General features: G+C 45.4%; 9 protein-coding genes and 1 non-coding gene across 14 annotated transcripts in view; 7 read left to right on the top strand and 3 right to left on the bottom strand.

Annotated features, from left to right (window-relative positions):
- Positions 1–14300, bottom strand: part of LOC129328572 (zinc finger protein 397-like) — a 17292-nt gene extending 2992 nt beyond the window's left edge. The window contains exons 1-3 of the mRNA XM_054977718.1: positions 14255–14300; positions 6678–7620; positions 6224–6344 (exon numbers count right to left, since the gene is read on the bottom strand). Coding sequence (XP_054833693.1) covers positions 6224–6344; positions 6678–7481 — 925 coding nt within the window. The 5' untranslated portion in view covers positions 7482–7620; positions 14255–14300. The remainder of the gene's footprint in view (positions 1–6223; positions 6345–6677; positions 7621–14254) is intronic.
- Positions 14301–20971: 6671 nt separating this feature from the next.
- Positions 20972–27643, top strand: LOC129329387 (zinc finger and SCAN domain-containing protein 20-like). Its single transcript, XM_054978938.1, has 3 exons — positions 20972–22573; positions 24364–24442; positions 26456–27643. The coding sequence occupies exons 1-3, from the start codon at positions 21785–21787 to the stop codon at positions 27496–27498; spliced, it is 1911 nt and encodes a 636-aa protein (XP_054834913.1). The 5' UTR covers positions 20972–21784; the 3' UTR covers positions 27499–27643.
- Positions 27644–31113: 3470 nt separating this feature from the next.
- On the top strand, positions 31114–34309 carry LOC129329411 (uncharacterized). 2 transcript variants are annotated; one of them, XM_054978977.1, is made up of 3 exons: positions 31114–31177; positions 31493–32112; positions 33148–34309. In XM_054978977.1, exons 2-3 carry the CDS (start codon positions 31546–31548, stop codon positions 33847–33849), a joined length of 1269 nt encoding a protein of 422 aa, XP_054834952.1. In that variant the 5' UTR covers positions 31114–31177; positions 31493–31545; the 3' UTR covers positions 33850–34309. The 2 variants fall into 2 exon arrangements, with proteins under 2 accessions (XP_054834952.1, XP_054834953.1); XM_054978978.1 differs by having other exon boundaries at positions 31157–31180.
- A 6216-nt stretch (positions 34310–40525) lies between these two features.
- Positions 40526–47938, bottom strand: LOC129329365 (zinc finger and SCAN domain-containing protein 2-like). 2 transcript variants are annotated; one of them, XM_054978904.1, is made up of 4 exons: positions 47852–47938; positions 45622–46635; positions 43875–44001; positions 40526–43250 (listed from the first exon to the last, which is right to left on the bottom strand). In XM_054978904.1, the coding sequence occupies exons 2-4, from the start codon at positions 46390–46392 to the stop codon at positions 41431–41433; spliced, it is 2718 nt and encodes a 905-aa protein (XP_054834879.1). In that variant the 5' UTR covers positions 46393–46635; positions 47852–47938; the 3' UTR covers positions 40526–41430. The 2 variants fall into 2 exon arrangements, with proteins under 2 accessions (XP_054834879.1, XP_054834880.1); XM_054978905.1 differs by having other exon boundaries at positions 40526–43247.
- Positions 47939–50037: 2099 nt separating this feature from the next.
- LOC129327775 (zinc finger protein 397-like) lies at positions 50038–57652 on the top strand. Its single transcript, XM_054976531.1, has 4 exons — positions 50038–50059; positions 50931–51634; positions 55607–55703; positions 56781–57652. Exons 1-4 carry the CDS (start codon positions 50038–50040, stop codon positions 57650–57652), a joined length of 1695 nt encoding a protein of 564 aa, XP_054832506.1.
- A 7098-nt stretch (positions 57653–64750) lies between these two features.
- On the top strand, positions 64751–73959 carry LOC129329392 (zinc finger and SCAN domain-containing protein 30-like). The gene is made up of 4 exons (XM_054978945.1): positions 64751–64800; positions 69111–69817; positions 70905–71031; positions 72701–73959. The coding sequence occupies exons 2-4, from the start codon at positions 69116–69118 to the stop codon at positions 73603–73605; spliced, it is 1734 nt and encodes a 577-aa protein (XP_054834920.1). The 5' UTR covers positions 64751–64800; positions 69111–69115; the 3' UTR covers positions 73606–73959.
- Positions 73960–78001: 4042 nt separating this feature from the next.
- TRNAE-UUC (transfer RNA glutamic acid (anticodon UUC)) lies at positions 78002–78073 on the bottom strand. Its single transcript has one exon. It is a non-coding gene; the product is annotated as a tRNA-Glu (tRNA).
- A 3554-nt stretch (positions 78074–81627) lies between these two features.
- On the top strand, positions 81628–87227 carry LOC129329406 (zinc finger protein 501-like). The gene is made up of 2 exons (XM_054978969.1): positions 81628–81707; positions 85073–87227. Exon 2 carries the CDS (start codon positions 85309–85311, stop codon positions 86791–86793), a length of 1485 nt encoding a protein of 494 aa, XP_054834944.1. The 5' UTR covers positions 81628–81707; positions 85073–85308; the 3' UTR covers positions 86794–87227.
- A 3233-nt stretch (positions 87228–90460) lies between these two features.
- On the top strand, positions 90461–105831 carry LOC129329380 (zinc finger protein 883-like). Of its 3 annotated transcripts, XM_054978928.1 has the most exons (6): positions 90481–90542; positions 92342–92456; positions 94781–94900; positions 96074–96213; positions 102396–102522; positions 103869–105831. In XM_054978928.1, exons 3-6 carry the CDS (start codon positions 94846–94848, stop codon positions 105605–105607), a joined length of 2061 nt encoding a protein of 686 aa, XP_054834903.1. In that variant the 5' UTR covers positions 90481–90542; positions 92342–92456; positions 94781–94845; the 3' UTR covers positions 105608–105831. The 3 variants fall into 3 exon arrangements, with proteins under 3 accessions (XP_054834904.1, XP_054834903.1, XP_054834905.1); XM_054978929.1 differs by lacking the exon at positions 92342–92456 and having other exon boundaries at positions 90461–90542; XM_054978930.1 differs by lacking the exons at positions 90481–90542; positions 92342–92456; positions 94781–94900; positions 96074–96213 and adding an exon at positions 99901–99982.
- Positions 105832–109995: 4164 nt separating this feature from the next.
- LOC129327774 (zinc finger protein 501-like) lies at positions 109996–113053 on the top strand. Its single transcript, XM_054976530.1, has 2 exons — positions 109996–110140; positions 111471–113053. The coding sequence occupies exons 1-2, from the start codon at positions 109996–109998 to the stop codon at positions 112616–112618; spliced, it is 1293 nt and encodes a 430-aa protein (XP_054832505.1). The 3' UTR covers positions 112619–113053.
- Positions 113054–139924: the final 26871 nt, after the last annotated feature.

The following is a 139924-nucleotide window of genomic DNA, read 5'->3' as shown; positions in this document are numbered from 1 at the left end:
GTTGTTGTGAGGATCAAATGGAAAATGCTCTCTGACAGGATAATCTGAACTCCTTGTAAACTGTAGGAAATAAACATAATCACTTAAATGTGAGCTGAGTGGCCCTTTGCTTAGTAGGCCGGGGTCTTCCAAGGCAAAGAACATCACACAACTATATATCATGTAGTGTGCAGACATTCTTGCAGCCTGAATTTACATTAGGCCCATGCTGAGAAAAGAAAAGAACTTTAACCCTTCAATCTCCACTCAGTTTCTCTAACTAAAACTGGGCTCTGCACTTTGATAGCGTTTTAAAGGAGAAGTCATGTTTTTAAAGGGCAATTCTTTAGAATATCATCAGCAGAGCAGGGAAACAAGATCAGAATCATAAAACTGAACAGAGATCAAAAAGCTAAAACCAGGGCTATTTTTCTGGGAAAAGAGGTGGTGGAACTCAGTGGGTTGCCCTCAGAGAAAATGGTCACATGGCTGGTGGCCCCGCCCCCTGATCTCCAGACAGTGGGGAGTTGAGATTGCCCTCCGTGCCGCTTGGAGGGCAATCTCAACTCCCCTCTGTCTGGAGATCAGGGGGCGGGGCCACCAGCCATGTGACCATATTCAAGAGGTTCCGGAACTCCATTTCACCACATTCCAGCTGAAAATAAGCCCTGACTAAAACCCCTCTCCCTTTCCAGCAAAGCCCAGTGACAAATTTGAGGCTGCACCAGCCTACAGTTGCATTTTTACAGACTACCAAAGACGTGTCTTTCTCGTGGCTTTGTCACGCCCATAGCCCTCCACTCTTTCAGGATTCAGCCTATCTCAGATTCTTTATTGCTACCACAATTTTATTCCCACCCTACAACCTCTATTTTCTCTGTAAGTCTCTTCTCAACTCTCCTGGTTGCTTCCTTCAGAACCAATAGGGATTCTGTAAGTGATTCTCATCAAATGTGGAAATAAGAGAACTGGAGGTTATCTTGAGCACCTGGCTCTGGCTCCATGGGAAATCAGGGACACAATGAGTGATTCCGCACATGTTGGATAATGCACTTCCAATCCTCTTTATAGATCATTTGGAATGGATTTTTTCATATGCGGAACAAAAAATCCACCTCAAACAATTGATAAAGTGCATTGAAAGTGCATTATCCAACGTGTGCGGAATCAGCCAATGTTAGAAGCGAGCTCCCATCTGGCCCTGCTTGTTTCCCATCTTCCCTATCTGGAGTGCATATTTAGTATAGGGAAAATGTCTTGACCAGGAAGGAGAGTGTGAGTGAAAGAGAGAAAATGTGGGTGGAGTCAAGTGTGTGCATACAATGACCCAAGAAATAACAGGCATAAGGAACCTATTCTGACCCCCCCCCTCCTCACACACACCAGTTTCCGTGAGACCACAGGACTGAGGGAAAGGCCTCGATTACCAACCACAGGAAAAAAGGCTTCAGAACAGTTGCACCACCTTTTGTTCAAGCTATATGAACAAGCAAGGGAAGAGCAGCCTGGCCCAAATTTATTTATTGGACATAAATCCTCTCAAACTGATCTCCCTCTCCCACCTTTTCCTTACACTTCCCCTTTCCTTCGTGTTTTGTCTTTTCAGTGTACAAGCCTGAGGGCACAGCCTGTCTCTCTTTGTTGACATTACCTGCTTTGGGTGATGCCAGTCTGAAAAGCAGGATATAACTACAATGAACAAACCAAAGCACGTCTTTGTGGGAGCTGGAACTATTCTCCCCCCTGAAAAGAAGGCAGAGACTTTGTGCTTCATTATGGAGTTCTGTTGTTAATTATGCAGAAGAGCGCAGATTAAAGTTTCACACTTATTTCATTGCTGCTCAGAGCCTGCTAACTAACAGGAACTGTGAGACACAGTCAAGACTCCACATGGCTTACGGGAAGCCTTAAAAAATTGGGGAACGCTCGCTTGCAATGAATATTTACTTCATCCGGGAAATTGGCAAAAAAAAGCACCTCAACCAAAGTCAGTGCTGCTTTGAAGGGGGGGGGGACTTGGATTTGCAATGGATATTAACACTGAAGCACAGCAGCCTGGCTGTATTTATGGGGAGAATAAAATTTTATGGCGGTAACCACAGCAACAGGGAGACAGCATTGCCTGGAGAAGCTGTGAAAACTCACTGCCCTCTGCTTGTACTCCAACAAACCTAGTTTTCATTCTTTGAGCTGTGTGGCCTTCTTGTATCACAATTCTCATACATGTTTATTCACTGTACTCAATGGTGCTTATTCTAAAATAAGTGTGCACAGGATACCATCTGGATGTGTCTGAGGGAGCATACAAGCAAAGTGTAAAGGCAACACCTCCCTCCTCCCTTCTGTAGGTCTCCCTCAACCCACAAAATCTGATGTTCAGAGATATACTGCTATTTAGGATGGAGGTTCCATTCAGCTGTCATGACTGTTTCTTTTTTCAAAAAGCAAGGAAATTCTTGGATGAAAAAAAGCAAACCATGGCATTAAGACAGACCTGCCAAGAAATTAACTCGTGCTCCATTAACTTCTGTGCAGTATAATCACATACAGTATATATACACATCAGCAATGCTCTCACTTACCAAACTGCCCCCACCCCTGTAACTGGAATCCTGCAAGATGGAGTTCCACAAGTAAATTATGCACTGTAGGAAGACATCCTTCCTTTTGTCTATCCTGAACCTACAGCCCATAAATTTCATTGTGTGTCCCTGATTTTTAACATTACAGGGGAGAGCAAATAATCAGGGTTTGTGTACATTTTTCTACACTAGAAATTTTTTAGACTTCTACAACTTCCCTCTTTGGTTGTCTTTTTTTAAAAACTACATTGGTAAATGTGGATTATCACCTAATGCCATCTCTGTGGTAACAGTATACAGAAAGTTCATGAATGGGTTCAAGCTACACTTAATAACGAAGCTTAGCAAATAACCTGGGGCCCTGTCATTATTGCTTAGCCTAACTTATCTCATAGAGTTGTGACAATAAAAAGGCAATGCAGCCATGCACATCAGCCACTTTGGGACTCCTTGAAGGAAGTGTGGGATGAAGATGTAGTTAACGTAAGCTAATAAGGACAACAACAACATATGATTTATATACTGCCCTTCAGGACAACTTAACACTCGCTCAGAGAAGTTCACAAAGTATGTTATTACTATCCCCACGACAATCACCCCATGAAGTGGGTGGGGCTGAGCGAGCTCTGGAAGAGCTGTGACTGACTCAAGTCACCCAGGTGGCTTCAAGTGGAGGAGTGGGGAATCAAACCCAGTTCTCCAGATTAGAGTCCAGCTGCTCTTAACCACTACACCAAACTGGCTAGAGAACTTTATTAAAAATAACTCCTCAGGAACCAGACTCAGGTCTTAATTATGTGTTATAAATTCCCGGGGTTGTGTCCAGCTCCACTAGGAGGACTTTTGCTCAAATGCGTAATGCAAGTTTCTGCCCATGACATTTTCCCAACCTGAAACAGTTTGTGGGTCCGCTATTTTCCCATGTGTACTCTACCAGGGCAAATAGTGCTCTCCTCTTGGCAAGAAACTGCGGGCTGAGACATGAGGGGGCTCTGTTGCATAGATTGCACGATATCATTTCTGGGGCGAACCAGGATGTGATATACCACCTATCTAGGACTCAGTGGAAACCCTATGGTTTTACCAATAAAGTTTCTTGTAAGTCCTTGAGTGGAGTAACTTCATTTCTGGGTTCCCCCTGGAAATGATGTCACACTGTTGATGCAAGAATGATTTTTGCATTATTTTCCCCCTGTTGGCCTACCAAGCAGCGACAGGGGACAGAAGCTGCCAGCAGGAGAGCAATTCTACCTGGAGCAATTCTACCTGGAGCAGCAATTCTACCTGGAGACATTTCAGATCAGGAAAATGGCATGGGGGTGATGGGGCTTGAGCCATTACCCTCCTTGCCATTTTCCTAACCTGAAAAAGCTGCAGGTAGAATTGCCAATACAATTTGTGCCCCCACATGTTTGGGAATTGTTTCCAAGCAGGAAAACTTACAGCATATTTCTGATTACCAAGACCCACAGAAAAAGGAAGCATGTAGTTAGGCCCTCCGCAAATTTGTCTTTTTAGGTTTCAATTATCTAAAATAAGAAGCGTATTCTGCAAGCTTGTGCGGTGAGGGCAAAAGCTTTCTTCCTAGCCCTTTGGCTCATATTTCTGGATCAAGGCCTACAGCTCAAAACGCAGCAAATAATTTAAACTTTGAATTATTTTTGTGTAATTGCCATCACAAGTTATAGTTTGAACCAAAAAGTTCTCATAGCCGCAGACTGAATATCTTCTGCTGCTTTCAGAACATTCCAGGTGTTCAGTATAAAATATTAAAGAGCCAGCTGGGCTACAGGCCCAACAAAAGCAGCCAAGGGGAAGCAATACATAAAGGCAGTGGTTCCCAATTTGGCTGCACCGATGTATTTCCTGCTTCTTCCTCAAAAGCAAAGGGCCAATCCTGGCTTCTCTCCACCTCATTGAAGCAGGAGGTGCTCCAGAAGAGCCTAGGAGACGTCACTTTTATATCTGCAGGGAGCAGCCAGTTGGAAACAACTGCCTCCATCTTAGGAGGATGCTCAGTTTAGAACCTCCCAACATCCTGTGACTAACTCCATGGCAGCCATTTTGTGGTCAACTGTGCTCCACCTGGCAGCCATTTTGTGGTTCCTGTTTTCAAAATCCGAAAGTGCCCACAAGCTCAACAAGGTTAGGAACATCATCTTTAAAATTTTCCCCCCAAACTGGCTTGAGTCGCTTTCTACCACTTTCCTCCCAACTCTGCCCTTTCTTCTCCCCCCACCATCTTTTTTCTTACTTACAGCTGGCTGCACACAAATAGCTCACAAGGCCTACTTAGGCAGTGAGAGATAAATAGGGTTGCCAGAAACCATGGGAGACTTTAGGGGATGGCGCATGGAGGAAAGGACATCTGTAATGCTTCAACGTCACTTATAGCTGGAACTCAGAAGTGATGTTGATAACACTTTAGGATTTCACCCAGTAAAACCCACAGAGATTTGAAAGATTCCTGGAGTGTCACCACCATCACTTCCAGGTTCCAGCTGGAAGTGATGTGGATGTCATTTACATCCTCCACCACACCCCACAATTTCCCAGCATCACCAGGGACAGAGAAGCTTCGGTGGGAGTTTGCCCACCAAGAATGGGCAAATGGCAACCCTAGAGATAAAATGGCTACTAAGGTCCTACTTCCAGAGATAGTGGTCTATCCTCAGAATGAGTAAATGGTAAACAATCCCCCGTCCCCACAGAAATGTGGAAAAATGTGGTGTTTAAAATTTGAGTGGAGTAAGCATGGAAATATTTTCTTCAAATTTCCTTAAAAGAGCAAGTAGCAATGGCTCTATAGCATCTTAAACAAGTATTTCTACATTGCTAAGTCATATATCAATCTGCTTCTTGAGAGGAATTGTTCAGGAAGTACACCCAACTGATGACCTCGGATCATTCTAGCATATGCTCACCATACCCTTGCTGATCAATGACGCCACATGGCAAAGAGGATAATTTTAGGTGAGCTGAAATGTTGGTCTGCAATAGAACAGCAGGATTTGAGTCCAGTGGCAGCTTAGAGACCAACAAGATTTTCAAAGTGTAAGCTTTCAGAGTCAGTGCTCCCTTCTTCAGACACAAGTAGGAATGGGAATTCCTGGAGCCTTTATATCCCAGCCAAAGTTAGGTGGGGTGTAACAAGATTACATGGTAAAGAAGGAGTCTGATACTTCCAGCCCACAGTACGGTGTCAAGGAAGAGAAGAGACTCCAAGAATACAGAAACTGACCGTTTTTGATACTGAGAGCCAGTTTGGTGTAGTGGTTAGGAGCAGCAGGACTCTAATCGGGCGAACCGCGTTTGCTTCCCCTCTCCTCCACTTGAAGCCAGCTGGGTGACTTGGGTCAGTCACAGCTTCTCAGAGCTCTCTCAGCCACACCCACCTCACAGGGTGATTGTTGTGGGGATAACAACAACATACTTTGTAAACCACTCTGAATGTGGAATTAAGTTGTCCTGAAGGGTGGTATACAAATTGAATGTCATTATTATTATATTGGCCAGTCATCTTCAAGCTTTGGAGACCCATCACCCACCTCTAACCCAACAGGCAACAGAAGATTTGCTTATTTTTTATTTATTTACTCTTTCTTAAAAACAACAACAACAACAACAACAACAACAACAACAACAACAGAGCATATCCTTACCTGTGGACTTCTCCTCTCCTCCCCACTCCGGCTTTGAATCCACATCAATCCATGTATCTGGCGGTGGAATCTCATCTCCCTCAGAAGGATTCTCAGCCACCCCCTCCCAAGAATCTGGCACCTAAAATAGTAGTGGAAAATCCCAATCAAGGGAAACAGCACATGTCTTGATTTTCTTCCCCAGAGGGCTGATTCCTACAATCAAGTGATTCCCCACAAACATTGTTGTCCCCAGCTGCTCTTTAGATGCCTTCACCACAGCCCAGATTTGGACATGCTGCAAAACACTGAAGTTAGACACTATGGTGACAACATAGCATGTCACACATAAATCCCTGGATTTTCACCACTCCAGGAATGAAAAACTGGGGAATCAAAGATTGTTTGAATCCAGCTTCAGTCTTTTTGAAAGGAATCTGAGCCCCTTTGAAATATCAGCATCAAAACATCTTACCTCCTCTTTCAGTCTAATTACTTGTTTCTGTTTCAACAAAAATTCTTCTGCCAGGGCCACCGCCTGCATGCAGGTCTCAGGGCCATGTTCCCGGACCCAGCTTTGCATTTCCTGGGGCAGGACTGTCAGGAACTGCTCCAGGATCAGCAGCTCCAAGATCTCTTCCTTCGAGTGTCTCTCCGCTTTCAGCCACTGACGACAAAGTTGCTGAAGTCTACTATAAACTGCTCTTGGCCCCTCTGCTTCTTGGTAGCACAGCTGTCTGAAGCGCTGACGCTTCTTCTCCCTTGCAATGGCGGCTGCTTGCAAGATGGCCGCCTTCACCTTCCCATAGTCCTCTATGTCTCGGACACTAAGGTTGCTGAAGGCCTGCTCGGCTTCTCCGCTGAGGGCCGGCAGAAGGAAGGTCACCCACTTTTCCTGAGGCCATCGGCACGCTGTTGCAACTTGCTCAAAGGAGGCCAGGAATGCCTTAGCATCATCCCATGGCGCAGGCTCCTCAGACATCTGCGAATTCCCCCATCCTGAGTGAGGGGGCTGCAGTGACCCCAAGAACTCCTGCCATTGGGATTCCCAGAGCTGCTGCTCCCCTTCTTCGGGTTCCAGTTTAATATATGGTGAGGTGATCGTCTTCAACTCCCCAATGCTCCCTACGTGTACGATCTTCGGGGCTTTTGATCCTTCCATCTCTGAATACAGCCTGAAGGCCTCTAGATTCTCCTCCTCCTTCACCAGTAGCGGGAGCGATCCTGCCCGTTCCTCTACAGACATATTCACCTCCAAATCCACAATCAAGTTCTCCATCAAACACGTGAAACTCCAGCAGAGCGGACAATCCTGGGGAGCCTCTGGGGCTGTTTTCTCTGGTCACTCCCTTTTTGAAGGTCCCCCACGTGCTACAGACTAGCAGGGTGTTTCTCTCCAAATGAGTATACAGATTTCTCTACAAAATGAGAAGGTCCAAGTTAGTAAACACACACACACAAATGTGGAAGAAAGTGCATACCAAAGGAGTCATAAACCTCAGGCCTAAGAGGAAATTGAACCACTGAGGGGGAGGAGAATGGATACATGTATCATTTGCCTGCTTATGAGTAGGGCTGTACGCTTCAGGATCCGCTTCGGGTAAAAAAAACCTGAAGGAGACCCGATCCGGAAAGCTTCGGAATACCGAAGCAAAGCTTTCCGAAGCATTCGGAAAGCTTCGGGGCTTGTTTAAAGGGCCTCGCCGCTGCTTGCAAGCAGAGGCGGGGCCCTTTAAACATCAACCCCCCACTTCCCTTGCAGTGGTTCCGGGCTGGCTCCTCTGCCGCCACAACACTGCCACGCTGCTGCCCAAGCCTGTGGGGTGGTGGGAAAGGCTGGAGCCGCTGCTTCCAGCCCTTCCTGCCCCTCAAATGGCCACGGCGTGCTGGCACCGTGGCAGCCATTTGAATGGCAGGAAGGGCTTTCTTCACCTCCTCTGGCCCTTCCTGCTCCTCAAACGAACGCCACGGCACCGGTGCACCGTGGTCATTTGAGGGGCAGGAAGGGCCGGAGGAGGCGGCTCCAGCCTTCCCCACCACCTCCGGGCTCAGGCTGCGGTGCAGCAGCAGAGGAGCCAGCTGGCTCCAGCCCACGCAGCCTTGTGCTGCTGCTGCCACTGCCATGGCAGCAGCGGCTTGCTACCCAGCTGATGACCCTCCCACCACCAGGTAAGTGGGTGGGGGTTGAAGAGGTCTCCCCAGGGGGGGTGGGGGGTGGAGGGGTTGCCCCAGGGAGGATGGGGGGTTCCCCCCTTGCTTTAGTATGCTCCAAATCTTTACAAAGCATACCGAAGAGATTTCCGGAACCCGAATCCCAAGCGGCTTGCCGCTTCAGATTTGGAAGTATTCCGGATTTGGGAGTATTCCAAATCTCCCCGCCCATGCACAGCCCTACTTATGCGAGGCATTTTCTCAGTGAAAAATAAATAAAAATAAGGCTCCAGCCACGTCATTTCCAGCTAAACCATAAAGTTTCACCACAGAGTTCTAAAATTCCTAGAGCCACCTACTGTTACTTTTAGGTTGTACCTTGGAAATGACACACCAGCAACTAGGCTGCAGCCTTATTTTTATTTATTTTTTTCCTGCTGCACCTCCACCCCACTACTACCTGGGGGGCACATGCTAGCATTGCACCAACATTTCTGGTGACATTGTTATGGAATGTTACAAGATGCTCTAGGCTTTGCAATTTTTTAATGGTTTTACCACAGAATTTTTGTAAATCCTAGGGCATCCCATCATATCACTTTTGGTTTTCACTGGAAGTGACGTCAACAATGGTGTACCAGTCTCCAGCCACAGCCTGGCAACCCTACCAACCAGTGTTTGGGCTGCAGAAACGTGATGAATTATTAATTAACATGTCAGTCATCAGTACTGTATATTTTCAGTTATGCAAATGGCTCTCTCATACTTGCTCTTTGTTAATCTCTTCTTCTGAATTTTGATGAACTTTGGTTCTTTTAAGTATAAAAGGATGCTGATCCCTGGTCTACTATTTGATTGTGGTCATGTTTTGCTGAATATTCCATTTAGCTGAGCATGCCATTGGATTGCAGGGGCGGGTTGGATAAGTTTTATATATTTAATATTTTTAATGTTTGTAAGAAGCTGATGTTCCAGGATAAAATCCCAAAGAGCAGAGCTAGTTGGATGAGTGTTCACATTTCTAGAAACCTTGCCTTACATTTTCAAACATAATAATTTGGTACAGTGTGAAAATAATGCCTTTCAGTGTTTCATAGTAAAAATTAACTCCTGTTTTTGTAATTAGCATATCCACCTTGTCAATTATTAAGTATCATTTTTGTTCTGATCCAGATAATGCTTTCAAACGACTTAACCATTCTTTGATAATTTGACTATTCAATTGACCATATCTTTTTTGACAGGTTAAATGGCCACCCTCATAAAGATTTTTATTTTTTTAAAAAAACTGAACAGGGGAAAGGAATAGTCAGTTTTGGAGCTGGGCTTCACCTGCCAAAACTACTGACCATTACCTCCAAGCTCAGCTCCCACTGGCTCCAGCCTTGGTCTACCAGCCACTCCATGGTTCTACATCTCAGCCCACCCAAAACTACTCGCTCCACTCTGAACTCCAGCTCCAGATTCTAATCTGAGGGCCTATCCAAGTACCAGAATTTTGTACTGGAACTAAATTTTGTGATTCCAGGTTCAAAGCAAAACCCCAACATTATTTTCTATGTATTCTCTGCATCAAGATAAAACCCCATAGCAAAGCTAAAATCAAAGAACGTCTCCACACAGAGTGTGTGTGGGGGGGGGAGGTCTGCTGCTACAGCTGAACAACTCCCAGCATCAGCCTCGCCCCATTCCCCACTTCTTAGACCCGTGGGAGGAGATGTGACATCATGAGTTGGTGTGACACTGGCACATCTGCCCCCACCTTCCAATTTCTCCCGGTGGATTGTCAACTGCTTGTGGCAGCCATACCATCTTGGCTTTCTCCATCTTGGCTTCCAAACTCCAATTTTTTGGAGGGGGGGGGAAGCAACCAGACAATGTCATCTTCTACCTGTCCGCTTTCCAGGCCTTCCCCATTTTCCGTACATTCTCTCTCAAGCCTGGTTACCTCTGATGTTTCTGAAAAGAATGCAGCCCAAGCTGTTTGGACAGGCAGGTGCACATTTCAGAAGGTCTCCCCAGGTTGGCACCATTTTTCTTGCCTTGGCCCCTGCAGCTGCCATTTCCCTCCAGCAGCAGGGGGCTTTTTCAAGCTTAAAAATATCAATAGCATTGTAAAGATACATTGCCAAGATCCATTAGTTCCTCTGAAATATCACCTTTCATAGAAAAAGGTCTCGCACCCTTTTCACTACTGCTTACTTTTTTTAAAATGAAAGATGAAAGCTAGAAGACTGTGGCAACAGATATTGCACTGCGGCACAATAGCAATTACTGATTTTTTTAAAGCACCCCAAAATCTTCCAGTGCCCCAGCAGGGGACAAACGCAGGGAGAAATGGTGCCTGCAGAAGAACGTGTGCACAAAACTCTCCATTCATTGCACCAACAACAGGCAAACAGAAAATCCTTACCATGTGGAGGCAGCCAAACCCTCAGGCCCCTTAAAATTGCACAAATAAAACTAAATGAGTTTGTGCTGCAAAGTTTATTCGAATAGTAATAACATCATTTGATTTATATACCGCTCTTCAGGAAGACTTAACACCACTGCCGGCGCCAGGGTCTCTGGCGCCTGCGGAAACCCCGCCTCCGCACGCACAGCGCGCACACGCCATGGACTGCGCGATGACGTCATCGCGCAGTGCAAGCCGGGGCATTCGCTGGCGGATGGCTGGGGTGGCAGGCGGAGGCTGTTCTGCGCTCCGCCCCAGCAGCGGCTCGTGGCTGCTGCGCCCGGCTAGGGGCGTGTGGCGGCGGCACGGGGCTGGCTGGCTGCAGCAGCTGCGGGCCAGCCATGCCAGCTCCGCGGCACGCGCCTCCGCCCCCGACACCCCCTCCGGCGCCTCTCCAGGGCCTCGCTCCTGAGGCCACCGCCTACCTGGCCTCTATGGGTGCGCTGGCCCTGCTTAACACCCACTCAGAGCAATTTACAAAGTATGTCATTATTATCCCCACAACAATCACCCTGTAAGGTGGGTGGGGCTGAGAGAGCTCCTAGGAGCTGTGACTGACCCTAGGTCACCCAGCTGGCTTCAAGTGGAGGAGTGGGGAATCAAACCCGGTTCTCCAGATTAGAGTCCCGCGCTCTTAACCACTGCACCAAACTGGCTTCTGATTTTTTTTCACATGGAAATGAGCAAAATTTCCACACGTCCCTGAGGCCCTATCTTCCCTGGCCACTGAAAGTCACATCCACCCCTGTGTCCCAGCTTCCTTGCCTTTCCAACTCTCACAGACTAGAAACTCGCCTTTTTTTCTTTTAAGGACTCCATCACAACCTTTCCCAATCTCATAGACTAGAAACTCGCCTTTTTTCTTTTAAGGACTCCATCACAACCTTGAACTCTCAGAATTCACACAAGCCCAGCTTCTGTGGTTAAAGCTGAAATCCCAAACCTCTTCTTAAGGGCGGTGTGGATCAGTAGGCAGACACCCCCACCCCCCACTATGTATGCAGAAGGTCTGAGGTTTAATCCTCAGCATCTACAGGCAGTAGATTTTGGGAAAGATTTCCCACTGCCTGTCAGAGGAAACCACACTAGAGAGATCAGTGGGTTGATGAGTCAGCTTCCTATGTCCATTTATCTTGATTGGCATAAGAGAAAATATGCCCAAGTTTATCTCCCTCCAGATAGAAAACCAGATAACTCCTGAGAACTGGTAACACTCCTATTCTTGTAGCAAAGATAGCTGATTGAGACAAACACCCCACACCACCGTTATACAGTCTGTTGAAGGTTCCCCTGCTGAACGCTGTATTCATTGACTGGGAGCAGAAGGGGAGAACAGCCCTGGCCCAGCGTCTCAAGAAAGTTGTCAAAGTTAAACAGATACACAAATTAGTTTGTATAATTTCATCTTGCAAGAAAACTTTCCCAGCTTTCATGGACCGGAAGTTTGCTTTATTCTTTTACTGTCGTGTGCGCCTTTCCCCACTGCATCTATTACATAATGCCTTAATACACAAGAGAATAAGAAGGGTGTTTATGCAATTCATAAAAAGCAAAAGCATTCCCTCTCCATTCCAGTAGATAACAAAAATTGCCCAACATTCAAAAAACTTCTTTTGTCCATTGTAACATTTGGAATGTGACACAAATGTGATTCAACTCATCTTGGGTGTGTGTGTGTGTGTCTGTTTCCTTCCACTTCAGCAACTCTAAGCAAAGTTGAGACAGACAGTGCAATCCTAAACAGATGCAGAGGTGTTAGCCGTGTTAGTCTGTGGTAGCAAAATCAAAAAGAGTCCAGTAGCACCTTTAAGACTAACCAATTTTATTGTAGCATACGCTTTCGAGAATCAAGTTCTCTTCGTCAGATGCATGGTACAAAAACTGGTCAAATATAGAAGAGGAGGGGCTACAAACTAACACGCCAAACTCCTTTGAAGCCTCACACCAAAAGGAGATGTTTACATTTACTAGCAAAGGAATGTTTTGGTTGCATCCTCCCTCTCCCCCCCTAATTGCATCTTCTCTCTCCTCCCCCCTCCTCTTCTATATTTGACCAGTTTCTGTATCAGGCATCTGACGAAGAGAACTTGATTCTCGAAAGCTTATGCTACAATAAAATTGGTTAGTCTTAAAGGTGCTACTGGACTCTTTTTGATCCTTAACAGAGTTACTCCTGTTTAGACGGGAGTAACTCTGCTTACGATTGCAGTGTAACTCTCTGTATTCTAATCTTTTTTTAAAGCAAACATTCTGAGAAAGATGAACTCGGGGACCAGTACCAGATTCTATCCATGTTGCAGGTTAGAGCCTCTCAAAAACAGCCAAGCTCTGCCTCCGTATGCAAAGCTACAATCCTTAGCCAGGACAGTAATTGAATTCAGTCAGAGCAAAGATGGTTGGATCGTTGCCCTCCCACATTTCATGCATGGAAAGAGGGATGCTCTGGTTCCTGTGTAGAACCTGCGGTTCTTGCACCAAAGATCTCTGCTTGAGCCTCAGGTTGGTCCTCCCCTCCCAGCCTTAGAGACAATGCTCCATTGAACTGGTTGTTTTTTCTGAAAAAGGTTGTTTTCAGCTGGCTTCTGACAAGCAAGAAGCATTTGCAAAGTGACCGTAATGCAGAAAGCTGTCTTCTACCGAGTCAGACCCTCAGTCTATCCAGGAAAGAGTTGTCTACTCTGACTGGCAGTAGCTCTCCAGAGCTGCAGGTGAAGGACTTTCATATCACCTACTACCTGGTTTTTTAAACTGATCCTTTACCCTTTTCCTTTTTGACCCTCTGATCTTTTAACTTGAGAGTTTATTTACCTATCTTCTTCATTTAGACCTCCACTTTTCTCCCAGTGGCTTAAAACGTTCGCTCCTTCTCCACTTTTTTCTCACAACAACCCTGTTAGGTAGTTTAGGCGGACACTGTGTGACTGACCTAAGGTCACCAGAGAGCTTCCATGGCAGAGTGAGGATTTGAATTTGGATCTCGCAGATCCGAGTCTGACACTCTAGCTACTAAACCACATTGGGATAATGGGGATTGACCCTGGCAGTTTTCAAAACTCCACCATGTTTAGAAGAATCTTTAACCTTGCAAGGGATCCATTTAGTTTTTCCTCTCCCCTCTCTATAAAATAGTTGCAGCAGCAAATGATATGTTTACTAGCTGGATACACATTTAGACAAGCAATTCAGGAGATCAAGATTTTGTTATAGAATTAAGATGTACTTCCTGTCCCACGTGATGAGATTTCACTGATGGGGAAGGGAACTCTGCAGATGTGGACACTAATAAAGTGTTTAAAAGAAACGTACCCTCCTCCAACCCACCTCCCCAAAAGGCAAAAACAGGGGCAACAATTTGCCCTGGGGCAGGAATTATGAACAGTGTGTGGTTAGTTTGGAAAAGAGAACATGGATTTGGAAGACAGATTTCGCCTTCCCCATTTCCCTACCTGGCAGATCCTGGCTCGGCGTCTTGCTTAGAACCACAGATTCCCTGCTTCTCTCTTTTTATTCTACATTCACTGTTCTCTGCTGGCCTCTCTCCAATGCAATTTCTCCCAGACCTGGGGACAAGGAAGAAACGCAGAAGCTGATTTCTCACCAGTTGTAAAGAGGGGAAATGACTTCTCTCATATTTTTACAAGCCTTTCTCATGTTTCCTGGCCTCTCTAGGACTCATACATGCACTCGATGGATTTAACCTTTGCAGGCACCTCACCACTTGCCCTCCTTGCTGTAAAAGGTGCTGATTGGTTGAGCTTCAGTTATTCTCATTCCTTGCAAACCTTCTCACCTCTTTGTTCAACTTGAATGTTTGTGTGTGAGGTACTTAAAGAAATGCTGATATAACATGTGCCTCTGAACATGTGTACAGTGTCTTCGAAGGGTGGGCCTTTTATGTAAAATAGGAGAAGGCTAAATGTCTCTGAGAATGTGCAAAGTATCTTTTCTGTGTGTGGTGAACTAGCTATGGGACTTATAAACCCACATCTCACTCAGAAGGCTGCCTTTTTAAGTTTTATTTTTACATATTTAAGATTATTTATATGCTGCTTTTCTTCTGGAAGATGGGACTCAAAGTGGTTTACAAACTTTAAAGGCACAGACAATCTGAGATAGGAGCTATCACTCCAAAATCCTAATAAATCATATGTTGCATACATGTGTTATGTGTGTGTTATGTGCCATCAAGCTGCCTCCGACCTATGGTGACCCTATGAATGAAAGACCTCCAAAACGTTCTATCATTAACAGACTTGCTCCGATCTTGCAAACTGGAGGACGTGGCTTCTTTTATTGAATCAAGCCATCTCGTTTTAGGTCTTCCTCTTTTCCTACTGCCTTCTACTTTTCCTAGCATTATTGACTTTTCCAGAGAATCTTGTCTTCTCATAATGTGATCAAAGTACAATAGCCTTGATCTTGTCATTTTATCTTCTAGGGAGAATTCAGGCTTGATTTGGTCTAGTACCCACTTATTTGTCTTTTTGGCTGTCCATGGTATCCGCAGAACTCTCCTCCAGCACCACATTTCAAATGAATCAATTTTCTTCCTGTCAGTTTTCTTCACTCTCCAACTTTCACATCCATACATCATAATGGGGAATACCATAGTTTGGATTATCTTAATCTTGGTTCCCAGAGAGACATCTTTATCTTTGAGGATCTTATCTAGCTCCCTCACAGCTGCACTTCCAAGTCTCAATCTTCTGATTTCCTCGTTGCAGTCTTCCTTTTGGTTGATGATTGAACCAAGGGATAGAAAATCTTGGACGATTTCAGTTTCCTCATTGTCAACTTTAAAATTGTGTGATTCCTCAGTAGTCATTACTTTTGTCTTCTTGATGTTCAGAAGTAATCCTGCTTTGGCACTTTCTCCTTTAATCTTCATCAGTAGTTGTTTCAAGTCTTCACTATTTTCTGCCAGTAATGTGGTGTCATCTGCATATCTCAAATTATTAATGTTCCACCAATTTTCACTCCATCTTCTAGATCTAATCCAGCTTTCTTTATGATATGCTCTGCATAGAGTTTGAACAGGTAGGGAGATAATATGCATCCTTGTCTGTTACCCTTGTCAACTGGAAACCATTCTGTTTCCCCATATTCTGTCCTAACAGTAGCCTCTTGTCCAGAGTACAGGTTGAGCATCAAAACAATCAGACATTGTGGCATCCCCATTTCTTTTAACACTATCCATAGCTTTTCATGATCCACATAATCAAATGCTTGCCTGTAATCTATAAAACACAGGCTGATTTTCTTCTGAAATTCCCTGGTACGTTCCATTAGCCATTGTAAATTTGCGATGTGATCTCCAATGCCTCTTCCTTTCCTGAATCCAGCTTGAACATCTGGCATTTCTTGTTCCATAAATGGTAAGAGTCTTTGCTGTAGAATCTTGAGCATACACTCCTTGTACTACAAAATTTCAAACCTGGAGAAAAATACTGTACCAGTAAAAAACAAAGAATTAGCTGTGAAACACCCAAGTTCAGAACAGGAAGACAAAAAATACAAAGGCTGGCCAAAATGTTATTTTGGAGCTAATTTTAAAGAATCAGCTCTGGTGTTATGCCATCACTTCCAGGTCATGCCACAAGTGATGTCACTGATCGGGGGACCTGGACACGCATGCCCATTTCCCTGGTAACATCCTCCCTCATTAGCCCATTTCTCAGCTAGCAATAGGCAGGAAGAGGCAGGAATCACAGGGAGATGGCCCACCATCAACAGGCACCTGGCAACCATTGAGGGGAGGGACTTCAGGAGGATATAATGCCGAACAGTCCATCCTCCAATGCAGCCATTTTCTGCAGAGGAACTGATCTCTGTAATCTGGAGATCAGTTGTAATTCCAAATGATCTCCAGGCTCCACCAGGAGGTTGGCAATCTTATTCTAGTCCCAGATAGCAGTTCTTTATATCATCTTTAAGTATGAGGCAGAGTTGCAGCCTTGTAGTTGGAATGAAGAGCTGACCAATATAACACTGCAAAAGATGGCCCTCCTAAATCATTTGGCTTTACAGCCCTTCTAGGAGGAGGTAGGACTAACTGTGCCGTTTGGAAAATAGAAATAATAAATACAGAGACAATGCATGGGAATGTTTTCTGCCACTCATTCAGTCCATTGGAGCCTGAAAGGGTGACATTTTGGCTGGAAAACTGATGAAGCTTAAACAAACAGGACAACAAATGAACAGTGACAATTTTCTGGATTTTCCAGATTAAATTCAAAAGTGATTATGAAAATGATTAATCATATGGCAATCAATACTTAGCTGAGTTGAGGCTGTGAGAATGCCAAAGAGATCATAAGCACCCCTAGATCTGAACAGAGAATGTTTGGTTGACACACACACACACACACAGAGAGAGAGAGAGAGAGAGAGAGAGAGATCACACACATATATATATGCTGGTCTCAATTATGATGTCCCCTCTCAGTCCAAGTTCTGAATGCCCAAGGGGTGCCTGTACTCTGTCAAGAGGTTCTGGAACGCCATACTGGCATGTACACTTTGGGAAAAAAGCTTTAATTTACATCAGGCATTACCCACATGCTTACCTTTCCATCCTTGAGGACTAGAAACACTGGAATATTTTAAAGGAAAACTGATGGGCAAAATAGACACAATACTGGATGAACTGTGAATGAATCTCAATGCAGGGGAGGCAGTACTGTATTGGTAAAAAAAACAGCCACAGCACACACACACACCCTTTGGGTCATGGCTGTAGGGCACGGGAAAGAGGAGGTAAATTTTCCCACCCATATGCCACCATTTTCCCAACCTTGAACATATCCCTGTAGCTGCTGTTATGTTTATCCAACTAGGCAAACAGGAATCATAAATACATTTGCAGTTAGAAAAAAAAACCATGGTAGGGAAATTCAGTCATGCTGTGCCTCCAGTCTGAGTCAGGGCCATACGGCTGAAACTGAGCAGTTTAAAAAATAGTAATTCTTGAGATCAGTTCACAAATCTACCAGCTAGACTAGCTGATGTCATAAGAGTCCATTCCCTTTTACCATAAAGAGTGAGAAGAAGAAGGTGTCTTAAATTTTAACAGTAAAGAAGCTAAAGATACTCAGGACCATACTTGATTCTATGGGACGAGGCATCTATGGCATCAGCAGATGCTCTCATGATGATACATAAAGTACTAAACCGTCTAATGCAAACTGACATACCATTTTGAGGAAAAGTAATTCTATTCGGTTGAGATTTCAGCAGGGCTTTTTTTCAGCTGGAACACAGTGGAACGGAGTTCTGGAACCTTTTGAAAATGGTCACATGGCCTGTGGCCCCGCCCCCTGATCTCCAGACAGAAGGGAGTTTACATTGCCCTCCGCGCTGCTCCGTGGTGCAGAGGGCAATCCAAACTCCCCTCTGTCTGGAGATCAGGGGGCGGGGCCACCAGCCATGTGACCATTTTCTCCGAGGGCAACCCACTGAGTTCCACCACCTCTTTTCCCAGAAAAAAAGCCCTGGATTTCAGACACATTTTACCAGTTGTACCCTACTCATCAAGCCAAGCAACAACAGCTGCTTGCAAACAAGCTCACTTTGGTCGCTTTTCAAAATATTCAATTTAAAGACAAACATGAGATCACAGACAGATAACACTTTTGTACAATATATCTTACAAGTGGAAAATGGAACTGTCCTAATGCCAAAAAAAAATATCAATGTGCTATAAGAATACCACAATAGTGCCTGACAACTAACATAACAGCAGTCTATAGAATTACTTTCACAACACAATTCTTCAACGTTTAATGTCTACAATCTTAGCTCCCAAAAATGAGCACTGTGATTACATTAACAATGCTTTAGGTGGGTAGCCGTACTGCTCTGTAGTAGAAGAAAAGAACAAGAGTCCAGTAGTACCTATAAGACTAACAAAATTTGGGGTAGGGTATGAGCTTTTGTGAGCCAGAGCTCACTTCTTCAGATACAACTAGAATACAGCCACCCTAGCTAGTGGAGTTCCACTCTCCAAAGCAGCCGTCTGGAGATCAGTTGTAATTCCAGGAGATCTCCAGGTCCCTCCTGGAGGTTGTCAACCTACCAAATTAGCATCAAACACCGTGCTACACAGAAGAACACAGGGACTTTGCTCTTCTTTTAGTTCAGCAAGTGACTGACACTAATTGAAATAGTGGTCTGACTCAATATAAGGCAGCTGTTTAAAAAAATTAATACAATTAGATATATAACATCTGCAAGGGCTTTAATGTAGACAAACACTTCCCCCATGAACTCCAATGTCCATGAAAAGGTTAAAACAATGGAAGTCACTGTGATTCCTAGGGGGGAGGAACCGGAAGTGTTGGTCAAACTGTAGATTGTGACGCTAATTCCTGTGCGTGCCTCTCCCCCCTCCCTCTTAGGGTGGCAAAAATTCCCATTCGCTCTGAGCCTAGGATAGGTAGCTGAGATGTGCATGCATTGGGTTAAATCCACTGAGCAGCGCCTAGAGAGGCATCCGAAAAAGGATGCGCTGGGAGAGAGGTCGTAGCAAAGGCTGGTTGGAAGTTGGCTTATGGATTTCTTTCTTTAGCTTTGGGGAGGGGGTGAAGCAGGAGCTGCGTTACCACAGTTTTCCAAAGCAGGAGGGTGGAGCAGTGCCTACCCTGCAGGGAGAGGTGAGTGAAAGTGGGGGGGCGGGTCCTTCAAGAGGGGAAAGGCAGTTGCAGGGAGAGACAAAAACTGTCAGAGAGGCAGGGAAGAGCTAGAATTGAAGCAGGCCAGGCTGCTTCCCGTAGCTAAAAGCCATTCATAAATTCTGTATAGCAGGGGAAAGTTGACGCTTCAGTTCCCAATTATACAAGTTCTATGCTGCCTGAGTCTGAATCAGTTTCTCTAGCTTTGCCTTTAACAGCTGTCTGAGATGCTGCAAATAACTGCAAAAGCAGGCCCCCTCCTAATCCTGTTGCACCTTAAAAGATTAATAGGTTTATTGAAGCATACATTTTTGTGAGTTGCAGCCTTTTTTCTCAGATGCCTGAAATAGGTTCTCAGCAGACTGAGAGAGAGAGAGCAAGAAGAGTGTGGTGGGGACCTTGTATACTTCTGTGTGCAAAACCCAGAAGTATACAAGATAAACACAGGGACTGTTTGCAACAGCTGGAATTGCAGTCTTTGCAACCCACCCCTGCCAGGCAGCTTTCAGCTGTGAATACTGTGTATGAAAGCATCAACCTAGCAGATATACACATCAATGCATCTGATAAAGTGAGCTCCGACTCATGAAAACTTATGCTGGGACTAATTTTGTTAGCATTTAAGATGCCACTGGATGCTTTTTTTAAAAAAATCCTGAATCCATCATCCTCATAGGGTTGCCAACATCCTGGAGAAAACGTGTCCTGTCCTTTTAGCAGAAGGTTTAATGACAGGTTCCTGACCTTTATGATATGTAAAGTTTTGCCTGTTCATTTCCACAGGCAAAAGGGGCAGGATGCTTTTTCTCCAGGCTGTTGGAAAGCCTCACTGAAAAGAATGCATATGGTGGCACCTGTCAATAGGGCAAGGAATAGTAGCCAGCCACTCAACAGAAGGGTTTCGGTATGCTTCAGGAAAAAAACTTTGTAAATGAATTAAAGGAAAATCCTTCCTCTGATGAGGAGTTGGGTTAGTCCTCTTCTGGAACCACCTACTGTATATTCCAGCCTACCAGCTGAGGTCTTCTTTCATCTCCATCTTTTGTTGTCCATAACATGGGGATTGGGTATTAATTGAAAGAAAAACATGGTTTGGGGTGCTACGGCAAGAGGGAACATGTGGGCTTTGTCTACTATGGGCTCCACACAGAAGTCCTTTAGCCCCCCCCCCCCCCGTCCTGCCCCTTCGGCTCAGGAGCAGGCAAGGGCCTTACTGGCTGCCACCACTCTGGGCTGGGAGTTCAACTAGGGATGGCCCCCGGCACTCCATTTCCCCCTTCCTAACTGTGCCCCTCTACTGATGAGGGCATCGCCAGGTGGCGTGAGGGCTGAGATACAGTAAGCAAGCTGCTTCATTAAAGCAGAGGCAATCACTACACAGGTGGGGAAACACTTGTGAGAAACAGTTTGACACAGGATTCATTTATAACAAGCAGGGCAACTAACCCATAAAGGAGAAAGCAAGAAAATAATAAATCCTCCTAACGTGGATAACTGACTAGTGTCTATAGTACCTGGTCCTTGCTGGGTCCAACCCACCCTCCCTGGGTGAGGGATCCTCTCCTGCCAGTAACTACTTCTCTGCCACTGAGCTCCTGGGAGAAGAATGCCTGTCCCCTTCAGGTCAGGGAGGGGTTTATATTGTTTCTCCCATGGCCCATCCTCCTCGGTGCCGATTGGTTTTCCTTTTCCTTCCAGTTTCACTTATTCCAATCCTAAAGCTGGGAAGTTTCTTGGGAAATGTAGGCCTGCAGAGGAATTGGCAATGAAGTCTTATCGGAAATTTACTGTAAGGCCTTCTGCTTCATTGAGGCCTACAGACCAGGATCATGACAAAGGGTAATAAGCCACTATCTCCTGCTTGTTGGAAAGGATTTCAGAGTTAAACTGAACATATGAAAACTGATAGATGATATATTTTATAAAGAGAGAATTGTACTATCCAAAGTATGCTTTTTAGCGTGAAAGAGCTCCCTGAACTTGGAAAGTTCATAAAACTCCAGATTCCTGCATCAAAAACTCCAGATTCCAGCATCCCTGCCCTTAGAAAGCTAGTAAATCCAGAAGTACCACACTATTTGCAAAAAGCAGAGGTATTGGAACTGTTATCTTCTTTGCCATGTCGGTTTTCTTCTTCCCTCAGAAGAGGAATCCGTCTCTGCTCAAGAGGAACCCCTCTGTTCACCTCCTGCTGTTTACACGGAACACAATTTTGCAAGAGGTTTGGAGTGACTGTATGGGGTGACTTGATTCGGATCAGAGCCCTTCAGAAGCCGAATGTTCCTCCTCCTGCCTTTGAACTAAGCAATGGAGACCTTGAGAGTGGAGGTGAACATGTCTGTAGAGGAGGGGGCTGTGATGGCTGCAGAGCTGGAAAATGTACCCAACTTCAAATTGTGGGCAGACTTAGAGGGAGCAAAGCCTCCCCACAATCTTCATGTAGAGAGTATTGGAGAGTCACAGATGGCAGCTGCTCCAAAACAGATAAAATGTGAACCAGAGGAAGGGTTGCAGGAACGCTGGGAGGCCCAGTGGCAGGAGTTCCTGAAGACACTGCAGGCCCCTGACTCAGGATGGGGGAACCCACAGATGGCCAAAAAGCCTACCCCATGGGAAGATGCTAAGGCTTTCCTGGCTTCCTTCGAGCAAGTTGCATGGGCATGCCAGTGGCCTTGTGAAAAGTGGGTGACCCTCCTCCTGCCAGCCCTCAATGGGGAAGCCGAGCAGGCCTTCTGCGGCCTCAGTGTCCGAGACAGAGAGGATTATGGGAAGGTGAAAGCCGCCATCTTGCGAAGAGAGGCCCTTGCGAGGGAGAGGCAGCGTCAGCACTTTAGGCAATTCTCCTACCAGGAAGTGGAGGGACCAAGAGCAGTTTATGGCCAACTCTGGGAACTTTGTCATCAGTGGCTGAAAGCTGAGAGACACACCAAGGAGGAGATCTTGGATCTGCTGGTTCTGGAACAGTTCCTGACCGTCCTGCCCCAGGAAATGCAAAACTGGGTCAGAGAACGCAGTCCCGAGACCTGCATCCAGGCAGTGGCCCTGGCAGAGGACTTCCTGTTAAGGCAGATGGACACCAAAAGACTAAAAGAGCAGGTGAGAGGGTTTGAAGATGCTGTTTCAGGGGGGTTCTCTAGACAACTTTTGCATCCTTGGTTTTTTGTGATGTTTGCATTGTTGGAAATTCACTGGTGCCAGCTTGTTTGAAGGGATTAAATATGTCAGAGGCTTGATTTCCCTTGCAGTGTCAGCTGTCTAGGGTCTTTCTTTCTTTTTCTTTCTTTCTTTCTTTCTAGAGTTGCCAGTTTCTGGTTTTGGCACGGATAGTCCAGTAGTTTGGAGAACTGTCCAGGAAAACAGTCCCCCAAATACCAGACACCTGGCCTGGCCCTGGCCCCTTCCCCTCTCCTGTCAGTTGCCCAGCCCAGCAACTTGCAACTGTGCAGCACTGCCACTGGGCCAGGAAAGTGGCCTGCCACTGCAGTCGCCTGGGCAGCTGTCTGTGTTGTCACAACACCTCACCACCTAAGAGCGGCAAGCTACCCTGGGCACCCGGGCAGCCTTCTGTGGCAGTGCAATGCCACCCAAGAACAGCCAGCCAGTCTGGCCAGAAGTGTGGTGGGGGTCAGCGGGATGACGTCACTTCTGACGGTGATGTCATCGTGCTGCCTGGGAGCCTGATGGGAAAGGTGAGTTCTCCTCCGTCTCTCCTTGGGGTCCGGTATTAGGCAGGACCCCATCTGGCAGCCCCCTTTCTACCCAATAGGGACCCAAAGCAGCTTACGTTGTTCTCCTCCATTTTATCCTCACAACTCTCTGAGGTAGTATAGGGTGATTGTGTGTGACTGGGCTAAGGTAACCATGAGCTTCCAGGGCAGAGTGGAGATTCGAACCTAGGGCCCCCAAATTGTATTCTGATGCTCAAACCTCTACACCACATTGTCAAAGTGAACTAGTGGGAGTTTCAAAATCAGGCTGGTCTGGGAAAATGTATCACAGGAGGAATTTGTGGGCACTGGGTAGTTTTAAACATGAGGCTAACCCTTCCTGACTGGCATTGATACTTCCATTTGAGATACTGCAGCCTATGGGGAAGGTAGCTGTGAATTCTTAAATTGTGGGATTCACTGCCAGTAGGTGTAGTGATGGCCGCAAATGCAGATGGCTTTTAAAGGGTTGCACGGAGGAGAATCTCATGGATGTGAATCCACCAATGGCTACTAGATGCAGTAATTAAAGGGAGCCTCCATATTCAGAGGCAGTATACCAGTGCTTGGAGGCAGCATCAGGAAAAGGCCTTGATCTCTATGCCCAGTTTGTTGGCCCTGCAGAGCAACTGGTTGGCATGAAACAGGATGCTAGGCCAAGTAGACCACTGGCATGATTCTGTAGGACTCTTCTTATTAATTTTTTAATTTATTTACATTATTTATAGTCCACCTTTCTCACTGAGACTCAAGGCAGATTATACAGTGTAATTCAATGTGATCAACAGCTGAGATCCAGTAAGCAACACTGTAGGGTATAGATTGCAAAAATCTGAATACCCTTTTCAGTAGTTTGGGGCTTTCCTGACCTCTTCAGGCAGAACATTATACAAAGTGGGGGGCTGCTACAGAGAATGTGTGTGTAGAGGCAGCTGTTGATTTTGCCCATTTGCAGATGGCACCTGGAGAAGGCCCTGTGCAGATGAGCAAGGATGCCGGGGTGGAACATAGGGAGAGAGGCAGTCCTGTACATATGAGGGACCACGGCCATGAAGGGTTTTCTATGTGATAGCCAAAATCTTGAATTGATCCTGGCAACTGCTGGATAGCCAATGGAGTGACTGCAGAATGGGAGTAATATGCACTTACGTTCTTAGGTGTTCTTCTCCCACACCCTAGGTTCTTCCACCCTCCGTTTGGACCCAGCACCTTTTAAGGAATACCAAGCAGGAGCAAGCTGAAGAGGCAACATCACTGGGTAAGGATTCATTGTATATGAATCACTATGTAATGGGAATTCCCTAGCATGGTGCCAAGTAAAGATTGGTTGCCCATGTTCCTGACCTCTTTGGGTAGACCATTCCATAAAGTGGGGCTGCCACAGAGAATACACGTGTACAGGCTGCTGCTGACCTTGCTCATCTGCAGGGCAGCACCTGCAGAAGGCCCTGTTCAGATGAACAAATCTGCCACGACAGAATAGAGGGGGAGAGGTGGTCCCATAGATATGAAGGTTCCAACGCTGTGAAGGGCTTTGTATGCGAGAGATAAAACCTTGAACTGAGCCTGATAACTGATGGGCAGCAAATGGAGTGACTGCAGAAGGAGTGTAATATGCAAGTTCATCGTGTTGTCTTCGGAGCAGCCCCAAATAGGAACTACACATGTGCAAACCTGCACATGCGCAGTTCCCATGTGTGTCTACACAAAAGAACACTCGATGAACAACAGTTACAGGTAAGGGCAACCTTGTTTTCTACCTAGCTTGGCTCCTAATAATAATTGAGCTGCGGCTTTCTGCACCAACTGGAGTCTCCGAGTTGACTTTGAGGGGAGACCTATGTAGAGTGCATTACAATAGTCTAGTCTCAGGGTTAGAATGGCACGGATCCAGGTGGCCAAATCGGCTGTGTCAAAGTAGGGCAGGACACGTGCTGAAAATCAGAAACGGCCACAGGTGGCCCGAAACAGACGGGAGCGCGGACACGTGCGCAACCACGTGTAGTTCTTAACGTGTGTTTTGGCTCTTAGACTGAGTATTTTGAAGGCATTTTTGCAGCTGTGTTAACTTCTTTAGCAGCAGTGCTGGATCCAGTATAAGCCCTAGATGTCATCTGCATGTCGACGGCATCCAGTTCCAAAGCGACAACTGATTTCTCCTAAAAGGCTGAACAAACAAGTGGGATAAGATTGGATCCTGTGGGACTGAACTAGAGGCACCAGTGGTCTGGCTCAGGAGAATGATCTTGCGGCTAGGGCCTTCCAAAGGCTTGAGGGAGGAGGTCGGGGAGGACAGACCTGCCGTGGCTCCTATCTCAGAAGGGAATAGAACTAAGGGAGAGGAGGTGGATTGGGGTGGACCCCATGCTCCTCTCGAGTTCAGTATCGCATACTGTGCCTGGCAGGTGCTTACACACACTCACGAGATTTTTTAAATAATTGTTGAGGACACTTTTCATGTATACATACTAAGAAAGTGTTCAAATGCAACCGTCCCTCAAAGGAAAAATTGAGAAAAGACAAAGTCAGCATTCTTAGGGACAGGAACCAGAAAACAGAAACGATCCCTGGTAAATAGGGACAGGAAAGGTTCATTTTTTCCACCAAAAGCATATTTATTTATTTGTTTGTTTGTTTATACCTAGCTTTTCTCCCCAAAGGAGCTCAAAGTGGCTTTCAACATGGAAAATCACCATATAAATAAACCAGTAGATAGTAAAACAAAGCAGAACAAACAATCCAAGTGCATCTCGGGCTGATACTGGACTTGGAGGCTGGCTTGTCCAAAGATATGGGCTGCAAGCCATGGGGTAAGAGCCCAAAAGCCAGGAACTATTGGTCTTGCCCTTTGGCTCACACCACACCCAAGCTTTATAAGATTGTTTAATTTGGGTTTATTGCCTGCTTTCAGGCTTGTCTGAAAGCCATGGTGTACTTTTTAACTCAATGACTAATTAAACTTGGGAATTCCTGGCTATCGTGTGTAGTGATAGCTACACGCATGGATGGCTTTAAAAGCCGGTTAGACAGCTTAACGGAGGATAGGTTCTAGACTACTAGATCTGGTGAGGAAAGGGAGCCTCTATGTCCAGAAGCAGCCTACCTCTGAATACCAGTGATAGGAGGAAATATCAGGGGAAAGCCTTGTGGCCTTCCAGAACAACAGGTTGGCAGTTGTGTGAATCTGGATGCTGGACTAAATAGACCACTTGTTTGATCCTGCAGGACATTTTTATGTTCTTATGTGTAGCTTCTCTGATTATTTCTGCAGGAGATGAACAGACCTTTGAAGGTAGTATTCAGCAGGACAATCCAGAGCAAGTGGAATCGAGACTTGCATGGCTAGGAGGCAGCCAGGTTTCTCAGTATTATGGTGGAAGTCAATCAGAGAGTGAAAAGGGAGCTACGATGAATAAGGCCCCCTGCATGGCAGAAGGTAAATGTGATCAGACAGAAACATGCCAAAATATCCATCTTTCTGGAAGAAGCTTCCGCTGGAGCTCTGATCTCCGAGTTCACGAGTGTACCCGATCAGGCGGAGCATATAAATGCACCAAGTGTGGGAAAATTTTCAGTCAGAAAGGAGGCCTGAAGAAAAACGAGAGAATTCACTCGGGAGAGAAACCGTTCAAATGCGTGTTGTGTCAGAAAAATTTCACAAACAGCTCCAGCCTCATCATGCATGAGAGAATCCACAAAGGCAAGAAGCCGTACAAGTGCTCTGCGTGTGAGAAGAGCTTCAGCCGCAAGGGGACTCTCATCATACATGAAAAACTCCATGCGGCAGGGAAACTATATAAGTGCTTTGGGTGTCCCAGAAGTTTTGCTGACTGCTCTAACCTTGTTGCCCATGAGCGAATTCACCGAGGAGAGAAACCCTATAAATGTTCCAAGTGTGGGAAGGGTTTCAGTCAGAAAGGAACACTCACGACGCATGAAAAAATGCACTTTGGAGAGGAACCTTTTAAATGTTTGGAATGTGGGAAAAACTTCTGCAGAGCAACAAAACTGAGGGATCATCAGAGAATACACACCGGAGAGAAACCGTATCAGTGTTCGACCTGCCAAAAAAGTTTCACTGACGGTTCCAACCTCAGTAGACATGAGCGAGTTCACACAGGTGAGAAGCAATTTATATGCTCCGAGTGTGGGAAGAGCTTCAATCAGAAGGGAAACTTGCTAATACATGCAAGGATCCACACTGGAGAGAAGCCGTTTAAATGTTCAGAGTGTGGGAAAAGCTTCAGTCAGAAGGGAAACCTTGCAAAGCATGAAAAAACTCATGCAGGAGAAAAATCGTATAAGTGCATTTGACTCTGAACTGCAGTATTCCAGCCTGATCCTGTTCACATTGACTTAGAAGGAAGTTCCTCTCACTTCAGTGGGCTTTATTTTCCATATGAGCTCGGCTGTGCCAGGACAACTGCCTATGAATCAGGAGGGGGCAGCCTTTATGCCATACAGGGAAAGTTCGTTTCTTTTTTTCTGTAAATAAAAAATAAGAAAATTAACCATTTAACCATTTTTAAAACACACACACACACTTAGACTGGAGTTCACTTGACAAAACTACTGTGTAGTAGATTTGGAACAGACAAAAATACTTTTTCACAAAACCCATGTGTGGAAATATATGGAACTCAGTGCCAAGAGATGTGAAGTCCACTAGCTTCAATAGTTTTTAAAAAGAATTGGACAAGTTCATGAAGGGGTAGTTCTGTCAACAGCTGTTAATCATGATAGCTAAAAAGAGCCTCTGTATACTGAAGCAGTCTATATGCCAAGAACTAGAGACAGAGAAAGAATGCTTTAAATAACTCATCCCTTTCTTCCTTCCTTCCATCCATAAGGGCCCCAACCCCCTTTTTGGCCTACGCACACAATGCCATATCTCTTTCTTTCTTCAAATCTCTCCCCAAACCTTAGCCAGTTGCTTTCTATTTTATTTTTGGGGAGATGAGCAGATCTCATAAGCCAAGGTACACTTCACAACATATATGAATCCACCACAGAAACTCACAACCATACGGTAGTTGTGAGTTTCCAGCAGGAACTCCGTTTAAAGCACCACAGGGACTGTAGACAGGGACTAGTGGAGGGGAGGAGGGGCTCTGCCTTGCCTGTACCTTGGAAAAATGGCCCGGGGGGAAGGCAGGAGTCTCTCCTCCCCCCATGCTACGGTCCTGATCCAAATTGGGCCACCACTGGGCATTGTAAGTTCCCACTCAGAGCTCGCTGCTACAGTATGGCTGCAAGTCCCCATGGTGGACTCACACATGTTGCAACGTGTAGTTTGGCCCTACTTGGTAGCTGATATTAGTTTTTCCAATAAGTATTTATTACATGTTTATCCAAAGGAGCTCAGGAGCTTGTACACGGTTCTCTGTCTTTTTATCCTCACAACAATTCTATGAAGTTGGATCACGATGACTAGCAATGTGAGTCTGTAGCAGTAGAAAAGAGCAAGAGTCCAGTAGCACCTATAAGACTAACAAAATTGGTGGTAGGGTATGAGCTTTCACGAGTCAGCGATCTGAAGAAGTGAGCTGTGACTCATGAAAGCTCACACCCTACCACTAATTTTGTTAGTCTTATAGGTGCTACTGGACTCTTGTTCTTTTCTACGAAGTTGGTTAGGCTGAGAGAATATGGCTCACCCAAGGTCACTCAGTGAGCTACATGGTAAAAGCATGGATTCGAACCCAGCTGTCCTCATTCTAACCAGTACACCAGAGTGCTATATGAACTAATTTACAAAAACCATCCCCAAAAGTCAGCTAATGGGATTAGGATGGTTTCCAAATGGGCTTACTTGGATGACTCAGCCAGATAACACTGTTGAAGTCTTGCTGGAGCCTTGGCATAGGGAACTCACTCTGGCAGTTGTGATTGTTCACAGGGTTTTAGGCTCAGGCTTTAGTGTTTTACTGGGAACTTGCAGGAAAGGGGCAAATGGATGAAAACTCTGAATACCAAGTTAGTTTGTCTCCTAGGATGTCCAAGACTGCACTAGAAGAGATTCCATCCAAACACAAGGCCAACTAAAGGGTCAGAACAGTGGGGGGTCCCCAGCTTTATTAAGCCTATTGGTGCTTTTGGAATTAGGGTTGCCAGGTCCCTATACCCTCTCATGGGGAGGGGGGACCTGGTACTTACCTCGTGCTGGCAGTGAGGTCTTCTTTGCGCGCGTGTGCTCCAGCACCTGCACAATGACATCATTCCCAGGAGTGATGTCATCGCACCAGCCATGGGAGAGCTCCTGCAGGGCCAATTCGGCCAATCTGGAGCCCAAATCGGGCCCAAACGAAGTGCAGGAACACTCCCATGGCCAGTGCAATGATATCACTTCCAGGGGTGACGTCATCGTGCCTCCTTGGGAGCATGAGCATGGCGCGTGTTCCTGTTGATAAATGATTATGGGCATCACCTCAAAATGGCTGCCTGGGAAGGTGAAACCTGTCAGAAAGTGGATCCCTGGGGAAATCCGTTCAGCCAAGCACTCCTGTGATGGGGGCAGCTATTTCCAAATGGATATTCCCTTCAGACACAGAGGTGATGTCTCCTACCCTGCTGCAATGAAGTGGAGGTAAGCTGGGGTTGCCAATCTCCAAGTGGGACCTGGAGATCTCAAGAAGTTACACCTGACCTCCGGTTCCCCTGGAGAAAACAATGGCATTGGAGGACAGACTCTATCGCATCTCATCCCTGCTCAGCTCCCTTCCCTGGCTCTGTCCCAAAATCTTTTGGAGTTTCCCAACTTGGATTCAGCAGCTCTAGGATTGGTGCTTAATTTTGGAGAAGAAACAAGGATATCCATCAATGGTTACCACTTTTTGAGATCAGTGCTGTAAGTTAGCATAAGTTAAAACAACTTACGTACTTTATAATGTTTTTGTCTGTGGTTAAGGCATGAAGTTTGAAATATATATATTTGGACAGAATAGACAGAAGTGTTTTAGAGCAATGAAAATATATATGAATAATAAACCACCACTCAGTATGCATTAAAAGCAGTTAAGCAGTGGATAATCAATACAAGCATAAAAACAGAGGTGCAGGGGAAAGGGGGGGGGAGTTTATTCCCTTAACAGAGGTTTGCCAGGAGTGGGTGGGAATGTGCAGTTGAAACTTATCATGGCATAGAGAGAGATATCGTTGCCTGTTATATAACATTGCATTAAGCATCCCTTAAAGGGCAGGATATTTTTTTCCAGGCAGCAACAAACTTGATTGTTCTCAGTTTCAGGTACTGAGTGATATACTGCCTCTGTACCTGGAGGCTCTGTATTTTTCATGAACACTAACAAATCCAAAAGCCACGTATTTATTATCTGTCATTAAGCAAAACCCATAACAACACAACCCAAGCACCTGGAGGCAACAATTCTGCTCTGGCTACCCCGGCCCCCATCAATGACTAGCAATCAGGGCACCAGAACATGGAGGCTTCCTTCAGTTACCAGGATTCATAACCATTAACCAACACATCTTTGGTGTGGGAATAACATTTACTAAACCTGTAGCCATCATCCCATCCTACAGCGGAAAGTTCCGTGAATTAATTCTCGCTGAATACCTGTTCAAGCTTAGCCAGCAATAAAAGATAGGAATCTTAAACCTGGAGGGGGTTATACTGCATAAAATTGCCAGTTGGTATCAATGCATTGAAAATAATCAGTTTTTGTCAATCTCAGCAGCAGACATGGCTTATTGAAAAATTCTTAAAAGGCTTCTCCTCTGCCCGCCCTAAGAGATGGAGAGGCGTGCCCATTGCTGATGTCACATTACCCATTCGGCCAGTCTTCCTCCCTTGAAACGTTTCGGGACTGTCTAGGAAAGAGCACTCTATGGCTTTAACTCTTGGAGCTCTCTCAACGTAGAGAGGTAACAATAAGAAAAACACGCCCAGAGAGCCTGGGAGGAAGAGAAGCCAAGGAAGGCTCGGTGCCGCTCCCCTCTGGGAAGGAAAAGAGCTCAGAAACTGTCTTGCAACGTGGTTATTCTTTTCTTTTTAAAGGAACTTTGGGTGGCACTTCTTAAAAAAGAGACAATGGGGCGGCTATTCAGATCCCTTTGCTAACATTCCTGCAAGGCTTAGATTGCATTGCAGCAGAGTTTATTTTGTGTTTACATATTTCCTAGTGTGTCTGTCGAGGACGACCCGTCACTCCAGGGGTCTAGCGATGAGTATTAGACATCAACTTTTTTGTTAAAATATTAATGATGTCGATTTGAGAGACTTGGGGTGTGAGGAGGACAGAAAATAAGACTTGTGTGAGTGAGAGAGATTTTTTCCTCTGGCTTTTAGAGAAAAAAAATCCAACACTGTGTAGGTGTCCTGTGTGCGTGCTTCTGGGCATAATGGAGAACATAGAGGCAATCATCCTAGTGATCCTGGCTACACACAACCTGGTCCGTCTGCACCTGCACCGCAGTGGCATTGCTGCCCGGGCCCGGAGAACCATGCGACGGGTCATGGCCAACCATATTTCCCTGCTACACCAGCTCCTTCCTGATATTTGTCCGGACAACGAGACCCGGCTGATGGTGGAAGAGCTGAATGCTGGTCCCCATCGTTTCTGGTCTCGCCAGCTCAGCCAGGACTGGTGGGAACGTGTGGTGCTGGAGACTTGGGACCCCAGCCAGTGGCTCCAGAACTTCCGCATGACCAAAGACACCTTCCTAGAACTCTGTGAGGAGCTGCGGCCAGAGCTGCAGCGCCAGACCACCACCATGAGGGCCCCGCTCAGTGTGGAGAAGCGGGTGGGCATTGCCCTCTGGAAACTGGCCACAACTGAGTGCTACCGGTCCGTGGCCAACCACTTTGGGGTTGGACGGTCCACTGTCGGGGAGGTCTTCATCGAGGTGTGCCTAGCCATCGAGAAGTTGCTATTCAAGAAGGTGGTGGCTCTCAAAGACCCGAAAGAGGTAGTTTTGTGTAACAGTGACCTTGAGTATTTTGTATTGTTTGCCAATAATAATAATACAATGTAATTTATTTAGGAATAAATTAATTCCTAATTAATTCCCTCCTCCCGTTCTGTCTGAGGATATGTAAAGGGGGCTCCACAAATAAAAACATCAACAAATAGCTATATCCCAGGGGCCCCCAACACAGTGTTTGTGAGCATCATAGTGTCCACTGATACCTTTCCCGGTGCCTGCCAAGTGTTTTTAGAAAGTGCACAAGGCTTTGTCCAACAGGGATTCTTTTTGGCTATTGGAGATCTGATTGGCTATGCAGATATTTTAAAAGTTGCCTTCAAATCAGTGGCCTACTGGGGACTTTCCCTGAAAGTGAAATGGCCAGTCCACCCCTGAATAAATTTTTATTTAGGAAACACACTTCCCACTTCTCTATTTAAGAATCTACAAAGTGGATTTTTTTTAAAAAAAAGAATCCATAAAAATGAAATCAAATGAATAATGCCTATACAAAGCATAAAGTGACCTAGACATAAATATACATTTTAAAAAATGTATCCATTAATATTGCACTTTCTCCCCAATAGGGACCCAAAGTGGCTTACATTGTTCTCCTCTCCTTTTTTTTATCCTCACAACATCCTTGTGAGGTAGGCAGGTTAGGCTGAGAGAGAGTAACTGGCCCAAGGTCACTCAGTGAGCTTCCATGACAGAGGGGTTTTTTGAACCCAGGTCTCCCAGGTCCTAGTCTGACACTACACAGTGCTGGCAAATGATGCAAGGATAACCATACAGCAGCAAAGATTGTAAACAAGAGAATATCTATAAAAACTCAAAGATAGAATATAATATATAAAAGAAAATCCTTGCAAAACAGCTGCAGATTAAAAATCATAAAGATTTTTTTTAATCAAGGAAGAGTCAGCCTAGTCTCCATGTGATAGGCTGGCATTAAATATGAGTGTGAAAAGGTTGAAGCTCTAGGAAAACAATAGATTGTTAGAAAATGTCTAATTTTGCCATCTTTCCATTTTGAAGGTTATAGAGGGCTTTGCAGAAATGGGGTTTCCTAACTGCGTGGGAGTTATGGACAGGACCCACATCCCCATCATATGCACCGTTCGAAAGGGAACCAGTGTCAGCCAGAAAGGATTTTTCCCCATGTCGATGCAGGGCACTGTGGACCATAGGGGCCGTTTCATCGACATCGAACTCAGCTGGTGTGGAAAAGACAAGGATACCTCCTTCTTTCAAAACCTAGCTCTTTGTGAGGCAATGGACCAACAGTCGTTTGTTCCCGGGAACCCTACGATGACACTTGGTGATGTGGAGATCCCCCCGCTGATCTTGGGCGATGCATCCTATCCTTTGAAGAAGTGGCTCATGAGGCCTTTCACTGGCAACCTCAGCCCTCGCGAGGAGCAGTTCAATTCCCGCCTGAGTGACTGCAAGAAGGTGGCTGAACATGCCTTTGGGCGGCTGAAGGGGCGGTGGAGGTGCTTAGCCACCCGCTTGGAGGTTGCTGAGGAGAACATTATCCCTGTGGTGGTGGGCTCCGTTGTGCTCCACAATATATGTGAGAATCGTGGGCATGCTTTGCTTGATGGGCCTTGGGCCCAGGATGGAGTATGGGACCAAGCTCCTGAAGGGCACTTGAAATACCCTACATCCATAGAGGATGCACGAGATGGGAACTTGGTGCGGGAGGCCCTGGCCAGCTACTTCATGAGTGATTCCTAATTGCCATGGGCCTTGATTGAATCAAGAATTCCATCGTTTCAAATGTGTACTTTAGGTGAAGGCAAACCACTGTTTGTGCTTGGAGAGGAGACACTGGGAAGGTTGCCCACAGGGATGTGAAGTAAATTTTACCATTCTTCAATTCAGTTAATCTACCTAATCTAGTATCTTTTGATCCCACCCTTCCTCCAAGGAGTTTGGGTGGCCTACATGGTCCTTCCCTGATTTCTGTGTGGTTGTCATGGCGACTAGTGCCTCTTGGCCTGGCTTGAAGACAAGTGGCATTTAAAGGTACAGGAGCTGTCCTGCATATAGTTTTCCCCTAGTCCATTGACAATCCTATATGATTAGCTCCCACTGAACTCCTCCTAGGTGTAGGAAGTAGCAACTGTTTTTCACAGGTTAAAGAAAGGCCTTTGAGGAGGGAAGCACTTACAAATGGTCATTTCCTAATTTTAAAAATAAAACCATTTTGCAACTATTTGACTTGAGTTCACATGTTTTTTGAAACCAGATTGGGTGTTTCTGTTAATTCTCCTGGAATCTGCTTTTGTAATGTGTGTTTGTGTGAAAATGATCCTCAACTTCAGGGTCTGGCATCTCCAGTTAAAAGGATCTTCTTTGGGGTGATATGGAAGAACTCAGCCTGAGACCCTGAAGAGCTGCTGCCAGTCAGAGTAGGCAAGACTGATCTTGATAGGGGGAAGGTCAAATTAAGTAGAAGGTATCTGGGTTCATGCAGGGCCTTTCAGGTCCAGAAATACCTGGGCCCCTTCCATTTTTTTGAGGCTCCTGGTATATTAAAAAATGAAGAAATGCTAAAACATTACAAAAATTGTGGTATAACATGAGATGACTACATTTGAGGCCTTCTGTGAATTTGAGGCCTGAGCCAAATGGTCCTCCTGACCCCACCTGACCCCACCCCTCAACTCTGTAATATGCCATGACTTCATCTGGCATTTCTAGTTCTGCTGTTAATAGGAATTATTACTATTTATTATTATAATTTCATGAAAAGCACCACAAAAGCTGTCAAATGTTTAAGGAAAATTGCCTTAAAATGGCAATTCCTTCTGTGAGTCCTTACAAACTCAGCCGAATCTTTTCATTGCTACATATTGTAGACCCTGGATATTCTCACTGCTAGGTTACTCAGAACCGTTCTCAGCAGAATTTGTATGTTGCTTCCATTGACATGCGCTGGGAGTGAATCAGGGCCATGGCCAAGATATGACCAGTGGATAAACTGCCATACATATGCTCAATTAAATCATACATAATTTTTATTTTCTAACATGAAAACAATTTCTGTTCACGAATGAAAACCTTATGTTTAAAAAGAAAAAATGAGAAAAATAGTATTTTAAAAGTATTGGTGCCCTGCAAAACATGGGCGTGCCTCCAGCTTCATCTGTATGAGTTGTATGTGACTTTGTCAGTGTCCCTATCTAAGATTCTGATTGGTGGGTTTTTCAAGATTTTTATTGCCTTTTATTGCCTTATTGCTTTATCCTTAAAAAAAACCATTTTGTGGCTGATCTCCAAGCAACAGAGATCAGTTCCCCTGAAGAGGGTGGACTCTACGATATTATGCTCTACTGAAGTCCCTCCCTTCCTCAAGCCCCACCATCCACAGGCTCTGCCCCAAATTTCCAGAAATTTCCCAAGCAGGATTGGCTATGGCAGGATCAGTGAAGAAATTTAAGTTATTGGTGTTCTTTGTAGATGTCTAAAAGTTTCTAAACTTAAGGGGAAAAAATCTTCTTGTACGTTTTGGACATTAGCAATATTGAGATATGTTACTTGGCTTCAGGATCATATTAAAGGACCACATATTTTTGCTTACAGATTGCAGCTTTGAGAACAGCCATTTCTCAAGAAGGATCAGTGGGAAAAGGGAGCTTTTAAACACTTCCATTGAAAAGGCAACTCCAAACTGTATGGTTGCTAGGAAAGCAAAACATTTAAAGGCAACAAGAATGCATCTGAACATGTGCAGAATGCCTTTTGTTTGTGGGATAGTATTTCTGCTTCGGATTCCACTCTTATAGAGGCTAGTTTTATTATCGTAAATAAAGTCAAGATGGAATCCTTTATTTACTTACTCTGCTTATAGTCTGCTGTTCTCATTGAGACTGAGATGCAAGACAGATTAAACAGGTTAATTACGTACTACAAACACTGAAAAACAAAATTAGAAAACATCGTAATGCAAATTGTATAATATGTAATGATGCAAAAAGAAAATTGCCTAAAACTTTCAGAAATTAAAGTTAGAGAGTGTTCTATTTGCTTTATTTAAAAAATGCCCTTTTGAATAATCCCATTTTACTATAATCCTGTTTGTTTTATAAGAATGTCATTCTGACCAATTCTTCATGAAACCTCTAAGGCTTAAATCAATTTCAGAAGAGTAGCCATGCTAGTAACTGAGGTCTGAATCCTAGAGCGAAGAGGGAAATGCATAGAGGTAGAGAAAAGATCTCATTTCAGGTTCTCATTTGAATGCTATCCAATGCCAGGAAGAAGCATAATAGAGACAGGGCAAACCTCCCTCTCCAAATCTCTGTCTCATTTCTTTGCACTCAGTAGCATAATCAATTGGGAACCAGAGGTGTTGCATCAATGTAGCTGCATTTTATATGAGCTCTAGAGAAAAATGAGAGCAGGGCTGTGTTAAAGGGATGATTCCTTCCTGTCTTGGCTCCTCCCTGCTGTGAAATTGCATGTTTTGGATTATCTAGTCTGGCCATCAGCTCTGGTGGCTGTAAAGAACAGGTGAGCACAACCAGCATTTGCCAGATGCCGTGGCTGCATTTAATAGTTTGTCATTTACTCTGGAGAAAGGCAAGAGGATTGTTGTAGTAGCGTAAAAATTCTACCAGGTTTATTGTGGCAGAAACCTTCATGGACATTGTCAAATGCATGAAATGCCAGCAGAAATAAATATCTGGGCATAGAGGAAAATAATACAGTGGAACCGAAGGGCCATGAAAAGCAAGGGGTACAATTTGCAACATTTCTGTGTAAACCTCAGACCACCATTTGTAACCAGGGTAACAGTACAAACTCTCTATGTCTATTCGTGTTTGTTTATATAACCCGCTGGGAGCATGCTACAAGCCTCCGATGAAGCAAGCTCCAATCTGTGAAAAATTCTGCCACAATAGATCTGTTACTATTTAATGCCACAACACAAGAGTCTTCATTGTTTGCACTACAAAAAGAATAGCACAGCTACCCTTATGGAATTTGTGCCCCGCCCCCCATTCTGGGTCTTCTCGAAAGTTTCCAAGAGTGGGGGGAGGCTTGTACATCAAGAACTAGAAAGCAAGCGAGCTGTTGTCAGCTACTGGTGCAAGCTTTTAGGCAGCTCAAAGTTGTTTTGCAGGTAGGATGTTCAAGGAACAAAAGAGACTGGGAAATAGGGAGATATGCAGAAATTTAGCCTACTTATTTTTCTTGCATCTGACCGAAAAGGTAGCATGGCTTCATGAAACATAGTGGAATTAAAAAAAAATATGACTGGCGGAAGCCAGGTTCAAATAGCCAGCTCAAGGTTGACTCAGCCTTCCATCCTCCTGAGGTCGGTAAAATGAGTACCCAGGTTCCTGGGGATAAAGTGTAGAGGACTGGGGACGGCAATGGCAAACCACCCCATAAGTCTGCCAAGAAAACGTTGTGATGCGACGTTCCCCCGTGGGTCAGTAATGACTCAGTGTTTGCACAGATTACCTTTTCCTTTTTAACCTCTCTCTGATATACCCAAAGACTGACTGAAAACCTTTTCCTGTGTTCTTAGAGTAAAACTACACTTCACCCCCTAGGGTACAGCTACCATCCAGTCTGAGCACACTTCACTCATCCATCCACCCCTCCTCCTTTCTTTCTTTAGAGGCCTGCATTGAAACCTAGAGTAACAAATACTAACCCTCCCCTCATAAATGCTCAGACATAAAACACACTGACTTATTTACATGACAAATATTACAGAGGAAAACAGATGAATCTGTGCAGGGAGTTCCAAAGTTTGGCCCCTCAGCCGAGAAGGACGTTTCTTGGGTTGCTGCCCATCTAGCCTCAGGTGGCAGGGGCACCCAAAGCAGAGCCTGAGAAGATGACAGGAGGGGATGAGTACATTCGTCTGGGAGAAGGTGGTCCTTATGATCCCTGCCTCTCATCTCAGAGCTGTCCCATCCTTCAGAATAACGTGTAGTTAGAGACTGAAAGGGTGCTTCTGGGTCCCAGGTCAGGCCAAAGAAAGCTCCCTTAATGACTGTGCCCTCTAATTGGACTTCCATCCCCAGATTATGAATCAGGTTTTTTCCTTTATTCCAACAGGAGGTGTGGGTGAGACTCACAATGAGGAGGAACAAAACACTTGTTCCTTGGAAATAATCCAGGACCCATTGGTGGAAAAGAACACCAGGAATCAACATGAACCAAAGAGGCAACAGAGTAGGAAAACAGCACCAGAACAGAGGACCACATCTGTAGTTACTGAGGGCAAGAACCTTCATGAAGTGTTCATCCCTTCAAAAACACAGAAGGAAAGGAGAATGTATAAGGGTCTCCTATGTGAAAAGAGGTTTTATAATAAATTAAAATGGGAAGACCAACAAAGACTCCACACAGGAGAGAAACCTTATAAATGCCTGGAGTTTGGAAAGAGCCTCCATGTCAGTAATTCTCTTATGAAACATCAGAGAATTCACACAGGAGAGAAACATAATAAATGTCTGGAGTGTGGAAAGAGCTTTTGTGACAGTAGTGCACTTACAGGACATCAGAGAATTCACACGGGAGAAACCTTATAAATGCTTGTAACGTGGAAAGGGCTTCTCTGATAGTGGTAAATTTACTAGACACCAGAGAACTCACACAGGAGAAAAACCCCTATAAATGCTGGGAGTGGGGAAAGCGTTTTTGTCAATGTGGCCAACATGAAAGAATTCACATGGGAGAAACCTTATAAATGCTGGGAATGTGGAAAGAGCTTCTGTTACAGCAGAGTTCTCATTCAACTTCAGAGAATTCACACAGGGGAGAAACCTTATAAATGCTTGGGGTGTGGAAAGAGCTTCCGTGTCAGTGGTCTGCTTTGTATTCATCAGAGAATTCCCATGGGAGAAACTAAATGCTTGCAGTGTGGAAAGAACTTCCAACAATGTGGCCATGTTACTGAACATGCAAGAATTCACACAGGAGCGAAACCTTACAAATGCCTGGAGTGTGGAAAGAGTTTCCATGTTATTAATGCACTTATGAAACATCAGAGAATTCACACAAGAGAAACCTTATAATTGTTGGGAATATGGAAAGAGCTTTCATATTCATAGCGACTTTGCAAAAGAATTCATGCCAGAAAAAAAACCTTACACATGCCTGGAATGTGGAAAGAGCTTCCCTTTTAGTAGCCAACTTATTAAACATTGGAAAATTCACAGGAGAGAAAACATATGAGTGCTTGGAGTGTGGAAAGAGCTTTATTGTTTGTGTTAAGCTTTCTATACATTAAAGAAGTCACACTGGAGAGAATCTTTAGAAAGGCTTGAAGTGCATAAAGAGGTTCTATTTTGTGGTAACTGCTAGACAGCAGAGAACACACAGAGGAGAGAAACCCGAATTGTTCAGTGCAGGAAGAACTTCAGTTGTATTTCAGGCCTTACTTTCATTATAGAATTCAGATCTGGAGTGAAGGTAGCTCTAGAAATGTTTGGAATGTGGAAAAACTTCAGGAACGGAATTGAAATTTTTAATATTATTATGGAATTCACATGGGGATGTATAGAAGACATGTCCTACCATTCCTTCAGAGGAATAGCTGTGTTAGTCTGCAGTTGCAAAATAGCAAAGTGTCCAGTAGCACCTTTAAGACGAACCAACTTTATTGTAGCATAAGCTTTCGAGAACTATAGCTCTCTTTGTCAGATGTGTGGGGCGAGATCTGTTCGTATCTTAATGAGGTTAATGGATTTCCTCTCCATTTGGCTTAATGCGGTGCTTTCCGTGGTCATAGATCCAGAGGAGTAGCCATGTTAGTCTATAGTTGCAAAAAGAATATAATATATAAAATAAAATCCTTGCAAAACAGCTGCAGATTAAAAATCATAAAGATTTTTTTTAATCAAGGAAGAGTCAGCCTAGTCTCCGTGTGATAGGATGGCATTAAATATAAGTGTAAAAAGGTTGAAGCTCTAGGAAAACAATGGATTGTTAGAAAACGTCTAATTTTGCCATCTTTCCATTTTGAAGGTTATAGAGGGTTTTGCAGAAATGGGGTTTCCTAACTGCGTGGGAGTTATGAACAAGACCCACATCCCCATCATATGCACTGTTCGAAAGGGAACCAGTGTCAGCCAGAAAGGATTTCCCCCCATGTTTTAGGTTTTAATTCTGTTTTATTTATAAGTCTCTTTAGGCAGGGTCCCTGTAGAGGCAGCAGAGAAAATGTCAAAGATTAAATCTTTCAAAGATTAAAATGTCAAAGATTAAAAAATACACAGATCAAATCCCCCCATTGTATGCCCATAATCTTCAGATATTCTGCCTCTAAACATGGAAATTCTATTTAGTTATGTCTACCTGTGGTTTGTTCTGTCCCCTTTTAAAGCCATCTTTGCTAATGGTTGTGGATATTTAGGTTAGGAATACATAATGCAGACTACAGGCACCACAGTTAGATTTTAATCAAAACTTGACAGAAATGATAAAGACAATTGAACACATAAATCCCAACAATCAGCAATCAATGTAAGGTATTAATAACTCTTCTGTATTTGGATGTACAATTTGAAAATCACAAAAAGAGTTCTTTTTTAAATTACTTGGCCATTTTTTTTAAAAAAAGTAAAGACAATCTAGCTGCCAGTTCACATTTACACAGAAAAGGGGGTCCTGACTGAGATACCTCATTTTCAGTGTGTAAGGCAAGATTGCTCCCCTCCCCCCGCAAGTACAACACCCAGCACAACACAGCCAAAAATGAGCACTTCAGATTTGTTCCAGTGAAATCAACAAGACTTCAAAAGGTGTTTTAGTTTCCTTTCTGCCCCCATTGAAGCCAAAGGAAATTAAGAAGTTCTGGATTATACTAATGATCTTTTTACCAATCTCCCAAAAAATGTGTGCGGAGGCAATGTCCCGCTCTAACAGCCATTTGCCCCAAATAACATGCAGACTCCTCCATAGAAGCTGTCAGAAACCACTCTTTCCCTAACCACAAAGTCCCATGCAGAAAAAAAATCAAGGCAGGCAGAAGTTGTAGGGAAGCTGCTCCCTCAGAATAAACACTTATCTGATTTCTTTCTTGCATCCAATTGTATTTTTAGGATAATCACCTTAGAGAGCGTCATGAGCAAAACACGGATTCCTTCCCCAAGGATCTTACATGTTGATTTCAAAAAGCAAGGGAGAAGCAAACAGACAGAGTAGCTAACAAAACAAGGAGTTCAGCTTGATATATGTGGTCCACCCCCCTCTCCATTTCATCCTGATAATGTTCAAGAGAGACTGGCCCAAGGTCAACCAGACAGCACCATGGCTAGCCACTATCCTACCACCTCACAACAACCAATTCTAACTCAAGCTTTTCTCACAATCTGAACATTTGTATGGTTTTTGCCCTGCGTGATCACTCATGGGTGCAAGAAGATTGGGTCTTCTCACAAAGTTCCGCCCACAGTCCGAGCACTGATACGGCTGAACGCCCGTGTGGACACTCTGATGGGTGAGGAGGTGCGAGCTATTTCGAAAACGCTTCCTGCAGATTGAGCACTCAAACAGTTTTTCCTCCGCACAGTTTCTTGCACGTACCACCAGATCCGAGCTCAGATAGTGGCTTCTTAAGCATTCGGTACATTTTGATACCTTCTCTCCAATACGGTCGCTCTGATCGGATCGCTGCCAGAATACTCTCCCGCATTCTGAGCAAGTACAAGGGTCCTCTCCTGCATGGATTTTCTGATGTCGAAGAAGAACAGAATTTGAGGTGAAGCTTTTCCCACAGTCTGAACAGCTGTAAGGTTTCTGCCCAGTGTGGATTCTCACATGCACAAGGAGATTGGATCTCCGGTCAAAGGCTCTCCCACAGTCTGAACATCTGTAAGGCTTCTCTCCCGTGTGGATTCTTTCATGCAGCACCAAGTGAGAGCTCCACCGGAAGCTTTTGTCACAGTAGGAGCATTTATATGGTTTCTCTCCCGTATGGGTCCTCTCATGCGATTTAAGATTTGGGACATTTCTGAAGTTTTTCCCACACACTAAGCATTTATACGGTTTTTCTCCTGTATGGATTCTCTCATGAATAATCAGACTCTGCCGCTGGCTAAAACTTTTCCCACAGTGGGAGCATTTATGCTGTTTTTCTCCCGTATGAACTTTCTGATGTGCAATCCGTTGCAAGCTGTTCCGGAAGGTTTTTCCACAGACTGAGCATTCAAAAGGCTTCTCTTTGTGCATCCGGACATGCGCAACCAGTTCTGAGCTGATTTCAAACGTTTTCCCGCAGGCAAAGCATGCAAACGCCTCCTCTGCCGCATGGGTTCGTTCATGTTCTACAAGGTCTGACTTTTGACTGAAGCTTTTCCCACAGTACGAACACAATGCTGTGTGGATTCTCTCATGAGACATGAAGTGAGAACTCCAACTGAAACATTTCCCACAGTGCGAGCATTTGTATGGTTTCTCTCCCGTGTGGATTCTCTGATGGACTTTGAGACCCGAAATGTTTGTGAAGTTTTTCCCACACACAGCACATTTGTAAGGTTTCTCTCCTGTGTGAGTCCTCTGGTGTTTAAGGAGGTCTGATCTCTGACTGCAACTTTTCCCACACTCTGAGCAGGTATAGGGCTTCTCACCAGCAGGTATTCCCTCTTGAGAGTTCCACCCAAAGGTATTCCCACAATGTGTGCACTTATGCGGCTTCTGCCCCGTGTGGGTTCTCTCACTTTCTCCACAGTGGGCACATTTATACAGTTTCTCCCCGACGTGAGTTCTCTCATGTGACACAAGATCAGAACTGCTACCAAAACTTTCACCACAATGCCAACACTTATATGGTTTCTCTTCCATGTGAATGCTCTCGCTGGAAGGAAGGTGTGAGTTCTGAGTCAAGCTTTCTTCGCACATTTCGTCTTTCACTTTATCTCCCCACTGCTGGACTGCGGCTTGATCAAGATCGTGGCAAGTGCCTTCATTAAATACAGACCAAGTCACCTCCTTCTCATTATCATTTCCATTCTGCCTCTCTGCCCTGCACTGATTCTCATCACCTTCTCCAGCACACAGGGAATGGTTCTCTTTGGCTGTTTCCAAAGACACTGTCTGTTGTTCCTCTTGCTCAGGGCTTTCCAGAAAGGGCTTTTGCTCCTCGTTTTCATTCAGCCACCCATCACCTGCTGAAGGAAAAGGGGAAAATCCAGAAGTAAATCTAAATGATATTACTCGAGACTAGAGAATTAAAGTAATATTGGCATGCTGGTCAAAATCAATCGGTTGCAGATTGTCAACTGAACGATCAGTGGAGTGCCTATTATTTGACAAAGGTGAAACATTGCTGAATGTGACCGGTCAGTAGCAGCTTCCCTTAGCCTAATATTATTTATGTTATTTATATTAGTCCACCTTTCTCACTGAAGGCAGATTACATAGTGTAAGATCAAAACAGACAACAGGATTGGACATCCAACGAACAATGCTAATATAGATTGACAGCTACAGCTGAAGTGGCTTCCATTACAGCACAGTGCTTGAAAAATATACTGTTCCTGGCAGCGTTGCTAGCTTTCCATGACATCATAGCACATCAGCCAATGGCTAGACAAGCTTGCAGACAGGCAGTAGGCAGTGAAGATCCAGGTTTTAATCCATCTGTAGACATTTCAGAAATATATAATTTCCGCAATTGTCCATTAACAATTGATATTTAGAAGAGGGCCTATTCATTTCAAGGGAACAATATAGCTGGAACCAGAACTGCTCCAGGAGTTCTGTAAGACAGACCCTGCCTGATAAAGTCATACCTGAAAAATCTGCACTTCCATCAACACACTGCTCAGCTTCCATAAAATGCTGTTTCTTCGCCGTGCCTGGTACTGTCTGACTTGTCCTAGGTAGATTTATAACCATATCTTCTGATGATCTCTTAATCTGGAGAGGAAAAGCAATTAAAAATGAAATCAGGAAGTAGACAAAGAACTATGTTGACAGAAAGGGGGACCTAGGGAAAGCTCCCCAAAACATAGTAGTATGAATATCTCTAGCTGCTGAACAATTTGGAAATATAAATTTAACCATCTTGGGGGTAATTCATTGGCCTAGGCTGGGTATGAGGGTCACAGCATGTGACAGAGGACTTGGCTTTAAGTTTCCTGTGGGTGATTGGTGGTGGTGGGAGCAGGGACTGTACACTGCAGAAAGGCTATGATGCAGTGTAGAACATACGTTTTGTATGCAGAATTCCGCATGGCATACCAGTTAGAGTGCCGGACTAGCACCTTGAACAACCAACTTCAAATCCCTGCTGTGTCATGGAAGTTTACTGGGTGGCTCTGGGCCTGTGACAATCTCTAACCTACTTCACAGGGTTGTTGCTGATAAAAGACTAAAGTGGGGGGAGAGGCGAAAGATGCAATAAGCCACTCTGGGTCTTGACTAAAGTGGAATATAATTTTTCAGCCTCACAACATCCTTCTGAGGTAGCAATGTCAGCCCAACCGCCAAGTTGCCCCATGAGGATTTTGTCTGAGCAGGGATTTCGTCAAATCTAAGCCCAGCATGCTAACAGCTGTATCACACCATCTTAGTTATAATATGTCCACATACTGTGCCCCCCTCCCCGATTTATTTGTGTCCTGCCAAACAACAAATAGACTCACATAGTTCAACAAGGACTAAACACAACTATGGCTGAAGGGTGAACAGTTTTTCAACCAGCTCCCATCAAAATTTCATGAGGTCTGTAGCTAGAAATTTTTGGCAACGTGACCCGAGGGTGGTGGGATAGGAGATCACAGCAAAACATAGGAATTCATAAAATTTAAGAACAAGGGCCCAGTGCTTATCCATTATTTCATTTCCCTTTACATTCATTGCCCAGCACAGTGGGAGACAGGAACAGCTCTGTTTCTTATTGAGCAATTAGGCAAAATGGTGTTTATAGATGTTTCCTTATATCTCTAGAAGTAAAGGAACTAAAGCCTTGACCTGGATAGCCCAGACAAGCTCAATCTGATCAGATCTCAGAAGCTAAGCAGGGTCGGCCTTGGTTAGTAATTAGATGAGAGACCTCCAACAAAAATCAGGGTTGCAAGCCAGGCAATGGCAAGCCACCTCTGTTAGTCTCTTGCCATGAAAACTCCACTGGGGTTGCTATACATCATCTATGACTTGATACTAGCCCTCTCCACCACCAAAGGGACTAAAGACTTTAAAAAGAAAATGAAAGGGCTTGAATATCTATGAAGGATCCAGATTCCCCCGTGGCCGTGCTATATAACCAAAAACCAGCTAAATTCAACAACCTTCCTGATGTACTTGACAGAACTGAATTAACCAGGATTTTTGTTCACATGAACATTTTATACCACCATTATTTCCCAACAACCCTGTGTGTTAGAGCCTCATTGACTATTATACAAAACCCAAAATTGATTGCTCTAATTTTGTACTTCACTTTTCACTTTATTTTTGTTTGTTAGTTTTTCCCTTTGGGTTTTTTAGTTCCTGCAGGAGCACCTCATTCTTTGGGGATGTGTGCTTTCTTCTCACCTGCTGTTTCCATCCTTTGGGACCTTGCGGCACTTTAAGGAAATCCTCCGCCAGAGTCACTGCCTGGATGCAGTTCTCTGGACTGCTTTCTCTGACCCAGTTCTGCATCTTTGGGGGCAGGATGGCCAGAAACTGCTCCAGGATCAGCAACTCCAAGATCTGCTCCTTGGTGTGCCTCTCCGGCCTGAGCCACTGGCAGCAAAGCTCCTGCAGCTGCCGGCAAGTCCCTCGAGGCCCACTGGCTTCTTGATAGCACAGCTTCCTGAAGCGCTGGCGCCATATCTCCACCCCAACGGTAACTCCAGTCCGGACTCTCTCCTTCTTCTTCCCACAGCTCATGGCTTCAACATCCTGCTTTATTTCTCCAGCGGGAATCGGTTGGAGTTGAGAAGCCCACAGTCCACCAGGCCACTTGCTGGTTTCTGTCACTCCCTCAGAAGGCATGCGAGACGTCTGACAATCATTCCACTGCCTTCGTTCAGGCAGCTGTGGGCTGTCCCCGCCAGAAGAAGGAATCTGAAGTGTCTTCAGGAATTCTTGCAACTGGGCATCCCAGTTTTGAGACAGCTCTTCATCTGGCTCTTGTTTCACTGGCTGTGGCGATTCCCCAGAGAGAACCTCGCAGGCACTCCCTATTTTGAGTTGATCTGCTTTTTCTGCTTCTTCCCTTGGTACAAGACCTGCTGAGTCTTGTTCCTCCATTTTGATTTTTGGCTCTATCCCCTGCTTTAGCAATTCCCAAGTAATTGCTGTCTCTTGGGCTGCAGCCATTTCCTTCCACAAGAGACAGTCCTGTCTCACTCATGCATGGACACACACACCCTCTCACTGCCACCACAGTGCTCACCACCCTTGTGGACCACCTCAGCTCTCTCACGGTACCCAGGAAGTTTCATCAGGATGAGACACCAATCCAACGAAGCTGGTGGGATCTTCCAAACCAGATAGTGACACAGCGCAGCTCGTTAAAAAATGGTGGGACCCGATGATACTTCTCGATAGTACTACGCTCTTCTGTGGCCAGGGGGGGGAAAAGGAGACAAAGGAAAACCAAAACAGATATAATTAGTTGGAGTGAAGGTTCAAACATCTGGTCAACCCCAAGATCTAGTAATGTGTGATGATACAACAACAGCCAGCTTAGATAACTTTAAAGGGGGATTAGATAAATTTATTCGAGTCCCATAGCTAAAGGTGGCTAAATGGAACCTCCAGTTTCAGAGGCAGTGTACACCTCAGCATCAGTAGCTGGGAGACCTGAGGCCTTTCATACCCTGCTTGGGGCTTTCTAGAAGCCCCTAGGTGACCACTGTAGGAAATAGCAGAGTCCAGTAGCACCTTTAAGACTAACCAACTTTATTGTAGCATAAGCTTTCGAGAGCCACAGCTCTCTTTGTCAAGGTGCTACTGAACTCTTTGCTATTTTGCTACGGCAGACTAACATGGCTAACTCCTTTGGAACTGTGGGAAACGGGATCTTGGGCACTGACGCAATCTAGCAGAGGTCTTCCAATGCTTTTGATCAATGTCAATATTACATTTAGTTCAAAACTGCAAAATCTGTTAAAATGCGAAATGGAATTATTGTAAGCATGCCTAACATTGCAGCAAACAGCTTGCTGTATTGTCGAAGGCTTTCACGGCTGGAGAACGATGGTTGTTGGGGGTTTTCCGGGCTGTATTGCCGTGGTCTTGGCATTGTAGTTCCTGACGTTTCGCCAGCAGCTGTGGCTGGCATCTTCAGAGGTGTAGCACCAAAAGACAGAGATCTCTCAGTGTCACAGTGTGGAAACTGTGCCACACTGTGACACTGAGAGATCTCTGTCTTTTGGTGCTACACCTCTGAAGATGCCAGCCACAGCTGCTGGCGAAACGTCAGGAACTACAATGCCAAGACCACGGCAATACAGCCCGGAAAACCCCCAACAACCAAACAGCTTGCTGTCTGCATCTCTTTATTAATTTAATAGGCAAACATGGAAATATCGAGACCCATATATATATATATATATCTGAAGACCCATATATATATAATTGCCAGGGAATAGTAAATCAAGCGATGTAAAATTGCAGCCTGCAATTTTGATAGCCGCTCACCCATTAAAGAGAATATTTCACCTGCTCTGCAATTCTACGCAAGCCTCCTACCAGAATCTGGGGTCATGAAAATAAAAGCCACCCGGCTGCATATGCAGAATCTTCCCTTCTTCCAAATGCTCTTTCCACTCACCGGCTCTTTGCATCACTTGCCGGCAACCCCAGGTACTAGCAACCTCTCACCAGCTGCAAATTGCAATATATATATACAAACAACTGCCTACCCAAAAAGGACAGGAAGGAACCTTTATTTTTTCCACCTTTCCTTCCCACGTGTCCGCTCTAGGACTCAGAGCCCTGTTGCTTTAACCCCTTCGTTGTAATCAGCCTCCGCGCCATCTCACTCCGGAGGGGGAGCAGCAAACAAAAAAGCGGAATGCGGTAGAGCCTTGAAAACTCACGTGTTTCACTCTAGTACAAGGGACTCTTCCCCACAACAAAAACTAACTCTTAACTAGGGGTCGGTAACCTTTATGTATTTAATGAGAGTTACTTCGGAGTTTTTTCTCTCTCTAATTTCTCATCGTTCCATTGCTTTTTTAAAAGCTCCATCTCACTGTATATTGGAGCCTGTTTAGAAAGCCAGCAGCCATTTGCCCTCAAGCGGTCTCTGTGATTGTGGGGCTCTGGGCAAAAGTAAAGGATAGGGCCCCAGAATCACTGGTACCGCTACCTCGTGTAGCGTTGCCAACCTCCAGGATGGGCCTGGGGATCTCCCTGAATTACAGCTGATCTCCAAAGGACAGAGATCAGTTCCTCTGAGGAAAATGCCTGCTCTGGAGGATGGATGCTATGGAATTATACTCCACTGTAGTGCCTCCCCTATCCACACCCTGCCCTCTCCAGGCTCCATACTCAAATCTCCTGGAATTTTCCAACCTGGAGTTGGCATCCCTGCAAGACCTGGAACCGTCTGCCCAAGCCCCAGATAGGGTTGCCAAATCCAGATTTGGGGGGGGGGTAGAGCCTGAGAAGGGCAGGGTTTGGGGAGAAGAGGGACCCCAGTATGACACCCGACCCACCAGAGCGGACAAAACGTGTAGAAGTCTCCTGAGTCAGACCGTTGAGCCATCTTGCTTCTTACTGACATCCACTCTCAAAGACCTCAGGGTTTCCCAGACTCTGATGTGTTTAGAACTGAAGTTGCAAGAGATTACATGTGGGGCCTCTTGCAGGTAAAACAGGTGCGGTGGCACAAAGCCTTGCCCCCCCCCCGGCACTCTGTGGCACTTGCTTTCAAACAGTGTTCTGAAGAGTCCTGAAGTTATTTAGAAGTTTTCTAGCTGCTTTTCTGTCCATAGGTCACCAGAAGCAGACCCTTTTGTCTAATGCTGTCCATCATTTACTTACTTGTTTACTTACTTGATTCAGACCCTGCCTTTCTCCCCAATTGGGACCTGAAGTTGTTTACATCATACTCCTCCATTTTATACTCCCAATAACCCTGTGAGGTAGCTTCAACTGAGGGAATGTGACTGGCTGATGGTTAGCCAGCTAGCTTCTGTGGCAGAGTGGGGATTTGAACCTGGGTGTCCCAGATCCTAGTCCAACATTCTAGTCACTACACAACACTGGCTCTCCATTCTGTCCCTTCTCTTGAAATTTGCCATCACAAGGGATGTGTATATTAGAAGGAGATAAAGATGGCTGTATTGGTGTGGGGCGACAATGAAACTCAATAAACCTAGGGGACTTCTCCATGAGACCTACAGATACTGACAACATTTGTACTCCTGCTCTAAGCTGCAGCAGCTTGGAACACCACATTTAAAGTGAGGGAAGCCTCCCAACCAAACCATCTCTGCTTGCCTTATAAGCCCCTTGCTGGTGTTGCCATAAGTTGGTTACAACTTCAGGACACATCCATCCATCCATAAGCCTCAAAGCTGCCAAATTCCCTCTCTTCACTTCCAGCCCAGACTCTAACTTATTTGTCTTGTTGGGGACCCAGCAATAAGACAAGTGAGAAGAAAAGCCTCCCATTCTGCAGCTCGGCAATTTATCAGTGTCTTGCCAGTGAGGAGGAGTGCCGTATCAGGATCCCTGGGGTACAGGAGGCCACAAAACCTCTCTATTTGTTTTCATCTTGTCCCTCTCGCTTCTGTTCCTGAGTGGCTTTTAAAAAAAAATACATGTGGAATGGTGAAAGGGTTAAATAAATAGAGCTCTGGTGCCCAGAGAGGCATATGAATTTGAGAAGGACCGATGTGAAAGCTCTGGGCTTTGTGGCCCTCCTCCCCTTCCCCTGTTTTAGAGAACTGTCCCCTTTTTTTGGCTTGCCCAGTTTTGGAAGACCTGGAGCCTGTTCCTAGGAGTGCAATGGAAAGACTCCAAGTAGGAGGTGAGTTCAAGGCTTGGCTGCAGAGAATATAAAGGAGAGAAAGAAAGAGCAGGTCTATAGAGTGTCACTGCTGGGAGGTTTCTATCCCTTTGAAAGGTTTATACCTGGCACCTTTGGGGGCATCTCCCAATTTTCATTCAAACTGTAAAACAACAGTCCATGGAAAAGGCAGCCCAACAGCAGTGTCATACACAAGGGTTGCCCCCTGATGAACCAGCCCCTTGCTCCTGTGCCTTTGGCATCAGTTTGATGCATGCCCAAACTGACCGATCTACAGGCCACCTTTCGTTGTATATGTTTGGGTGGCCATTTTTGAACAAAAACAGCACATTCCTATGGCTATTCATAAACTTGGATGTCTATCGATTCTATATTTGAGAAGCTTGGGGATGGCGCATATTTTATCATTTATTTACTTATTTACATACTTCATTTATATCACACCTTGCTCTCCAAAGTCGGTCATATTGTTCTCCTCTCCTCCATTTTATACTCTCAACAACCTTGTGATATCAGTTAGGCTGAGAGTGTGTGACTGTCCCAAAGTCGCCCAGCAAGCTTCCATGGGTACAGTAGGGATTTGAACCTGGGACTGCATCACATTGGTTGTCATAGCCCTGTGAGGAAGAATAGGGTGAGTAAGGCAATTTACCTAAGGTAACCTAGTCAGCTTCAGGAAGACATGAAGCTGCTCCTTTAGATCCCACTCTAAAGCTGCTATAAAGCTCTTGTCTAACCACTGCACCACAGTGGCTCTCACCTGTGGCTTATGCTGATAGGTTTTAGAAGCTTTTCAAAAAAATTGAGCTGGGCTTGTTTCTCCATACATTGGGCTTATCAGCACTTAATTTTTTTATTATTTCTTTGTCAGAGCAAAAAATCACCCAAGGAATCAAGGTGGAAAAGCAGGATTTGGCAGGTGCCAAATCAGGGGAGGGGCCAGAGAAAGACTTTCGCATCATACAGGTTGAGGCTAGCGGAGAACTTCTGGCTGAAGCTGTCACGCATGAGATTAAGCAAGAACCTCAGGAAGAGTTGCGTCACTCTTGGGAAGCCCGAGGGCAGGAGCTGCCAAAGGGGACACAGTCTCCTCAGCGAGGATGGGAAAACCCACAGCCATCTCAGCTCCAATCAGAGAACACCAAGAAGTTCTCCTTCAAAGGATCAGGTAATGCTGAGCGGTGGCCTCATGGGGAGTGGGGGACCCCAACACCCTCAGCCCAAGAAGTAGAATCCCACCAGGCTAACGTAGCACCAATCAAGACTACAGATGAGGATGCTATTGGTTTGGAGATCTGGCGCTGGCGCTTCAGGCACTTCTGCTACTGGGAGGCCAAGGGACCTCGAGAGGCCTTCAGCCACCTCTGGGAGCTCTGCTGTCAATGGCTGAAGCCCGAGAGACACACCAAGGAAGAGATTTTAGAGCTGCTGATCCTGGAGCAGTTCCTGACTGTCCTGCCCCAGGAAATGCAAATCTGGGTGAGTGAACGCAGGCCAGAGACCTGCAGCCAGGCGGTGGCCCTAGCAGAGGACTTCTTGTTGATGCTGAAGGAGTCCGAGAGCCACAAAGAGCAGGTAAGGAGAGCATTTCATCTTGGTTGTCACAACTGGTTCAGAAGGTGGAATGGAGGCTTTGGTATCAGAAATATTCAAGGAAAAATCTGGCATAGATTCCTATTTAGCAATCTCGTCACAGGCGGGATTGTGGCCCATGGCAAGAGGAAAAGGGTACGGTTGGGGATATGTCTGCTTTATTCAAAGCAGGTGTAACCCAAGTTTGAATCCTTGGCCTCTCCAGGATTTCCAGTGCCTGAGATACAGAGCAGCTGCTTCAATAAGAACACATGTGAAACTGCCTCATATTGAATCAGACCATCGGCCCAACAAGGTCAATATTGTCTCCTCTGACTGGCAGTGGCGCTCCAGGGTGTCAGGTTGAGGTCTTTCATGTTACCTCCCATGTGATCCTTTTACCTGGAGATGCTGGGGATTGAACCTGGGACCTTCTTCCTCCAAAGCAGAGGCTCTTCCACTGAACCATGGCCCCTCCTCATACGGGAAGGCAGCACTCCTATGTTTTATTGTTTTACTTGTGAGCCGCCTCGTCTGGTGAGGCGACATACAAATAGTGAGTTAGGTGAGCCAGTGGTCTGAGCTGGTGAAAGGCAGTTTCATAGGCTCATATGAAGACTACTGTGGGTCTGGGTGGGCCCACAGCTCAGTGGTAGAGCACCCCCAACGTATGCAGAAGAGCAATGGTTGAGTCACTGTTATCTCCAGCTGAAGGTGGATCTTCTGCTTCAGAGCCTCAAGAGCTGCTGCTCAGTCTATGTAGAGTAGACTATAGTGAGCAAAATGAAGGAATGTTTCACCGTGGTATTTAAAGCAACTTTATCCGGTCACTTTCCCGCATTAGTTAGTGGATTGGAAGCCTGGAAAGTGCAAAGCAGCAAAAGCCTGAGTAAGAATCGTAGCATAGTCTATTTGAAGCTATTCAGCCTTTTGAAAAATTTTAACAAGCTATTAAAAATATCTGGAAATGAGAAATGCCTAGTTTCCATCAACTTAGGAGCAGGATTTCTTTTTTAGCTGGTTAGTTAGGGGGGAAAACCCTTCCGGGTGCTTCCTTACATTTCTGCAAATCAGAGATTTAAGACATAATGATTGACAAGGGCTCCTTCTAGGATTGCCAGTTCCAGGTTGGAAAATTCCTGCAGATTTGAGGGTGGAGCCTCGGGAGGGGACCTCACCAGGGTATAATGCCATAGAGTCCCCCCTCCAAAACAGCCATTTCCTCCAGGGCAACTGATCTCTGTTGGCTGTAGATCAGTTGTAATTCCAAGAGATCTCCAGACCGCACCTGAAGGCTCACAACCTTAGCACCTGCATTTCCTATTTCCCCTCTGGTGTGAACACAGTAATCATTTTCACAAGATACAGTGAACGCACATATAATCCGTGTACAGTGTCTACTTGACTGTTCTTTGTACAGCCACCGAGTAATTCTCATGTTACATTCAAGGCATGTAGAGCTGAACATGTGACTGAAACCCCACCTTTATCCAGACACTGATCCCTGGTTTTATTCATAAAGGGGAAACGTGTTGGCTCTTTCTTACAAACAGTTGTGCATATGTACAGGTAGGATGCACGTTTAGTCACTGTAACATGTGAACAGGGTTAGAATGTTGCGGTTGTCTCACAGATGAACAAACACACATGACGCAGCCCTTGGTAGGCCAATGGTCTGATTCAGTAGGAGGCAGCTGTGTACACCATTTGGGGAGGGGCCACGGCTGCCTTCTGCTGAATTGCGCCATTGGTCTGCTTCCACACAGTGACAATTCTCCATGCATCCTCCATGCACAGCAACAAAGCATCCACACTGCAACCTTCCCTGCACTTTCCTTACTGCAGCCCCCCATGACCACTGTGCCTCACCCCACCCACCACAAGAAGGCTTTGAAGGGCTTTTTTAAAAATCAGTAATAGCCAGCTCACTGTGGCATTACAATGCTCTTCTGCCACCATCTGCATAGGAGTACAGATCCCATGGTGAAGAAGAAGAAGAAGGAGCAGCTCACAAAAATAAGAAAAGAGGCTCACAGTTCTTGATCATTTAGAGAGAGGCATTGCTACGTTGCTAAGCCTAGGATTGTTTGCCTACTGAAAAACAGCTCCAAGAGGGCATTTTTATAATGGAATAGGACTATATTAGAACTGAATGGCTCAGGAAGATGCTTTTATAAAAGGAACTAATTTATTTTGTTTTATTTTTATTTTCTTTATTTATAGTCTGACTTTCTCACTGAGACCCAAGGCAGATTACACAATGCACGTCAATAAAATCAACAGCTAGGATATTCACTGAACAAATACAATAGGGTATGGGTTGTCAAAATTTGAAAAACATAAAAACATAAAAGCATAAATCCGAACACAGAGATGAAACATTGCTGAAACAAAGCATCATTACTTAAACATCACGTATTTAACAAAGCAGACACTACTCAGCAGGAGCATATCTACATCAGTGGACAGGACCCAGTAGAATAATCTACAGTCCCCGTCCCTTTACCAAGGCATCTCTCATGGATTGTACCACTGTATATTGTATGTGTTACCTGTTTACTGTATGTATTACACCAGTTTGGTGTAATGGTTAGGAGCTCAGGACTCTAATCTGGAGAACCGGGTTTGATTCCCCACTCCTCCACTTGAAGCCAGCTGGGTGACCTTGGGTCAGTCACAGCTTCCCGGAGCTCTCTCTGCCCCACCCACCTCTCAGGGTGTTTGTTGTGGGGATAATAATGGCATCCTTTGTAAACTGCTCTGAGTGGGTGTTAAGTTGTCCTGAAGGGCGGTATATAAATCGAATGTTATTATTACGTTATTATTACCCTGCTCTCACTGCATTGTTTTCTACTTGCATAATACAATTTTCTTTATTGCTTAACATATTATGTCTAACACTGCATGCCTTGTTTCAGATTTCTGTACCCTAGTCCTGTTACTCTGCTTATTGGATGCCTCATTCTACTAATTGTATCCGTAAGCCTTGTAAAAATATTTGATCACAGAAAAAAAACCACTGCCCTATAGAGGGAGAAGCTTTGAAAGAGAGACTGAGGAGTGACTGCTTGGCAACGGGGTGGTTGGAGGATGGCAGTTGGAAGACAAGAGGTGAAAGCTCTGGGGGGATGTCCAAGAGGAGGGAGCCTGGAGAGACGGAGGGGGGAAAGTTGGATGAAGAGTGATCCTCATCAGGTGTGGGCCTTCTGAGGAAGTGTTGCTGCTGTTATGAGAAGCCCTTACTTCTTGGTGCCATAAAGAGGACATTTTCCATCCAGCCTCTACACTGTCCTGAAGAGTGTGAATGGGAGCTCAAAGACTGAGGGCCAAACTACAAGTGATGCCTGACACTAGTTGGACACTTGTCAGCTTCCCTCAAGTTTTGATGAGAAATGTAGGCATCCTGGTCTTGCAGCTTGGTTCTCCGACTGCTGTCCAATGGACTTTTCAACTGTCACTTGTCCAACATTCCGCCAAGCTGCCTACATTTCCCATCAAAACTTGAGGGAAGCTGACAAGTGTCCAACCTGTGCCTTTTGTCACTTGTAGTTTGGCCCTGAGACTCAAGTAGTCCTTCATTGTGGGTTTCTTAATTTATTTTACTGGTGACAGTGTTTGTTTGAAACTCCAGGTTTTATTCCCCTGGATTACCCCCCTCACCTTTAAATAAAAGGTTTTATCTGTAAAAACAGCAGTTCAGAGGTTGAATGGGGCATCCACACCCCTTCAACAGTGACCTGACCCTTTTTAGGCTAAAAAAAGAGTTACGTATTGATTTACACAAATTGTGTAATCTTCATTGAGTCTCAGTGGAAAAGGTAGTCTGTAAGTAAAGTGAATAAATAAGACACAGAAGGGGAAGAGAAAATGTTATGTCTGTGTTTGTGACAATTTTTTTGCAACTGGTGCTAAGCTAGCAGTGTCTGCATTTATCTCTCAAGCCTTGCCTAACTTTTGCTATGATCTTTGTTTCAGGCCCCAAGGATACCTGGAAGAGAGCCATCAGAAATGGTAAAGAGTCAGCTCTCCAAGGAACCCATGCTGGAGGTCAATGGAGAGACCACCTTTCCTGGTAAGGCTGCAACGTCCAGGCACTTGCAATGGGTAGGATAATTCTGTCTCCTGACATTCAGGGTGTGATGACTATCTGTTGTGTTTTCACCCTCCTCTTCTTCCAAGGAGCTCAGGGCACTAGCACACACAGTTCCTCCCTTCACTCTTATCAGGGCTTTTTTTCTGGGAAAAGAGGTGGTGGAACTCAGTGGGTTGCCCTCAGAGAAAATGGTCACATGGCTGGTGGCCCCGCCCCCTGATCTCCAGACAGAGGGGAGTTGAGATTGCCATGGCGCGGAGGGCAATCTCAACTCCCCTCTGTCTGGAGATCAGGGGGCGGGGCCACCAGCCATGTGACCATTTTCAAGAGGTTCCGGAACTCCGTTCCACCACGTTCCAGCTGAAAAAAAGCCCTGACTCTTATTGTTATTGTTGCCAGTTCTGTTTTCTTTTCCTTGTGAGTTGCCTCATGCAGGTCTGGAGAGGTGACGTACAAAATCCCTAAATAAATAAACCACACTAGCCATTCTCTTTCCTACTGAATCCTGGGTAATGTAAAATGTACTGGGGGTAAGGGGTGCTCCCCTCCCCATATCTCTCTCTCAGAACCCTGACCAAATAACAACACTCAAGATTCTTTGGGAGAAACCATTCCAGTTACAATGGTACAAAATCAGAGTACACTTGTAAGGTGGAGAGTCCTATCCAATTGCTAGGGTTTCCAATCTCCTGGAGGGGCCTGGAGATCTCTGGGAATTACAATGGGTCTCCAGACTACAGAAATCAGTCCCCCTGGACGAAATGGCTGCTTTGGAGGGTGGGTTCATTGGCATTATACCCTGCTGAGGTCTCTTCCCTCTAGGGTTGCCAACTTCATGCTCTCTTCCCCAAACTCTACCCTCCACAAGCTCCACCCCCAAATCTCCTGGAATTTCCCAATCCAGGGATGGCAGCTCTACCAGTGACTATGTTTCGTTTCTGAACATCTTATGCCAGCTTTGAGTTTGCTGTGTGTGTGTGTGTTCTCTGTTTGGAGGCTTCCTATTTCCTTTTTCCTAGTCACAATTGGATTTCCTAATGACTCTGTTTATTCCAGCAGATGATTGGCAAGTAATTGTAAAAGAGGAAGAGGCAGATATTCAGCTGGAAGGACCGAAAGAAGTGGGCACACCTGGAGCATTATGGGAAGTTAAAGAAGGGAAGTTTTTCCAAGTTCCTGAGAGGCAGCCGATATGCAATAGTTTCCCTGGCCCTGAAAATTACCAGGGGAACCATCCCTGGAAGACAACAGAGCAAACTTTTCTTGGTGAGGGAACTGGGAAAAATTTGCATGAAAGGACCTTGCATGAAGGAGTATGCAGACGTAAGAGGAAAAAGGCAGGTGCTGATTGTGGGAAAAGTCTCTGCCAGAGTTTGAACATTCTTGAATATCAGCAAAGTCAAACAGGAGAAAGACCATACAAATCCCCTGAATGGGGCAAGAGCTTTAAGCTTAAACTGCATCTTAATATGTGTGAAAGAACGCACACCAGAGGGACACCCTCCATATGGTCAGACTTTGGGAAAAGGTTCCCTCAGCCTCATGAAGTTTCTAGTCCTCAGGAGATCCACACAAAAGCAAATCAGCATATATGTTCCGAGTGCGGGAGAACTTTTAGCAGGCAATCCCACCTCTTGATACATCAGAGAATGCATACTGGAGAAAAACCTTACACATGCTCAGAATGTGGGAAAAGCTTCAGTTACAGCTCAGTCCTTACAGAACATGAAAGAATTCACACGGGGGAGAAGCCCTACGAGTGTTCAGACTGTGGGCAAAGCTTCAGCCGCAGATCATATCTCATTCAGCATGAAAGAACCCACACCGGAGTGAAACCGTATGCATGCACAGAGTGTCAGAAATGTTTCACCCGTCGCAGTGGTCTTCTTCGTCATCAGAAACTCCACATGGCCAAGAAGCCATGCTGATTCCAGCACCTTTTCAAAACTTATGTTCACAGGCATGGGAAAACATTGTGCGGTTTTACAAATACGGTTGTCTGTAGACTGTGTATTTAAGCAAAACACCGTTTGCTTAAGAACTTAAGGCCTTTTCCCGTATCTTTATCCTGTTACAGTGTAGTAGTTAACAGATGATGATTGTGTTGGGTTCGAATGTAGCGTCTGCCATGAGCTCACTTCAAGGATCCCTTTCTTTCTTGGTCTCAAACCACACTCTGCAATTTATGGATAATAGTACTGACCTACCTTACTGGGTTGTTGTAAGGATAATGTCTGTCAGGCACTTTGAACACTCAAACCAGTGCTGCTTGGTGGTTTGAGTGTCTGGTTAGGACTGGTGAGATCTGGGTCCAAATTTTCACTCAGTCATGAAGCCCACTTGGTGAACATGGGCCAGTCACTCTTTCTCAGCCTACCTAACCTGTTACCCAAATAGGAGGTCTCCTTAATTGCTTGGGAGGAATTAGCATTAAGGAGATAAGCGAGAGGAGGTAACTAGGAATCTCAACCAATGTTTATGGGGATTATTCTCTGAGAGAACTCTCAAATAAATCAGGCAGATATTCAACTGGAAAGGTTTTTTATTAAAGAGAAAATAAAAAGGGCAAACACACAGAAAATCACACACAGCATGTATACAAGGCTAACAAAGGAAATTTCGGAGGAAAGTGGGAGAAATTTATTTATTTATTTACTTACTTAAATTTATAGTCCGCCCTCCCCAACCAAGTGGGCTCAGGGCGGAAAGCAGTTTAGAGAAAGCGATAATTACTAGTCTCGAAGAGGATTGGGTCTGCAGAGGCAGCAAAATGACCAGTGTTTCATGGAGAAGAGTCTCAAGCGAACTTAAGGGTGGGTGTATGGATCCAGAACACACACACTCAGCACATAGCTAGGGGAGCCCAACTATAAGGTGAAATGCTCCCTGGGGCAAGCTTGACATCTTGCTCTAAAAAACAATGGGTTAATGATTTCTCCTGAGATAAAAGAAGAAGTTGGCAGAGGCTTGATGGTTCCTATCTGGGACAGACTATGGTGAAAATATTGCTTGATGACCTGGAAAGCACTGGATGGGAAAACTACCAGGTTTGCTGAATAGCTTTGATTATGGTAGGTTGGTGAGGGGGAAGTTTAGCAGGGCGTTGATGGGATTAGATAAGGGTTTTCTTAAGAAACCTCATTATCTCTCCAGGGAGTGGAGGGGCCGTCAGTCAGTCAACCTCCTCTGACTCATGTTCTGGTAGCTTTCCAGGCTCCTGCCCAGCTGCCATCCACTCTGGGCCAGGCAGTGCTTTGGACTTAAGAGGGGCATTTATGGTATTCCATTAATAAACTGTCCCCTTAGTGTGAGGAAGCAGTCTGACTGCTAAGAAACCAACCTCACAGGGATATCATAAAGGCAAAATGGAGGAAGGGGAGAATGTTGTGAGACCTTTATGTCCCCATTGGGAAGAAAGGCAGAATATTGATGAAGTAAATAAAATAATAGTAATAAACAAATGGAGGCAGAGAGAAACATGTATGTGTTACCACAGCAAGCTTGTAAACATACGTTCAGACTGGCACAGGGAATTAGTTTGTGTGTTTGCGCAGGGAGCAGAAAACAGGGATCTTTTACCTAAAGAGGTGGTTGTGACTATTGTGTTCAGCAGAAAAAGAATGACAGAGAGGAGATGTAAAAGTTTAGTTATTGGCCCTATCCTAGATAGCCCAAGTAGGTCCAGGCTAGGGTTATCAGTTCCCTGGGGGGCAGAGGTGGAGAATGGAGGGGTCATGAGGGCACTTACCTTGCGGGCACACACTCTGGAACACCTAATGCTGCACCAGGAATAACATCATTCCTGGCAGGACGCTGAAATGATGGGTTGTGCCAGGGCTGGTTGAGTAAAAATTGGGTCCAAACACTAAACTGAAGGCCGATTTTCACGCAATCTGCCCCCACTGTGACCCATTACTTCTGCGTTGTCCAGGAATGACATAATTCCTGGCTTGGCAAAGGGATGATCCAGAGCATGCGAGAGCACATTTCCTCACCACCACTGCATTCTTGCACCTCCCCCCCCTACACTGGCTAGATGGGAAGTGGCGGGGGATGGAGGCTGGGTGCAGGGGATCCCCCATCTCCACCAGGGGACTGGCAATCCTAAAATCAGTCCTAGTTAGTAATTGGATGGGAGACCTCCAAAGAAGACCAAGGTTATGGAGGCAGGCAATGGCAAACCACCTCTGTTACTCTCTTGCCTTGAAATCTCAGTAGGGGTTGCCTTAAGTCAGCTATGACTTGAAGACACTTTCCATCACCACCATGGAGTTTATTAAGGGATTTGGAACAATATTTGGGAGGGGGAAATTTATCCTAAGCAACTGCTAGCAATACTGAAAATCAAGGCACAGACAAACAGCACATTCCTTATCACAGCAACAACCAGCAATCAACCAGAGTGTCTCCAGTTTGGAGCAAGAGCCACTTTTAATCTAGAGGTGTGAACGTGGGCAAAAATTGGAAACAGGACAGAGGAAAAATAAGTGTCCGATCTTCAAGTTATGAGGCCTTAAAAAGCAGAGTGAAGCCAATGCCAGCTCTCTGTGTAGTGCAGTGTGGGTTGGAAAATAGGGAGAGATTAAGATGGGGAGCAAAGACATACGTCTCCTATTCTGTGTAGAAGTCAGGTTGGAAGAAGGAAAGGCCCAGGGTGTTGAGAGCCTGAGCTGCAGCCAAGTTGAAGCCATGAGTATACTCATTTAAGGCTCTAAAGCCAGACTAGCTATAGTATTTTGGGAGCATAGCATAACATGAGTTCTTTTCAGAACCCCCAAAATTGCAATAGAGAATAAAGGAGTAGCATGGGAGTTAGGAGAATTATTGGGAGAAAACCATAGAACTTTGGTTCTATGAATAAACCCTGTTTGCACAAGTTGCCCTCCCCATTTTCTTCCACTAACAAACTGCTTCCCCAAAAGTTGTATTTGGAAGCAAGATCCATATTGAGACACAAAACACGGTGATTGCTCCCCATGCTCTGTGCTTGCTTCACGGGGTCTGGGACTTGCTGCTGATGTTATACAGACAATATGTATATTCAGGCTGGGAGGGAGCCGTATGCAGACAAAGGGAGGAGCAACATAACAAATCCTCAAAGACTTACAGAAGGATAGTTTTGCATGCTATAGGTGCCAGGATCCATCTCCAGCTGTCCTGAATAGCATAGTGAAGACTGACTTCAGTCAAAGAACCACCAATTCAGCCAGCGATGCTTTCCCTAGCACGTATGTATAGCCATGAAAAGCACAGAAACAGCTGACAAACCTTTATGTTCCACTGTATTCTCTTTGATCTAGAGGAGTTAGCCGTGTTAGTCTGTAGTAGCAAAACAGAAAAGAGTCAAGTAGCACCTTTAAGACTAACCAACTTTACTGTAGCATAAGCTTTCGAGAATCACAGTTCTCTTCATCAGACGAAGAGAACTGTGATTCTCGAAAGCTTATGCTACAGTAAAGTTGGTTAATCTTAAAGGTGCTACTTGACTCTTTTCTGTTTTGTATTCTCTTTGACTCCATCTGCTTCTAAACTTGGGGCTTCTCTTTTGCCCTTTGCTTTTGTCTGCTTTCCCTCCTCAAAACACTGAATTCATTGTTGTCTTCCCCTTGCCCTCTGGTTTCTTCATACCTCCTTTCTGAGGTCACCTGCTTCCCTAATAACATTTCCTATATGTTTTCTGAATTCAGTAGGCTTTCATTCTGAGTTTAGATTTCACTCTTAATGTCAAACAATTCTCTTACATAGGCCGAACAGGCCCCAGCAGCTATATATTCAGTTGCTTGGCAACCTGCAATTTGGATTACTTTATGCAAATAAGTCTAAGAATAGATGGGATTAATCTATTGGGTCATGATAGAATTTTTGATACAAGGACAGGCTGATGATGTTTCCCTGTTGCTGCTAAGGCTTCTATTACAGTGCAGCAGCCATGGAGCTTCCACGTGGCAGGTTTTTCTGCATTTACCTTGCCTCGGTTCCCCAGCAGCAGCCATCACCACGAGGTCTGCCCCACCAAGTCTTTCCCAGTTTTTTTTAAACCAGCAATTGAAAATCATTATAAAAATATAACAATCTGTGTATCAGATTATCTGAATTTCCAGCTTGCATGTTTTTAAAAAGTAAATCTTTAGCCCCTTTCATTGCAGAGATATGCCTTTCCCCTTATATCTCTGCAACAAAAGAGGCTAGATGATTACTTTTTAAAAAATTAAAACTGGAATTTAGAGAATCTGATACACAAATTGTTATTTCTCTATGAAGATATACTAATAATCACTTGACAGTTAAAAAAACCCTGAAAGGACTTGTGGTTGGAGAAGGAAACAGCATCTGAAGGGCAGGGAAAGTGGCTGCCATGGGGGCAGAGCCAGGAAAATCAGTTTTCCCGCCCACATGGCAGCCACGCAAGCATTACTGCAATCTTCCCCAGAATTCTCAGCCAAGTAGGTTTGTATACACTGAACTCAGACATCCTCTCTTACAGAGACAGCACATATGTGTGTACGCTTCTTCCACATGTGGACACCATGCTCATGAACTAACAATCACATGGGGTTGAGGTAGTCAGCTTGTCTGGGGGGAAATGTTCTGTCCCTTTAATATTCATGTAGAAATTGGCACCTGAAGCTTTTCCTGGCCTGGAGGTAAATAAATTCACCTGGTAAGTTTGATATAGTTTAGAATGTCAGACTACGATCTAATAGAACCAGGTTTAAATCCTTACTCTGCCATAGTAGCTTGCAGGGTGACCTGTGGCAAGTCACACTCTCACTGGAACCTACTTCACAGGCTTGTTGTGGGGATAAGATGGAGAAGAAAATTATGTAAGCCACCTTGGGTCCCTGAGAAAGGTGGGTGGGTGAGAAAGAAAGAAAGAAAGAAAGAAAGAAAGAAAGAAAGAAAGAAAGAAAGAAAAAGAAAAAGATCCCATTAAGCTTCCATTACACCTTTTCAACAGTGGTAATTACTACTCTGGATTCTCCATCTTTCCTTGTCATCATCTTGGCACCTGGCCTTCTGTTGTGATGGTTGCCTATAGTAACAGGGCCTACAGCATTCCAGAAGCCCCAAGCCATCACAATTTCCTTCTGTGGTGAGCTGTGGTTGAGCATCCTCTAACTGGGCCTGTGGATTCCCTGCAAAGCGTCCTGTTCAAGAGACCTGAGGTCATACAAAAGCTCCCATCTGTATCCATCAGGTTGTTGATATTCCCCCCACCCCTAGCAGCAGCTCTGTACCTTTGGGCAGCCACAGGACAGATAGAAATTAATGACTGGAGAAGAGGACTGCCACCCACTTGTAATTATAATCCTTAGTACTACACATATACTTCCTCTCTCTTTAATTAGTACATTGTTATCCCAGCTTTCCTCCAAGGATCACAGGGTAGCACTAATCATTCTCCCCCCCTCCATTTTATCTTCACAACACCCTTGTGGTGTAGGGCAGGTTGAGAAAGGGAGGTGCCGTGGCTTACTGGCTGAGCCCCTGCTTTTAATGCAGAAGGTACCAGTTTCAATCCCCGGTGTCTCCAGCTAAAAGGATGAGGTCTGGAGAGTAAGGTGATGCAGATTGACTGGCCCAAGATTATCCAGTGAGGTTTGTGGTGGAGAGTGGATTTGAACTTGACACTCCTAGATCCTAGTCTGACACCATATATTACTGCATATTCATAATTGGGGTTATTAAATTTGCATATTATAGGTAGCAGTGATGTGCCTTAGAAAACTCTGCTCACTAGAGGACATGAAAATAGGCCTTGCCTACGTATGTACATATAACATGACTTTGCAGTGAGAAAAGACAATTAGACCTGCTTTGAAAAGTGCGGGAAGAGTAGAAATCAGCCTGTTTAATCAATTCAGAAACTCTGCATATGCTCATTTAAAGCTGCCTTTATGTTTTACACGTCAGAAACTCAGCAGAGGCACATTTCAAGCCGTCTTTTTCACATATGTTGGCTCACAAGGGAAGAAAGTCCACAAAGTCCGTGAATTCAGCAGAACGGTAATTTTCAAGTAGCCCCGGTTTCTGGCAGCTGCAGTAGGCGTAGCCTGTGAATGGAGCAGGATGGGGACCGTTGAAGCTCAAAGACAAAGTCCACCCTCCAAAGTAGCCATTTTCTCCAGGTGAACTAATCTCTGTTGTAATTCCAGGAAGTCTCCAGGTCCCATCTGGAGGGTGGCAACCAAGGAATATCATATGCTTCTGATTTCTGTTTCTCATCTCTTGAGAATTTTTATGGCTTTTTGTGTCTTTGAATTTTGTTGATTTTTTTTTTTAACAAGTATGCCTTGATGAATTTTCTGAAAAGTGAGGTACAAAATTTTTCAAACAAATTGTCTTCCCGTATACTCTCTGCCCGGCTTGCTGCCCTCTCTATGCCTCCCAGAAACCGGCGATCTGGCTTTTCCTCTTGAACGCGCAATGCATCATGCCATCCCGGAAAATACATTGTCTTTCGAAGGGGTTAAACGCACAGAGCTGGCCTGTCTAGAAAGTCACAGCAAGCGAGGCAAAAAAAAAAAAAAAAAGCGATAGAAGCGAGGCAAAAAAAAAAAAAAGCGAAGGACGCCTTCCTGCTTCCTGTCCCTCTCCCGCCTGCCGTTAGTGGGAACTTGACTATTGGATTTGTCATTATTTTGGTTTATTTCCCCAGCCAGGGAGCTCCTTTAGGGAGCGGCTGGTCGCCACAGGGGGTGCAATGCAAAGAAAGGGTGAGTGTCCAGCGAAGAGCAGGCGGCTTGCATGAAGGGCGGCGAGAGGGACGGTGGGAAGCCCTGCAGAGAGCGAGCGAGCAGGTTCCAAAAGAGTGGGACCCCCAGGCTTCCCTCGAGATTTTTTTGGGGAGGGGGTCCTATACTGCCTTTCCCCCGGCACGGAAGCCAAGACAGCATCCAACTGCATTGCTCAATGCGCTCTGCGCACATATGAAAGCATGAGGCTGCGGGCTTGCGCTCTGTTGGTTTCCAGTTTTGGAACCCTAACTCTACTGCACGGTTTATTGGAGATCTTCGCTGTTTGAGGGGAACTTGCTTTTCGTGTTTTGTAATCTGCCTTGAGTCTCTGTGAGGAGGTAGGCTATATTTATTTATTTATTATAGTTATAGTCCGCCCTCCCAGCGAACGGGCTCAGGGCGGATTACAACAACTGTAAAAAACACAGTAATACCTTGTGTCTTTACAATAAAATCACGGATCGTTAAAAATACAATAAAATCACGGATCATAAAATCAATTCAGCAGCATAAAACTCTGCTTATAATTCCTATTATAAGGAATTATAATTATCCTATTATAAACGAAGGGAATAATCCACTGACGTGATGGGCAGTAGATTCAGGACAAACAAAAAGAAATGTTTCTTGACACGATGGCTGATTAAGATGTGGGACTCACTGCCAGAGGATGAAGTGATGGCCACAGGCATATACAGCTTTAAAAGGGGATCCAGACAGATTCGTGGAGGAGGGGTCTCTCAGTGGCTATTAGCCATGGTGACTAGTGGGAACCTCCACATTCAGAGGCAGTCTACCTCTGAATACCAAGACCTCAGCCTCTGTACCCTGTTGTTCCTCCAGGGCAGCTGGTTGGCCACTGTGTGAGACAGGACTAGGTGGACCACCAGTCTGATCCAGCAGGGCTATTGTTGTTGTTGTTACCTCTAGCTCAGTCATGCCTTCTGTGCCTGGCAGTGGCTGTCCAGGGCATTTCCCGGCACCTGCTGCTTGAGAATAGACACTGCCACTGAGTCAGATACTCTCCACTATAAAAGACATTAAAAACTTGAAATGCCCGTGTGAAACTGAAGGGCGCCTTCAAATCAGGCCTGTAACTGCACACTGTGCTACCACGGTAAAGATCAAGAGTGCAGTATCACCGTCCTAGACTAACAAAAATTTGTGGTAGGGTATGAGCTTTCATGAGTCACAGCTCACTTCTTCAGATGCTACCAGGGAGGCAGCTGAAGAAACGGGAAGAGGGAGGTTGCAATCTGAGCAGGGTGGGTGTCAATGCGGCTGATCCCATGCCCCCCCCCTACACCTTTGCTTAAATCTGGAGGATATTTGGTTGGAAAAACTGAGAGCAAGGGAGTAATTCTCTAGGCAGAAGGCAACCTTCCATAGGATGCTTTGCTTCATTCTGACTCTCAAACAGCAGCAAGATTTTTTCCCCTTTTCTGGAGCATCTGTAAGATGACAGCCTCTAATAATTCTCCTTCTGTGGTTTCCCCTGGTTTGCTCCATGCTTTCTGGAAAGATCACAGTCAGAGTGGGTTTGCCCACCATCTGGATGGGAAGATGTGGATTTCTGGGAGGGGGGGGGAAACCCCACACACTGGCACCGTTTTTCTCCCTTCATCTCTCTCCTTGCCAACTTTAAAAAAAAAATATAAGTGGTTACTATGCCACTATAGCAATATATCTATTTTTAAAAATTGTCCTCTGATAGCATGGGGGGGGGGCAGACAAAATGGAAAACATGGAGAATCCCTCTGTGGGGATGCTTGGTTTCTAGATGTTTCTAGATGTTGATGGCCACTGGCTGAAGGTGGCTTTTAAAAGGATTGGATAAAATTCACAGGGGGCAGGTCTGTTAACAGCTATTAGCCACAGTAGTTAAATGGAACCTCCAGGATTAGGGCCAGTCTACTTCTGAACGCCAAGTGTTGAGAATCTCTCAACAGAGGAAGGCTGTTGCTTTCTTGTGTTGCCTGTGGACTTCCTGGAATCTTCTGGTTGGCCACTGAGGGAAAATGGATGCTGGAGTAGTTGGAGCCTCGGCCTGATACCGCTGGGCTTTTCTTGTATTGTTATGGAAGGCAAGATGTGTGGACACCTAGTTGGGTTTGGAAGGGACTTAGTGATGATCATTAACTCCATGTGAAGGGTGGAGTAAGCCCCACCATCTCCCTGACCCTGTTCTCAAGAGCAGAACCACAAGTGACAAAAGGCACAGATTGGACACTTGTCAGCTTCCCTCAAGTTTTGATGGGAAATGTAGGCAGCTTGGCAGAATGTTGGACAAGTGACAGTTGAAAAGTCCATTGGACAGCAGTCAGAGAGCAAAGCTGCGAGACCAGGATGCCTACATTTCCCATCAAAACTTGAGGGAAGCAGACAAGTGTCCAATCTGTGCCTTTTGTCACTTGTGGTTCTGCTCTTACAGTGAACACACTTAAATCTATGTACAATGTACACATAATTTTTCTTCATATATGCATTGAGTCATTTTCATGTTATGTGCAATGCACTTACAGCTGACCATGTGATTTAAATCCTACATTTATTCAGGCACTGGTCCCTGGTCTCATTTGTAAAGTGGGTGCACATACAGGCAAGATGTAGGTGTGTTCTCTGTAACATGGGAACACTGTGTTACTGCTGTGATTGCAAGCCAGTATTACGTCAAGCAAGCCTGTCAACAAGGCACAGGTGAATTAACCGTGAGAGATTAATAATACCCTTAAATATTGTCTTTTTCCTCATTTTGAGTATCCCATATTCAAAATATTCCTTATTACAGTAACGAAGCCTAGTCAAGGTTTTCAACAACCTTATTGGTGTATTTTTGTAAGTAAAAATACAGTCACCAGAGGTAACCAAAGCAGTTTACAAAAAAAAAGGTTCCAAATTTAATTTAATTTAATTTATTAGATTTGTATCCCGCCCTCTCCACGCCAGCAGTCTCAGTGTCATGAGTCAGCCCCAGCCCCGGCTGGCCACCTTACCTATTGCTTCAGAGTCCTCCTCAGAAGATGAGCAGGAAGGGCCAGAAGGGTCTTCTCTAGAGCCAGAAGCCCCTGCAGAAGCTATTGGAGAGGAAGAGCAGTCAGAAACCACTGCTGCTGCTCCAGGAGGAATTCAGCAAGAACAGCCTGGAGCTTCTGCAGAGACTGTCAGGGATGAGGAACAGCCAGAAACCTCCACAGAGGCTGTAAGAGACAAAGACTCCCACAGGGCAAAAGCGAAACCTGAGCACTTGGGGCCAGCTGAAAGGAGGAAGCATAGAGATAAGTCAGCTCTGTTGGATAGGCGAAGAAGCGCCCGTTTACAGGCGCAACACCGAACTGAATTGTTAGAGAGAGAGGCAACAGCTGTTCCTCATTAGGACAGCATAAAAGGAAGACGCCGAGGAAACCAAGCGTGGAAGCAACTCAGCTCGCCACTCCCTGCTACCAGAGCTCTACGCCTGGACGCTCTTGCCCTGCCTTGTGCCCTGCCCTGCTGTTGGATTGGATTTTGACCCCGGCCTGCTTTCTGACTACTCTTCTGCCTGCTCCTCTCTCTGACTGACATATTGGCTCTGACACCTGACCTGACTCCTGGACTACTGACTTCCTGCCTGTTGTGTTCTGCCCTGCAGTACCAGTGGGCCTCCTGCCTGCTGAGCCCAGCCCTGTGCGCGACACTCAGGGTGGATTACAATTTGCATACAAATTTAAAATACATTTAACAATTCATACAGTTTAAAATTACAAATTGTAAACATCAAAAGATTTAAAATACACACACACACACACTTAATATAAATGATAATAAAATAAAACAAAACTTGAGTCTTGCCAACTGATGTTCACAGGCTCAGCCAGCAAGCCCTGGGCTAACAACATCCAAAAGTTCTTGGCTCTTGCCCTTTGGCTCTTGTCCAAGGGCCTTTGGCCCTGCCCAGGTTGAATATCCACAGGAGGCCGTGGCCTAGATGGACCTCAGCAGCTGCTAGCCCACACAAGAAGCTGCCTTTATAATGGCCCATGGTACATATAGGCCGACCTTGTCTCCTCTGACTGGCAGTGGCTCCCCAGGGCCTCAGGCAGAGAACTTTCACATCGCCCACCACCTGACCCTTTTAGCTGGAGATGCCAAGAATTGAAACTGGGACCTTCTGCGTGCTCAGCTGGGGCTTTACCTGAGCCACAGCCTCTCCCCAAATTTCCAAAGCAAACCAAAACTAGATTTTAAAAGATCCATGGCTTTCAACAAAGGCCTTCCAGCCATACTTGCCTTAGTTTCCTACTGCTAGAGAAGAAACACTAAAAATGATTAAACACGTGATTAAATATGTGCTTAACACGTGAGTCAGAAGATTGGTCCATCTAGGTCAGTACTGTCGATTCAGACTGGCAGCTGCTCTCCGGAGTCTCAGGCAGAGTCTTTTGCACCACCTACTACCTAGTCCTTTTAACTGGAGATGCTGGGGATTGAACTTGGAACCTCCTGCATGCCAAACAGATGCTGTATCACTAAGCCACAGCCCCTCTCCGTTAAATCATGAATCACTTAGCTAGATGATCTAACTATCCATCTCTTTCCCATGGAAGATTAGCAGCTATGCCTTCCTCTCCTGCCTTTGAATGCAAAACCTTGTTTGTGCTGTTGTTTACAGAGCACATGGAAGTAAAGATGGAGAAGCCGGATCCAGACGGCCCCAAAAGAGGAGCACAATCAGCAGCAAGAGGAAGAGACCCTAGTGTTGTCCCCATAGGAACCACCAGGGAGGTCCCGACCGGGAGGGCTCCGAAGCAAATTAAACAGGAGCCGGAGGAGTGGCCACAGCAGCGGTGGGAAGCCCAGTGGCAGGAGTTCCTGAAGACGGTGGAGTCCCCTCACTCGGGATGGCGGCGCCCACAGATGCCTCATCGGCAATCATGGGTGGATACAAAGTCTTTCCAGGCCTCGTTCAAGGGAGCTGCAGATGCCAGCCGGTGGCCTAGAGAAGAACTTGAGACAAATGCGCCGTCAGGTCACTGCAGAGAACCCACCGTGACAGTGAAAGAAGAGATGTTGGACGAGGAGGGCGGCAACCTGGACGTGCGCTGCCGGCGCTTCAGGCGCTTCTGCTACTGGGAGGCCGAGGGGCCCCGAGACGTTTGCCAGCAACTCCAGGGACTCTGTTGTCAATGGTTGAGGCCGGAGACGCACACAAAAGAGGAGATCCTGGACATGTTGGTCCTGGAGCAGTTCCTAGCTATCCTGCCGGAGAAAATGCAAAGTTGGGTCCGGCAAGAAGGGCCCGAGAGTTGTGTCCAGGCCGTGACCCTGGCCGAGGCGTTTTTGCTGAGGCTGGAAGAAGCAGAGAGAAGAGGAGGGCAGGTGAGCGCGTTGCTGGTTGATATGTTTGACTGGGGCAGGGCTGCATGCAGAGGGCCCCAGGTTCAGTCCTTGGCACCTCCCAGGAATGAACCCTCTCAGTGTGGCATAAAATGACTTCAAGTGAGATGGCCCCTTGGTCGACGTGTAAGGTAGCTTCATATGTTTATATGAATTCCTGAAGCTGCCTTATACTGAGTCAGACCACTGGTCCCGCAAGGTCAGTATTGCCTACTCTCCAGGCTTTCAGTTGAGGTCTTTCACATCATCTGAGCCTTTTAACTGGAGGTGATCGGGATTGAACATGGGACCTTCTGTAAGCCCAGCAGATGATCTACCAGTGAGCTGTAGCCCCTCCCCAATCTCTTCAGGTGGGTAGCCGTGTGTTCTGCAGTAGAACAGCAAGATCTGAGTCCAGTGGCACCTTAAAGACCAAAAAGATTTTCAGGGTATATGCTGTCGAGACCTTTGAAAGCTTATACCCTGAAAATCTTGTCGATCTTTAAGGTGCCATTGGACTCAAATCTTGCTCTTCCCTCATCTCTGGATTCATAACTGCATCCCGCAGAAGGGAAATACATCAAACCTCCACGTGTAGGGGTAATATACTGCTGTTGGGAACCAACCATCTAGGAAAGGCTTTTTGCCATGTCATCTGACTGTTGTTCGATACAGAGCTCTGAAGTAGACGGATCCTCAGTCTGAATCCAGCCAGGCAGCTGTTGCACTCTTTAATGCAACTTGGCCTACTTTATTGTTTCTGCTGCTGATCGAGACAGAGCCAGTTTGGTGTAATGGTTAAGAGTATCAGGACTCTAATCTGAAGACGCAGGTTTGATTTCCTTCTCCTTTGCTTGAAGCAAGCTGGGTGACTTTGGGTCAGTCACAACTCTCCCAGAGCTCTCTCAGTCCCACCCACCTCACAGGATGATTGTTGTGAGGATGATAATAACACACTTTGTAAATGGTTCTGAGTGGGCATTAAAGGGCAGTATACAAATTGAATGTTGTTGTTGTTGTTGTTATACAGTGGTGTCAGGCATTTGTCCTCCCAATCCTGTGATGACATTCCCCCTACTCTATTCTTTAGTTTCAGGTGCTGGAGCCTTTTGAAGAGGTGATTGTTCATTCCCCCAAGGAAGAACAGGATCCATCAGATACGGAGGAGATGCACCTCTGTGGGGTGCAGGAGGGCGATGAGGGTGCCAACGTGTTCAGTAAGTGTCCGTAGGGTGAATCTGGGAAAACTGGATGGTTTTCTGAGGTTGCAGATATTCAGGTCAGACGTGAAGCCAACCCACGGTTTGCCTGTGTACATACAGACCTGAGAGATCCTCTGGCTCATGCACTCGCTTGCTCTCTTCTAGCCAATAAGATACTCCAGCTGTTGTTGCAAACCATTGTTAGCTGCTACAGGTGGAACTGCAAAGTCCAGATAAAGCAAACCGCAGTGATAATATATTATTACAAAGGGGGGAAGCCTGCAAGAAATCCATCCCCACCCCATCCCAGCCAGTCCTTTCTTCCTGCTCTCTTGCTCTAGGGCCCTAGTAAAGTTTTAGGTTGCCTAGACAACCCAAAATGGCAGTTGAGATCTCATGAGGTAATCTGAGCTCCCAGCATTTTAAAAGTTTCAAAAAAATTTAATCCTACTCTTTTTTAGTGATGCAACACTAGGGTTGCAGAAACTTGTACCTTTTTCCTGAGTATACTCGCCTTGTGGATTTTTTGAACTTAAGAACAGTTTCCTGGAAATAAGCCCATGGGATAAAATAGGACTTACTTCTGAGTAGACCACTTAGGCTTGTTCTCACAGTCTTCTTTTCAAAGAACTGCCATGTGTTTCCATGGCTTTCCAGGGTTTTTTTTTGACGAAACTGTGTTTGCATCAGGTCATTGCATCAGTTCTTCTCTGCAAACTCTCTGCTTTTGTGTCCTATTTGGGATGGCAGAAACAGGGCCAGATACAGGGCCAGGAATGTATTTATTTATCTGTGTGTGGGGAGGCCCCAAAGGGAGAACAATGTAAGCTACTTTGGGTCCAAATTGGTGGGAAAAGTGGGACATAAGTGAAATAAAGCAGCTTACAGCATCATTGGTTGTACATGCTGATCTCATCAGATTTCAGAAGCTGAGCAGGTTTGGTATTTAGACGGGAGACCACCAAGGAAGACTCTGCAGAGGAAGGCGATGGCAAACCGCCTCTGCCTCTCACTTGCCTTGAAAGCCCCAGCAGGGGTCGCCACAAGTCTGTTGCAACTTGACAACAACTTGACAGCAACTTGCAACTTGTATATAGCATCATTACTGCTTCCTCCATTGTTATCTTCATAAAACCCCGTGAGATAGGTTAGGCAGAGAGTGTGTTACTGGCCTAAGGTCACCCCACAAGCTTCCATGGCAGAGGGGGGATTTGAGCTCAGGTGTCCCCAGCTCCTAGTCCAAAACTTAAACCACTACACCATGCTGAGCTCTCAAGTCCTGGGTTAAAAATCCCCATCCAGATATAAATCTTACTGTGTAATCTTGGGCCAGTCACACACACTCAGCCCAATGTTTTAGGTGGGTAGCCAAGTTGGTCTACAGTCGGACACCACGAATTGAGTCCGGTGGCATCTTAGAGACCAACAAAAGTTTCAGAGTGTAAGCTTTCAAGAATCTGAAGAAGGGAGCTCTGACTGTCGAAAGCTTACACTCTGAAAATCTTGTTGGTCTCTAAGGTGCCATTGGATTCCTGCTGTTCAGCTCAATGAAAATCACAGGACTGATATGAATATTAAAGTGAGAGGGGCAAATAGATACTGTACATTTTTTCCTCAGATTCTTAAAGGAGGATGACATAGAAATGTAAAAAAAATACCTAATGATTCTCTGTTTTTATTCCAGTAGGTGATGAGCAAATGAATGAAAATGAGGTAGAGAATCTTCCTCCGGAGGAACCTGAGCAAGTGGAAGCCAGCACAAGGCTCACAGAACGGGCAGGAGGGAACCTTATGCAGGATTCTCCATTTGTTCAAGCCCACTGTTCGCAAGGAAATGAGAATGAAGGGCAGAACCTTCCATCAAAAAGAGCCGAACAAGCTGAAGTCAGCGAGATCTCTTTGGAAAAAAACAGGGGGACATTCTTCCATGTTCCCAAAAGAGATGGAGCACCTGGAAGTCCACCGGGTTCCAAAAAACCTCAGGAAAACCATCCAGAAAAGATACTGAGGAGAGACTTTGACTGCAGGGAGGAGAGTGACAGAAGCTTAAACAAGAGCCCTTCCCAAGAGAGGGTTCCTGAACACACTGCTGAGTGTGGAAAAAGCTTCAGTCCGAGTTTTGATCTTGATCTGCCTCCAAAGACTCAGTCCTATGAATGTTCTTACTGTGGGAAAAGGTGGCCATGCCAGTCTCAGCTGCGCAGACATGTGAAAATCCACACGGGAGAGAGACCCCATAAATGTACGGACTGTGGGAAAAGCTTCAGCACCAGTTCCAACCTCAGCCAGCACAAAAGGGTACACACAGGCGAGAGGCCATACATTTGCAAAGACTGTGGGAAAAGTTACCGGCGCAGGGCATCCCTGGTCCAGCATGAGAGGGAAACTTGTGGGAAGGGAAGCCATTTGAACACCCCGGCAGTGGGATACGTCGTGTTGGGAAACTGCACTTTGCTGTGTGTGAAGAAATCCACACCGGGCAGCAGAAACCGTGTCATTGCTCCAAAGGGAGGTGAACCACCTCTGGCTGCTCCGCCCTTAAAGGTCTTGACTGGCTATGGTCAGGAGAGAAGTCACACAAGTGATTAAGTGGGGTGGGGGGGGGTGAATTCTGGCTCCAGGGCAAACCTCATTTAACACAAGACAGCTCTTGCTAAAGAAGAGAATCGTTCAGAGCGTGGCCAAAAAGTTTATTCAGGAATTGAAGGCAAGATCGGAAGGCTGTGTCGTCTGACTGCCCTGTGTGCAGAAACCATCTTCTGTTCTAACTTATTTTGCAGGGGAGCCTAAAATGGGCCTGAACAATTTGTGTTCTGCCCACTGAACCCAGGTCATGGACACCTCTGTTTTTCTGCAGCCCTACACAGGCATGAATGAGAAAGGCAGACTATAAAATGAGCTAAATAAATATACATGACTGTATTCAGCTTGGGGGAGTACAAATTGTGCCTGTCTGTGTTTTTTTTCCTAAAAAAAAGACTGAGTGGAATATATCTGGGAGGCACGCTGTGAAATCCTTGCCATCGGAGAGGAAACCTTTAGTCAGTGAGTGAGAATTTTCCTGGGAGCAGGGAACTATTAAAAAATGCTCAAATTAGGGGAGATGAGGAGACCATTGCCCTGCGCTTTAATTATATAGCGTCCATAACCCTTCTTCTAAGAAAGGTTTATTTATAATAGGGGGAAAAATTAGAATCTTCTTGAAAGAAAATGGATTAGAGATGGCACAATCCAGTGGTTTTTTTTTAAAATTAAAAGTTTGGGAGAACTTTTAAGCAGAGGTCAAACTGTGCCCCAACTCACGTGCAGATAACCACAGTGAGGTTTCCCAGGCAGAGGCAGAAATTCTGAGGTCATGAGATACTTGATCAGAAACTCCCTCTGGAGACCGGATTGAGATCCTTTTGTCTGTGCCAGAAAATGGTTCATGAAATTACAGCAGTGGGAGAAAAAAAAATCATGTACTTCATGTCTATGAATAGCTATCCTTTTTTTTAGCCATTTGTTTTCCCCCTTATATTCTGTGTTTCAGGTGTCACCTTCCTTAATGTTCAGGTTATATGGACATGTTTCAAGCTTCTTGTTCTCCGTGGACCTTTATAACCGCTGTACAATATTGATTATCAGTATCTCCCCACCTTCACAGGGTTCATGCTGGAATTCTAGGGTTGAAATCCTAAGAACATTTTCCTGGGAGTAAGCCCCATCAAATATACCTGAGTAGGATTCTGAGTAGACCTGTTTAGGATTGCTTTCTAAGTCAATACAAGGTTCTTCCGTGCTGACAAAAAGAAATGTCCCTGAATATTAGAATACTAGTATGTCAGGGAGATGAGTAAGCTAAAACCCTTCTTCCTGACACCCATGTGTCTACATGCAGGTAATATTTTTTGTCAGAGGGGACACTGCATTGGACCTGGAATCTGCCCAGGCATAGTTGATGCCTTGGCATGATACTGACTTGGTCAATGCTGTTTAACTGAGCTCCTGTCTGAATTGTGACCTGGACCTCAATCACTCTCATCCAAGCCACAAATGCAAGCCATCACATGACACTAGTTCTCATCAAGGTAACCCATGTTTTGATCCCAGAAAAAGGGGATGTGGTCTATAAATACAAAGCTTTGCTAATATTTCCTTACTTTGCACAGCCAAGTTCTGCTTCCACTGCTTCTTGCCTAGGGAGTAGGGTTGCCTGCTTGTGTTACCTGCCCTGCTCTTCTGCCTTTAACAGCAACCTGATGTACAAACATTAGCCAAGTGATAATATGCCACGAAAAGCTTGCTATACTGGTTTCTGCAAATCAAGGTACTGTTTAAAGGCACTAAAGCCTGGCCATTCTCCCCCTTTGGTTAGTTGGCAACCCTAGAAGGTGGGGGAAGACTGCTGCAGTCCTGATCTCAACCGGGTGAGGTGGGGAGCAGGCATTGCCACCTGCCCCACTCCTGATCCCAGTATTATCATTCAGCTTCTATAATCACTCCTGTCTCCAAGATATAAGGACAGATGGACTCACATTCTAGCTGTGGCTCACTAAAGCTCATACCCTACCAATAGTTAGTGTTATAAGTAGAACTGGACTCTTGCTCTTTTCCACAGCTACCCATCTTGATGTACAACAGACCAGTGTGAAAGAATTAGCAAACCACCCAAGCCAGAAGCATATGGCAAATCAGAAAGAGTGCATACACCCTAAGTTACAGAATCATTTTCAGAAAGGTCTGAGGACGCTCTGGCCTACAGTACTCACACTATGACAAAAGGGGGGATCCTTTCACACCACTAGGCAAGAAGCAGAAAATGGCCATTATTAATCTTAATGCTGCTTTTAAAGTTGCGTCTGATAGCATCGCACGGTTTAGGAAGTATTTTGATCAGTATGCAAAGGAGCAGATGGAAACTGTAGGCTAGTACTGAATTTGCTGTGGACGGGGACACAATCCTCTCCCAGGAGACAATCTGGGCTGTAACTGCTTCGTGTGACAATGTTCTAAATTTTTTAGTGAGGGAGCCTGCATGTCTAAGCATGGAAAGGGATCATCGGGGGCTCAGATAAAGGGGTGCAGGGCAACTTACTGTGCCCCAACCAACAGGGCAAGAGAGACAAAAATTTGAAACTGAAAGATACGGCAGTGATACTAGCACTTAAATAATGCAAAGCTTGATAAATCTTGGCAAAAAAGAAGCCTGTCCATTTTAAAGCTTCTAAGGAAAATCAGAAAACAGAAAAGACTCAGGGATCACATGGTTGGATCTACTCAACCCCCCCTCCCAACTCCCAGCCTCCATGGCAACAATGTGTGGGACTGGGAACGGCTAAAATAAACTTGTAAAGCTTACATAGCAAAAAAAAAAAGAGGCTAGTCTTCAAGGGGCCACAATTCTCCCATTTAATCTTCTGCAACTATAAGCTCAGTGGTGGTGGTGGAGCACGCCCTCAAGTCATAGCTGACTTACGGTGAGGACCCCTGGTGGGGTTTTCATGGCAAGAAACTAACAGAGGTGGTTTGCCATTGCCTGCCTCTGTAACCCTGGTCTTCATTGGCAGATGAGCTCAGTGACGAGACCAAAACTTGCCTTGTTTATTCCTCTTCCCTTTGCTCTTTAATTTGTTTGCCTCCATCTTAATTCATAGAAATTTTCTGATTCAGCAAGAGTGTGTCCCACAAAGGCCAATGGAATGACCTGCCACAAACGTCTAGCATGAGGCTGACAGAGACTGACTAGCTCAAGGTCATGCAGAGAGTGTCATAGCATCAGGAGAGAGTTGAAATTGGGTCTCTGTCTTGGATGCTAACCACTACACTACATTGCCTTTCATGGACAAGGGGGTCCTGTGCAGAGTTTGTCAGAAGTTAGTCCCACTGAATTCAGTGGCAGTCACAGGATGACAGCCTTTTTCATGACTAATTTTACTTGCTTAGAGCAAGATTACAAAGTGTCCGCGGGCGTCACCATCTTGGCAATGATTTATCTTCCTTAATGTTAAAAAGTGTCATGATTATATTTTTATTGCATGCCTTTTTTCTGTAATTGTGAAATTAATTATTATCAGTATATACTTACCAAGTTCTTGCCTAATAAAAAGTTATGCCAAATCCTGAGCACCAGGGAGAGAGGCAGGGCAGTGGCCAATGTTCGCCAGCTTCTGGACTGGCAGGCTGACACTACACAAAAAGGGCAGTATAGTTCAGCCCACAGGATGACAGACCTCCCTGATCAGAAATCAAATGCTGGCCATGGCAGCACCAAATCCCAACCATTAGGGACAGGCCCAAGCTCGCAGGTCTAGCCAAGTTCTCCTTGGGAACTGGCTCCTTTCAAGAGCACTCGAGTATAGATGCTCACAAAGGCCTCCAAAAATGCCTTTCTCCAAAGATCATTGTAGGAGGAAGAGAAGTCTCATAGGACAGGCATTCTCATTCTGCCTAGGCCATGCCGAACAACTGGCCAGACTTGCCATGGAGAAGGCTGGCCATTTCTTTCTGTAGGTACAAGCCGGATTCTCCCCTTATTACGGATTACAAACATGAACTTGTCTGTGGGAGTCTTTTCACAACTGAAGCTATCATTGCCTCTAAATTAATAAGCCTCTCACACCCTTGCCACCACTCTCTCACCAAAGGAAGGACTCTGGCCACTTGCAAAAATCGGACAAGGGCACCATGCCAGGCTGTGGTTTCCCTGAGGCTTGAACTCGGGACAACCAGATCACAAGACTGATGCACTGCCAGCTGCACTAAGAAGTGTGCCAGGACTTTGTGTGTGGAAAGCCGCATGATGCATCAGCAGAAGCAAGTGAAAGAGAGAACAAGGCACATGTCCCTCCCCTGGCCAGGAATCAAACCCAGGCAGCGGTAGTGAGAGCACTGAATCCTGCCCACTAGACCACCACTAAAGAATGGTGAGAAAGTGGACTTTGTTCTCCAGCTTCTAGTAAGCCAAAACCACACAGAGAAAGCAAGGGATGTAGGAGCAAAAACCTTCCCTGGCTGGGAATCGAACCCAGGCCGTGGCGGTGAAAGCGCCAAATCCTAACCACTAGACCACCAGGGAGTGAGTGTTATAAAATGTCTTCCCTCTCTCACAAAGTGTTAGTCAGTGATTCAAACCATAGCACACCCTCACTCCAAGAGAGATGTATCACATATTGTGTGAATGTGTTTGTAGGGATGAGCATCTATGATGTACAGCCTAGATACATATTAATTGTGACAGTGAAGGGCCTAACAATATATTACTACTTGGAATTTAAGTCCCTAGTGCGTGTAGGGTCAACTATGACAGGAGCACTGAGTGAGAGGTGAGGATGCTTAAGCCTTCCCCCTCCCCGTGCTATATGTTTTTCCCAATCTGAAACGGCCCCATGGAATTGGTATTTGGGGAAATTCAGAAATAATCCATTGGTACATACAGGTTTCCTCTAGGCTCTCTGGGACCAATTTAGGTGAGTAAAACAAACTTAGCTTTCTCTCTGCAAGGGCTGCAGTCCCAATCCAGATATGTTAACTACCTCAAAGGACAAAAGGAGGGGCAGAAACCTTGTATGTCACTCTGAGCTGGCTGCTTGGAAGATGGGGAAGATAACAATATAATGGGGATCATCTCCCTTAGGCACAGAGAATGTAGGAGTACTATCCCCCACCCCCCGCAATTCCTTTGAATAACTGGTGGGAAGATGCTATTCGCCTAAGCCATAGTTAGGCAAATGATTAAGACATCAGCCATGAGTCAGTGTGTATAGTGACTCATAAGATCAGACTAGGAGCCAAACTACACGAGACGAATTACACAGGTATCGTATGTGAATGCACTTACATGTGTTTCCCTGTTGCTTTCCTGTTCACTCACACAATGCTGCTACACTGCATTCGATCCCGTGCTTGGATTGGCATGTGTTTCTTCCCAATTCCTCCTAGATGAGAGATGGTATCCCATGATGCACCTTCTCTTCACGCATGCTCAAATCTTCCTCTGCTGCTTTTCTGAGAGGGAGACTTGTTTACTCAATTGGACATATTGGAAAAAACCCACCGGGTTTCCGGGGGGGGGGGCTGAAAATGGGGGTTCCACACCTCTGCTGAGATCTTGCAGCTTGGCCTGCCAGGAAGGGGAGACATCTATGCAAAGGGGGGTGGGGTGGGCAATCCCCATGTTGGAAGCCATGGCAGCGTTTCTTGCTGTCAGCCGGAATAAACTCTTTCCTGCCTGTTTGTTGAGTCTCCCTGAAACTTGGGAGGAGTTTAGGAGACAGATAGGACTAGCCCCCCTCCAATTTTGGATTTTGGACCTTGGGAAGGTCATTTTAGAGCCCCCCCCCAAAGAAGATGTCAACAGCCACCCCATTTTTTCCTACTGTGAAGAAACACTGACAGGAACTGAGGAAACCCATGGATCATGCCTTTCCTGGGGTCAATTCTCCCTGAAACTTGGGGAGTCTTTAGGGGACAGATAAGACTAGCTCCCCTGCAAATGTGGTGGATTTTGCTTGCAAAATGCCACCCCTATCCCCCTAGATAGCTCTCCTAGTTTTCCCCACAGGGAATAATGGAGATTGGTAACTTGCTCAGATGCTTAATTGTGTTGCCACCATCTTTCTTCCCACCTCCTCCTTATCCCAACTGAAGATGTTACATGAAGAGGAGGAGGAGGAAGATAAGAGGGAAGGAGGGTGCAGGAAGGAGTGGGGAGGCGGCGGCGTCAACTAGAAAATTGGAGAATTTAAAACTTGCCAGATTAAAAGCAAAACAATTTGAGTGTAAGACAGATCTAAGGGCAAAAAGAGGGAAGCGGAAGCCGCTCAAAATCGATGCTCTGCAATGGCGACTCTCTGTTTATGACTATGGACACTTGCAACCGAAACTACACTAGTTACCTGACACGGGCACGGACTAGGGCTACAGGACACATGTTCATCAGGGGTAAAATGGACACAGACAGGTAGGAACAGACATGATCCTAGACACTCACATGACCTCGTGTAATTCGTCTTGTGTAGTTTTGCTCTAGGACATAAGAGAGCCAGGTTCAGGCTGAGTGGCCTTGGACCATCACTCTCAGTCTATCCTACCCTGCACGGCTGGTGTGAGGAGAAATGGGAAACTTAATTCTCAGTTGTTCATGGGCCTGATTTGGATTGGGACTGTAGCGCTCGCATAGAGAAAGCTTGAGGGGCCCCCATTTATTTCCCTTGCCTAAAATGGCCCCAGAGAGCCTATGGCAGGGGTCCCCAATGTGGTGCCTGTGTCCCAACAATTGTGTGCACTGACACCTTTTGTGGTGCCTGCCAAGTGTTTTTAGAAAATGGGTGGGGCTAGGTTGGGCTTTTGCAAAATATGTCTTCAGATTGGCCATTGGAGTATTTATTGGCTGTGTAAATTTTTAAAAAAACATTGCTTTGGCAGAAACTGCTTCCAGGGTCTTCACAGTGTGACTCAAGTAAGCCGTAGGAGCCATTTTGTGGCTGGCTTCTCCTCCTGCAGCAGCCATTTTGTGGTGGCCATTTTGTTGCTGTGCCCTCCACACTGTGTCTGAATTCCAAATGAGTCCACAGGATAAAAAGGTTGAGGATTCCTGGCAGAGGAAAAGAACCTTGGCATGGCCATAGAGTCCGCCCCCCAAAGTAGCCATTTTCTCCAGGTGAACTGATCTCTGTGGCCTGGAGACCAGTTGTAATTCCGGGAGATCTCCAGCCACTACCTGGAGATGTCCCGGAATTATATTAATTACCTTCTTGCTAATGGCTGTTGCTCGACTTTGAAGATGCTGGAGGATTCAACGTGGTGCTCTTCTTGTTCTTGATCAAAGGAAAGACTGAGACAGGATGATAAATTCTTATTGCTTTGTTATTAAGGGCTGTTATTCTGCCTTGTAAATGCCAGAGGATTTACCATGGCGTTCTTTGTTCCTGACTGAGGAAAGACTGAAACAGAACTCTATGTATTGATTAATGAATGGAATGTTTGTTGCTTTCACACTGTGCACTAACTATCTGTTGTATTGACAATATAATTGGAACAATTTGTCTGTCTCCCTGGGGATTTCCCCCTTTATTTTTCCGGTCTTTACACAGAGACTTCCTCTCTCTTTTTTACTGACTGCCTGGAGGCTGGCAACCCTAGTGTGCGCACAAGCACAATATACCTTTTATGGAGTGTGAGAGCACCATGGTTGAAATCCTGTAGGGGAAGATAGATCAGAGAACACCTATGAGGTGCAATTGTTGGTTGAAGAGTACTGGTCTAAGAAATCTGACAAGCTCCTGGGCAGAAATTAATGAATGGAGTAGTGCTGGGTAGCTATAAGCTAATTGTGCCCTGACCTGATGCCCAGACTGGCACCACTCTCTTGATGTGTGTGTGCATGCTCCCATGTATTGTGGCAGGCAGAAATTCAGCTGGTGCAGCTTTGGCACCTTAGAGATGCAGTGAAAAGGCAGAAACCTGCCTGCTCTGCATTTGCCATGCTAGCTATTTTGTGTCCCTCTGCTGCTTTGCTAGGAGACACTGGAAGGGGTTAAATGCACTGAGATCTGGTTTTCTAGAGAGGCTGGGAAATCCTAGCCTCCCTCTTCCCAGTTCAGCTTTTCATCTCCTTCCTGAGGAAACTGCCTTTGCAAGCCTCTCCTGCATGCAAGGAGGTGAGCAGAGCCCCTGGAGGAAAGCCGCACAAAGGCAGGGAGGAAGAGGAGGTGAGTGTACACAAGCAAAAGAGGAAGGGAGATTGCTGGATGGAGGGAGAAGGGAAAAGAATTAGGACAGGACCTGTAAAGGGGTCCTTTGGCCGGAAAAAGGATAGAGCTGTAAAGAGAGACTCTCAGCATCCCAGGGCAAAACTCCAGTAGTACCTATAAAATGAACAAAATTTTTGGTAGGATATGAACTTTCGTGAGTCGCTGCTCACTTCTTCAGATACCGCTAAAATGTGAGTCCATCTGTCATATCTTGGAGAGTGGAGTGATTTCAGATGCCGAATGACAATAGCAGATAAATGTCTATAGCTGGTGAATGACAATAGCAGGTGTGATTGGATTCAGTGGGATATGCAGAGAGGTAGTAGGTGTGGAGAAATCAGCATTGGTAATGAAACAGGAAGCCAGGGTCTTGATTCGATCCCGCTGGATGCATTGTCTTGAGCTTTGTTATCAGTCACAATGCAACATCTCTTTGCTGAATTGCAACTGAAAAGGAAGCTCAAGACAATGCTTCCACAGACCAATGCTGATTGAATATCTAATATTTTGGTGTAGAATATCTAATAAATGTTGTTTCTTAAGTGCTGCCATTAAATATCAAAGGTGAAGCTGAATTAATTTATTATATTAATTTATAATAAATACATTATATATTTATATTATTTAATTATACTAATATATTATCAATATATTATTTAATTATATATCATTTAACCACAGTTAAATAATATTCAGCATATTATTTAACTGTGGTTATGTAAAAATGAGCATCACTGCAGCTTGTTGCTAGGCAAATGTACATGATATGCTTCCTCCTCCTCCCTTCTGGAAAGGAATATTGTAGTGAAAAATTAACTATGGTTTCTGCTGATGTGAAAATGCAGGCATGCTAATTAAGTGGAGTTTGATTTCTTTGCACTAGCTGGGATTTGGAACCAAGGTTTAATCCATGCTGAGAATTCAAGCTTGTGGCTGGAGTGGGGCACCCACCCTTGTTAAGTTTGCATTATGCTATGTCACTAGGAGCCAGAGTTCGTCCTTACCTGTTTTTCTACATATATGTCTATGAGCTCAGCAACAAAGGACATTTTTACTTAAAGTTAAGTAAATCTGGATGCAGTCTCAGCAATATTCTTTTATGTTTATTTTCCAGACTTTGGATTTGTTGCAATAATAGATGTTTGTTTGAATCTATCAGTTATCGCTGAACCCATAGTTTGGAAAAAGTTCAAGTCATTTAGCATTCTTGAGTCTCAAGAGAGAAAAAAATGAAGAGCCCTTTACCCTTAAGTTAAAAGTCTAGGTGCCAGTTAATCAACCACCTTCTAAAGTCCTTTAGTCATACTGTCGTATCCCTTAGATTTGTCCACGCAAGTATCACTTTCAAATCAAGTTTTATTACTCCTTTACTAAACAGTATCTCTGTACAGAGCCATTCTCTAATCCTGGTGCAGCTGTGATCCATAGCATCAGTGAAATGTTGGTGTAGCTAAACTGGTAGCTTAATTTCTTTGTTGGGGGAGCATAAGAGAAAACATGCCAGATCTTTAGGGAACAATGCTTCGTCAGACCGCTGGAAACCTTGGCAATTGTGCTATCTTCCATCAAAGATAGAAAAGCGTGACTACATCACTTCCATGTTAGCCAGGTGTAGACTAAGTCAATCCATACATGACTATTTTGTCATGTCTCAGTGGCATCATAGCAGCAGAACATAGAGGACGTAAGCAAAAGGTGAGAAGCAGTGTGGCGCTCCTAGCAGAAGCCTGATAGATCTCTTAGTCCACAGATCTCTATGAGCAGGGGTTTGAAGCCCCTTATGCCACAGAGGCTGCTAACAGCAGTGTTGCTGAGGAAACTTTACCAACACCCTGTACCTTTCTAGCCAGAATAAGTTGCTAAGTTATAGAGCAACCGTAGAAAAGGCCCTTAAACTAAAACTAATCCTTCTTAATATGTCCTTTGCTTTCTATTTATTTCATTTGTTCATTTATTCTTCTCTCCTCTACTTTATCCTCACAACAACACTATGAGGTAGGTTAGGCTGAGACTCTGTGGTTCAAGGTTATCCAATGAGCTTCCATGGCAGAATAAGATTCAAACTTGGGTCTCCCAGATCTTACTCCAACACCATAACCACTCCTTTTAGTTTCAAGGACAACAATAAGCCTGTTTTTGCCTTTTAACTGGATGATTCAGACTGTTTAACATTGTGTTAAATAATTTTAATGTTATTATTGGTTACACTTCTGTCATCTTGATATTGAGTAGACACCTCTGGGGGCTCTGAAGTGGGTGCCTTCCTGGCAGTGAAATGTTTAAATACTCCTCCATCTGTTGCGTATTGTCCGTATTTCTTATTTTAGTCTGTTGCAGAGGCAGGCACAGGCAAACCACCTCTGTTAGGGCCAAGCTACAAGTGATGAATGACACTTGTATGGCAAGTGTATTTCTCCCTGCTCACTTGCCCTGCACTCAATCCACTTGCCGTTCAAGTGTCATTCATCACTTGTAGCTTGGCCCTCAGTCTCCTGCCATGAAAACCCCACTAGGGGTTGCCATAAGCCAGCTATGACTTGACTGCACTCCCCACCAAAAGAACCCAGATTTCTGTTCAAATATAATGCAAAAACATTGTTTTTTTAACTATGGTTAGTTTGTGAAACCAGGATTTGGTTTCACATCCTGATTTACCTTGACAAACGCTGGTAAGTCACAATAATGATCAATTTAAACAGACCGTGGTTTTATATAATGTGCAGTCCAATGTTTCTCCTCCTGGTCTGTCCTCTGGCAGACCTCTTAATTTTAGATTTCATTTTCTCTGTGGTCCTTGTATTTTTTCTTCCATTTTCCCATCACTAATTCATTTCCTCTTCCTTTGGTTCCAAAGCATTTTGATCCTGTCTTTCTCTACTATATGTTATTCAAAGAGAGTTCTTCGGTTAAAGTAGTGTACCTGCCAGCAATTAAAAATTTATTTATTTATGCTGTTTATAGTCTTTTCTCACAGTTGCTTAAGGCAGATTACAGAGTGTAGGTCAATACAATCTACCGATGGGAATACAATAGGGTAAGGATTGCAGAAATTTGAAAACAAGCAAAAATCTGATACAGAGCTGAAATCAATGCTTGAAAACAAAACATAAGCAAATTGACCTGGCATATTACACGATGTGGAAACTATCCAGTAGGAGCATACTCACAAAAACAGAAAGTATACAGTCCCTATCCCGTTCCAGCACACCACTCTGAACCATTTCCTTATAGCACAGTCTGATAAGAATGACATTCATTGGAAGGAAGAGGTTGTTTTCCTTCCCTGCTTCATTCAAGTCATAGTTATCTTTTTATTCTGGCAGGTACTGGACAAGTGACTGAAGTGAAGGAACAGAATGGTCAGCTAGGAGGAAGTGAGAAAATTGATAAAATGGTACATTGGTGGGTGGCACAAAAGGAATGACTTTCCAGTGACCCAAAATATTTAAAACATGTGGAAGTCAGCAAGGACAAAAAAACCCATGTACAGCTTGATCCAGTGAGAAGATGTTCTTTGGGCAACCAAAATTTAACCAAAGCATCTGTCTGTGGGACAAAAATGGAAGATACTGATTGTGGAGAAAAACTCATGAAGGGCTCTAACATTAAGAGTTGTCCTTCTCAGAAAATAAAAAAGAAAGTGTTTGTATGCTCAATATGTGGGAAAAGCTTTGATCGGAAATCATTCCTCTCTGACCATCAAATGACACATACAGGAGAGAAGCCACATCAGTGCTTAAAGTGTGGGAAATGTTTTGAATATAAAGGGCTTCTTGTTAAACATGGAAGATCCCACACGAGTGAGAGGCCATATAAATGCCTTAAATGTGGGAAAGCCTTTCGTTCTGGTACCATCCTTTCAGATCATGAAAGAATCCATACAGGAGAGAAGCCGTATACTTGCATAGAATGTGGGAAAAGCTTTGCTAGGAGTAGCCAACTCATAAGCCACCAGCGAATCCATTCAAGTGAGAAATTGTATCCGTGCTCAGAGTGTGATAAAGGTTACAATTCTAGAGCCAGCCTTACTGTCCATGAAAGAACTCATACGGGAGAGAAACCATATGAATGCTCTGAATGTGGGAAAAGCTTCAGTCAGAAATCACACCTAACTACACACAAGAGAATTCACACTGGAGAGAGGCCACATGCATGCTTGCAATGTGGGAAGAATTTCCGCCAAAAAAATGATCTTGTTCTACATGAGAGAACACATTCAGGAGAAAAACCTTACCATTGCCCGGAATGTGGGAAAAGCTTCAGCCAGACCTCTCAGCTTTATGTACATGAAAGAATTCATACAGGAGAGAAACCATACAGGTGTGCACAGTGTGGCAAAAACTTTCGTTGGGAAGACAGCCTTAAAATACATATGAGTAACCATGCTGGAGACAGACCATACGCCTGCTCAGACTGTGGCAAAAGCTACAGTAAGCCATCCCATCTTACTAGGCACAAGGAAACCCATGTGGGAGAGAAGCCACATGCATGCTCAGACTGTGGGAAAAGGTTCACCCAAAACAGCCATCTTTTTCTACACAAAAGAATCCATACAGGAGAAAAACCATTCACATGTGCAGAATGTGGGAAAAGCTTTCGTTGGGAAGGGAGTCTTAACAAGCACAAAAGAACTCACACGGGAGAGAAACCGTACAAGTGCTCAAACTGTGGGAAATGCTTTAGTTTTAACTGTGCGCTTAAAATACATAAAAGGTTACATACAAGAGAGAAAGCGCACAAATGCTCCGATTGTGGGCGAAGCTATGATGAAGAGTCCCAACTGCTTAGGCACAAAAGAACCCATGTCGCTGAGAAACCGTACAAGTGCCTGGACTGTGGGAAAACCTTTGATTTTAACTCTGCACTCTTAGTCCATAGAAGGATACACACAGGAGAGAAACCGTATGAATGCTCCGTCTGTGGGAAATGCTTCAGACAGAGTTCGACCCGTAATGCACATATGAGAATCCATGCAGGAAGGGAACTAAAAGAGAAATCTGAGAAATTGTTTGGGCAACATATCATATCACTGCCTTTGAAATAGCGTTCCATTTCCATGAATGTGTCTTAACCCCTTTCGTAGTGCGAAAGGCAGCAGCCATGGTCTCTATTGCCCGCATTCCATTTTGGGCCCTGTTGCTCAGTATCCTCCATCTGTTTTGGAAAGTTGTTTTGCCCGTCTGCGATTGAGAGATGGTGAATGTGACAGAAATGACCTCCATTGGCCAGCTGCGAAAGATTTGATCACTGGTTAACAAGATCAGCAACTGCTTTTCAAAGACCCCAACTAGCTTTGTGGAGCTTTGTGGACTCGGGTCTGTCCCACAGCTACAGCTTCTAATCCTATCCTTTTACATAAGTCAAGATAGCTCTTTGTGAGTCCTGTAAATGTTTTGACCAGTTGTTTCCTGTCAGTCTGCCGTGAGTTTTGTCAAATGTCTTTTTCTCAATTAGATTAAACACCTAATTAAAAACACACACACGCAGTTTGTCCCAAATGCACCCCTGAATCGTGGAGATGCATTTTCTGCTGCAGCATAAAGGTAGAGGTGATTGAAAAAGTCACTTGCTGCTGATGGAAATCCATTCTGGTGGGAACCAAAACACAGTAGGGTGTGCAGTTTTAGAATCTCTAGTTGTTATAAATGAATGGGATCACCAGACAGATATTCTGTTGTATTTCAGTGAGGAAGGGGATGTTGAGTGGCCCTTCCTATGAGGAAATAAATGGGGGTGATGGTTGGCTGTCTCTTACTTTTTGTCACGAATTTGTTGAGGTCAGTTTATTTAGCAGCTGAATTCTTGCAAAGAAAGAAAGAGATCCTGAGCTCTAAATGTGAACAAGTCTGTGGTGCAGGGGTTAGAGTGGCAGACCCAGGTTCGAATCCCTGCTCTTCCATGGAAGTTTGCTGGGTGACCTTGGGCCAGTCACACACACTCAGCCTAACCTACCTCATAAGATTGTTGAGAGTATAAAATGGAGGAGAGGCGAACGATGCAAGCGGCTTTGGGTCCCCATTGGGGAGAAAGGTGGAGTAGAAATGAAGTAAAGTTGTGAGTTTCCCTGAGCTGCGGGCCTCGTGCTGGAGATGAAAATAAAGGGGCCGTCCTCTTTAATAACTCCTCCACCTTTCTCCACAGCTTCTGAGCTCTCATCTCGGCACTCAGGTAGCTGCCAGGAGGACAATGAGCTGGCTGCAGAGAAGAAAGAGTAAAACCACCAAAAGAGCAAGCTGGACATAATGGGGGAGTGGTTTTACTCCCCTTTCTCTACAGCCAGCTTGCTTTCCTCTGGGCACTTTGGCCATCTCATCTGAGTTGCTATGCCTCATGCTGAGGAGACAGCGAGGGCAGACAGGTGGAGAAGTTCTTCCCTCACTCCTGATACACAAGGTTTGGCTAAGGTTCTAAGGTACTCTTGTACCTTAGTTTATAGTTACATATTAAAATTCATATCTATTTTTATGTGTGTGTTTGGCCGGATGGTGTACCAGGGACATAAAGAAGTCATGTGGCTTTTTTGGTACAGGGTAACTGAGAACGTGGCTTGCTGTGAGTGAACCACAGAATACCACTGCCTTAAACGCTGTGCTGGACAGAGATATGCCTTTGGCAACAGTAGCCAACTGGTTGTTTGGCTAATAACTTCTGAGCAAAAGCTGGTTCCTCCTACAGTTTCTCCCCTTTTGCCCAGAACATACACTGATATTTTAGTTCTTGTCATTGTTCAGAGCTTGTCCAAGTTTCAAACACTTCATGTGAGAATAACAGACCAACCAGCCTCACCTCGTGTGAATCTTCTCTCCCTGGCGAGATGGGGTTGTGGAGGAGGAAGTCAGAGAGGTCTGAACGTCACAGGCCTCTCCCTGTCCTTTGCTAACCAAGTTCAGCTGCTGTTATCAGGGAGCTGGACTGGCCATATATTTATGTGTGACTTCCTGGTGTGTGCAGTGCATCCTCACATGGCGTCTCCACAAGGCTGTGGCCAAAGCACAAACTGAGCTGCAAAACTTGTGCTCATAAGGACAAAGCAGCAGCTTGCTGAAAGAACTGGACTTTACAGTAACTACTAATTTACTCCTTTCCCCTCTCCCATCAAGACTGACTTTCTTTAACTAAATCCCATTGACTACAATAGGATTCTGAACTAGAATCTGATTATTATTTTATCATTTATTTTTATTCGCCTTTCTCACTGAGACCCAAGATAGATTACAGAGTGTAAGGCCATGTGATCAACATTCAATAAACAATACAATAGAGTGTGCATAGAAGAAATTTGAAAAGAAGCATGCAGTTGGAATATGTGCGAGTATAGTGCCGTCAAGTCACAACGGAATTATGGCAACCCCTGCTGGGGCTTTCAAGGCAAGTGAGAAGCAGAGGTAGTTTGTCATTGCCTTCCTCTGCAGAGTCTTTCATGGTGGTCTCCCATCCAAGCACTGATCCTGCATAGCTTCTAAGATCTGATAAGATCAGGCTATTATACTGTGCCACTTTCCGTTCCCTCACAGTTGGCATACAGGAAACATTTATGAAACAAAACATAAATAATTTGGCATGACCTATTAAACGACATGAAAACTACCCAGAGGGGGCATATATATCCACAGACAGTACCCAGTAGTATAGTTTACAGCTCCTGTCCCTTTACCAAATCATTTCTCTGAACCATTTTCTTATAGCATAGCCCTATTGCCCTCCTGAGTAATTCAGTTTTGTGTAGTTTGCAGAAGGATTCATACCTTAAGTAACAGTTGATTTGGGAATAGACTTTAACAAAAGAATGCTGCTCCCCCAGGTCTCTTCATAACACATACCTAGCCAGAGAAGGTGTTTTCCTTCCAGTTAAGGGAAGGAGGCAGTTTTGTGAGGGCATGTGAAGAAACTGTAGTATTGAAGAAACAGAAGATCAAGTTACATGGAAAGGTGGGAGTTCCAGTCCCCATCCTGACTTGCCCAGCTGAAACTGCCCCAGTTTGATCATCACACTCCTCCTTCATGACTTTTTTTTAATTTGATATGTTATGTTGTGAGGTATGAATACACACCTCTCATATTCCCTGCAGGGTAAGAGGTCACAGTTGGCTGAAAGTGAAGTATCTCTAGAAGCAGGGGCCCCTGTCTCGGGACCTGATGTGAGGGAACAGATCCCTTGTGTGAGCACCATTTCCCCTCCACGTGTGGTCTGCTTCCAAAAGGGTAAATACAGTCTATGCTATGGAAATGCCATCAGTCTCTGATGGACTCTAATCCAAAGTAAAGCCTGAATTCTCAGGGAAGCATTCCTCAGGAGAAGAGTGTCTTTTGTGGCGTGAAAAGCTTCCCCCGCTCATTTCTGCACACCAAGCCGCTGATTGAGGCAGAAGGGGAAGCGCGGCTTGTGTATTTTCCTGGTCAGATGGCTGTCCCGGTGTGCTAGGGCTCTGTCTGTACCTCTGAGCATGTGCAAATTGCCCGTTTCTCCCTCGCTCAATGAACATCTCGCAGTTCTGTTCACAAGGAAAACTAACTAGTTATGAGGTTCCCTGAAACTTTTCCTGGGCCACCCCAGAGGAGGACGAGGCAACCCCACCCCCTCAGAGGTGGGCCCTTCTCCTCTCCGCTGGCTTTCCCGGCGAGGCTGGAAGGGGTTAAATGCACCGAGTTCTCATTTCTAGAGAGGCCCAGAAACCGGAGCTTCTTTTTCAGACCTGCCTCCCCTCCTCCGTCTTTGCCAGGCTCTCCTTGCGGGGAATCAGGCGAGCGGTGCAGCTTGTTGCCGGGGCGCAAAGCGAAGGCTGCGGGGAGCAGGTGAGTGAAAGCAAGAAGCGGGGCTGGCAGGCAGGACCGGTTCTGCAGAGAAAAAGCCCAGAGCTCCGGTCCCTCTTCCCCGAGGGTCCATCGAACTGGATATTTGGCCCCTAAGGGGGGCCTGCCTCAAGCAGCCCTTCTCTCTGTGCGGTCTCCCACACCCAGGCCCCACGCCTATGCTCCTTCTCCACAGCAGGCCAGTTTACCCAGCCGCCTCTTTTTCCTTTGTGCTTTTTCTGACGTTTCCATGCAGTCGTCCTAAAGGATAGTCAGCCTTTCCGGGGCTGTACGTCTTATTTTAAAAAACTGGCATCTTCTTATTCCGAATTAGTCCTTCTTCAGACACCAGAGCCCTCACTCGCGAAAGCTTATACCCTGAAATTCTTGTTGGTCTCTAAGGTGCCGCTGGACACAAATCCTGCTGTTCTACCAACACGGCTGCCCACCTAAAACTATCCTTTTTGGATGATTCTCAAATGCTCTGTTTTATTCTCAGTCTTACCTACCTTATGGAGCATATTCAATCTTGCTCAGGCAGGGTGTGTGTCAGGTAATGTTCATTTTTGTTAATGTCAAATACACACCACTGCGTAGAAACTTCTGTGGGTGACTGGGTTTTGCAACATTTATGATTAATGTGAATGTCCCTCACGAAAACTGGATTTTTTTCGTTAGTGCCTTCCCCTCATTTTACTATAAATTAAATGGGGAAACTATAAATTAAACGGAATATTTTGCATTTTAAACACAGGTTAGGATAGAACAAGATGGGTAGCCGTGTTTGTCTGTCTGTAGCAGTAGAAAAGCCCAGTAGTACCTATAAGACTAACAAAATTTGTGGTAGAGTATGGGTTTTCATGAGCCACGGCTCACTTCAAATACCGCTAGAATGTGAGTCCTTATATCTTGGAAAGTGGAGTGATTACAGAAGTCGAATGATAATAGCCAGTGAATGACAATGGCAAGCGTGATTGAATAGGGTGAGGTATGTAGTGGGTGTTGAGAAATCAGCATTGGTAATGAGACAGGAAGCCTTTGTCTCGTTTCACTGCAGATGGATGGGTTGTCTTGAGCTTTGTTATCAGCCGCTATTCAGCCGTCTCTTTTTCTAATCTCCCTAGCAGTTATCCTGCAGAGGAATTTCAAAGGGAGATTAGAGAGACTGCTGAACTGCAACTGCTAACAAAGATCGAGACAATACACCCACCTGGACTGAATCGAAACAAAGGCTTCTCGTCTCATTACCAATGCTGATTTCTCAACACCCACTACCTCTCTGCATACTCCATCCTATTCAATCACGCCTGCCATTGTCATTCACCGCTACCATTCGGCTTCTCTAATCACTCCACCCTCTAAGATATAATGACAGATGGACTCACATTCAAGCGGTATCTAAAAAGTGAGCTGTGGCTCCTGAAAGGTGATACTCATACCACAAATGTTGTTAGTCTTATAGGTGCTACTGGACTCTTGCTCTTCTCTGAGACAGGGGCCCCTGCTTCTAGAGATACTTCACTTTCAGCCAACTATGATGATTAGGTGGAATTTGCAGAGGGGTAGTAGGTGTGGAGAAATCAATGCAACCCAATCATGCCTGCTATTGTCATTCACTGGCTACTGTTCTTTAGCTGCTATTGTCATTTGGCATCTGAAATCATTCCACTCTCCCAGGATATAAGGAGCTTTGCTTAGGATGGGTCAGACCCACTAATCGATCTCGAGGAGGCTGGCTTAGGTCAGATTCTATTGCCTGTAAATATTTGGAAGCTGTGGATTTTTCTTTCTCACCAATACAGAACAGCCTAATATCTGGAGACCCCAATACCAGTGGGCCAGAGGTTAAGGACTCCTCCACTATTTTAATACTGCAAGGAACTCTGTACATGCTCTGAGGAACTTGCAACAACCTAGGTAAAGTGTACTTAGCAGAGTTAGCTCAACATTATTGTTTTCTCTGAGAAACAATGTGTTGTGTGATAGTGTGTTCTTTCCTGTGTCTTATTTTTTTGTAAGACAACCTGCAGTGGAATTGAACAAAGGGAGTTTTGACTCTTGACAGCTTATGCCCTGAAAATCTTCTTGGTCTTTAAGGTGTTACTAGACTTGAATCTTGCTCTTCTACTGCAGATCAACACAGCTACCCACCTGAAACGACAACATTAGTTAACGATGATAATCCTGATTACTGACACACACAGCATATTGTCAAGGAATTAATTTTGGCAACAATTAATATCCTATAATGTATTTTGTGTTTTCAGTGTTACAATTTTTACTTTTTTAAAATTTTATTTATAGTCTCAGCTGTTGATTGTATGGATTCATTCTGTGTAATCCACCTTGAGTCTCAATGAGAAAAGTGGACTATAAATGAAACAATAAAATATGCATTTATTTATTGAGATATTGATACCCCAGTTTTCTTCCCAATGGGGACCCAAAGTGGTCCCAAATATGCCAGCAGACCTACATGTTGATCACAACATGTAAGCACCAGTGAACAAAACTCCTTTATCCTTTTGTAGTGATTACTCAACAGTCGTCTTGGAGGTAATCTTTGAACCTGTAGCCCCAAGTTCTGACAGGCCCAGAAAGGGAACCTCCCGCGCTAGAGGGGAGTGCATAAATAGGTATGGTGTATGTGTGTGCAGCTCTATTTCAAGATTTTGAGAGGCAGGTGCCTGCAATTTTCTTAATGACTTTGTTATTTACTCTACTTCATTGCACTTTTGTTTATCTTCACCACGTGGGGTGGCTTTGGGTAAGCCGATCTGATGTGCTGACACATCTGGGCTTTTGGCCAGATGTGTCATTAATGTGTGGCGCAATGTCATTTCCATCCCCCTCACATTGTTTCTCTCACAAGGCCAGAGGCAAGGGTGGGCTGAAGGGCCCAGCCAGTGGAAGAATACACACTGGAATTAGAGAAACGGCATGCCTGCTTACAACATTCTTCTTTTCTGTTTTATCCTCACAACAACCCTGAGAGGAAGGTTATGCTGAGCATAGGTGACCAGCCCAAGGTCACTCAGAGCAGAACCACAAGTGACAAAAGGCACAGATTGGACACTTGTCAGCTTCCCTCAAGTTTTGATGGGAAATGTAGGCAGCTTGGCGGAATGTTGGACAAGTGACAGTTGGAACGTCCATTGGACAGCAGTCAGAGAGCAAAGCTGCAAGACCAGGATGCCTACATTTCCCATCAAAACTTGAGGGAAGCTGACAAGTGTCCAACCTGTGCCTTTTGTCACTTGTGGTTCTGCTCTCACAGACAGCAACCTTCCATGGCAGAGTGGGAATTTGAACCGGGGTGTCCCGCATCATTTTTAAAAAAACCCAGATGCTTGGGACTTGGTAACCCTGGTACATGGAGCTGAGCTGTGATATAAAAAGGGGAGATAAAGCTGGGGAGAAGCTAGCGGTGTGTAGGGAGAATCTGTCACAAGCTCCACTGAGTAGACCTGAATAAGATTCTGATTAGACCGCTTAGGGTTGCCCTGAGACTGTGCAGCAGTTTGCAATGCTTTCTCGTTCTCGTTCTCGTATTGGTCATCTCTATTTAAAACATAGGGTCACCAAAGCATCAAAAATTTAAAAACTCAAAACAAGATTAAAAAATGCATATAGATATAAAAACAATAATAGAATACATAAACAAACACATGAATGGGAGGAAGGGCCAATGAGAATCAGTGAGGGAATGTCAGGCAAAACAACAATAACAACATCTTTACCCACTGGCAGAAGACCGTGATAGAAAGGAACAGGTGAAACTTCCTGGAGAGGGAATTCTATAACTTGCAGTTTTATTAGTAGGAAATTACAGTGTTTATACTCTTAAATTCCAGGAATGCATTGATTAGTACAATTATATATACTAAGTTACAGATAATACATTGTCGATGCTATCCTAAGACTTACTCCAGTTTAAGCTCATTGATTTCAGTGGGCTTAGACTGGAGTAGCTCTGTTTAGGATTGCACTGTTTATTTCCTTGGAAGTACCAAAGTAACTTGAGGCTTGATTGGAAAGTCAATATTGCATATATTTAGCTTTCCCCCAAATTTCTGGCTCCCTGCCCCCACAAAGTTTTTCCTCAGGGTTACATTTTTACGTTTCTAGTTGCACGACTGTTTGAATCAGAGGATGGGATTTGGTACCCTTGTATTTATTGTATGAATCACTTTTTTCAAGTCTTGCAAAATATGCTCAGAATGTGCATCTATCCTGTTCAGCTGCCAGATCTGCTGGAGAAGGAGTCAATTGATTTTCCTCTGTCGGAATTGAACCTACCCTGAAGATGGAGCTCCACGTGGAGGTCAAGCGGGAGGGTGATGGAGAATGTGGTTTCCTAGGTAAGGGTTCACCTGTCTGACTTACTTGATCCTGAGGTCACGCAGTGTTGCCTTTATGTTATTCCATAGGTCAGTGATGTGGCCATGATTCTTCGCGTAATGCGTTGCCGAATTCACGACCAGATGTCCATTGGCTTGGATAGCTTTCAAAAAAGTATTGAACAAATTCACAGGGCCATAGAAGCATCATGGCCATTTTTTCTTAACAAGGAGGGATTTGCAACAATTTGGGGGGACTGCCCAAGAATCTGCTTTCAGCCCAGAGATACCTGTAGCAAAAGGACACGCTTTCCTCCTCTGAAAGCATTCAACAGAGGAATGCTTTTGGAGCAGGAAGGCAGGTAGAAGGTGTTCTGCCTCTTACTGGTGGTGGCAGATGATAAGGAAACACTCGCAGCAGCCTTACCTAGCCCCAACGACACCTAGGATTCAGCACTGTGCTTTGAAATCCCCTCCCCTTTCTCCTGAATCATGAGACGTATTGGGGACATTATTTATTGTTCCCTGTTTAGGTTATAAGTTGAAACGAAGTAGGCTACTTGATTCCCTTGGGTTTAAACTATGCAGAAACCTTTCTACCATTGGCTGGTGTTCCTATTGCAGTGTTAATGATGGCAAACGAGAGGGAGCCGGTGTGGTGTAGTGGTTAGTGTTGGACTAGGATCTGGGTGACCCAGGGTATGAATCCCCGCTCTGCCATGGAAGCTCACTGGGTGACCTTGGGCCAGTTACATACTCTCAACCTAACCTACCTCGCAGGGTTGTTGTGAGAATAAAATGGAGAATGATGTATGCTGCTTTGGGCCCCCATTGGGGTAAAGGTAGGGTATAAATGAATTAAAATACATTAGAAAGGATATGATGGAACCTTCCTGTTCACAGAGTGTTTCTGAATACCAGATGCTGGAGTCAAGCAGCAAGTAATGGAGAGTTGTCTCTATTCTCTGTCGATGGCTGCCTGATTCTGGAATATGGGTCGCCCATGTTGGAACCAGGATGCAGGATTAGATCAGATTTGGCAGGACTCTGCTTATGTCAAGCATGGCACCTGCCTACAATTTAAAACAGGCTTAAAATTGTGAGAACAATAACACAATCAAAGAAACAAGTGTCTGTTTCCCTAAGGTTGGAGGCTACTTCATTCAAGTCACAGTTCTCTTTTTGTTTTGGCAGGCATTGGACAAGTGAGTGCGGAGAAGAATCTTCAGCGTGGAGGATCTGAGCAGATGGAACCCACTGAGGCAGTAGTAGGTGGAGCACAAAGAACTGGGTCCCAGGAACCTGGAAGACAAGAAGTGTATGGAAGTCAGCAGGTATTAGATAGCTGTACACATTTTGATCAAATGAGAAAGGGGTCTCCCTTGGTAACCAAAATTGAACTGAAACAACAATGTGATTCAAAAAATGGGGAGCACAGATGGTGGAGGGCAACTGAGGCAGAGCTCTGAGGGTCTCAGGATTCAACCAGCATGGAAAAGAAAGTGTTTGTGTGCTCAGACCATGGGAAAAGGTTTATTTCAATTTCTGTTTTTTCTGATGAGACGACTTACTGCATGTTTTGCCACAGTCTGAGCAGGTGCATGGTCTCCTGCATGGTTACTCATGTGTATTTTAAGACTTCCTTCCCAACAAAAGTTCTTTCCACACTTCAAGCATCTGTACAGTTTCTCTCCTTTATGGATTCCTTCATGCAAATAAAGATTTGAACTCTGGCTGAAGCTTTCCCCACGTTCTGGGCAGTGGTAGGCTTTCAGACCAGTATGTGTTCTCTTGTGTAGAGTGAGATCGTTTCTTTGATGGAAGCTCTTCCCACAGTGCAAACACATATATGGTCTTTCTTCAGTGTGGATTCTCTTGTAACACATGATATCTGACTGAAGCTTTTTTCCACATTCAGAATATTTGTACAATTTCTTTCCTGTATGACTTGTCTTGTAGGCAGTTGATCTAGTTCTGTAACTGAAACCTTTTTCACACTCTGAGGCACAGTTTTTTCTTTTGTATAGGTCTGCTGATGAATCACAAGTTTGCTATTTGTAGCAAAGCATTTCCCTCACTCTATGCAAGTCTCCAACTTCTCTCTAGTATAGATTCTTTAGCGGTATGAAAGGATGGTACTGGAGTGAAAGGTTTTCCCACACTCTGGGCATTTATATGGGGTGGGGTTCAGGGGCATCCCTGCCCCTGCCTTTAGCAGCTCCCTTATCCATCCCACCTTTATGGTTCTGCTTGGGCTTGCAGAACCACAGAACTGGAAAGAGGAGGGGGTTTACAGCACCTGGTTCCTCCTCTTCTCCACTGGGTCTCTCCTATGCAGCCTGGAGAGAGAGGACCCAGCTGCCTTCTCACTGGCCTGCTTCTAAGCCCCTTATATGGCTAGTGTAGCAGGCTGCACATGTTTACTCAAGTCCCCTGAAGTCCTATGGACTGTGACATCGTGTCTTTGATATGTTTTGAATGGTACTTTGCCTTGTTCGGTCGCATCATATATACTGTTTCCTGTTTACAGACACATCTATTGGTCTGCTTAGATTGTGTACTTACTGGGATATGAGATTCTGTATTGTTATAACTATGATATTTGTTGATTGATATTCATCAGCACTTTGGCACTAGAGCACTTTATAAATATTTGTGTATGTAGAGATTGGTTTTTGTCCCCTCGAAGAGAGTTGGTCTCTCTCCTTTGGCTTTGGGTTCTGTTTGAAGGTTGCTTTCTTGCTCTTTGTCTTGTGAGAACTAGCGGTCTACTGACTCCCTCGAGGGAATCTTTGGCTGCACATGCAAACTCTTTCCCCCCCTCTTTCATTGCCCCGGCTGGGCTAAACTGCCAGCAGCTGTTGGCAGTGATTGAAGTAGGGCCTTAAAAGGGCCAACCTGCATTACGGTTGAAGCAGCAGCCATAGCGGAGTAGCCCTCTGCTGCTGTGGCCCTTCCTGCCTCCTCTGTTCCCAGTGTGTTTTCTGATGTTCCTTGTGCCTCCTGTCTCTTTCTTTGCTTTGCCAATGTATTAGTCACAACATCAGTTTCTTGTTTTGGAGTTACTCTTGTGCAGTGTGCGTCGCTTTGTACTTTCAACCAGGACTTTAAATGTGTAGCAGGGGGGCTCATAGTGGAGGCAAATTGTGTGTAGGGGAGCCTTTGAGGGGGGAGTCCCTCCCATTAACCCTCAGGCCTTCCCGGTGTGGTTTTCCTTTCCTAGTGTCTCTAACCAGGATTCACCAGAAGTCCAGTGGCACCTTAAAGGTTGGTCTGTTTATGGATCAGTTTGACTCATGGTGGATGGTTGACAGGATCTTGAGGTATGTGAAGACTACTGCTGGATCCTTGTCTATCCGGGTTGCTGAATTCATGTAACCTAGATAAATAAATAAACGTAAGCACCACATAGAGGAGGCCTATCAAAAACCAGTCATGACTCAGGACACCTTCCCATGGCTATACACAGAGGTGGTCATCTGTCCCCAATTTTAAAAAAAGAACTATTCCTAAAGAAAAGCGACCCTGACCTGGAGTGATTCCGCACACGTTGGATAATGCACTTTCAATGCATTTTATCAATTGTTTGAGGTGGATTTTTTGTTCCGCGCATGAAAAAACCTGTCCCAAATGATTTATAAAGAGGATTGGAAGTGCATTATCCAACGTGTGCAGAATCACTCCTGGATAACCCAGGCAAGCCTGATCTTGTCAGATCTCGGAAGCTAAGCAGGATCAGTCTTGGTTAGTCATTGGATGAGAGACCTCCAAGGAAGACCAGGGTTGCAGAGGGAGGCAATAGCAAACCACCTCTGTTAGCCTCTTGCCTTGAAAATCCCACTAGGGGTTTCCGTAAGTCAGCTATGACTTGACAGCATTCTCCATCACTACCAAAGAAAAGTGATGTGGCCATTTATTGCCCTGTCTCTATTTTGCTCTTTCTGAGCAAGTTGCTTGAGAAAGCAGTGGCTGACCAGCTCTAGCTTTCTTGGATAACTCATGTGCTCTGGACCCTTTCCGTCTGGCTTCAGGCTTAGGGGACAGAGAAAGCTCCAGTGGCTTAGCTGATGATCTCCACCTGAATGTAAACAAAGACCATGCTTCTTTGTTGCTCCTACTGGATCTATCTGCAGCCTTTGATACAGTAGATCATGCCACCCTGTTGAGGCGTTTGGAGGCAGAAATAGTTATTAGGGGATGTACCTCAGACTGGTTTAAATTGTCTCATGGAATGGACTCAAAGGGTTACTGATGGAGACCACTTATCTTCAGTGTAGTTTATGCCTTGTGGGGTTATCTCAAGTGCAGTTTTATCCCCCTTGCTATTCCGTCTCTACATTAAATCCCTTAGGAGAAATCATTTGTAGTTTTGGTATTGGATGCCATCAGTATGCCGATGACACCCAGCTCTGAATCTCTTCATCCAAATCTCCTGGTGATGAAGTAGAGATCTTGAACCCCTACCTGACTGCTGTGGTTATATGGCTGAGAGTGAACAAATGGAAACTGAGCTCTGACAAGAAGGAGATAATGCTGGGTGGGCACGAGGTCTTGAAGTGCTTCTCAATTTTGATGGGGTTCAGTTGACTTGATCAAGAGCTATGGGGTTACTGGTGAAGCAAATCAACGAAGCGGCAAATATCACTTTCTTTTCTTAAAACTTTTTATTTATAAAAGTTTTTTTTATAGCAGAATTAACTATTAGGGGAGATTTTTGTAATAGTACTCTGTTTCCAGTCTATGTCCCCTACTACCACTAAACCCATATATGTTTCAAGACACCAAACACAGTGAATACAGAAGAAAAATGAGTTTATTTGTTACATGGAATAATCTCAGACACTGCCTCCATTAGGAGGAGACATGTGTAAAGACCAGTAGCGTTGGAGGGCTTTAAATACCCTTAACACCGATTGTTTACAGAATAATTGCTATTTGTTTACAGAATAAAAGATCAGAGGTTAGGATGAAACCCTGTCAAAATGATGTATTTTCCCAGAGAACATGACATCTGACAAGTTTGAATGATAAATGAATTATACAAACATTTGAGAAGCTGGAGCCATGTATCTGATATTTTCCGTGGGAAGGAATTCATTAAAGGTTAAAATATTTTTTTATCTGATTAGAATAACTAAAAATGTTTACACATTGCTCCAGTCACCTGTCTCCACCAGAGGAGATGTATGTAGCTCAGAAGAAGGAATGTGACACTTAGAGCAAGGCTGGTAGCTAGAACGTATACTCAGAATAAGATTTTATGAAACGGGGCCTAAAAATTCTCTTAACATTAACCATAGCATTACAAAACCAACTTCCCCATAAAAAAATAACCAACAACTCAAACTTTGGGTACCACCTTGGGTACCACCTTATATAGAGCCCTGCTTGCAAGCTTCTTGTAAGGTTTTTCTTTAGCTCTATAGTCCTGAAAAGTCACCAGTATGTCTCTTGGGGACTGAGATCTGTTTGTAGAGGGGCCCATTCTATAAGCTTGTTCAATGTTAGGGGTGACGCCATCTTCCAAATGGAAAAGTTCCACCAGCCATGAAGAGATGAATATAGAAAAATTGGAGTTCCTCTTTCTCTGGAAGACCCTGAAATTTTAATTTTTTTGCTTTAAGTTTTGCATCTAATTCAGTAACTCTGGGAGATAATGCATCTTCCACTGTATGAATCTGTCTTATCTCCTTTTGCAACATAAGCCCTAATTCTAGAGCTTTCTCGGCTGTGTGCGGTACTGCTCATATAGAATTCTTGATGTCTTTTAGTTGTTTGACTATAGAGTCTAAGCAGTTATTAATTTTATCAGCCAGATTTTCAGAGATAGCATTTATAATACTGTTCTCCATTACCTGAAGCAAGTCTGCCAAGTCCCACTTCGTCAGCCAGTTGGCACAAAGTAGGTTAGTCTGAGAGTGTGTAACTGTCCCAAGGTAACCCAGCGAGATTCCATGGCAGAGTGAGGATTAAAACCTGGGTCTCTCAGAGCCTAGTCTGACTCTAACCAATATACAAAACTGTCCCTCTTGCGTCAGAGCTCATTTCATCAGATGCATTAAGGTATAAATCAGTCTGATTGATAGACAGGAGGATAAGGACACAAAACTTGTGCGGTAAGAATTTAAGGTATTTAAAGTGCACTGTGCAAATTAGCAATTGCAACATATGATATAAACTCTACTTACAATTCAATCTCGTACAAGGTAAACAATGCAATAAATCTTACATAAAGTGCAAATGCAAGATGCATGAACAATTCTTACAAGGTGCAACCATACAATAAAAAGTTCCTTCCACACTATTGCAATTCCAAAATATATAATATGTAAGGTACACTTAAGAGAAGAGAGTAGGGAGTGTCCTTCCGCTACCCTACTGGAGTGTGGCACAGTCCTCAAAATTTCTGCAGGATGGTTTTTAATCCTTCTCATTGAAAATTAATGAGGCAACACTGTAGAGGAGGGCCACCAACGTTAGATGTAGACAGGGTCCAAAAGCTGCTGAGAACCACTCAGATTCAATAGAAATTTACAGAAGTATTGGAATAGTGTGGAAGGAACTATTCATTGTATGGTTGCACCTTGTAAGAATTGTTCATGCATCTTGCATTTGCACTTTATGTAAGATTTATTGCATTGTTTACCGTGTACTAGATTGAATTGTAAGTAGAGTTTATATCATACGTTGAAATTGCCAATTTGCTCAGTGTACTTTAAATACCTTAAATTCTTACCGCAGGAGTTTTGTGTCCTTATCCTCCTGGTTTGGTACTCCGTGGCATCCCTCCTTTTAGTAGCCCTACACTGATTGATAGACAGAACAGAACATTGGCTGGTTGGTTTAAAACAAAATTCAGTCCAAAAAGCGATCGATTTTCTCAAGATGGATGAAAGAAGAAATTAGATAAGCAGATTCAATAGAAATTTACAGAGGTATAGCTGAGGTAAATAAAATCTCTAATGGATATTCACTCTTTCGGCATGTTATCTGATGAAGTGAGCTTTGACTCAGGAAGCTTGTACCCGGGAAAATTTTGTTGGTGTAGGTGCTACAGGACTCAAATTTTAGTATGTTAATGAATTCTAATCCAGCAATTTCTCACTGGATTCCCTTTGCAGTTCCTTTATAGGAGGACAGTAGGCTGCTATTCTTGTTTTAAGATGGTCTCATTTTGTAACATCATCACCACCACCACCTTTGTTTTGTTATTTACATCGGCCTGATGGATTTATTCTCCTGTCCATCCAAGGAAGTGAGGCCTGCCTCTGGAAAATGTATGCTTTTGTTAGTCTTTAGGGAGCCCTGGATTCCTCTTGAATTTTCTAGCAAGAGACAAACTGAATTTTAATCAGGATGGGAAGTAAAGCCACCACCGTTTGCTGCCCTTCGCTAACAGTGGGGGCAACAGCTTGTTACCTGGGCATGGAATTTGGAATGTTGGTATCTATAGCTTTGATCACTTTCCCATCCTCGCAGTACATCCTCACTGTAAATATGCATTCATGCCCTTCAGGTGCCAGCACTGCAGGAGGAGAAGTCTCCTGATTTCCCCACATCTGACCTGAATCCTCCAGAGAGTCTGAAGATGGAGTTCCCTGTGGAGGTCAAGCAGGAGGCTGATATAGAGGCCAGCTTGTTGGGTAAGATTTTGTGTGGCTCAGATATTGGGTAGCTGAGTGCACTTCGTGGTTATTCAGTTAACTTTTCCTCTCTCCCATGGGTGCAGTAAAAAACCCATCAATTTGTAGTGATGAGAGTGTCGTAATTTCATTATATAAATCTGTTCTGTCTCCCAACTAAGATCCTCATTCTAGCTTTGCTAATGTTGCCCTTTCAAAGAGGTGAGGAGCAGGGGACCAGAGATGGGTCTTGCTGAAGATACGGTTCCTTGGTAGGGAAATGTCCTCCCAATTGATGTTTATCTGGTATATACTTTACTGTACATTACATGCCAGTCAGAAACGTTGCTGTTTAAACAGGATCTTAGATGATTTTCTATTTAACTTTTTGTATTTTACAGTGAAATCCCAAGCAATTACTCCAGTCTAAGCTGATTGAAATCCATGTCCTTAGACTAAAGTAACTCTGCTTAGGATTTCACTGTTAGCCTCACTTTCACTACAGCCAGCCCTCTGTAACTTTTTATGCTGCGAATGTGGTGAATTTTAATGCTGCTGAATGATTTCATTGTTTGAATTTTATGGATTATTTTGAGCAAGGTTTTGCAGGGCTCGGGTAGAAATGTTTGAAATAAGTAACAAGTTACAAGACCCATTACCTTGCAGAATTCACTGCCTGAAGCGATGCGATGATCGTTGTTGTGGGTTTTCCGGGCTGTATTGCCGTGGTCTTGGCATTGTAGTTTCTGACGTTTCGCCAGCAGCTGTGGCTGGCATCTTCAGAGGTGTAGCACCAAAAGACAGAGATCTCTCAGTGTCACAGTGTGGAAAAGATATTGGCAGGTCTTTTCCACACTGTGACACTGAGAGATCTCTGTCTTTTGGTGCTACACCTCTGAAGATGCCAGCCACAGCTGCTGGCGAAACGTCAGGAACTACAATGCCAAGACCATGGCAATACAGCCCGGAAAACCCACAACAACCATCGTTCTCCGGCCGTGAAAGCCTTCGACAATACATCGATGTGATGATCGTCATTAATTTAGACTGCTTACAGTCTTACACTGCCTCAGAACACAGATATGTTGGCATTGAATCTGAATATCGGGTGCTTGAGGTGACTTGCGTTGGGCTGTTGTCTTGTGTTTCATTTGAGGGCTTCCTGGAAATATCTGGCAGGGCACTGTTGGCAAAATGATGCTGGTCCTTGGGTCTGATTCTTCTTTTGCCAAAGCAGAGCCCCTGCTAGCAATTAAAACAATATGTCTAACATATTAAGAATTCTTCATAATAAAATGGAAGTTATTTTTTCCCTTAGCACGTAGTATGTCTCGATTTAATACACAATTGTTCTTTTATTATGGCAGGAGATGGGAAAGTGAGTGAGGAGAAGAAGAATTGTCTTCGAGAAGGATCAGAGCAGATCGAACTCGATGGGGAATTAGCAAGTGGAGCAAAAGGAATTACGTTCCACACGCTTGAAATTCATGAAATATGTAGAAGTCAGCAGAAGCTAGAAAGTCGTGCCAATTTCTGTCCCGTCACCAGGCAATCTCTTATGAGAAACCGAAGTATAACTGAAGCATCTTCCTGTGAGAAAGAAATGGAGGAAACTCAATGTGGGGAAAAAGTCAGACAGAGCTCCGCCTTTCTGAAGATTAAGCCAGCCCGCAAAAAAAGAAAAAACGTTGTATGCTCCGAGTGTGGGAAAGCCTTTGTTTCAAATTCGGCACTTTCTGACCATCAGACCACCCATACAGGGGAGAAGCCACATCAGTGTTTAGTTTGTGGGAAATGCTTTGGATATAAAGCACTTCTTGTGAGACATGAAATATCCCATGTAGATGAAAAGCCATATAAATGTTTAAAGTGTGGGAAAACCTTTGGTACCAGCACCATCCTTTCAGACCATGTAAGAATCCATACAGGAGAGAAGCCATATACTTGCGTAGAATGTGGGAGAGACTTTATTAAGAGAAGCCATCTTGCGAGACACCAGCTGACCCATACAGGAGAGAAACTCTATCCATGCTCAGAGTGTGACAAAAGTTTCTACTGTAAGTCCACCCTTACGGTCCACAAGAGAACTCATACAGGAGAGAAACCCTACAAATGCACTGAATGTGGGAAAAGCTTTAGTCAGAGATCACATCTTAGAACTCACAAGAAAATCCACACTGGAGAGAGGCCACATATGTGCGCGCAATGTGGGAAGGACTTCCGCCAAAAAAATGATCTTGTTTTGCATGAGAGAACACATACAGGAGAGAAACCTTACCGTTGCCCGGAATGTGGGAAAAGCTTTAGCCAGAGCTCCCAGCTTTATGTGCATGAAAGAATCCATACGGATGAGAAACCATACAGATGCTCAGAGTGTGGGAAAAATTTTCGCTGGGAAAGTAGCCTTAAAATCCATATGAGAAACCATGCTGGAGATAGACCATATGCTTGTTCACTATGTGACAAAACCTACGGTACATTGTCCCATCTTACTAGGCACAGGGAGACCCACATGGCCGAGAAGCCACATGAGTGTCTGGATTGTGGGAAAAGGTTTACTCAAAACAGTGACCTTGTTATACACAAAAGAATTCATACAGGCGAGAAACCATTCACATGCACAGATTGTGGGAAGAGCTTTCGTTGGGAAGGCAGTTTTAAAACACACAGAAGAATACACACAGGAGAGAAACCATACAAATGCTCAGAGTGTGGGAAATGCTTTAGATGTAACCGTGTACTAAAAACACACATAAAGTTACACCAAAAAAAGCAGGTACATATATGCTTGGATTGTGGGCGAAGCTATGATGAGGAGTCTCAACTGCTTATGCACAAGAGAACCCATGTCGCTGAGAAACCCTACACGTGCCTGGACTGTGGGGAAACCTTTGATGTTAAATCTGCTCTTTTAGTCCATCAAAGGATGCACACAGGAGAGAAACCTTATCAATGCTCTGTCTGTGGCAAATGCTTCACGCAGAATTCAACTTGTAATGCACATATGGGAATCCATACAGAAAGGGAACTAAAAGGGAATTCTAAGAAATTGCTTGGAGAATGTGCTGAATCAGAACAGGGCTCCAACTCTGTCTTTGTTTCTTGACCTCGTTTGTAGTGCATATGTAGTGGGAGAGGCCGCAGCCCAGGGGTTCTATTTACCCCATTCCCTTTTCAACCATGTTCTTTGTCCTCCACTTGCTGAATGAAGCAATCTTATGCCTCGGCAGGAAAGAAAGGAGGCTGGAGGTGACCAAAATGATCTCCGTTGCCCAGACATTGAAGGTTCGAATGGACTTGTGACTGTATCTGTTGAACTGGATGATTATGCTGGAATAAAAATTGTTAATCTTGAAGGTGCCACTGAACTCCCGTTTTATTCTGCTGCTACCAACAATCAGCTATCCATCTGAAGTGTTTGTGGACCAGAGTGTAGTTCATAGTAGAAACTTCTAACCCCCTCCCCTCAATTTCTTTACATACCTGAAGATAACGACTGTGTCCTGTTAGGGCTTTGAACAATTGTTTCCTGTCACGTCTATGCAGTGAGTAGTGACAAGCCTCTTTATCAGTTAGATTAAGTACTCAGTTAAAAAAACTCAGGAAACTACTTGCCATGAACAAGGGGGGGGGTGGTTTGCAAGGAATTCATCGCTCCAAAACAGGGCAGCGTACAGTTTTTCAGGGCAATCCCAAGAACAACACTTTCTTGGGAGTAAGCCCTGTGGAATAGATCTGAGGAGGATTCTGAGTAGACCTGCTTAGAATCGCTTCCTTTGAATCTTAAAATTGTTGAAAATAGATGGAGTTGCAATAGCGAGGCTCTGTTTTGTGTTCAGTTGAGGTAGAAGACAAGGCTAGTTGTTTTAAGAGTATAGTTCTCTCATAGGGAACGAAAGGTCCTGATTTCAAAATGTAAACAAGCCTGTTTTGCTTGTCTGGTGGCTACAGAGGGGGCCACTATGATCCCCAGCACGGTACCAGTGGGCACCATTTTGTGGTGCCATGTCCTTCTTCCCTGAAATAAACAGTCTTGGATTTCTTTCACTTCACTTGAGCTAGAGGTGCTTCAGAAAAGCCCACCTTGTCTATGCAGGGAGCACCCATTCAGAAACAGTTGTCTCCATGACAGAATGAGGCCTGGCTTGGAACCATTGCGGGACAGGCCCATGACACCATGGCATCCATTTTTTGCTTGGATATGCCACCTCAGCCAACAAAGTTGGGGTCCTCTGCCATTAGTCCATGCTCTGTGGAAACCAAGGAGGGGGTATATTCTGTCAGAAAGCGAATATGTTCTGCTGAAGATTTCTTTACATTTAACCTGATGAAGGAACTGGATTCCAGAAATGGGATTCATCTGTTGGTGGCATTAATTGTATGCATTAGACCATTGTGAATATAGTGCAATTCAAACTGTTGCTGACGCCACATAATAACATTTAATTTAAAAGGACATTGGTGTTACTTGTGTAATTATGAATTACTACCACACAGTGGCTCTGTTGTGTTGAGAAATGTGCCTTCTGCTGAAGTAATCAGTTGGTGTTTGCTTAATAACTTCTGAGAGCCAAGCTACAAGTGACGCCTTACACAGGTTGGACACTTGTCAGCTTCCCTCAAGTTTTGATGGGAAATGTAGGCGTTCTGGTTTTACAGCTTGGCTCTTTATTACAGCTGCAAGACCAGGATGCCAAGCTACATCACTTGTAGCTTGGCTCTGAGCAAGAGCCTTGAGCTCCTGCAGTTTTCTAATAGTATGCCCCTTCTCTTTTCCACAGAGCATGTGCTGATGTTTTAGTCTCCTTCACTACTCGATTGACAAGAAGGGATTCTCCAAAACTGAAACCCAAGAAGACCTTTAACTTTTTGTGTGAGAATAATGCCTCAAGACCCACAAGCTTCACCTCATAAACATCTTTTGTCAATGAGAAATGGTGTTTAGAGATGTAACTTGGGGGCGGGGCTTGGAAAAGGAGTGCAGCTTTTCTTAACCTTTTGTTAATCTCTTTGGAGCTATTGGACTCCTGTCCTACTTTGCTACTACAAACTAACTTGGCTACCCAGTTGGAATTACCAGTTTATCTGCTAGCCTTGTTAAGATGCTATATGTTACTCCTGTGAATGCCTCCCGGTGCGCACACAGTCATAACAGTGAATTAAAATAGCTGTTCAAGAATACACATCTAGCTTGAAGGTGTTCTCGTTGAAAGAAGGAGGCACTTTGTGATGGCATGTGAAGAAATGGTATCCTTTGGAAGAGACAGAAGACTAAGTTATATGGAAAATGGGGGTTCTGGATCCAATCTGTATTGGGACTTCCCCTGTTCAAACTATCCCTCAAGTTGATCCCCAAACCCTCCTTCAAGAGTGCTTTTTCAGGATAAATGATGTTTTGGGGTTGGATTATGAATCCTCCATATCTCCTGCAGGGAAAGAGAGCTCAGAGTTGTCCAAACGTGAAGCTTCTCCTTCTTCAGGACTCGATGTGAGGAAACAGATTCCTTGTGGGAGTGCGTCTTTATTGTGGTTTTGGTTGCATATGTGTAAACACAGTCTTTGCTACAGAAATGCCACCGGTCTCCGATGTGTTCTAATTTAAAGTAAAGTAAATCCAGGGAGCTCCAGTCCTTAACTTTCCATTCTTTGGGAAAGAGGGCAGAATTTAACACTAATCTATAAAGTACCCGAGGACAGTCAACTTTCTTAGCTGTTACCTGTCCTGGTGGTGTAGCCTAAGTTCAGCCGGGCCTCCGGTTGCCAACTTTGGAACTGGCTTTTTGCTCTTGTACCTTTAAAGACAATTTGACATGCTGAGAGGAGCAGGGGACAATTTCCAGGAGAGTTGCTGTGTTCCTCTGTTCCTCAGAAGAAGAGTGGGTTTTGTGATGGGAAAATTTCTGCACACCAAGCTACTGATTGAGGCAGAAGAGCAAGCAAGCCTTTTCCTGGTCAACTGGCCATCCAGACTAAGGCTTAGCTATGGGACGATAAGTCCCAGAGAGGCTTAAAATAAAGTGTGCCACTAAACAAGTACATTGCTCATGTGCTTCCTTGCTAAATGAACACTTCTCAGTTCTTTTAACATGGAGAGGAAAAGCTTGGAGGTGAGAGGAAGCCACCAGGCAGAAATCCAACAGATGCAGCTGCTCTAATACAGAGATGCAATAACACAGTTGAACATCTTGTTCCAGAATGAGAATTCAGGGCCACCCAACTCCTGACTGAGCCTTGGATCAATATTACTTTCCCAGGAGAGGCTGGAAGGGGTTAAAAACACCAAGCTCTAGTTTCTAGAGAGGCCCCGAAATTCCGCTTTCTCAGCCAGCCCCTGCCTCCCCTGCCTTTGCTACACACACACTCCTCGCATCAATTGGGCAAGTGCTGTCAATTGGCCAGAGGACGCAGTTTGAAAGCTGCGAGGAGCAGGTGAGTGAAAGTCAGGAGATGGGGGCAGCAATGAAATTGAAGGGGGGGGGCTGAAAAGGAGACCCATAATGCTCTAGAGTCCTCCTTCCAAAGCAGCCATTTTTCTCCAAAGGAACTGATTCCTGTAGTCTGGAGGTCAGTTATAATTCTGGGAGCTCTCCAGACCCCACCTGGAGGTTGGCAAATGTACCTTTTCTGATGTTTCTTCTCCGTATCCTTCTTTATTTTGCAGAACTATTGCAGTAGGAAAAGAGGAAGACCCAAAATGAAATGTCTTGACTCAATAAAGGAAGGCATAGCCTCCAGTTTGCAAGATCTGAGCAAACGATAGGACGTTTTGGAGGTTGTGAATTCGCAGGGTCACAATAAGTCAGAAGTGATTTGAGGGCACAAAACACATACATTAGCTGCAACATGAATTTATTTTGGAGTTACTGTTGTGCAGTATGCATTGTGCTGTACTTCTCAACTTGGACAATGTGGGAAATCAAAGTGCAGGCGAAGTGGGAAGATTGGGGGGGGGGGGAGTCCTGCATGTTATCCAGGGCCCTTCCCCGCGGTGCTTTCTTTCCTTAAAGTCTTTAACCAGAATTAAACAGGAGTCCAGTGACACCTTAAAATTCTGATAAAATTTGATCCAGCTGGAGGCTCAGCTGGTGCCTTATTTCTCATTGGATTCACTCTTTGAAGTTTTTTTATAGAAGAATATTAAGTTGCTGTTCTTGTTTTGAATGGGTTATCTTTGTAACCTCTCCACCCCACTGTTGCATTGTGTTGGGCCTGATGGATTTATTCTTCGGTGCATCTGTGAGTCCTCTGACTCACAAAAGGTTATTCTGGAATAAACAGTGTTAGCCTTCCTGATGCCATTACACTCTTCTTTTATTCTGCTGCTTCGAACTAACAGGGCTACAAGGATGGGAAGGGATGGAAAGCTACCTCCATTTGCTGCCCTTTTGCTTACAGTAGGGGCAGCAACTTGTTACCAGGGCATGGAATTTGGAATGTTTGTATCTATAGGACTGATCACTTTTTCCAGCCTTGCAATGCATCCTCTCTGTAGATATGCCTTCATGTCCTTCAGGTGCCAGGACTGCGGGAGGAGATTCTGCTGATGTCTCCACATCTAACCTTAATCCTTCAGAGAGTCTGAAGATGGATTTTCTTATGCAGGTCAAGCAAGAGGCTGATGCAGAGGACAGTTTTATGGGTAAGATTTTGTGCATCTCAGATACTGGATGGCTGAGAGCATTTTGTGGTTATAGGGTTTTCTTTTCCTCTCTCCCACTGTTAACTCTGGTGCAATAAAAACCTCCACAAATTCACAGAGATGGGTTCTTAAGAAAGGATTGTGAATGTAATTAGTAGGTTTGTGATTTCATTATATTATCTGTTCTGTCTTCCAATCAGTATCATCGTTCTAGCTTTGCTATCCTTGCCCTTTCAAAGAGAAATGAGGCGAGTAGCAAATAGAGATGGGGCTTTCTCTAGAGATGGTTCCTTGGTAGAGGCAGGGCTTTTTTTCAGCTGGAATGCAGTGGAACAGAGTTCCGGAACCTCTTGAAAATGGTCATATGACTGGTGGCCCCACCCCCTGATCTCCAGACAGAGGGGAGTTGAGATTGCCCTCTGCACTGCAGCACGGAGGACAATCTCAACTCCCCTTTGTCTGGAGATCAGGGGACGGGGCCACCAGCCATGTGACCATTTTCTCCAAGGGCAACCCACTGAGTTCCACCACCTCTTTTCCCAGAAAAATGCCCTGGGTAAAGGAATGTCCTTTCCGTTGAAATTTGGAATCTACTTACTGGTCTTTAGGTGCCCAATGAAAATGCTGTTCTTCAGCCAAGTGTTATAAACAATTTTCTTCCTAATTTTGGTAGAAAACCCCATTCTCACTACAGCCTGACCACTGTAACTTTTTACGTCGCTGACTTTAGTGAATTTTAACTCTGCTGAGCAATTTCATTGTTGGAATTTTATGGATGGTTTGAAGTATTTTAAGCTAGTTGTATGTGTCATTTATTATTTTTGTTGTCAACTGCTATGGGCAAAGTTTTTGCAGAGCTGGGATAGAAATCTTCTAACTAATCAACATAGTCAGGTTAGGATATTCCCATGTAGCCCCATTAGCCTGCATAACTCAATGCCCAAAGGTGTGGGAATGGTCACTAGCTTAGATGTTTTACAGAAAAATATCAAGTCAAATTCAAAATGGTCTGTTAGTGCCAGCATATCTCAGTGGAACCTCTGTGTTCAGGAATAGTGTATCTGGAAACCAGATGCCTGAAGCAAATAGCATTGCCCTGTTCTCTTCATGTTCCATTTGAGGGCTTCCTGGAAGTATCTGATTGTTTACTGTGGGGGAAAGGATGCGGGATCATTGGTGTAATTGTCTTCATGTTAAAGTGGAGCCCTTGTTAGCAATTAAAATGATATGCCTAAAATGATACAAAAGTTGCATAATAAAAAGAAGTGGATTTTTGTCTCTGCATGGAATATGATTGATTCAAGATGCGATTCTCCTGTTGTTTTGGCAGATGACAGGAAACTAAGCAACGAGCAGAATCGTAAGCAGAGTGAACCCAATGGAAATTCAGTAAGTGTGGCAAAAGGACTTCTTTTCCATGGACCAGAAATCTGTGAAACGCGTAGAATTCATCAGAAGCTAGAAAGCTGTGCCACTTTTCCTCCAGTCACCAGGCAATTTCTTTTGAGAAATCAAAGTTTAATTGAAGTATCTTCCTATGGGAAAGAAATGGGGGGTTCTCAATGTAGGAAAAAAATTAGACAGAGCTCCGCCTTTCTGAAGATTACGTCAACCCGCAAAAAAAAGAAAAACTTTGTATGCTCCGAGTGTGGGAAAGGCTTTGTTTCAAATTCGGCACTTTCTGACCATCAGACCATCCATACAGGTGAGAAGCCGCATCAGTGTTTAGTCTGTGGGAAATGCTTTGGATATAAAGCACTTCTTGTGAGACATGAAATATCCCATGTAGATGAAAAGCCATATAAATGTTTAAAGTGTGGGAAAACTTTTGGTACGAGTACCATCCTCTCAGACCATGTAAGAATCCATACCGGAGAGAAGCCATATACTTGCATAGAATGTGGGAGAGACTTTGTTAAAAGAAGTCATCTTGTGAGACACCAGTTGATCCATACAGGAGAGAAACTCTATCCATGTTCAGAGTGTGACAAAAGTTTCAATTGTAAGTCTACCCTTACTATCCACAAAAGAAGTCATACAGGCGAGAAACCATATAAATGCACTGAATGTGGGAAAAGCTTTAGTCAGCGATCTCATCTTAGAACCCACAAGAAGATTCACACTGGAGAGAAACCACATACGTGTTCTCAGTGTGGGACCAGTTTCTGTCAAAGATACAACCTTCTTCTACACGAGAGAACCCATACAGGAGAGAAACCTTATCGGTGTTCGGAATGTGGGAAAAGGTTCACTCAGAGCTCCAACCTTTTTGTACATGAAAGAATCCATACTGGAGAGAAACCATACAGATGCTCAGAATGCGGGAAAAATTTTCGTTGGGAAGACAGTCTTAAGATACACATAAGAAACCATGCTGGAGATAGACCATATGCCTGTTCCCTTTGTGGCAAAACCTACAGTAAGTCATCCCACCTTACGAGGCACCAGGAAACCCATGTGAGAGAGAAACTACAGTAGCGCCCGTACTTGGAGAATGTTCACTCATACTCTGCCAGTATGTCCTATACAAAAGAATCCATACAGGAAAGACAATCCTGCAATGTACAGAGTTGATGAAAATTGTTCATTGGGATAGCAGCCTTAAAAAGCACAAAAAACAAACATGGTAGAGAAACCATATTGGTGCTTGGACTGCAGAAAATGCTTTTAGTTTTAAATGTGCAGTTGCAGAACATAAAAGATCAAAAATGAGAGAGAATGCATATATATGTGGACTGTGGGGCATGTTTCTCATTGTAGCTCTGTGCTGTGAATCAGTTAGAGGATATATAGAGAAAGAAAAGGATATGAATGATCCGGTTGTGGGAAAAGCCTCAGGTAAAGTTCGACCTATAAATGAACATATGCGAATATGCCCAGGAGGGGAAACCAAGGCAGAACTCTGAAAAGGGGTGTAGGGGGAAAGTCACATCATTATCTTTAAGGGCTCTGCTCTGCAATTTCACCTTGATCCCTTCAGTAGTGTTAATGTAGAAGATGCTGAAACATTTTCCTGAGTTGGGGAATGACCTGAAATTCTACAATCTCATAGTTGGATCCTACCTCTGTGAAGTCCTTTTGAAAGAGAACAGCAACCTTTAAATTAGCCATGGTATGTCCTGGGAGGTTGAAATGCTCCTCCTCAGGTTTCTTAATGTTGCGCTTTTAAATGTCAGATTAACATCCATTTATGACTTTGCATCAGGATTGTTATGTTTGTCCAACACAGAGGAACATTGTTGACATGAACACATACTGGAGGATGAGCAGATGGATGTCCTATATGAGGTTCTTTAATAATATTAGCTGAGTATAAGTGGGGACAAAGTTGGTATTTGAGTTTGTCACCTTTGAATGGCTGTTTAATTGCAGCTTTTTAAACATGGTCCACGCATGGTAAGAATGGCCTTCCTGAGAATTTCAAGGTCTCTATATGCAAAGCTGTGCTATTGAGGTACGCTTTCCCCCCTGAACTCCGATCTGTTCCTGCTCAGGGTTGTTAGACTATAGTTATGATGGATCTGTGTTTGATTTTGTTATGATCTTTATCGATACCGTAATCCACCTAAGCCTCTTGCTTGGAGGTTGAAAATGCTGCAAGAAAATAATTATTTCCCTTTACCTCTCTCCATCAACGTTGAACCTAAGAGTGTGTTGCCTGATTATTGTAAATAGTCTCAGACTTAAAACAAAGCTTGATTTTTGTGGGGGATGGATGGGAAGACTTTGCAAAAGGTGTTGCCCCTCTGGATGGGGAGAGGCAGCAGTTGTGTGTGAGCACAGGTGAAGAAACAGAAGCTTGGAAGAGACAGAAGAAAACATTATACGTGAAGTTGGGGGTTCTGGATCAGTTCATCACCATTTCCCCCACCCAAACTGTCCCCAACGGGCTGCTTCTATCCTGTAGGATAAAAAGGTTAGTACAATACAATGTTGGTACCTATTCTTGTTCTCATCTTCTGGAACACATGGCAGAAAGGTCGGAATAGCTGCTGTAGCAAAAAGTTTAGGGGGTTGGGTTGTGAATCAGCTGTCTGCTGGTTCGAATCCCACTGCTGCCATGAGCTCAGCAAGTGGCCTTGGGTAAGCCAAGGATGATAATAAAATTGACAGTGTTCCACACTGAGAGCCAAGCTACAAGTGACGCTGTACACAGGTTGGACACTTGTCAGCTTCCCTCAAATTTTGATGGGAAATGTAGGCATCCTGGTCTTGCAGCTGTAATGGAGAGCCAAGCTGTAAAACCAGGACGCCTACATTTCCCATCAAAACTTGAGGGAAGCTGACAAGTGTCCAACCTGTGTACGGCATCACTTATAGCTTGGCTCTGAGTGGATCACTAATTTCTCTATAAGAGTGGTATGTATGATTATTACTATTTTTATTATTATTACAGTTAAAACACACTTATTCTGTGCTGTAGCCCTGATTAACAGCCCCCCCCCCACTCCTGTGCATTTCCAGGCTAAAATTATGTTAGGGGATCTGATCATAGTTTCCCCATAACGATCAGCAGACAGAGAGTGGCTGAAGGTGAAGCACCTTAGGGTGCAGGTCTCAATATTCAAGGGGAAGAAGCCACTGCCTTGTAGATATGTGACTTGGGGGCTGCTTGTAAATAGTCAGTACTACAGAAATGTCACCAACTCCCATGCACTCGCATACAAAATAAAGCAAATCCAGGTAGCTCCGCCTGGGGAAGTTCCTACTTGCCAGGGAAGAATGGAGGGGAACTTAACTCCAGTTTAAAAAGTATAAGGAAAAGCTGAAGAGTGGTGCTGCCTTTATCCATGCCCCAATGGGGATACATAGTCAAGGCTAAAGATGTAAAATTTCAAGAAATCTCGAAGGCTTGGGAAAAACTGAAATACGTGCAATAATTTCCAATCAAACTTAGACGTATTTTTTTCTATTTTAACAATGTAAAATGTATAACTCAGTCAGCATATAAAATTGTGTTTATTTGCATATGTATAGATTTTTTTTTAAATGCCTGACTTTTCTAAAAGCAAAATTGCAAATACACTCAGTACTTCAGCCAGAGAGAGCTGCAAACTGTACCTTATGCTGTTTTAGCACATTTTGTTTGGGGTGAAGAAACAAAAATCCTAGGAATTTTTTCAGTGGGCCTCAACATTTCCCAATTTTTCTATTGGAAAAATTGAATATTGTACATTTTGAGTGAGTAAAACCTTGTCTTAAAAAACATTTCACTCATTCCAAAAGTAAAATAAGTTCATTAGGAGTGGGTTTTCCCCCCCCAAGATCCTCCAAATTTCACACTTTTTCATGCTATCCCAGTAAAAGGCATTGTGTGATTTGTGTTCTTGGCTTTAAATTTTGCTTTTGGAGCAGCGTGGCTATAAACAACTTTCCCCTTGACATCTTTTCCCTTAACATCCTAATCTCTACTTACTCCTTGGGGAAGTGTTGACTATTACCACTAGTCTGTAGAATACCTTGGAGTAAAGTCAGCTCCCTCACTCTTACTTATCTTGGTGGCACAGCTTTCAGGCCTCAGACTGCCAACTTTGAACTGGGCTTGCCCGCTTTGCTCTTGTACCTTTAAGGACAAGCCTGTGCCCATAGGAGCAGGGAGGAATTCCCACAGGAGTTGTTGTGTCCGTCTGTTCCTGATGAGGAGGCTGGGTTTTGTGCTGGGAAAAGCACATTTCTGCACACCAAGAAAGCCTGGCATATTTTTTTTCTGGGTCAGGACTTACCTATGAAATACCTACTCCCAAGGAGACTTAAAGTGTGCCTCTGATCATGTGCAAATTGCTCTTTGACTTCCAGTTCTGTTAACAAGGAGAGGAAATGCTTTGAGATGAGAGGTGCTGCTCTTTCAGGCTGGCTCCTGCTTCTCCTTTTCTGCAGTAGTTATGCACAAAGGGGGGTGGCCCAGTTGCATTAGGGCAGGCAGTAATTCACCCAGTGCAGTGAAGGGGGAATAGTTTCATCCTCTTGGGCAACCCAGCAGATTTCCCAGGATAAGATGAAAGGAGTTAAATGCACCGAGCTCTGATTTCTAGAGAGGCCCAGAAAGAAGAGCTTTCTTCCCAAGCTGCCCCTTCTTCCCTTGCCTCTGTCAACCCTTTACAGGGAATGGTGGAACTGTGTGGATTCTCCAGTGGATGCAAAGTGAATGCTGCGAGAAGCAGGTGAGTGAAGGCAAGGAGAGCAAAGAATTGTGGGTGCTAAAATAAGCCCAAAGTGACGCCTTACACAGGTTGGACACTTGTCAGCTTTCCTCAAGTTTTGATGGGAAATGTAGGCGTCCTGGTCTTGCAGCTGTCCAATGGACTTTTCAACTGTCACTTGCCCAACATTCCGCCAAGCTGCCTACATTTCCCATCAAAACTTGAGGGAAGCTGACAAGTGTCCAACCTGTGTCAGGTGTCACTTGTAGTTTAGCTCCGAGCTCAGAAGCTTCCTCAGGGTTGGCTTCTCTTATCCCGCAGACAGCCCCCCTGCAAGCTCCATACAGCTTTGGAGCAGGACACGGGGGCGGGGGGGGCAGCCTTTCACACAGACAGGGTGTGAGTGCAACAGTCTTTCCTCTGTGTGTGGTTCCTCTGCTCCTCCCCATTTTTTTAAATTAAATTTTACTTCATTTATTCCCCTCCTTTCCCTTGAATAGGGATCCGAAGCAGCATACTTCATTCTCCTGTCGTCCATTTTATCCTCACAACAACTCTGTGAGGCAGGTGAGGCTGAGAGTATGTGATTGGTCCAAGGTCACTCAGTGAGCTCCCATGGCAGAGTGGAAAATCAAGCTTAAGTCTCCTAATCCAATGCTCTAACAACTGCTCCATGCTGGCTCTCTTTATTTTGCCAGAGGTATTATCTACAACCCATTGTGCAGGTGAGCAGCCATGTTGGTCTGCAGTTGAACAACAAGATTTGTGTCAAGTTGTACCTTCAAGACCAACAAGATTTTCAGGGTAAAAACTTTTGAGAGCCAAAGCTCCCTTCCTCAGAAGCCACTGGGCAATGTGTATTACTTGGTACTTCTCAATCAGTACTGCTGTTTGTGGCATGAGAAATAAAAGCTGAGGTAAATCAAAGACACTTTGGAGGAAGAGGGTAGACTCCCTGATGTTATATATATGGGGAGTGTTACAGGCACCATACTGCGGGCTTTCCAAGTGATTCTCCTATGCTTTGGGGAAGGAAAGCCAACTCTGTTTCCCACCCTTGTGACTGCAGTGGGGGTAAGTCTTTAAACCAGGGGACAGAATAATTGTATCTGTTTGCTGGGTAAAGCTTCACCTGCCTGAATTATTTGATGGGCAAGAGTGCAGTGCAATCTTGCAGTATTCTTTGTCTCTCTGATACTTCTTATTTTTGAGGCGTCAACAAGAAAGCCAGCTTCTTTACAAAGAGTTTGAAAATGAAGCAGGATTTATCATGATGCTGTTACACAGCTGATGTCATAGCCACATTTGGGTAGCTGCATAATGCCCCATTCTCTTGATGAATTCATTGTCTGGAGCCATACAGATTGTCACTAGCTAAGGTGATCTGGAGAAAAGTATTAGGCAACTCAAATAGGTCTGTCGGAGTGGAACTACAAGTGACAAAAGGCACAGGTTGGACACTTGTCTGCTTCCCTCAAGTTTTGATGGGAAATGTAGGCATCCTGGTCTTGCAGCTTGGCTCTCTGACTGCTGTCCAATCATGGACTTTTCAACTGTCACTTGTCCAACATTCCGCCAAGCTGCCTACATTTCCCATCAAAACTTGAGGGAAGCTGACAAGTGTCCAACCTGTGCCTTTTGTCACTTGTAGTTCCGCTCTCAGTCTCATAAGACTGGAGTGGAGCTTCTGTGTTCAGAGGCAATATGTCTCAATCCAGGTGCATGAGGCAAACAGTATTGGGGTGTCAACTTCATGTCCTTGGACTATGTTGACTAAGGAAGCTGGGTGTTTGGTGTGGCTATTCTCACATCAAAGCAAACAATTGAAACTGTATGCCTAAAGGTAAGAATGACCCAATAGAAGTGAGAGGTCAATTTTTTTTTTCTATCAGTGTGTAGCAGGCTTGAGTCAAAATGCAGTTCCCTTTTTGTTTTGACAGATGGTGGGGAAGGAGGAATGTCATCTACTGGGAAGATCACAGCAAAGCCAACTTAATGGGGCACCAGTAAGGGGGAGAGCAAAAGAAACTATTTTCAATGGACCTGAAATTTGTGAAACGTTGTACAGGTATGCAGATTCTAGAAAGCGATGCACATTTCAAGCCAGTGACAAGGGGTTCTCTTTTGGACAGTCAAGAGTTAATTGATACAACTTTATGTGTTAGAGGAATGGAGAATACTGAATGTGGAGAAAAACTAGGGAAGAACTCTGATCTTCTCAGAGTTAAGCCAGCCCCAAAAAGAAGGAAAATGTTTACATGCTCCTAGTGTGGGAAAGGCTTTGTTTCAAATCCAGCTCTTTCTGACCATCAGACCACACACTGGTGAGAAGCTGCATCAGTGTTCAGTTTGTGGGAAGTGCTTTAGATATAAAGCACTTCTTGTGAGACATGGAAGATCCCATGCAGAAGAAAAGTCATATAAATGTTTAAAGTGTGGGTACCTTTGGTACCGGTATTATCCTCTCAGACCATGTAAGAATTCATACAGGAGAGAAGCCATATACTTGCAAAGAATGTGGAAGGGACTTTACCAAAAGAAGCCACCTGGTAAGCCATCAGTGGACCCATACAGGAGAAAAACTTTATCCCTGCACAGAATGTGACAAAAGTTTCAGTTGCAGGTCCAATCTGATAATCCATGAGAGAAGTCATACTGGAGAGAAACCATACAAATGCTCTGAATGAGGGAAAAGCTTCAGCCAGAGGTCACTGTCATCAGAATTTTGTTAGTGGGTCGGAACCAGGCCTTTTTGGCCCATGTTAGAAATAAAGAACCAGCTATAGTTTGGAAAAAGAAATCTTCCAAAAGCCCTTTCTCTCTGCAGAATAAAGTTGCGTTTCCTGAGAAGATTTCACCCTCTGTGACAGGCAATAGATAAGACCATAAAAGTTGTTAATTGTTTGGAACCTTTGAAGAGTCCTCTGGCCTTTTGCATATAAATCACTACATGAGCAAAGGTAATGAGGACCAGAGCAAACAGCTTATCTCTGGGGAGAACAGGATATCCCTATGGCTAGTGTGGTGTGAACATTCCTTTGTAATTTACAACGTAGCAAATTTACAATGTAGCAAAATGCATATCAAAGATGCAATCAAAAAGAGTTCAGTAGCACCTTTAAGACTAACCAATTTTATTGTAGCATAAGCTTTCGAGAATCACAGTTCTCTTCATCAGATGCATGGAGGGCAAAAAGAAACCAGTCAGATATAGAGGAGGAGAGGGGAGGGCGGAGTAGATGCGAACAGCTCCTTCTGATATGGAGATGCAAACAGCTCCTTCTGATATGGAGATCAGTTTGCTTCTGTGAAGGAAATTAGTTACCTCTGATAATGAGATAACCATTCATAGTCCCTATTCAGTCCCAGCTTGACAGAGTCAAATTTACATATGAATTCCAATTCAGCAGCTTCCTGTTGGATTTTGTTTTTGAAAGGTTTCTGTTGAACTACAGTGACCTTTAAGTCTTTGATGGATATCAAAGATGCAGTCTGTCTTAGAGGTAAAGGATGTGTAGACTTGTGTCTACATGAAAGACCCTCAACGGATCTGTCTTTCAAGAACAAAGACAATGTAATTGATTAGGATGTTAATGAAGCAAGCCTTTGATATTTCCCTATAAGAGAGGGACGAACCAGCGGCACTCGGTACCCTTCACTTGCCAAGACACAAAGGCTAGCTAAAGTCTTGCGGCTGTGCAAGGGGGGGGGATCCCAGAGTTCTAGAATGGGGGAAAGTCTTTTTTTTATAGTTATCTTATAATATTGTTGTGTCTTGCATGCTAACTTGTATTCTGTATCGATCTCTATAGCGCTCTAGTGCTCAGTGGGTTGGGCCCAGTTCTGGTGCCTTGCCCAACTGCTCTTTTGCCTTTTTAAATAAAAACTTCCAGTCTTGCTTAAGACCTTTTTGCTGCTGGCATATTATCCTTAGCAGAGACATCAGTTTAGTACTAGGGAAAGATCAAGCGAGGTTGCACCCTTTACCTGCCTATGGTAAGAGGCGAACCCAAGCAACAAACTGATAGCAACTGGTGGACTGGTCTCTGGTTGCAGAGCGACAATTTCTACAGCAACTTGGTGCTGTGACTTGGGGGGGGGAAGCTTATATCTGCCCCCTTTCCAAACTTTTTCGCCTTTTGAACTTTTGAAGACTGGTAAGTTGCCTTTTTACTTTGATCTATCGCTTAATTTTCCTAGAAGAAGGGCAAGCTCTTGTGGGAGGCTGCCTAGGCAGGGCTTGGAGGCCCAGAGTTCAGAGATTAAGAGAGTAACAGAAAGAAGGAACCTAGGTTGGTAGTTTCCCAGGGACCAGTGCAGGATCGCTGGTTACCTGTGAAGTGGGTTTACTGTAGTCAGAGCCCAGTAAATGTTCCCTGATCAGGGGGAAGGAACCATTGTACTGCTTGATAGCCGCTTGCCAAGCAGCCTGCCCTGATTTTTCCTATGGGAATTCGGTACTTATCCACTGGGGAGAAAGGAGTTAAAGCCACCCAGAGTGGATTCAAGGAAGTGAAAAGGTCTCGGACGTCCACTAGTAGAATTTCCCACTGCCTCAGCAGAGGAGACAGCACTTGGCTTCTCTGATTAGGAAGAAGGGAGGGCAACGAACTATGCCGGCTGTGTTTCAGCTTGTGTTTCCAATTTCTGAACTGCTATTTCCTGTGAAATATTGCTGTATTATAGTGTGTTGTGTTTTGCCATTGTCTACTTGTTGGGAGGGGGGGAGGTATAAGTATGTACAATTTGTATACGCTTGGGAGTTGGCTTGTTTGATTTGTGCTTGAAGTGTGAAAGTGAAACATTTTTCTTTGGCCATTGGATTTTTTTTTGGTGGGAGGTATTTCCCTTCAAGTGATTGCACTAACACTACATTATCCCAGGGGAAACTTCGGATGCTTGTAATAAGGAACCTGGCAATAAGGGTACCTGTGTGGTTGTGCGTGAAAGAGAATGAGGGTGGCTTGTTTTCATAAAAGCCCCTAAGGAGAGAAGTGGGGTTGAAAGTATTATCACCTGGTTTTATAACTGGTGATGGGTGCTTGGTGACCATGTGTGAATAAAGGTGTTTGTTTGACAAGCACCAGTGTGATTACAGTGGGAAAAGAAAGAATCTGGGCAAGAGGGACATTGGGAGCCCAGCTGTATATCTATTTTCCTCTGTTTCTTCTGTTTATTATTGGAATAAGTTGTCTTTGTTGTTACGATTATGTGTTTTGAAGGGGGAAAGGTAGTGGAGAGAGGAGGCACTTGTGAAAGGGAGCATTCTGCATGCATTTTAGGTATGCTTCTGTGTATGTGGGCCTGCAATCCCCTACAATCCCCTACCAACTTGCTTAGGCTCTTTGAAAGGAGGGAGCCATTGGGGGGGGGATTATGGAAAGATCCTGGGACATATCAGTGATTGTGACACCACACTGTTTACAGCCTAACCCAATCTTTTGTGTCAATGTGTGTACATGTCAATTGTGTGTGTTGCTGATTGTATGTGATGTTTGTTCAGTCTTCTTGACATAAGTGTTTTTAAGGAGCGATTTGGAATATTTACCTTTACCCCAGAGATGTCCATCTTTCCCTGGGTGGGTGAAGGAATTTTTAAATTGACCATAGCCAAAACAAAGGAGATGTTGGAATTTCTTAAAAGTACTGATGCTGCAGAGATTGGAGTTTCCGGACCTCCACTCTCTGGGCTACCAGAAATGTATGTCAGCTGAAAGAAACTGGCTGTTAATCAAGCCCTTTGATTTGGGTTTTCTAAATTATCCTACACCAATCTGTTTAAGCAGGAGGAGACAGTGGTGAGTGTAGATGCAGAGGATTTAGCCGTATTAGTCTGTAGTAGCAAAATCAAAAAGAGTCTAGTAGCACCTTTAAGACTAACCAACTTTATTGTAGCATAAGCTTTCGAGAATCACAGTTCTCTTCGTCAGATGCATGGAGGACAAGAAGAAACTGGTCAGATATATAGGTAGAGAGGGGAGGGCAGAGTAGATGCAAACAGTAGTTTCTGATATGGAGATCAGTTTGTTTCTGTTAAGGAAGTCAGTTACTTCTGATAATGAGATAACCATTCATAGTCTCTATTCAATCCCAGCTTGACTGAGTCAAATTTACATATGAATTCCAATTCAGCAGCTTCCCATTGGATTTTGTTTTTGAGAGGTTTCTGTTAAACTACAAAATCAAAAAGAGTCCAGTAGCACCTTTAAGACTAACCAATTTTATTGTAGCATAAGCTTTCATGAACCAAGTTCTCTTTGTCAGATGCCTGATACAGAGACTGGTCAAATACAGAAGAGGAGGAGAGAGAAGAGGCAATTAGGGGGAGGAAGGGGGAGGGTGAAATTGTTACCGAGCAGCCCCCCCTCCCTCCAGAGGCCAGCCACGAACTGGGTCTGAGTTCTACACTAAAAGACTGCCGTGCCTGTGTTCCTCTAATACACGTGTCAGTTTCATATCTGATGCTGCAACAGACTGACAGTTCCTGGACAATTGCTCTCAAAACTCTTACGTGGCACTGCCCTGCTCAAGCTTATATCTGGACTCTCCTGTGTGATGCTGCCCTGTTGCCAACCATGGACTGTGTCTTAAACGCTGCTCCCTTGCCTGCCATGAGAGCTTGCCTCACTCTGGGCTCTAGCTACGCTGCCAGCAGCCAGACGCCAGCCAGGGGAAACCTTCCGCGAGGGTGGCCAGGCGCTCCCTGGCCAGCTCCTGCCGGGAGCCTCCCGTGGGCTGGTTGCCCTCACTACCAGACAATCTGCGGGTAAGCCCTAGCCAACAGCCAAGAAGCAGAGGGGAACAGCCTGCTTTGGGAAGCCATTGCGAAGAAACGAGCAGATCACGTACGCTGCAAGAGAATCCCACTCTCCTCCGCATTTCTTAACACCTAGCCAGAATGGAGATTGATCATCAGTCAGCCAGGGCAATCAACAAGCGCACATCAAAGCAACCTTTGAACTCCGGGCTTGAAGGCACCAGGATGTGCGCTGGGAACGAGCAAACGGCCCGGATCCCCTTCTTCCTTTCCAGCCCCTCTCCCCAAAGGTGTCATTTATAAATTAATCAGACTTCAAACATGGTCCAATCAAGGCAGTCCCGATGGGCTCAATTTCTTTGATTTAAGTCGTGAGAACCACAGAATAAGGCACCAGCCCCTGGGTGCTCTGAGGGTATATAAGCTAGCCTCTCGAATCCGAGGGCGCGCGTCATTCCTGTCCTAATTTCAGTGTTACCCATCTACCTGGGGTCTTGGTGCAGGCACTGGACCCCCCCCTTCGCTGCTGAGATCTCTACTCCACTTCAGGAAGGTGAGCTTGTCCCAATTCATCGTGATACCCGGCTTGTGTATTAGTCTCTAATTATCCTACTCTGTATTCCTTAGCTCTTGTATGCAATCTTGTATGTGTGTGGAAGATTAGGCATACGCTACGCCATTAGAAAATACACGTTATTGATTGAATACTTGTAGTTTGCCTCTTTGTCACAGAGATTTCCGTTTGGCAAGACCTTGGTATACACTGGCTAGATCCGCGCTGTTCTAGTTCTGGACTGCTAAGCTAACTCCCCGTCCTATTAACAGAGCAGTTCCAGTAACAGATTAATGGTGGAGAATGCGTGGGCAGCCCGGTTTGTCTGAATCCAGATGAGTCGACACATTTGTTTTCGGCAAACTGACGTAGAGGAAAAACCTTTCGGAACTCTGTGCAGAGAGAGCAACTTAGCTTAGGGAATTAAAAGTGCGAGTGTGTGTGGCTCTAGAGAGCATCGCTATCTTGTGTGGGTTGGCTTTTCCCCATTTCTTCCTTCAGCCAGCTCTGGACTACTTGCCTTTTGTGGTGCACCGCGAGGCCCTCCAGCCGTTATAACCGGTGTACTGTGGGTGAGGACCTCTGGACTGGTGAAGTTCCTGGCCACCTTACGGGCCGCCTAAACGCGTCTATGCGGGTGGGATCCCAGAAATAGGCTATAGGTGTATATACATCCTGAAGCAGCACATATAAAACTCTCTTCCCTCTCCCCCTTCTCTCCTAAGCCCGTCCAAATCCCCGCTCCCCCCCAGCACTTAGACTTCAACCTCCTCTCCGGAGGAAACGTGAAGAGGTTGATAGTTCGTTTGTTTAACTTGCTTTTGGAATCTGCAGCTAGGTTCCTGAAGCACTGTGCCTGAGTTTTAAGTAAGACTCTCGGGCGTTTGTTGCTTGGGAGTAAAGCAGTTTTGCTCCTGAGCGCTCCGGTCTTTTGGTCTTGGCTTGGAGACAGCTTTAACAGTCTGTCTCTGGGCAGGAGGCCTGGGGATCTTTTGAGTTCTTGGGTTTAGAGAACCTGGGAGCGCCTTTTTCCTGGTCTCGTGGCTTGTAACCGAGCCCACACGAGAATAGGAGTTGAAAGTAAGGAAACCCTCACCCCTTTGGAACCCTTTTAAAAAGTCCTTGAGGACCAAGAGGAGAAGAGCTCCGTGAAAGTCCCCAGGGGAGAACAGTGTAATCCTGTGTATGCCCCTTTAAGAATCCTTGAGGACTTAGAAGGAAAGAACTTCCTGAAGAGCCCCTTGAGAGGACTGGCTTAAGGGAACACCCCCCCCGGGCATTGTTGATCTTTCCCCCCCCCAAGATCAGTGTGCAAAATAAAAAGAAAATAAAAAGAAAATAATAATACTAATAGTTAGAAAAAAATGTACCGAACCAACACCAAGGTGCCCCACTTGGAAAAGTGGGTGGTAAAAAAGGGAGAATGCCCTTGGGAAGCAGGATCGTTTACAGGACCTAACCCGCTCCAGATAGCTAGGGACGCTTTCCAAGAGTTTTGTGAAAAGAGGAAGCCTAGTTCAGCTAAGAAAGACAAGTACGGTGCTTGGGCGCTCTTCACTGCCCTGAAAGACAGCGCATCCCTAATTAGTAAATTACAGGAGGCAGAGGAGGAGAGAGAAGAACAGGATAAGAAAACCCTTCAGGAGCAGGACAGCCTGCGCTCTGAAATTGAGAGCCTGAAAACCAAGCTGGCTGAGCAGGAAAGAAATTATGAGGACAAAGCCGCTGAGTGGCGGGCAGAGAGAGTCAATTTCATCATGGAGAAGCAGGGGTTTGCCGCTGCTCTCCAAGATGCTCAGCACAAAATTGATATAGCTAACGCCCGTGCTGAGGCAGCCGAGCACGCCTATGCTGGGGAGCAGGAAAAGATTGCCAAACTTACTCATGCCGCCCAATTCATGGCAGAGCATAATCGTGCTAAAGCCGCTGCTGCGGATCACTCTGCATGCAGGAGGGAACTGGAAACCCTTAAACAACATCTAGGGATGCAGCAGGCAGTAATTTCCGCTGTGCACCCTGCCGCCCTCTTACCTCTCCCAGATGACAACTCCGATAGCTGGGCAGCACCCTCCCCCAAGCAGGGAGAAACTGTGCAACCAGTTAACCCTGTAGCTACCAAAGACATTACCTCCACTGATGAGAAAGGCAAAAAGACTGAGCAGACTGTCAGAGAGACTCGTAGCTGGAGGCCTGACGAGCTCAATGCCATAGCTGACCGGGTAGGACCCCTGAACCGGGATACAGCTATCCAATGGTTCACTTACATAGCAACGGCTCACCCCACCGCCGCCGGAGCAGATGTAGCCCAGCTGGCATGTCATTGTGCCCCCCCTGACTTAGTTTCCGGCCTCAGTGCCTACGTCGCTAACCGAAAGGTAGCATCTCGAAGCCAGTATGGATGCATCAAAGAAATCTGATCATACTTGTGGCCCACCAAGAGCCTGAAGGCGCTGTATATAGCAGAAATCCAAAAGCCAGGAGAGGATCCCGAAGCTTATCTAGCCAGGAAACAGCTCTTAGCAGAGCTAGCCAATGAAGTGGCAATAGACGATGATGATGTCACCGACTTTGATGATAAAGACTTTAGAACCGCCGTCGTGGATGGGCTTAACGGCACCACCCGTATGGCCTTAGCCGGTATAGACCCTGGAAGTGTTACTTGGGCAGAGTTGGAGGCTCGCATCCGGAGCATCTCAGGACTGCTGCGGGAAACAGGCGCCATTCGCCCTGCCAAACCCCCTGCCCTTCGCAGGAAGGAAAGCGAGCCCATAAATGCGGTCACTTATGCCAATCACGGGCCCCACTCCCAGTATAGGCCCCAGGGACATAGCCCTTACCCGGAGCCGCGGGGAGGAATCCTGCGCGGAAGGAACAACAGCTTTAACCGGGGGCGAGGCCCTAGGGATTACCGCCAAGGTGTTTCCTTCGCGCCCGCCCCGAGTTACGGACCTCCTCCTTCGCAGGGCCCCCCCGAGCCCCGGGGGCAGGATATGCCCCTGGCGCCCCTGCCGCCTCGAGCACCCCACCCGTATGGCTATCAGGTCTATCCTCCTCCCAGCCAATTCAGCCAGGATAACAAATGGGGAGTGCCACCGAAAGAGCCTGAGGGGTTTTCAGACCCTAACAGTGCGCAGCAATCCAAAGACCCGCTCCGGTGGGAACTTTGGATGCGTCTCAAGAGCCTGGGTGCGGATATGGAGCTCTTCCATGGCAAGCCCACCTTGACTATGATGCAGGCACTGGTGGAATGGGAGAAACAGCAGCAGCCCCCTGCGCCCCCAGTCGTTCCTTCTGCGCCACCTCTACCCCCGGCTGAACTTGCCCCTGCGGCGATGGGACTCACTCGCACGGCGCCTCCTATAGCTGCCGTCCGGCAATCCAAGGGCACAAGCAACCCCTTCAGGGAAAATTCTCCATCCAATCAGAGCGCCCCGGCACCCGGGCAGGCAGCCATGTCAGGGTAGGGCTGCCCGGAGTCCCAGTCTCCTTCCGCAGGCGTAGTTGCCAAACTAATGCCTGACACGTGGGGGAGACCGACTGTAAAGGCAGGAATCGGGACTCCTGGGAAGAAGAAAGAACCTGCCACCCTCCTTATAGACACCGGAGCTTCATTTAACGTGCTCCGACCCGCCTTAGTTTCCCAAGGAACGCAGACCACTGCCACCATTCACCTCTCAGGCTTTGGAGGAGGCGCCCAGAGATCAGGGGTTTGGCAGGACATTCCCATTACCGTCGGGAGCCTGGCAACCCGGATCTCTGCGTGCGAGAACAAAGGGGAAGATGATGGCCTCCTGGGGATGCCTTTTTTCAGAGCCGAGGGGCTGACCATTGACTTGGCTAATGGACTCCTCTGGCAGATTCCGGGAGGTCCAGACTTTGTCAATGCGGTTCACCGGTGCGCTGCACTGAAGGCCCCCCAGCCCCTCGCCCCCATCATCGACGACCCTTGGGTTCAGGAATTTCCAGAGGTTTGGGTGTCAGACAAGGCTGAGTGCGGGACGGTGAAGGATGCTTGCGTTTTAATTGAAGGGAAAGATCCACCCCCGCAAAAGCAATACAGGTACCCGGCGGAAGCCGAGGCGGGCATAGCCAAAACAATAGAGGGACTCCTTAAGTGGGATGTCATACTCCCTATGCAGTCCATCTGCAACGCCCCGCTGTGGCCAGTTTTGAAGGCAGATGGGGTGACCTGGAGAATGACAGTCGACTTTCGTGCCTTGAATTCAACTACCCCGCCCGTCGCCCCGGTAGTAGCAAAGTACAATGAGATCCTAACAGCCATTGCCGCTGGATCCCGGTTTTATTCGGTTATAGACCTGGCCAATGCTTTTCATTCCATCCGGTTGCATGAGTCCTGCTGGTATAAATTCGCGTTCACTTTCCGCGGCCAGCAGTATGCATTCAAACGGACGCCCCAGGGCTTCCATTCCAGCCCGAGCATCTGCCATGCGCATGTAGTCCAGATGTGGGAGCACCTTCAACCCTCCTCAAGGCCCTATGTCCTGAGCTATGTAGATGATTGCCTTGTTCACGCCCCCACCGAGGAAATGACCCGTCAGATTACGAGGGAAGTCCTTGCGCTCATTCGCGAGACCGGATTCAAGGCCAGCCGGGAAAAGGCGCAACTGGTTCAAACCAATGTTAAATACCTTGGTCTGACCCTGGGACCCGAGGGACGCACCCCGGATGCCCAACGGATGGAGGTCATCTCCAAGCTGCCCGCCCCCACAGACATCCCCTCTCTTAGGGCACTCCTGGGAACTTTTAACTTTTCCCGGGATTTCATTGAATCCTTCGCTGATAAGGCTCGTCCGTTGTATGCCCTCCTCAAGAAAAACACCCCGTGGGAGTGGGGGCCAGAACAGCAACAAGCCCTGGCCGAACTTAAGCGTAGCCTTGCAGCCGCCCCTGCTCTGGCTCACCCTGATGTCACCCAGCCTTTTTATATACAGCTGGCAGTTTCTGACAAGAGCATAGGTGCTGCCCTCACCCAACAGCAAGCGGGGACTACTAGAGTAGTTGCCTACGCATCTCGCAACCTTACTCCGGTCGAGGCTAAATTTAGTCCTTGCGAGAAAACTTGCCTTGCCCTAGTTTGGAGCCTGACACATTGGGAGTTTATCATAGGAGGCTCTCGCACAATTGTTCAGACCACACACACGCCGCTCAAATACATCCTCTCCGGTAAAATACAGGACGGGCAAGTTTCCAACGCCCGCATAGCGCAATGGACCTTGGCTCTAGTGAACCGAGGAGTGGAATTTAAAAAGGAAGCAGTTGAACCACCCGCTCCCTACGGCCTTATAGTCACGGGGACCGAGCATGAATGCCCCTTGGACCCTCCGCAACAGATTGCCTGGCCCGTCACTTGGGGAGCCCCGCTAGGGGAAGCCCAGCTGAACGGTTTTACATGCTGGTTCTGCGACGGTTCCTCCTTCCACGTTGGCGGGTCCCCTCGGACAGGCTATGGTGCTGTGCGAGTAAGGGATGCTTTCACTCTTAAAGGACCTGCCCGCCCCCACTCCAGCCAAGCAGCCGAAGTGCGTGCGCTCCTGGCTGTGTTGGAATTTGAGCCCCCAGACAGCGCCCTTGCCATTTACACAGACTCTGATTGGACGGCCAAAGCCGCCACGATCTGGCTCCCCGTCTGGCAGCGCCAGGGATGGAGGAATGGGGACGGCAAACCTGTAGCCCACCTCCCACTCTGGCAGCGAGTGGCTGAACTCTTTCAGTCCCGTACGGGTCCAACTCAAGTGGCACATGTAAGGGGACACCAGAAGGCAAACTCAGAAACAGCGTACTGGAATGATCAGGCAGACCTCGCAGCGAAAGCCGCAGCTGAGGAAAATGCCCCCTCTCCCGAGCCGGCCTCTAACTTTCCCCTTCAGCCTGTCACCACCAGAGCGCAGGCTCGCGACCGAGCTCAGTCGCCAGCTGACACTTTAGACTTGGCGCAGCTACAAGCTGCTGACCCGGAGGTTGCCAAGCTCCTGGATGCAGGAAAGGATCCAACTGGGAAACTAACCATTACCAAGGAGGAAGAGGTAGTATGGGCGGTAGACGCAGAAGGCGGGCGCCACTGGGTAGTACCGTTGGAAGTCAGAGCCGATTTGATCCAGTTTGTACACGAGCAAGGGCACCGAGGCAAGGACCTGACTCTGGAAAGGGTGAAGGACGTCGGTTGGTGGCCCGGCATGCGCAGCGAAGTGGCACAATGGGTAGATAACTGCCTGTCCTGCGCCATGGTCAATGCGGACCCCACCGGACCCAGAGCTCCCCTCCAGCATCAGAGAATTGACGGCCCCTGGGCTCGCATTCAAATTGATTTCATCGGGCCCCTCCCCACCACTTCCCGTGGCAACCGCCACTGCTTGACAGTCGTAGATCCCTTCAGCAAGTGGGTCGAGGCGTTCCCGTGCAAGCAAAACACTGCGGCCACTACAGCTAAGCTTCTATTCAACAATGTATTTGCCCGTTGGGGAATAGTTAGAGTTATGGATTCAGATCTCGGCGCAGCTTTTATAGGGGAAGTGACCCGTGAGCTTTGTAAGGCGCTGGGCATCCAGCAACGCTTTCATATCGCGGGACACCCGCAAGCCTCCGGCGCCATTGAGAGGACTAACAGAACTCTCAAGGAAGCACTCAGGAAAATGGTCCGCTCCACAGGGAGAGATTGGGATGAAAAACTCCCCATCATCTTGATGGCCTTGAGGGGTACCACAGCAGTGCATGGATTAACCCCCCATATGGTCATGACCGGGAGAAAAATGCAGCTCCCCGAGGCTTTCTGGCTAGACACTCAGCTCCCCTCAGATATGCAGCCAGTAGTGATTACTGACGTCTGGGTTCAGGATCTCATCTCCTCAGTACATACCATCCACATGCAGGTCGCTCGAAAATTAGGGATAGCTCAGAAGAACATGGATCGCAAACTAGGATGGGTTAGAAATCCACGGCAGTGGGACGAAGGACAGCTGGTGCTATATAGGAAATTTTCCCAAAAGGCGCATTCTTTGTCTGCTAAATGGGAGGGACCAGCCCCAATCACCAAGAGGATTTCACCCGCAGTGTATCAGGTGGCCATCGAGAAGAAGACAGGGGGAACCTGGCTTAAGTACTTTCATGCCTCACAGTTAAAAGAATGGAAAGGGAATTCCCCCCCCACAATCCATGACCCGGGGGGAGGCACCCCTGCGCCTGCTAATCTGGCCCCCCTTTCTCCAGTAATCCATCAGATATCCCTTCACTCAGGCCCAGAACCGGCCTGCGTGCCCCTGGATCAGACTTTCATGGCGCTGGAATGAAGGGGTAGAATGCCCCCGCCGATCCTTAGAAATCGCCTCTATGCAATTCAGACCTCCTTAAGAGAGGCAATATCTGCCGTCCCACCTTAAAGCAGAGTGCCTGTGTTAACCCTCTCTGCTCCTCCCAGCACCTGAGAGGAGAAGAGATAGAAACTCTTAATAAGGGAAGAAGGAACTGACGGAATACTCAGAAACTTCCTCAAGAAACAGAAAGCTTTGTGAATGGCCAGTTTGAAGACAAAAACCCCACTGGCAGAATGTATAGTAAAACCGGTGAACTCCTGTGTGTAATAATACTCCAGAGGATAGGATAGGACTTTTGAAGCCCCTCTACTTTAATGCTGAGAGCAGCGGAAGGGACTGAACTAGGAATTTGGCCCAGTCTCTGAGCATGTGCAGAGTTTAAAAGCCATTCCCCAAGCAATTGTCTCGGTTACCATAGAATGCCCCCAGCCCAGCTATGCCGAACACACATTGACTGTGCCCTGTGGCAACAACCCTGCAAACATGAGCACAGCGTCAGCCCCCTTAAAACCGACAACGGGTTTAAAGTTCACTGCGGTTAGCTATTTGTGTGGAGTCTCCATGGTTCGATAGTGCTTGAACTGATCCAGACACATCTGAGCGTCTGTTTCCTCAAGCCCGCATTTTAGTGAAGCCCAAATTTTAGTGAAGTAGTAGAACCTCCAGTGCCAGGAGCAGTAGTCAGGAATGTAATAAGGCCACTCAGCATCAGCTTGGTAAATCTCCGTGCAAGTTTGTGTGTCTTTTCCCTTGCAACACAAGGGAAAAGAAGGGGGGGAGGAACTGAGCTAGTGTAAGCAAACAGCCACGTCAGATCGGAAGTGCTTGCTTTGAACTTTTTCTTTCTTTCTTTAACCAAAGTATTGGGTCTCCAAAGGAAAACCCTTCAAAGGTTTCAATCGGCCCTGGTGGAGGAGCCAGTCCGGGGGAGTGTTTTTGGGGAGGACGGAGATTGAGGCGGGCGTTTCTTCCAGGGGAAATAGGACTCCCCGCCCAGGCAAGGAAAACACAAGCCAAGTCCCCTTGGGCAACAGTCCTTAAAGTCACCGAGAATTGAGTGCTTGCCAGCAAGCGGCAAGGGTTGAAGGGGCTAGAACCCAGCACCTCAACCCCGCCAGGTAGGAACCGCCTGCTACAGAGCAGGGGGACCCCTGAAGGCCAGCCACTAGGGATAACCAGAAACGCCCGGGGCGAGTTTGCATAACGCCGCCCGCGCAAAGGCACCCCCCCACGCGGCGCTCAGCCAACGCGGGGGCGCCTTCAGTGAGATATATGTGCCAGGAAAACAGCCAGAATGCAGGAGTCCCGAAGCAACCGATTAGGGAGCTTCGCGTTCGAGCCGCCACCTTCCCTTCTCCTTCTACCCCCCCCTCCCCTGCACTTCGCTCTCTGTCTATTCTTTGTGTGTGCTGCAACTGAACTCAGGAGACCTATACTTGTACCTGCAGGTCTCCCAGGAATATTTTCACTACATAAAGGAGATGAGATGCCTTGTTACTTTGTATTTTGTCGGACTGGCAAGCATCCTGTTAGGAGGGCGCCCGTCTAAGCTGAGGCCGTACCCACACTGGAGGTGTATCAATACCCTGGCTGAGAATGAAATGATGCTCTGTAAGATTGTGCAGCAAAGTAATCCCAAGGTCCTCTTAAGGCGCACCATCTTTAGAAGCTGCGAAGAGCAATGGGCTAAACCCCCAGAGCTTGTTATTCTGTGCGTAGGAGTGAGAACTATGTCTCAGGAGCTGGTGTGCTACTCGCCTATCGATGCAGTTTCACCACTCGCCCCAATCCCATGCTTATACTTCCCCCACCTCAGCCGCACCCCCACTAGCGCTCCGGTAATAGACAATGTCACCACCCCAGCCACTCTCGAAACCTCAACCATTCCGACCGAGGCTTACGAGCCATACTGTGATGTTATTTTGCTGTCGGCCGCAGTATGGAAGGCGGGGGATCCGTTCAGACTATCTATCCTACTAGGCTCTGCGGCCAATGAATCTGCATCAGTGAGGATTACGTCCCCTTCAGGCACGACTCTCTCCTATGCTATAGAGCGCTGGGAGAGCCTAACCTGGGTTGTGAGGGAGGAGGAATTAAACCGGCACGGGCCGCCCGACTGGATTTTAGTCCAACAAACACCTGAATGCCAAACAAAGCCCTTAGTAAAAAAATTCCATCGACTGGGGCTGCTCATCGTAAATTTGACACACGAGCCAGGTAATTACTCAGTGCTGATACAGATGCAAGAGAACTACACCCTCCAAATTGACCCTTTGATTGCCAGCTATGATCAGCTAAGCCAGAGCGACCTGCACTTAGTAGGCTCCCACGTTTTGAAAACAGACATTCGAGAGAGAGTTTTAGTCCGCCCCCAAATGTCGTTAAAAGAAATCCGTATAGATCTGGCTGAGCTGAACATAACCCAGAAGCTGCCACAATGCGCCCCCTATTTAGAGGCCAGCAGCAAGGGTTGGGATGCTTGGCTACAGCTCTGGATCGATGCCCCTGACCCCTCTCGCTCACGTGGTAGACGGAGCCTTGCTGACTGGGCTGCTCCTGCAGCTGGAGGCTTAGCATTTATGGACTCGGTCAATATTGAGACTCTTGCCAATAAATTTGCCCATGTCACAACTAGCATATCTGACCTAGGAAAGCCTGTAGTGCAGTCCCTAGATTACCTTTCTAGTGGGCAGCATGAGATCAGCTCCATTCTAGTTAACTGGGAAAGTCAAATTGAGAGAGATTTTTCCCTGCTGCTAAAAGGAACGCAGTCTTTTCAACGCAACGTGTCTATAGCCCTGGCATGTATGCAGGCCCAGCAATTAAATCAGGCCATGGCTATGGGACTTATCAGACAGGCCACGGATGGTCATCTGCCATTAGAGGTCAAGCAGCTGATTATGCCTAGGCTGTCACCCATTGAAGTAGAGCTGGAATCCTGGTGGTCTCTCGTAAACTCCTCGTTTGACCCGACCACTCAGGAACTCAAGCTATTTCTGTTGACGGCCAGCGCCCATGAATCATTCCACGTGTATCCTGTGGTGCCCCTGGGACTCCAAATCAGTGACGCCGAGGTCATTGGGCGCGCTTCACCCCAGCGGGAGGTCAACTCATTAGCCTCCAGGGGTGCCAACATTGGGACCAGACTGGCTTCATCTGCCAAGACCAAGCCTTCGCGCCACACCATCCCTGTGTAGCTCCGCAAATAGACGCAGTCAACGAGTGCCCTTTCGAAGTCATTCGAGAGAACAGCTCAGCAGTAGTCTACCTGGGAAAGGGATGTGCGTGCGTAAGGACGGCCTGCGACTTTGACATCCTGAACTCGTTCCAACTCCGGCTTGTAATCCCGGGGGCCAACCGCTGCTTTTGCAACCTGTCATCACTGGCTACCTGTGACTTCGCATTTACAGTTCCAGTCTGGACCCAAGAAGAGATCCTGGCAGCGCCCTCTATCTATCAGCACGTGAAGCCCATCTCCCTTGGCATTGGTTTGGAGGTGATCCACGAGCTCCTGACCCACCCCCAGTTGCATCGCACTCTCCAGAGCATCCAGAGAGATGGAGATACCGCTGCAGTGGTGGTATCCCACAATGGCAAGGAAATCCTGGACCTAGTCAAAGAGATCAAGGTCACTGGAGAGCATTCGTGGTGGGAGTCTCTCCTTGGCTGGAGTCCCACAGCCACTGGGTTATTCAATCTGGCCATGCACCCAATTGTTATTATTTTAACTTTCCAAGTTTTGTTGTGTGCCGCCCTGCTTTACTTAGGCTGTTGGAGCCGCAGACAGCTCCAACAGATTCAGGTAGCTCACCGCCTGGACCGTTACAACCCGGAGCTCCTCCTGCCGTAGGGGAGAGGTCTGTGCGTTCTCTCTCCCTCCCTTGCTTGCTTTTTCTATTACCTTTGTAGTTATGAACCATGATAATTGTGGGTACATCTATGCATATGGACTGAACCAGCCCCATGGACGCTTTGCTTGCTGGACACCGCACTGAGGCCCTCTTGTGGACTAGGGGGGGAGCATGTTTCACTACCCCCCCCCGACCCACGCTATGCCTCCAGGCGGCCACCCCTGGCTCTACCTCCATGAGGACTAGAAACTGTGTGCCTGATGCCTGGTCTATCAGCCCACGCCCAGCGCTGCTGTTCAACGCAGACGTTTAGGGGAGTGCAGGGACACATGGACTAAGTTTGCTTGTCTCTTGTATATATGCAACCCAGTCTCATAGCTGTACTGTGGACTGCGCCATCTGTGATCTTTTTCTCTTCCTGCTCCTATGGACTTAATATAGCCAAGTGCCTTCTAGGAATTGTATCCCTATGAATTTGGTCCCCCAAGTTTTATGCCTTATTAACTGTTCCCTCAATTCTGTTTTCCCCAACTATAGTGCTTTTAAGGTATTATTGTCATTATCCTTGTGTTTGTTTATACTGTGAACCACATTATGTTTTGAGTCTATGCATATTTTATCTCGGTATAAAATGTCCTCAGCTCAGCCTATGGCCATACCACCAGTACCCATGTCTATGCTTTGCCTTTGATTTTGGCCATATATGAAATAACCATGGTTCTTATGTATGCATCTGTACCACTGTAAGCCACCTCTGAGTCTAGCCACATGGGAATGATGTTTATTCATGAATTGTGATGCGACGTCTAGTCTTGTATGATTACTTCCACCCTCTATGAGTGGATAGGTCTATGAATGAATTGTTTTGTGTTTACGAATTGCTCTTTTATGAATTGCTCTGTACCCATGAATTACTATGCATTCATGAATTGCTTTACACCTGTGTCTGGGCTTATGAGTTGCTATGTACCCCTCACCCGGAAATGAGATGTGAATTGTTTCAAACCATGTATGATCTGCTTCCCGCTTTTACCTGAATGAATTGCCTTGTGTTTTTATAACCACTGAGCATTCTGTGAAATGTCTCTGCCCTTAAGTATGTGCATATGAGTTATCTTGCATATTATGAAACTGTGTATTCATGCTTGTGCTAACGGGTGCATCTTGGAAATATGTGTGTATGTGTTTATGTACATGTGTTTATACATACCTATATGGGTAGCTTTCCTGAGGTGGACACAGAGATGTGCAGCCCATTGGCTGATCTAAATTTTGTAATCTGGCTGTGTGGTTCTCCATACCAAATTTGCGAATGACACCTCCCCTTCCTCCCCCCTTCCCTCCCCCACCCCCTGGATGCTCAACCACCAGAGGTGCCACTCTTGCCCAACAGTGAAGACATGTTCGGGGACCGACCCTCCTGAGTCGGGTAGTCCCCGAGGGGGGGAAATTGTTACCGAGCAGCCCCCCCTCCCTCCAGAGGCCAGCCACGAACTGGGTCTGAGTTCTACACTAAAAGACTGCCGTGCCTGTGTTCCTCTAATACACGTGTCAGTTTCATATCTGATGCTGCAACAGACTGACAGTTCCTGGACAATTGCTCTCAAAACTCTTACGTGGCACTGCCCTGCTCAAGCTTATATCTGGACTCTCCTGTGTGATGCTGCCCTGTTGCCAACCATGGACTGTGTCTTAAACGCTGCTCCCTTGCCTGCCATGAGAGCTTGCCTCACTCTGGGCTCTAGCTACGCTGCCAGCAGCCAGACGCCAGCCAGGGGAAACCTTCCGCGAGGGTGGCCAGGCGCTCCCTGGCCAGCTCCTGCCGGGAGCCTCCCGTGGGCTGGTTGCCCTCACTACCAGACAATCTGCGGGTAAGCCCTAGCCAACAGCCAAGAAGCAGAGGGGAACAGCCTGCTTTGGGAAGCCATTGCGAAGAAACGAGCAGATCACGTACGCTGCAAGAGAATCCCACTCTCCTCCGCATTTCTTAACACCTAGCCAGAATGGAGATTGATCATCAGTCAGCCAGGGCAATCAACAAGCGCACATCAAAGCAACCTTTGAACTCCGGGCTTGAAGGCACCAGGATGTGCGCTGGGAACGAGCAAACGGCCCGGATCCCCTTCTTCCTTTCCAGCCCCTCTCCCCAAAGGTGTCATTTATAAATTAATCAGACTTCAAACATGGTCCAATCAAGGCAGTCCCGATGGGCTCAATTTCTTTGATTTAAGTCGTGAGAACCACAGAATAAGGCACCAGCCCCTGGGTGCTCTGAGGGTATATAAGCTAGCCTCTCGAATCCGAGGGCGCGCGTCATTCCTGTCCTAATTTCAGTGTTACCCATCTACCTGGGGTCTTGGTGCAGGCACTGGACCCCCCCCCCTTCGCTGCTGAGATCTCTACTCCACTTCAGGAAGGTGAGCTTGTCCCAATTCATCGTGATACCCGGCTTGTGTATTAGTCTCTAATTATCCTACTCTGTATTCCTTAGCTCTTGTATGCAATCTTGTATGTGTGTGGAAGATTAGGCATACGCTACGCCATTAGAAAATACACGTTATTGATTGAATACTTGTAGTTTGCCTCTTTGTCACAGAGATTTCCGTTTGGCAAGACCTTGGTATACACTGGCTAGATCCGCGCTGTTCTAGTTCTGGACTGCTAAGCTAACTCCCCGTCCTATTAACAGAGCAGTTCCAGTAACACAATCAAAACATTCCTTTGCTAGTATATGTATACATATTTGTTTACATATATATCTGTACATATCTGTATTTGACCAGCCTCTGTATCAGGCATCTGACGAAGAGAACTTGATTCTTGAAAGCTTATGCTACAATAAAATTGATTAGTCTTAAAGGTGCTACTGGTCTCTTTTTGATTTTGCTACCACAGACTAACACGGCTAACTCCTCTGCATCTGTTGAACTACAGTGACCTTTAAGTCTTTGATGGAATGTCCTGGTAGATCGAAGTGTTCTCCCACTGGTTTCTGGACGTTGCCATTTTTAATGTCAGATTTGTGTCCATTTATTCTTTTGCGCAGAGGTTGGCTGGTTTGCCCAATGTACAGAGCAGATGGACATTGTTGGCACATGAGGGCATATATCACATTGGAGGATGAGCAGCTGTAAGAGCCAGAGACAGTGTAGTTGATGCCATTGGGTCCTGTAATTGTATTCCCTGAGTAGATATAAGGGCAGAGCTGGCAACTGGGTCTGTTGCAGGGCCTGGTACCTGTGCTGGTGACTCTGTTAGCCGATTCATGATTGTAAGTGAGAAGTCATTTCAGGTTGGGGGGCTGTCTGTAGGCAAGGAGAGGTCTTCCACCCAGGACTTCTGAGAGAGAGGCATCATTTTCCAGGATGGGTTGTAGATCACTGATGATACATTGGATGGGTTTGAGCTGGGTGAGTGTGTGAGATTCCTTCTCTGCCTATTTGCAAAGGGCAATGAGGAAACTTGATCCAGTGACTGCCGGCTTGCAAGCAGCAGCCACTGCTGTTCTGTTGGTAGAGAAGACAAAAGGATTAGACTTTGGAGCATAGCCTAACTAAAATAAAACAAAAATAAATAAATAAAATACTTGTTAATTATGCTGTGGCAGTTCTGTTCCTTTAAAAATTTATTTACCAATTTGTCAATAAGTGCTTGATTGGATATGTATATATGACCACTTGCCTGCCCCCTCCTTGAAGTGGAGGCAAGGTCTCAAACATTTTGCATAATTGATGGTTGTTGTGGGTTTTCCGGGCTGTATTGCCGTGGTCTTGGCATTGTAGTTCCTGATGTTTCGCCAGCAGCTGTGGCTGGCATCTTCAGAGGTGTAGCACCAAAAGACAGAGATCTCTCAGTGTCCCAAAAGACACTGAGAGATCTCTGTCTTTTGATGCTAGAAGAAAAAATCCACAACAACCATCGTTCTCCGGCCGTGAAAGCCTTCGACAATATTTTGCATAATTCCTCATTTAAAGCCACAGCAGTTTTCAATACCCAGACAGTTAGAGGCATTTCCTTGTAGCCTCAAGTGGGACATGCCATTGTAAATTGAGGGGGGGGATTGGACTTAGTGGCACTCCCCCCACACCCTAGTGCCTAAGCAGCAATATTGTTTGTATTATTTGCACTGGCAAAACTATGTGAGCTTGCCAGGAGAAAGAGGGCTAATATTTACAAAATTTTACACTGTGCCTTCAGTGTGCGCCCTGGGGTGGAAAGAAAACTTTAAAAACACTGTGGGTTCCTTATGGCTGCAGGAACCCCGAGGGTAAACATAAAAAATTAAGGCTTGCCTGCTGGAAGCATTACAACAGCAGGTGTAGCAGCAGCTATGTATTGTGTAGTGCATATGAAGATTTGGGAAGTTTTGGGGAAGAATTAAGTAGATACAACAGCAAAATTTACTGCACCCCCTGGTCCCTTGTTACAGATGGGGGTGCAGGCAGATCTGGGTATCCCTGAACGTTTCCAGTCATTGGCAGAGTTTCAGCCACAGACAAGAGGAGGAAGCCTAACTTGTAGGAGCTCATTTGACTAATTGGACACCTTTAACAGAATAGATGTGTGTTGTGACCTGTGTGGCACCTAGAAAAATGGTGTGAGCTTTGGTCCACATGTCTCATAAAATGAGTCGTGTGGAGATGGGGGACAGTTAGCAGCACAAATGGGTTTAGCAGAACAAATTCTAAAATAAAAAATAAAAAATCTGGTTTGCTCCAGGAGTCTTTCTGGAAGCAAAGAGGGAAACCCAGCCTTGCCACACCTGCCAGAAGTTTGCCTCAAAACCAAGGCATACACAAAGTGCTTAATCCATGGATATATGGTCCATTCCAGCACCTGAAAATGAATTTTATTGATCTTCCACCTCGTAAAGGATTTAAATATTGCTTAACAGTAGTTTAGTGGATGGGTAGAATGTTTCCCAGTGAAACATCAAACAGCAGAAGCTACCAGAAACGAACTAAAAAAGATTTGTGAGGACACAGGAATGGGTAGGGTAGATATATATTGCCCTCAGCCATGTTACACCTGAGAAACAACAGCCTAATAGAATACATGGCTGAGCACCATAAGAGATTGTTTAGAAGACCTTTTCCAGTCTTTTAAAGCCCACCCAAACTGCAGAGTATAACAGAGGAAAGTGATGCTGTTATTA

The sequence above is a fragment of the Eublepharis macularius genome, chromosome 4 (genome assembly GCF_028583425.1).
Source record: "Eublepharis macularius isolate TG4126 chromosome 4, MPM_Emac_v1.0, whole genome shotgun sequence".
NCBI lineage: Eukaryota > Metazoa > Chordata > Lepidosauria > Squamata > Eublepharidae > Eublepharis > Eublepharis macularius.
The sequence above is the reverse complement of the archived record's forward strand: the minus strand, read 5'-3'. Positions and strand labels throughout refer to the sequence as shown.

Excerpts from the sequence above, each read along its gene's own strand:
- LOC129329387 (XM_054978938.1), top strand. The coding sequence starts at position 21,785 with ATGGAGACCTTGAGAGTGGAGGTGAACATGTCTGTAGAGGAGGGGGCT. Across the intron at positions 22,574-24,363 it reads CCAAAAGACTAAAAGAGCAG|GTTCTTCCACCCTCCGTTTG; the intron begins GTGAGAGGGTTT and ends CCCACACCCTAG. Across the intron at positions 24,443-26,455 it reads TGAAGAGGCAACATCACTGG|GAGATGAACAGACCTTTGAA; the intron begins GTAAGGATTCAT and ends TTATTTCTGCAG.
- LOC129329406 (XM_054978969.1), top strand. The coding sequence starts at position 85,309 with ATGGAAGATACTGATTGTGGAGAAAAACTCATGAAGGGCTCTAACATT.
- LOC129329392 (XM_054978945.1), top strand. The coding sequence starts at position 69,116 with ATGGAAGTAAAGATGGAGAAGCCGGATCCAGACGGCCCCAAAAGAGGA. Across the intron at positions 69,818-70,904 it reads CAGAGAGAAGAGGAGGGCAG|TTTCAGGTGCTGGAGCCTTT; the intron begins GTGAGCGCGTTG and ends TCTATTCTTTAG. Across the intron at positions 71,032-72,700 it reads TGAGGGTGCCAACGTGTTCA|TAGGTGATGAGCAAATGAAT; the intron begins GTAAGTGTCCGT and ends TTTTTATTCCAG.
- LOC129329411 (XM_054978977.1), top strand. The coding sequence starts at position 31,546 with ATGGAGAACATAGAGGCAATCATCCTAGTGATCCTGGCTACACACAAC. Across the intron at positions 32,113-33,147 it reads CTCTCAAAGACCCGAAAGAG|GTTATAGAGGGCTTTGCAGA; the intron begins GTAGTTTTGTGT and ends TCCATTTTGAAG.
- LOC129329380 (XM_054978929.1), top strand. The coding sequence starts at position 94,846 with ATGGAGCTCCACGTGGAGGTCAAGCGGGAGGGTGATGGAGAATGTGGT. Across the intron at positions 96,214-102,395 it reads AAGTGTATGGAAGTCAGCAG|GTGCCAGCACTGCAGGAGGA; the intron begins GTATTAGATAGC and ends CATGCCCTTCAG. Across the intron at positions 102,523-103,868 it reads TATAGAGGCCAGCTTGTTGG|GAGATGGGAAAGTGAGTGAG; the intron begins GTAAGATTTTGT and ends TTATTATGGCAG.
- LOC129327774 (XM_054976530.1), top strand. The coding sequence starts at position 109,996 with ATGCCTTCATGTCCTTCAGGTGCCAGGACTGCGGGAGGAGATTCTGCT. Across the intron at positions 110,141-111,470 it reads TGCAGAGGACAGTTTTATGG|ATGACAGGAAACTAAGCAAC; the intron begins GTAAGATTTTGT and ends TTGTTTTGGCAG.
- LOC129327775 (XM_054976531.1), top strand. The coding sequence starts at position 50,038 with ATGGAAAGACTCCAAGTAGGAG. Across the intron at positions 51,635-55,606 it reads CCGAGAGCCACAAAGAGCAG|GCCCCAAGGATACCTGGAAG; the intron begins GTAAGGAGAGCA and ends TCTTTGTTTCAG. Across the intron at positions 55,704-56,780 it reads TGGAGAGACCACCTTTCCTG|CAGATGATTGGCAAGTAATT; the intron begins GTAAGGCTGCAA and ends TGTTTATTCCAG.
- LOC129329365 (XM_054978904.1), bottom strand. The coding sequence starts at position 46,392 with ATGGCTGCAGCCCAAGAGACAGCAATTACTTGGGAATTGCTAAAGCAG. Across the intron at positions 44,002-45,621 it reads CCAAAGGATGGAAACAGCAG|ATTAAGAGATCATCAGAAGA; the intron begins GTGAGAAGAAAG and ends TTTCCTCTCCAG. Across the intron at positions 43,251-43,874 it reads TGGAAGTGCAGATTTTTCAG|CAGGTGATGGGTGGCTGAAT; the intron begins GTATGACTTTAT and ends CTTTTCCTTCAG.